The sequence below is a fragment of the Cyrtonyx montezumae genome, unplaced genomic scaffold (genome assembly GCF_038088225.1).
Source record: "Cyrtonyx montezumae isolate F1298 unplaced genomic scaffold, pur_monq_1.0 scaffold_8, whole genome shotgun sequence".
NCBI lineage: Eukaryota > Metazoa > Chordata > Aves > Galliformes > Odontophoridae > Cyrtonyx > Cyrtonyx montezumae.
In genome coordinates this window covers 78655749-78798774 of record NW_027072089.1, presented here as the reverse complement: position 1 = coordinate 78798774, position 143026 = coordinate 78655749, and the positions used below count along the sequence as shown (strand labels likewise).

Sequence of the window (143026 nt, the reverse complement as noted above, 5' to 3'; positions counted from 1 at the left end):
AGTGACAGTAAATCTGGAAGTATGAATGCATACCTGAAACATTTGTACTTGTTTTTTTTTTAATTCCTGGTTTGGGCTTTATCAGTGGCATAAAAAATAGGGTGGACGCCTCCATTTAATATAACGTTGAAGTAGAGAGATTGATGCAAGATAGAACTTTTCTTCAGAAATATCTTATTTTCCATGCCTGCCCCTACATATACACTCACTTCTGCTCTTTAAAATCCCAGAGCCACTTTTCACCAGGTCTGACTATTCTTATGAGAGTGAGATCTCAAACAGGCTCAAGGCATGAAAAAAGCATGGGAGTTTGCAATTGTTCCCACTGAAATCAACTGTTTATTTTCCATGTGGCTTGTTGTCCTCATGGAAGTGTGTGTGTGTTTCATGTTCTTGTTGACCCAAGCTACACAGCTTGTAGCCTGAACCAGGCCTGGGCTACGGCAGCACACTGAGAGGCCCTGGGGGCAGGAGCCAAGGGTTGATGGTGTAACTCAAGTGCTGGGTCCAAGGGGAAGGTGCAAAGAGGATTAGGCTGCCTTTAAAATAGAGCTTTTTGACTGGTGTCCAGTTGCAGTTGTTTTGGGTGCATCCTGAGTCAAGGTTGATGTTGCGGAAGCTTGGCTATTAATTTCCTGGCAAAATGATTCTGAACCTCCTTGTGTCACACGATTTTGGAAGCATTGCTTTGTGTCTGATGGCTCTAAGCTGAGGCCTTGTTGCAGGCTGGATGAGCCTGGGCATCTTGGAGGCCTGGAGATGTGGTAACCAGGTATAAGGCCTGCATTACTCAGCTACACAGTTTTTCAGTAGTGTTAAAGCTTTAATGAAAGAAAATGAATGTGTAGAGCTCCTAAATGTTCCAATTTTAGCAATTCACTGATACTCCATGAGAAACTGACCACTGAATACTCCATCTACTCAGTTTTACTGTATGGAACTGTGCTTTTATGGGTGTCAGGAGAGTGGCTCATAGTGCAGTGATTCCCCTCTTGTGGTCTGTGAAATTTTAGAGCTCGGATGTGTGAGCAAAGGGGAAAGAAAATCCAAGCAAACAAATCTTGTTGGAGAATTTGAGGAGGGGAAAGGTAATAAGTGAACATTAAGATTAAGCTAAGTTTTATGTGGATGTTAGTGAGCGGTATGGGATCTTACTATGTAAGGTTTTAGTGTATTGTTTGTTTTATTTTCAAAACCTTAAATAATTCTTCCATTTCAAAAGTGAAAAGAAAAAAGTTAGGAAATGCTGACCTAGTGCCAGATTTGACCTATGAATAAGGCCTTGGTAAACTTTCCAACTCATGAGTAAAGGCTTTGAAATCTTCGCCTGCTTGTAATGGAGCTGAATGAGTTCAGTGGTAAATATGCAACAAGTGCAATGCCTGTTTCCGCTCTTTGTTCCCCTAGGAGTCATTTAAACAAAACAAATTCAGCACACACTAATAAAGTGGGTAGGTAGCTATTGCAGCTTAATAGCCTGGGCTCGACCATTTTCCTTGGCAGGGAGTTGAGGGAATGTTTCCAGCTAGGTTATGATATCTTCATCATGCACTGTTATCAAGACTTGCATTTCCTGGTGTCAAGCCACAGGGCTAGAGATACGCTGCTCTTTCTGCAACAGGGCTGTCCAGAGTTGTACACAGTGTATGTGCTGCTCCCCACAGCCCTTTGTTATTGCTGCAGCCTTCTTCATTGGCTTTCAAAACATTCTCCAAACAGAGCACGTATTGGGAGTTTGCCTGTTTGCTTTTTCTTTCTTTCTTTCTTTCTTTTTTTTTTTAAACGGTCAGTGATTGCTGGAACTAGCCAGGCCATTTTTCTCAACTCTATCTCCTTTCTTTAGCTTAATTTTAGCAAGAAGCAGGACATAAACGTTCTGGTCTGGGCCTAAACCTGACACTGCCACGTGCTCTGCATAGTATGGTGACCCCTCAGCCATGGCTCACCATGCACGTGGGAGGTGAGGAGGGCAACTGCAGAGCTAGAAACACAGCCAGGATTTACGAGATGAGTGGTGTTCTATGTTCCACTTCGTCTGCAGTTCTTGTGCTGAACAGAGGCATGAGCCTTCAACAAATGGGATAGTGTTGCCCTTCATCTGCAATGAACAACTGGATTTGGTGTTTTTTTCACTAGTCTTTAGAAAATGGTGGAAGAAGCTAGAAAGAGGATACTGAGAGCATACTGAGGAAATAATAGTACATATTTTCCAAATGTTCTGTGTCCGTAGCTTGGAATCTCTGAGGTTTGTCTTCTTCTGGGGGTTCATGGAATAGAATCATAGAATTGTTTGAGTTGGAAGGGTCTCTTATAGGCCAACTTGTCCATCCCCCCTGCAATGAACAGGGACACCTACATCGAGAACAGGTTGCTCAGAGCTCTGTCCAGTCTGACCGTGATTGTATCCAGGTATGGAGCCTCCACCATTTCCCTGGGCAAACTGTTCCAGAGCCTCACCACCCTTATCGTAAAAAAACTTCATCCTTACATCCAGTCTAAATCTCCAGTCTTATAGTTTGGAACCATTTCTCCTTGTCCCCTTCTCCTTGTAGATGAAGGTTCATCCTTCCTCTTCCAAGTATGGAGCCTTCTCTGCAGTTGGGAACATCCATGAGAGGCTACTTATGGCACCTCTACCTTCCTCTAACCATATAAGCATGTTGAAATTTAAGACATATTGAAATTTGCTGAAGGGGTCACTAATCACTAGGAGCCGAAAATGAGATAGATAATGTGACAATACATCTTCTTTTCTTCAGGAGACTCTAACACTGCTGATTCACTTAGCATCTTCAAACAGATGCTCTTCCAGCTTGGATTTGCACAATTTTTTTTTCCTTGCTAGTTTGGTGTGAACACATTATCCTTTGCTAGAAGATGGATTGCCAAGAAATCATGCCTGAAAGATTTTTAATTTACCTTCAACATCTAGAGGGAACTGATGTCCAGACATGCAATATGATGAAGTACAGTCTAGTTTAAATCGGAAAACTGTTAATCTTGCCAACTGGACCCCTAATTAGAAAGATGCAATTTCTGGTGAGTGGCAGATTAACTGAGAAATTCAGATCAGAATTATTCAGAATCCTGAGTCAAATTCGGTCAATTACTGAGCAGAATTAAAAAGATCTTGAAACACAAGCATATAGAATGTATTTTGATGCTTAATTGCTTATTTCTAAAGGCTTTTTAAATTATTCAAGCTTTAGGAAATTGAGTCAAACCATTACAAATGGTTATTTTGTCCCTGGTTTTGTTAAGAAATAAACTTTTACTTTCTGCAGTTTTGGTTCTGTCTAACAAAAAAGTAATGATAGTTGTGGTTTGCTCCCAAAGTCACTTCATTATGTGCCCTGTGTTGCCACTAGTAATGTGTTCAACTTTGCACACACTGGCGGCTAATTTTAATGATAAAATCTATACCTGAACTAGAGTTTATTTCAGCTCTCAGAACAACAGTACCTAAAATGCTATACACTGAACCATGCACTTTGGAAGCTGTTTTTATGTGCCTTACCTTTTCAAGTGGCCCAGATCACTGATTTAAAGAGATCTGTACAGTCCTCACTGCTACTTAAAGTCCAGCCATTGCCATTGTCTATATATTTGGCTGTACAGCTACCCTGAGCCTCTCTGCAGAACCATTGTGCTTACAGTTAGGATTTTCAGTCACACGATGATCATCACAAAAGTCTAGCAAGGTCTTTTCTGCTGTACTAGTGGTGTGGTACAACTAGATGTTGGTCAAGCAAGAAGAAAACAGTCTCCAGGATCTCTATGGATAATACGACTCCAGCTATTTGTAGCACCTCCCACAAATTGCTGTAGCTATTAGAGCTCTGCCATGGTGAGGCTTGTTCTGTGGTGGTCTTCTGTCCTGCAACATAGACAATAATGGACTGCCTATTCTGTCCTCATAAAGGAAGCTCGTTTTGCAGGGGACGTGATGCAAAGAGTCTGCAAGCTTGAGATATCTGAATGTCTTCCAATTTCTATTCCCAGAAGTCTTGTACTAAGAGTAGTGTTGAAAATGCTCACAGTACAAGGGAGCACAGGGAGAGACTCAGCAGGAGATGGAACGGTACAACACATCACCAGTCTTGGAGTAGCACAATTAAATAGCCTGCCTTAGGTCTTTTAACTCAAGTTGCAGTGATTTCTTCTTTAGGAATTCACATTGCCTGGAAAAAGCAATAACTTGATGTATGTTTGGTCAGCCATGCTCCCGAATCTAGAGGTTTATTTTCCAGACCTCCTGTGGTCATGCATGTGAATTTCAGGATGCATTTAGGCTTAAGAGACAGCTGAAGTTAGGAATTCCCCCACTCCCTAGAGCAACTAGACAGTCTTCATTTGCCAGTCTAGCAGCAAAAAAAAAAAGAGCAAAATTTTCCCACATTCTTGAGTCCCCAAACTTTCCCCTTAGTCTGAGTTCACAGCAGCCAATAGTCCCCAAGACTGTTGTTGCTTCCTGTTTGTTTAGGTTAGACATTCACAGACATGCTTTGGGAATTAATAGGCTGTAGCAGAGCCAAGTTGTGAAGTTTGCTGAAGGAAGTTCTGTGGTGGCTGAAGGAACTGAAAAAAATCCTCCCTCTCCCTCCCAGCCTAGATGAGTTATTGACAAGTTCAGCAGAGCCATTGGCCTCCAGTGGGTTCTGTCCTGCTTCTTTTAATATCCTTAAACCTCTGCATGAGGAACCAGACTCCTTACACATTTTATCTTGGGAATATGGTAACAAAAGCCAATGCACTCCCCTGGAGAGGTTAAAGAGCCACCTTGAAAAATAAGCAAATTGGACAAATAAACCACAGCAATAAAAGGGGCTGAAGGAAGAAGAGCACAAATGTATTAGTCATCTCTTAATTGCTCTTGGAGCCCAATATGCTTAACATCCTGAAATAGAAAGCCCATCAGTTCAGTTCTGTACATTAGCAATTTAAAAAGAAAGTAAAGTAAGACCTCCTGAGAATGGAAACATGTATATTTTCATATTGTCCAACGAGTGCTTTTCCTGTTTGCAATCTCTCAGCTTAATCCTTGATACTTTATGATATTCAGGACTTGTAGACAAATTCAATTTTAGAGAAGAGAGAAGTTCTTTTCTGGGCTTCCAGAAAATGTATTTCATATTGCATGCCCTGAGTGCACCAGTCCTATGAATACTGGAGCTCTTCTAAGTGAAAAACCCTTAGAGCCATGCAAGAACTCTCAGACTTCAGTGTTTTCTTGCTTGGAAGTCTCCCTTTTGAAGCCTGTGTCTCAGAGGTGAGGACATCTTTAGATCCATTCACTTCAGCATAGCTAGATTTTTGTGTCAATAAAGTCTATAATTTTTCCTAAACCATTTACCAGGCCAACTACCCCTTTTCCCTGTTGCACAGTGAATATAATGGAAATTGTCAAAGTGGGAATGTTTGGTTTGCACATAGTCGACCAAGTGATCTTCCCTACAGACCTCCGGGGGCCATCCTTTGTTCCCATTTCTTGGGTGTTTGAGCTGTCCCAAAAGCTGCCATCACATATCTTCTGTCAAAGAACATTTCCCCCAGTGTGTCTGTCCCCCTTTCCTTCCTCCCCATGACTTTATTCTTCTCTCATTACTGTTTTTTTAATACTGCTGGTATTACTTCAGTTCCTGAGTGCAATTTTTTGTCACTTTGCATGGATACAGTCAGCTCTGGTTTGTAGGCATCAGATCCCTTCTGCAGAACATGCTGAGGCTGTGAAGATAACAACCTTCTGAAATCTGCTTGTGCACAAATTAATGGCAGGCACAAAGCTGATGATGCTCTGGGTTGTTGTGTGACCCATGATTTTGCTTGGCATTGCTGACATAACTGATCTCACAGCTGTAATTGAGCAGGTTTACATTCTTCAATGTGTTTCCCATGAGGTGTTGCTCACGGTGATATTTTGATGGTGGAGAAAGTTATGTATTGGAAAAAACATTTAGTGTTCGTAGTTAAATGGCAGAGATTAAATGGTGCTATGTTGAAGAATAGTTGTCGTGTGAAAACAACTGATATTTTTAACTGAAATTGTGTTTTTAACTATTTTTCTTTGTAATTAATGGCTACTACTTTATTTATTTTGCTGAGCATTAAGACTCTTTGTCTGTATGCATTACTGTGAGCTTTAGAAGCACTTTCTAGCAGTGTATTAAAAGGCTATTCCAAAAGGGGCCAAACTGATTACCAAGCCTTCTGATTTCTGGATCACCACTTCTTTCTAGTGGTTGCTCAAGGATCTATAAATGCACTGAAATGATGGCTCTGTTTTTGCAGAAAAAAGAGCACACACACCATGCAAAATCCAAAATCAGAACTGGAGATATAAAATCAGATTCAGGAGTTCAGATGAGTCTTTAGCTTTGGTGAAAATCCTCACTGTCCACTATCAACACCACATTGCTACCATAGGTATTAGCATTCTTTATAATTTCTGGAGTGGAAACCAGCAGGACATGAAGACATTCAACCTCCATAAGTTAATCACTGCTAAAAGAAAGCTTAGGTGAACAGTGCTTAATGCTACACCAGTTTCAAGAAGGAGAATTTCATTCAGCAGTATTCCCAGTCTCTAAGCATTTAATCTGAGCTAAACTGGCATGCACCAGTCTCTCAAATGAGCTCAGCAGGGAGCAGTGGCATTTGCAGCATCTGCTGATCTGACTTCCAGCCTTCCACTACTGGTGAACTGTAGTGGTAGTGGTGGGGACAGCAGGAACACTGGTGTCAAAGGGAAGAAATTCAGAGAGAGTCAGTGGAAAGGTATCTTCAGACAGTTATTTTTCATTCTTGTTCTGTAATCCTGTATTACTGAGAGCTAATCCTTAAAGCAAGGGTCATGAGGGAGAATGGATGTGGTAAAACGGTTTTTGAGGAACATCTGGGGAAGAGGATCCCCACTGTCAACTTTGTACAAAGGGACGAAAGGAAATGGATTGTTTGTCCTTTGTTTCCTGCTGTAATATCCCAGGGCCATGGACTCTCCCCTCATTACATCAGGGTAACTGATATAGAGTTCAGCTGTGAGCACGGAAAACTGCTGAGAAAAACATTTCCATTGGAAATGCAGGGTAACCATAGCATGCTGAGCTTCACTTTTGGAGCACTTCTTGGCTTTGGCAGTGCTATTGAGCTGCAGTGACAGAGGGTCTTACCTCCTTGACAAGGAGATAACTGACTGTGGTGTATCACATAGGACAAGGGGCCACGGGGCTCAGAAGAGTGGGTTCAACATCACTTTAAGCAATGCTCTAGACCCACATGTATTTTACAGTCTGTGACTGAGAGAAGTCTATTATCAGGCCATTTTCACAGAATCACAGAACTGTAGGGGTTGGAAGGGACCTCTAGAGATCATGGAGTCCAAGCCCCTGCCAAAGCAGCTCCCTAGCCCAGGTTGCACAGGTTGGCGTCCAGGCGGGTCTGGAACGTCTCCAGAGAAGGAGACTCCACCACCTCTCTGTGCAGCTGTGCCAGATGGCCACAACAGCCAAATTACAACATCTTAGCCCAAACCAGTTGGGGAGAAAACTGATGTCATTCCTAGCAGGGGGAGTGTCATGCTGTGACTCTGGTTTCCTGATGAAAGAAAAGAGCAGGAAAAGGCTTTCTTTTATGGAACAGTACTGGGGTACATTCACAGAACTCCCTGTACCTTTGTCACTGGGCAGTTTTCTATCCTGGGAAAAAGAGAAAACTCTTCCTAGGTAAGGACTCCTTTTAGCTGTTTAGAATGACTGTGGGTTGTTTTGGCATAGAGTTTAAATTGTCCTTGGTAACGTATGGGGTTATTTATCTATCAATGTATTTATTTATTTATTTATTTTACCTTCCTTAAACCTCCAAGATGCCTGGTAAGTACCAACAAGAAGACTTGGCAGGAGGTGTGGACAGGCGGCACCTATTTCTCCTTCTTTTATTTATTATTATTTTTTTTTAAGGTGCACTTCTCAGCACTGGATGAGCAAAAATGTTTACTGTAAACAACCCTAGATGTGGAATGTGGGAGAACCTTCTGTTAGCAGCAATGACAGCGTTCGTTTGCTACAGATTCAAAAAGTTTCCAATATAATTGTTAAAAGACTTTTTAACTTTGTCTTTCCCTTTACAGCTTGTACCCTCATGCTCTTTAGTATTAACAAAATCGACCTGTACTGATAAAATTTGAACGTTCATCTGCTTTTTTATCTGAGGGTATCTAAGCTGCTTTTTGTGTCTACAGTGATGACACAAGTAGGAAGGTTCTTGTTCAGATGTGTGCGGATGGGTTAAATGTTTGGTGTAACTCTAGGGCAAACAAATTACTAGTGCAAACTTCTGAAGCTCCACAACAGAATGTAAATACCTAGAAAGACTGAATACAGACTGTACACACAAGCTGTAGGGGTTATGTTTGTTTTGTTTTCTAAGCCAAACTCAACTTTGTGTGAGCACCATGAACTACATAAATTATTTCTCTTTCCAAACAACTACCAAAAAAAAAAAAAATCCCCTCTCATCCCTAGCACATACACTCAGACCAGATAGGTGCCCCCACAAACACATATGGCTGTCTGGGCAAGAAGGACAGTCCTTGCAGCAAGCCTCATCCCCTGCGGGATGAAGCAATCAACATTGAGATCTCTGCTGAGCAGCACCCGCAGAGGGGAACTTGTTGCTATTTCACTCTGCAGCTGAGGAAACACACAGTAGTGGCAGGGAGTCTTGGAGCAGCTGATTTAATGGTTGGTTTTGTAAGCTGTTTCTTACTATCTGGCATTCATAAAATTTACCTTGAATAACTGTTTGTTTGTTTGTTTGTTTTCTTGTTAACCAATTAAACTATCAGAAGAGCATCATGCTGGCCAAATGTTTTGGACCATTTCTTGAGCTGCACCAGATGGTACCATCCATGCTCCAGTCCAGTGGATAGTGTCTTTTTTCCTGCTCCAGTTAAGATCTGCTCCACTCCTTTCTGAGGCACTCTGCTAACGTGAGCAGTAAATTCTCTCCCCAGAGAGAGCTTCCCACCATCCTCTGCTCTGTTCAGAACAAGTGTGGTAGGATTAAGAGAGAATAATTGCTTCTGGGCAGCCAGTTCATGGCCAGCCACGTGGTGATTCCACACACTTTGGACAGAAATCTTAATTTAATGCAGAGTTGCTAATCAGCATCAAACACACGAATGTTGATGGCTGATAAAATTTAATTGGGCACTTGTTTAAAAGTATTGCAGGAAGTATGTACTTGAAGCATCAAAGGTTAGGTTTTGGACTTCAGACAATACTCCTGTTATGTTTTTGGGAATTGTCAGTCTTCCAGGTCTCTTCCATTCATTCCCATTTACTCTGAAACTGTCTTCTAACCCTTCTTCACTACCAGCAGAAGTTGAATGTCATGTGGTGAGTGAGGCAGGCATTGGAAGAAGGGCAAAACAGTCTCTGGCAGCTGAACGTGGTCCTAGAGAAAGAGATTCCTTCCCAGCCTGAGCTCTGGAGGTGCTGCAGGTGTTTTGCAGCTCCTGGTCATTCCCATTACTGTGCCCATCTGTGATTTTGCATGGTGCATTAAACCCTCACAATTTAATCAGAAATTGGTGAAATGTGCTCTGAATACATAACTTTAACCTTCCAAGAAAGCTACACCTTCCTGTGTGTCTGTTGCCTCTCTGTAAAATAAGGGCAACAGAGCATTTTCAGGGGGGTTACATAAGCTTGTTAATACTCTTCAAGGACTTGGATGCTGTAGTGCAGTGTGGATGAGGCCATGAGGAAGAGTTCTGTCCTCACCCTGGAGGCTGGAAAGCATGCCATAGAGAAGGCCAACAGTCTCATGCTGAGCTCTTACAAGAGTATAACAACATAGTAAATGACTGCTGATTAAGTGAGCATTTATCATTCTTTGCACTGAAATAATGTAGGAATGCCAAAGGAAAAGTTGTATCTCACTGAAGACCGTAATAACTCTTTATGCATAAGGATTAAAGTGGGTGATTTGCTTCATCTTTCTCTGAGGGATTGAAAACTTCTAAATGCTACCCACAAGTATGTACATTAAACTAAGACAAAGAAACTATGCAAACAACAGGAAATCAGCACTGCAGATGTTATGTCTGTGTGATTGACCAGCTGGTGGATGATTCAGCCCAACATGGACAAGTTGACAGCAGTGGTATGCTGACCTTCTCTGGGTTGACTGATATTAGGGGTGCAGGGCTCCTTTGCCAGGAGTTGGACGAAAGGTGACTTGTCCCATCCCTTGCCCTATGCCTGCCCTCATCATTTCTAAATACCTCCTGTGGCTATGGCCTTGGGCTGACATCTGTCTACAGACAGTCCTGGTATCTCTTCCCTCCCATTACTACAAAATGCCTACTTTATTTATAACCCTTGGGCCTTGGACTTTTGATGGGTTTCTGGGGTTGTTCCCTCCTTGTCCCCCATGTTAAATTGATCTTTCCTTGAGTGAAGAAAGTGACTAGCTGAAGAATGACAGGCAGCCTAGAGCAGCAGCTGCAGGAGGTGTCCCATACCTTTCCATTAATTCCTGGCAGAGCTTGTCCTATAGGGATGGTGCACATGCAGTGCAGACAGGTTTGGCCAAGTACAGTGGATTTTCAGAAAATGCTAAATATACATTTTTAGCAGAAGGGCTTTTCTGCTGTGAATGAATAGGAAAATCTTACTTTACAGAGAGGAGGGTGCTGAGAGTGTTTGAAAAACAAACACGTTACATCATTTTATACAGAAAATTATAAAATTAACAACTTCAGTCACCCTCACCCTGCAGAAATGGCCCAAAACTTACGTTTTTGTGTGAAGGGTGTTCAGCAGCTGATGTACTGCAGCTCTGCCTGCAGTATCCTGCATATGTGTTGTTACTGGCAGCAGTTTAAAATTGGTTATTGGAGCAACTATTGGAGCCAGGAAGAAAATCTGGCAAGCATTAAGACCTGAAGGTGAAGCTACATGTCTGAGAGCTCATTTATTTGGATATTGGCTGTGCCATAAGAGTCTCTGTACAAACCTTTCTAGCCTTCAGCATGTTAAGCAGTGTTGGACATCATAACGCTGTGACCCCATAGATTAGGAGTGGGCTTGAAGGAGCATAAAGGAAATACACCCTGATTAGTATGGGGCTTGGAGGCTGAGGTCTGCTGTGATACAGCAGAGCCATGAGGGTGTCTCATCATCCCTTACAGCTGCTATGTTTCACCTGCCTGAGGTCAACCAGTAGCTCCAGGTACCCTCCGCTCCAAGGAAAGCCTCCTGCCTTTAGAGGCTTAGGTGTTCTCCCACAGGCCCTAAGCACTGAGAAGTGCAGAGATGAGTTGTATCGAGCTGTTTCCCTTCTTTCCTGCTGCCTCATGCATCTCTTGCTGCTGTCCTACCCAGAGATGCATCCCACCACCAGCTCCTCCTGAGAAGCTCCCCAGCACTCTCTGTTGTGCTGATTCAGCTGATGAGCAAAAAACCGCTGGAAGAAAAAGACCACATTACCTTCTCCCTGGTGATATTCTCACCACAAAGGACTGACAGACTACAAATCACAGAGTAGGTGGCAATATCCTACTGAAGATCAGGTGACACAAAATCTTAAAATGACAACAAAACTACGTAAGTAGTGGAGAATTAATAGGATTCAGGAATTTCTCCACTCCTCACAGACACCAAATGTACAGTGCCAGGGATCATTTTCCATGTGATGCTGACTTTTACATTTGTCACTTGTTACCTTTTCCTTTGAATGTGGCAGTCAGAAGATTTTTAAAACCTCCCCAGCCTTCTTGTAAGCAATCCCAAATCATGTTCTTGATCATAGATTCCCACAGTAATTCAGGAAGAAACGTAGGGCTTATGTTCATTGTTTAAGAATTGCTATATGTAGTCTCACTAACAGCTAGAAGAAGAGGCTATCACCCTCTCTATAGGCTAACCCTGGTCTGGTTATTGAAATTCAGGAATGGAGTTGAAGCTCTCAACTGTGCTCTGTACATCCTACAAGAGAGAACATGTTTTGTTTATTCCAGCATCTTGCTCTCTTCAGTAACGCCTACATCCTTATTTTGCTGGACATAGGACATAGACCTGTTGGGGTGTGTCTGGAGGATGGCTACAGAATTATTTCAAAGGATGGAGCACCTCTCCTATGAGGACAGGCTGAGAGAGCTGGGGCTGTTCAGCCTGGAGAAGGGAATGCTCTGGGGAGACCTAAAAGCAGCTTTCAATATCTAAAAGGGGGCTGTAGGAAAGAAGGAGCCAGACTGTTTAGCAGGGTCTGTGGTGACAGGATAAGGGGAAATGGTTTCAAAGTTAAAGAGGGGAGATTTAGATTAGATGTAAGCAAAAAGTCTTTTACAATAAGGATGGTGAGGCACTGGAATACATTGCCCAGAGAGGTGGTGGAAGCCCTATCCCTGGAGATGCTCAAAGCCAGGCTCTGAGCAACCTGGTCTTGCTGTTGGTACCCTGTTCATTGCAGAGAAGTTGAACTAGATGACCTTTAAGGGTCCTTTCCAACTCTAAGGATCATATGATGCAAGGTATATATTCTACAAGATTGTTTGTAGGGGCGTTTCTCTCTGCTTGTAGCTAGCCTTTGTTCTATCAATTAAGGAAAAACTATAAGAATGATGCAAACTCCTGTAAAACATTTCTCACTCCTTGCTGTCCCTCTTAGTCAAATGATGCAACACCTGAGGCACATTGAACTGATCTCAAGTTGACTAATGAGGAGCCAGAGAAGTCAAAGCTGAACACGAACCAAAATATCAGCTTTGATGCCTTTGTGTGACTTCTTATGGTCAAGTAGCATTACGTCAGCATAAAAGAAGACCAGAAGAGATTATATTCCTATGGGACTCCCTAATTTTAGAATACAGAGTTAGTCAGATGAGAGATGTTTAAAATGAATAGGATCTTCTTTCTATGCGCACTTGGGAATTCCTGGCTTCAATAACAAAAACCACTAATAGAGCAGTGGCAAAGAGAAGGCTGAAATTCTCATTTCAGTCAATTTCTGCCCTCACTTACCCCAGTTCAGGCATGCTCCTTCCTGGTGGCCTGGCTCTGCTGCAGCCAAGGACACTGGGTCACTCCTGGCAGACCACTGCCAATGCTGCTGATGCTTACACTGCAGAGCATCCTGCTCAATTGCAGATGGAAAAATCCATATTTTAATATTTTTTTAACAGAATCTATAGCATCCAGTGGTTGAGGCACTGTAATTATAACAATTTATCACTGTCCTCAGTGTTACAGTTTTGTAAAATAAACAATGGTCTTATAATTTTTAAAAATGTGATGGCCTTAATCAGCTTTTTCCTGGTTACGGTTATCATCCCCAGTCGGTGCTCAGTTAATGGTCCCTCCTTCACTGTGAAGACTGAAATAATATTTGGAATATAATGGAGTTAATTTCAAGGTGTCTCGTTAAATCTATTGGAACTCTTATTTTAGCTCAGCCGATGTTATTAATGATACTTTTGAGGGAATGTGGGTTTCTTTGACATTGTACTCTGAGACTTATTGATTAACAGTGACAAAATCTGGCCTGACTTGTCTATCTGGAGTTTCAAGAAAAAAGCTGCTGCTGCAGCATCACCACCTAATTGAATAATTTTCCCCCAATAGATATCATAAAGATAAAAGAGATCAGGGCCTAATTGTTTTCTAATGGGGACAGCTGATGTGCCAGCCACAGTTGCATTAACCAAGGAAACCAAGAGTGCTGTTTGCAGAGATTTGGGTAAAGTCAAGCTGAGCATGCCCACATGAAGAGTGGTCCATGCAGAACAGATGCATGGTGTGTTACCAGCCTTTTGCAGGAGGTGTTCAGGAGCCAACTATTGCTCATTTATGAAGAAAACCCCATGGCTCTTACAAGACCAGGGCAAAGTAAGTACCAGTGCACTAGCTTGTATTCCAAAGCCAAATTTCGTAAATCAATTTAGTCTCCACAGAAGAACTGGAGAGGAAATGGTAAGGGTCTTGGATTGCTTCAAGGATATTGCCACTCAAGTATTAGTAGAAAGCAAGGCTTTCTAGGCTGAATACTTTGATAAATTGTCTGATCTCTGAAGCAAGCCTGTAACATTCCCACTATTTGTATGTGAACTGCAAGACCTCCGTGTCATTACAGAGACCCTGACCTAAGATGGACAGTGCACCCACATGCTCCAGCATCCTCTCCCCAGGAGCCCATATTCTAAGAGCACTGTTCAGCAACCCATCCTCAGCCCTACTCAGGTCCCTAATGACTTCAGACTGGTTTAAGACCTAAGGAATAAAATTTAATCTCTCCTCATAAATTTGCCTAATTATTTGTGCCTTGGCTCTCAGTAGCCTCACAGATTGTCATATCTCTAAATTTTCTTTGCCAGCACCCTAGGGTGCAGAGCTCCTTGCCCTACATGTTCACCTTCTCATAATTTTGAAGTCATCAGTGGCCCCCTTGCTGCTGTGATGGATCAAGAACAGAGTTTCTACACCTTGAACCATTCATAATTTATTTCTCTTTTTCATCTGCGTTTAGCTTTTCTTTAGAGTGACAAACCCAGGGGGTTTCATCACTTTAATGCAAACTTCTATAAGCCTTTGACAGGCTCTGTTACTCTCTTCAACAGCCGCTTTTAGGATAAGCCACACTGAGTGTGCTGTTCCAAGAGGCCAGCCCATTCATTCATCTTACAGCATTATGACCTTATTTTGCATTTATCTTCATCTAATTCCTTATAAATCCTTTTTGTTTCCTTTCGACTGGAGTTGGAAATCGAACATAAATCTTCACCGAGCTGCCTCAGTTTGAAAAATGTGTCTCTCTCCCCTGTTTTATCTGCATGTTTAGGAGTAAAGAAAATCCAGTGGGAGGAGAAGAATGCAGTTTGTACGCCTGCCCTGCCCACCCACACGTCCTGCTGCCCCTTGCCCTGTGAGATCCATCATTTCCTAGCAGCCTGGGGGGGCTCTCACCAGCCCTTCAGTTTCTCGCTGACAGCTCTGTGCTGCAGCCCAGACTCTTTTTTACAGTTGCTCTGCAATTCTGCTCTCACAGCAGAAAGTTCAGAGCTTTCTTTACTGCTCAGTGCAAAGTTTTAAGCAATTTAACTTAAAAATGTGCAGTCTTGATCTGACTGGGGCATATGCTGTGGGTAATTCAGAGCAGAAGCAGATCATTGGAAGAGTAATGGGTCTTTATTTGAAATAAAATCTGCTTCAACGTGAAGGTCTAAGATCATCTGATAAAATGCTAAGCTTGTTTTGTCCTACTACGGTGTTTCTTCATGGACGTTTGTTTCTGTATCTTGGCAATACTGCTGTAAATAAGGAAGTTGCAGAGTTCAACTATGGACATCAGCTGTAAATCTGTGGAAACATTTGACATCAGAGCATTATTAATCTTTAGTCTCATTAAGATCTAGTGGATAATTATAGTCCCAGGCTCTTGCGTGTAGACTGATGTGTTTGGATAGCGTGCCTTACAATTATGACTTTGTGTTGGTATGAATACTTAGGGCTTATTACAGCAGCCTAGAATATATTGCCCATAGGGGCTGTGGAGGCTCCTCTTGGAGATCTCCAGCAGCCACCTGGGCACTCTGCTCTGGGTGTCACTACTGGAACAGCAGTTGGTACAGATTGACCCAGAGGGCCCTGCCAGCTTCAGCTCTTCTGGGATTCTGTGATAGCCATGACCTGGATGCTGTTTTGTACTGTCAGCGAGTTGAACATTTATGAACTGCAGGACAGAGCAGAAACCTGAAAGCAATACAGCTTCTCAGTTTACCATGGCCCACTTGCAGACTAAAGCCTGAATGAGAAAAGAGGCAGGCTCATGCTGTGTTCAGGACCCAGCACAGGTGTGACATTACATGCTCGACAGGCTCAGCAGCCTGCCCAAGATCTGCAGAACAGGACTCAGTTCACAGCAGCCATGCCCGACACGGGCTTTAATAAGGCAGGCGAGAGGAAGTTGTGGTGGAGTCCTCACCTAAACCAAATTAGGATGCTGAGCTCATCCTGGTCTGGAAACTGGCACAGAGCGGACTGTTGGACAGAGCCAGATGAAACTTGTTTCATTGCTGGTTGCCAGGTAGCATGAGCCTCATGGAAGGTTTATTATCCAAGTAACAAAAGAAAAGGGTTAGTTTTCCCTGACACAGAAAGATTACACTGTTGAGGTTCATTTATGCACAGTTGTTTTCTTTCCTCTTATTTCTTTCTTCTGTCTTCTCCCTGATACAAACAGAGAATGCCAGAAATGGGAGAGAAAAAGCAAAGCTCAGCTTGTAAGAGGAGAAGAAAATTGATTTGAGTGGCTTTAAGAGACTCAAAACTTATCTAGCACAGGGAGCTTCAGTGCTAGAAGGCAGCAAGCAAGATAAATATTTGTTATGCAAATTAGTACTTTAATAACAACAACAACAACAATAATAATTTTGCATTCTTCTGCTAGTTGCTTTTATTTTTGCCCTCCTCTCATACACAAAGGATTCCTGCAAAGAATGAAATTTACTGCTGCTGTGTTTGCCAACAGGGGAGAGCCTCACTTACAAAACAATTGTCCCCTGATGTAGTGTCCTCATCACCCATCGCCTGCCACAGGCTCCACTGTGAGCTTCCTGCTCCAGCTGGCTTTCATGCTGCCCCTTGGCTGCTCTCCTGCCCCTGAGGAGCTATACACAGGCTCCAGAAGGCCAATTGGCCCCACATGTACACGTGTTCTTGCAAGGACTGTGCTTGCCTTTGCCTTGGTCTCCAGGCTGCCTGGTGCTGCTGGCTGGTGGCATCCAGCATCGTGTGAGCACACCTTGCTGAGGGCTGTGAGCTGTTTATTGGAGGAAAAAGTGTTTCCAAAGGGTGAGAAAGAGAAATGACTGTGCTTTTTTCAAACCCGCCAGGAATACTTCCTATGCAGGCTGGTTTTTGCATTGTGTTTTCTTCCTCTCCTCTGGGACAAATGCTGCGTCTCTTTGTCAAAAGGAAGGATGTCATTGCTCACGACCTGAGGGAGAGGAAGGCTGCTCTGGTGTCTTTGTTGTATTTGTTTTCATTTTTGTAGCCTGGTTTCTTAAGATAAGCAGAGCTTGTTCAGCCATGTCATCTGTTTGTCTTCCTACAACATTCTTCTTGGTTTTATTAGCAAATTTCATTCTAAATTGATACTTGAAATATCAGTGATGCTAGATGTCTGTAAGTTTTAAGGAAATGATGATAGATAATCAAGAGAGACTGTGTTAACATCCTTAATGTGGGACAAGCTAATAAAGCGGCCCTTTGGATCAGAGAATCCCTGAGGAAAAAAAAGAGGTGCCTGTAATTCTACTTATTTTAGTAGAGAATTATCTGGCATGCCAAAGGGCATGCAAAGTAAATAACATATTGTCAAGATGTGCCTAGTGGTCAATTAAACATGCAAGCGGGCAGGTGGAGCATACAGGGTGTGCTTTGGAGGAAGGGTAGCAGCACATCTATTGCAGTGGATTTTCTTGTTTGAAATGAGCTGCTGTACTGATGAGGTGGTGCTGCTCCCAGCCTCGCTGCATGTGCTCATCAGGAGCAACAGCATGAAGAGCAAGGGCACTAGTTGCAGAAAGGACAGCGGGTCAAAATCACTGTCGTCATCTCCTATAAATCTCACAGTTCTACCTTCAGGACTAAAACCAAAAACTGCCCAGTGTGCAACTTCTGTGTGCAACAGAACAGACCTCAAATTGCTGGCACTGCATTCCCCCGCGCTTGAAAACCCACTGTCTGTATTTTTAACTGCACTTAGGTTGCATACTGTCAGGAGAAGTTAGAAACTCCATCTCTTTGGATTCAATGATATTGATGACCCTTTAAATATCAGAGAGGTACTTGCAGCTCCTGGGCTTTTGCGTACAGCCAAGGAAGTTCCTGTGCTGTATTGTGGCCTCTGCATGCTCTATTTTGTAGTTTAGGTGAGATAGCTGAAATTAAAAAAAAAAAAAAGATTTTTTTTTGTTTGTTTTTAAGTGTTCTTAATCCACCAGATGTCCATGAAGCTCCTGCCTGCTGAGAAGTGAGGGAGGCGGGGGAACATCTGCCACTGTGCATGCAAATGGCAGGCCTCAAGTGTGCGTGACTGTGATGGGAGAAAAGGAGAACGGAGACCTCCGAGGAGCACCTGGCTTAGGTGAAATGTCAGACTGTTGCAATTAATAAAAGAACAGACGTGCTTGCCACAGGGTAGGTGCCCTGTGGTCTAAGAGGCCTATTTCTGCATGGATTTCCAATCCCACCCTAAGTCCCTGATCCCACCTTAGCTATGTCAGTTCATTGCCCTGTAGCTCCCTTCAGATGAGCCATTTGACATGAGCGAGGGCAGTGGGGCTCAGCATGATGGAATGCACTGCATAGGCGGCTCAGTCTCTGTCAGAGAAAGCAAACTGTGCTGTTCCTAAATGATCACTGTAGTTCATGTAAATAGGAGTGCTTGTATCTTGAAAAGTAAATGCTGTCCAGCCTTCCTTTGCCCACCTGTGACTGAGGAATCTCATTCTAGGAGCAGGAAGTACAGAAAGATGGGGTTGTTTTTTAGACCTCCATTAGGGAACACAAAGACTCACAGAATAGCACCATCTGGGGATCTTAGTTCTTTTTAGCTGTCATTTTGGTGTTGTATGAGTGATCATACTAGATTACCTTTGAGATTTGTGCTGTTTGGATGGAATAATTAGGCTTCACTGGCTATCCTCAAGTTCAGGAAGCATTGGGACAATGCCCTCGGACCAGACACGAGGTTTGAATTTTGGGTGGTCCTGTGTGGACTCAATGATCCTTGTGAGTCCCTTCCAGTTTGAGATATACTATGATTCTGCCACAATCTGAAGCACTGATAATTAGGTTTAAAAAAATTGATGGTACAGCAAGTTTGTATTCTCAGGGTGTTTTCCTGGAATTTCGCAGATCAACATATTATGCAGGCACTCTACCTACTACAGAGTCTCCATGACTGGTCCAAAAAATCCTTTTGTCCTGTCCAAAAGGATACTGGGAAAAGGCTTCACTCAGCAACAACTCTTGGCTTTGGCAGCCTTTGATTTTCAGAGGGAAACTGGAATTAAGGAAGATAAAAGGGTGAACAGATACTCTGCTGAGCATTACACCCCCTGGTACTGACAGACAGAAGTCATGAATCCTCACTACAGACTTAGCACCAGCACGGTGTGGGACCTTTGCTAGTCATTACTTCTCCTATCACCACCTCCATCACATTGCCCTGGGGAATGTATGACACAGGGTAGTGTGCACATTAGTTTTTGAATGCAGATTTATATCTCTGCATAAATACTTGCCCAGGTGACATGATAATAGTAATCATAGCAGTCCAATGAGGTTTCTTTGGTAGTTATGTGCACGGCATGAAATGTATTATTAGCATGTGTTTTGCCTTATGGTGATTTATTCAAGCTTTTAACCTTGCTGTTGAAATTTCACACCTTTAATTGCTATCTGTGTCGGAAAATGGATGTCACCTACATATTCCCCAGCTCTCTGCCACACACTAATTAGCTCAGAGGACATCTCCCGTGAAACTAAAGCCCAGTAATAGGCGGGGACGTTAAAAAGTGAGTTCAGCCAGAAGTCAGGAGGTCTGATACAGCAGGCTCTGCATCATGGGACAAAATAGGCAACACCTGTTTTAAATGACTAGCAGTCAGTTACTGAAGACTTATGCTCCTAAGTATTTCACAGCACACCAGAGTCACATGTCATCCTGACAGAGCAGACAGCAGTACTCAGGGGCACAAATACACATAGTTTTTCTGCTCTAGCTTAGAGAAAACCATTTAATGCACTATTCTGAAAAATGTCTTGAGAAGAATAACGGTCTTGCACAACACAGAGGCTTAGGGCCAGTCCCCAGCAGGATCTACCATCTTATCTTAACATGTCTTGCCTTCAAATCCAAAGGGCTACGTGGGGCTCTTCCCCCTTTCATTTCAAGAGCTTTTCACCATCTCCCCAATAAGAATGATGACAGCAGTATTCAAAGCCTAATCTACTGAGCTCAGGGTATCAGTTAATTTGTGCTGAAATGGCAAGCTGTGCTTATCATTTTAGTCAACTTTCTAAATTTCAAACAAACAGTACAAGCTCACTGGAACATCTTCATGAAATACCACTGGAGCTGTGGGGATACTCTGTCTGCTCCCTTTGTTTTCATCTCATCTCTTTCAGCATTATCCCCACTGTATTGCAGCTGGCTGGTGATACCAGTGACCTTCTCTGCCCTTGCTGACTGCTTACGGTCAGTTGTCTTAAAGGCTCAAAATGGATGTGCTGCCTTTTTTCACTAGTTGCAAAAGTGCACAATAAACCAGAAAGCTTAAGAAAACCATACAATTACAACACAGAGCTGCACTCAGCTACTTAGTAAAGCATTTTAATGGAAACTCCAAAACACACGTATACCCATTCCTTAACGATTAAACAAAATGCCAACAGCTTGAGTGAGCTGTGAGAGCCTGGGCTCTGCAGAAAGCCTTGCTGCCTTTCTCTTGGTTTCAGCAAACAAATAGAGTTGGAGTGCACTTAGCTCCTGTGGAGAGAATCAGCACAAAACATACGCATCTTGAAGACCTATTTTGAGGACTCAACCAGGACTTAATTGGTACATTTTGTGTTAGATCATTACCAAGCATGAATTCCGCTTCAAGAGAGTACTCCAGACAAAGGGATTTTGTTAGTTATTTGTTTTATGATCTTCATTTTCATGTTCAAGGAGAACAAGCTGAATTCTCTTCCCTGGCACACCAGTAGAGTTGTTTTCTGCAACTCCCAGTGAATTGCACTGTTCAAATCCTTTAAACATCAGGAAGTTTCCATGGCATCACTAAAAGACGTCCTTTGAAGGGAATGTCATTGCACAAATGAAGGTAGAAATCACCGAGAGAATTTTCATTTTTCCTGTGTTTTATGGGAAGTAAAAAAAATAAAGATGGCTTCTCATTAACGCAGAGACCCCAGCCTACATCTGCAGCAGCGCCAGTTAGGGGAACTGACTTTCCAGTCTGCATACAGAGTGTATGGAAAAGAAACTATGAGAGCTGCTGCACTGTGAGAGCAGTGTAGGACAATGCTTTCAGATGTAAGCTCTGAGGAAGTGGGTAGTCTGGGTCTTACACCCAGGTAGCACGTAACCCAGGAGCCATGCTGCCTTCCCCTCAGGACTGCCAAGGGCAGCTCAGTTCCCAGGCTATGAATGCAGTAGTCTGCTCTAGGCTGGCACTGGCCCTCTCAGATGAGGTAACACAAGGAAGGGCCATTCCACACTGTGTAGCTAAACTGGGGATTACAGTCAGCAGCCCTCCATACCCAGTGCTGCTCCTTGGGAAGCCTGTAAATTCACACATTTTCTTTTTTAAGGGGATGCCTGGAAGGCATTCCTGGTGAAGGCAGTGGCTGCTGTGACTAGTTTAATTAGTGCTTATGCACACTAATTCGACTAAATTTAGCACCTGGGTTTGCTAATCTAGCACCCAGCTGGAAGGCATTGGATATCAAAGGAAAAGGGAAAGTAATTGCTCTGACCCAGGGGATAAAACGTTAAAATTATGATGGAGAATTGAGTCAATTGAAACATTTTACTTTCTCAGGAAAAAAAAAAAAAGGAAAAAAAAATATTTGTTACAATTGCCTGGAAAACAAGTAATGTATTGAACATCTACCTGACATGCACACCCAGCATAATACGTGGTATTATTGAATCATTTTAATGTTGAATCACAAGCAGGATTTCACAGACTGATGCTGTTAATTAATATCTATTAGTTACCTAGAAGTAAGATCATCCCAGCTTTTCTGTATGTGAGCTCTCCAGCAGAGAGTTGAGGTCTTTTATTGGGTCTGACAATTCGCTGTCCCCCACATTCTGGAGAGCAGAAGGGTAGACATACAGTCTTGCATTATTACCAGGAAGGGCATTCTGTTAAATAGTTGAATGTTGCTTTTCATACCCTCGCTAGAGACTTAAAAACTTGTTCTTACCAGGCCCTAAGGAGTAAGTGTCTTTTGATAGCCTCGGAGGGATTACACGCAGATCCTCCCCAGGGTATCAGCTGACTGAGCAGCACAGACCAAGCTGAAGATCCCCCGAGTGCGCTCTGGTGCCTTTCATCCCTCCCTAAAAATCAGCTGAGTGAACCTGGGCTCTGTGCTCGTGTCTCTCCTCACTGTACTGCTCCCTCTCCTCCCGCAGCACATTTCTGCGTTAGAAACCCTAGCCCCTTTTCTCCCTGCATCTACAAGGTGAGGATAAATGTCCCTTTGTCTGCTCACCTCTCCTGCTGCTTGTCTTAGAATCACTGATTCATTAACACTGGAAAGACCTCTAACATCATCTAGTTCGACTACCAACCCATCCCCCACCATGCTCACTAACCCTGTCCCTCAGTGCCACATCTAAACCTTTGTTGAATAGCTCCAGGGAGGGGGACTCCACCTCCAACCTGGGCAGCCTGTGCCAGTGCCTCACTGCTCTCTGAGAAGAAAGTCCTAAGGGCAGGGAGTGTGGTGGAAACTTTGCCTTGCTGAGTCTTGGTTTTGTTGTTCTTCACCGAGTCTCAATGTGCCAAAACACAGGGAATGCATGGCATGATCTGCCATCTGGGCTTTTTCAAAGCCTCTGAGCTTTTAGATTTGGGGTTCATTTTGTGAGGAGAAGTCACTTTTAACAGTAAAATCAATAGCTAAGAGACAAGCTCCTTCTACTCCACTATGTCCTAGTCTGTGACAAAAGAAAACAGCATGTATGTAAAGGTAGGAAAACAACCCTGGATTCCTTAATGGAAAGTAATCATACACCTTTCTTTCTTAAAAAAAAAAAAAAAAAAAAAACAGCTGTATTTTAAAGTTAGTTATACTGAGGTGGCTGTATGAAAGAGTTTAGTGTGGATAGACACACAACACCTAATGTAAGGCATGCAACTGCATGGTGCTCTCTGCAGCTCCCTGGAGATGCCCAGCACTTAACCCTGGCAGCAGAGATACATTAGGCTCCGAACTTCATGCCTCTTACATGGCATTTCAACTAGATGCTGAAAACGTGCGGGAGATTGGACATTGATCAGAATGTCCCTCGCTACCAGCAATTAGAATCAAATGCTAATTGCTGCTTGGGTTTGTGAGGTACTTCATTAGCCATAATTTATGCCTATAGCTCTGGAAAATGTGTCTTTTCTTTCTTCTTGCTGTGGTTTCACTCTTTTCAGCAGTGATCCCATTGTTCAGATACCTGTAGCAGCAAATTATGCTTTTCTAGCAAATTTTGGGTGCAAATTGCTTTGTGCAAAATGCAGCTAAGTGCCCAGAAAACATTTTCACACTTCTTCTGTTCTTTCTTTTATGGAAAGAAAAAAATGCTCAAGATGAACATCGGAAGCACTGGGCTTTTGTAATATCCCCACAGAATAGATGAAGTCCTTCAAACTGAACAAAAAAAGTAAGTGACAACCTAAGTTTTCAGAATTTGAGGAAGAAAAACTTAAAAGGCAACATCCTGATACTGCACTGCAAAGCCATTATGCTAAACAAGCGAAAAATACATCCCTAGGCAGAGATGTAGACTTGAAACTCAGTTCAGTTTCTTCATCTATAAGCAGACTGTCACCCTGGTGTTTCAAAAACTCACAACAAATACTCAAACCTCATTTGTTTAAAATAAGATAATGGAAACCATGGTTCTTAAAAGTGCAAGGGAAGATTAAAAAAAAATTATGGACTGAACTGTGGTGGGCAAAATTATGGCATTTTATTATAAAGTACAAGCGGTTCTGTGCCTGCTGTAGTGGGTAACAACATGACTGCTCATGTAGCGTTCACCGGATTATAAGAGGTGGTTACAGGATCTGTATAATTCCTGCTAAAGCTGAGACTTACCAATTACTGAGAATAATATTATGATGCAGCCTGTGAAATGGCAGCCTGCAGCAGACATGGCAATCATTGCTGTCAGAGAAGGCTGTAAGCTGGAAACTTGGCGCTCTAGGAAACTGTTATTGAAGGTGCTGATCCAAGGGATATTCTCAACAATGCTGGTAAAATCTGAAAATTGAATTTAATTAAATGTTTAAAGGAGATGAAATGAAAGTATTACATATCTTGCTCCCCTCTGTCCAGTTAAGTAGTCTGCCAGCTACGGAACAGTCCACTTTCTGAGAATTTTGTTGCACTGAACTTGATGAGAGATATTGAAGAAGGTTCAGAAATTCAACAAATACCCTAAAACAGTCAGTAAAATTGCTCCAATATTCTTATGGAGCAAATCTACCAGAAGAATCTGACTCTTGATGGAGTCAGAGTTTTTTTTCCCACTGTGGAAATGGAAATTTCCCAGGAAAATGCATACAGAAGAGGAGAACCCAAATGACCAGACTCCATATTCACTAGTCTAAATTCACCTTCTCCCAGGTATCACATGTAATGTACCCTACACAGTGAAACTCTGATTAGGGGTTCCTCAAAGCTGGGTTTCTCAAAGCTGTTTTAAAACCTGAGTGTCACAAAGCCAATAGCACTGGAAATGCAAGATATGCTACAGATATATGGGTTGAATTTCAACCCCATTCAACTGATGACTCAGCTTTGCCTGTTGAAAGCCAACTATCAATTTGCAGAAGGTCATTGAGGTCCAATCTAAAATATTTTTTGTTCGGCCAATCCAAATGCTGACTGTTTTGCAAAAAGGTGAAGCTGATACCAATGTTTTCCATGACAGTAGCAGCCAACCTGAAAAATGAGAGGATTATGGATGCCTAATATTTGTCACAGCTCAGGAGTCTGCATCTCCTGCAATTAAAAGGAAAAGGCAGCAGAGAATTCTGATATAAAGTTTGCAAAAGATTTAGGTAAATTCACTTAAAGAAAACAGCAGCCTGTGAACTTCTTCCAAATTGGACTCTGTTCCTCTATTTCTGTTTTTAAAAGAAGTAATTATGAGCTTTTTCCACCTATATTGAAATCAGGTAAAGAAACTTGGTCTTAAACTTTAAAACTCGCTACACATAATCTTCCTTTTTTTACTGTCGGCTGTAAGCACAGCACTGATCTGCGCTGAGGTCTTTGTGAGGTAGGTAGGGCACTTTGATGAATGAACAACACGGTTTGCATCTGCATTAATTAATGGAATAAATGTTTGACCTCTGAGCTGAAAATATGGGAAGAATGGGTTTAAGCATCTATGAAAAAAAATTACAATAACATATATCCCATAGCAACCTGCTTTCAAAAATAAGTGAGAGAGGTTAATAGAGAACTGCTGCATAATTACGGAGATTGGTCTGCGTCCCACAGATATCAGGGGCAGTGCAGAGTGGCCACTTGTGTGAGGAATATGAGAAAGTGCTGCGGGAGAAGCTGAACTGGACACCAGTTAGTCACCAAGTAGGGGTGAGGTTATGAAAATAATGAGGAGCTAGCGAGGGGACTATTGAGAATCATCATTTGTCACAGAGAGATCACAGATGGGTCAACAGCACTGAGAATCTAGCTTGACGGTGTCTCCCGTGCCTAAAATCCAGAAACAGTATTAAAGCTAATAAATGTACACAGCCTTTTGACAAAACCAGGAACTCTTCATCCCTATGGAAAACAAAACAAAACAAAAACAAAACAAAACAAAACAAAACAAAAAAGCTGGATATCAGAAATGTCCCCTGAGGTAGCTGGCAGAAGAATTAAGCTAGGAGATATACGAGATGTTTGCCAAGATAGGTTTGGCTTATTTCCTCTCTCATCCCAAAGAACCATGAAGCTGGTGGAGGCCTTTAATGTTCTCCCATGACAAGGTCACAGGAGGGAACAATTTACAACATCTGCAGTCACCAGTATAGATTGGTTTTTAAAATGCTAGCTACTTGCTGCCTGGTTCATTTCTTCCTGAGGAAGATGGCAGAAAATAATGGTTGTTTGAAGAGATAGGCAGGTTTGCTAGCAAAAGTCACCCTCCACCCTGCAGATGGAGGTCATTGTGATATTGCCTGCTCTGGACTGGCAAATGGGTACAGGGGAGTACAAAAGTCCACAGCAAAGGCTGCACTTCTCACACATGCTCTTCTGTCCTTTTGTATCTTAACCACTTGGTAAGACAAGTGGAAACAGTTTCAAACTAAAAGAGAGGAGATTTAGATTGGATATAAGGATGAAGTTTTTTACAGTGGGGGTGGTGAGCCACTGGGACATGTTGCCCAGAGAGATGGTGGATGCCCCATCCCTAGAGACACTCAAGGTCAGGCTGGAGGAGGCTCTGAGCTATGTGGTGTAGCTGCAGACATCTCTGTTCATTGCAGGAGATTTAGACTAGATGGCCTTTAAGGGTACCTTCCAACACCAAAGATTCTCTAACAGGAACTTTGTAGGGAGGAAAGTTTAATTCCCCTTTCCCCTTTCATCCTATACCAAGTTTCTTTCTTCCCGGTATTGTTTACAATTTGCTGTTTCCTTATTATTCCTAAGCCAGACCTCTCCACACCAGATGTTGTTTCCCTCTCTCCTAGCATTTCGCCTCTCTCCAGGTGTAACCTCCCATTCTCTGCTGACTGCTGCTGGCAGCTGTTCCCTCCAAGCAATATGTTGCTAACTAGATGCCTCCAGCTGGAGCGCAACTTGCCTTTTCTAGCTGTTTGCTGTGTTCTCAGGCTCCACAGACCCAGCAGCAGCAGAAAAGGCTGGGGCAGGTCTGCAGTGGCCATTTGGTGCAGAACACTTGGTAGGGCTGATGGCTTCACCTCCCCATGGACACACAGGGTTAGCAAACATCCTGGTGAGCTACGTCCTACCAGGCCCAGCACAAAGTTGGCTGCAACTTCACCCTTTAGATGTAGCAAGCCCTATGGTTCCTGTGGTGAAAAAATGCAGAATACTATGGATGAGCCTCCCTCCACTGTCTTTTTTTTTTTTTTTCTTTTTAATATAATTTCAAAAGTTCATGGGCTTCCTGATTTTAGGCTTCTTTTTTGCTCGGGCCAAAAAAGAAAAACAACAAAAAAAACCCCACCCCACCAACCAACGAAGAACAAAAGGGATTGTTAAAGAGGAGCTTGGTATTTCCAGGTCTAACAGCACAAGACAACATTGCTAGAGTGCTGGAGAGGGAGTCATGACCTTTGTCGGGTAGGGTACGAACTGGTGGATGTGCCTGGAAAGACAAAGTCTGCTGAGCTGACCGCACCACAGAGCTGTATTTACACAAGCTGACCTGGATTCTAGGTAGCTACAAGCTATTTAACTCCTAGCAGTGCAGGCATCTTCTCTCCCAGCTCTTCGCATGTTGATAGAAAATAAAAAATAAGAAATAAAATGCTATGATTTCCCTCCCACCTCTTTCTTTTCCCTTTGTACTTGTACTAGTTATTTATTTTCATAACAATATTCTTGAGCAGAGTCAACATGCACTTTCTCTGACTTGAACTAATTAACTCTTGTTTCCCTCTTAAACCATATGTGCATGGTCACACTTGGATAATATGCAGAGAATTGAGAATATGCTCTTCTTGATATATTTGAAAGGATTTATTGTGGAGAACCCAAATGAGGAGATGAACTGCAGCCAGTGGTGCAGGTACCCCCCATGGATAGGCAATGGGAGAGTATCCTGCGCTGTATTCAGGCTGGTTGAATTTAGCAGGGTGTTTGACAGTTATCCCTGCAATTCCTGTCTGTGATTTAGGAAATAGCATCAGAAATGCATAAACGGATGGGTAGGATCAAGGAAATATGAAGAACTGTGTTCCTTGGAGCTCACTCACTCATGTCAAAACCATCTGGATGCCAGGTGAGTGGGAGCTTGCATGTGCAGTAGATGAGCAGGCATGGAATGAAACGCTTTCCATCGAGCATTTCTTTTACTCAGGTATAGTTTTTAAAAAAGCAAAGGGAAATATTTCATGTGCAAATGAGTTTCTTGATTATACGTTCTGCCCTTATTAAATATGCCAGTTCAGTCCTGCAAGGTTGGAACCTAGCGATTAATACATACGAGGCAATTAGGCTTTGAGCTGCTGTCCTTACATTTGTTTGGTTATTTTCAGTAGCACATACACACACTTGCACAGTTAGTCTGCACACAAGGTGTAATTTATCTGTCTGAGGGCTGCACTCTGAGTCACTGAGTTACCTCAGGGCATCGTGATTCCTTTCCTCTAAGTCCTCAAGGGATATCCTAGGCTCTGTTTGGCTTTTGCATTCCCATTAGAAATCAAGTGATACCATAAAAGTGGCAGTTACCACCTGCGTGTAGCAGGTTGTGATTCTCATTACAGGTGAAAATGCACCCATCGTTCTACTGAATCCCAAGGATTACTATTCCAGTCTTGGTATTTTGGTAAAGAATCTGTCAGCAGCCTCAGAGGAGGATGCAGAAAATACATACAGTATATTTACACTTGGTGACGTTCAACATCAGATATTTGACTACTGTCTTGTGACCAAGGGAATGTAGAATTAATGTTGTTTGAGACTTTGGTCCTCTGAAGCAGGAATCCAGCTCAAAGCCTGTGTTTAATTTAATTTAATTTAATTTAATTTAATTTAATTGTTCATTTCATTTCATTTATTTAATTCTAGTATTTGAAGATCTGTTTAAAATAATAAAAAAAAAGCCACTGGACCAACTTAATTCCTTCCTAATTTCCCTACATTCCATTAAGGCGTTCAAACCATCTTTGTCTAAAAATTATACACACTGTGTAACTTGTCTTGTGCGAGCACTCATTGTTTTTTGCATTGTTTTAATGTATACACACAGAGAAGAAGCCTACATTAAAACACCACAAAGAATGCAAAATCAAACACTTGAAAGTAAGGAATTACACTGGGTAAAGTAGCCTATGTAAATCTAATTTGGTCTGTGTGTGTGTCTGTGTTCGCATAATATCTACGTTACACACATAAATAACGAGTGTGGTGTTTCTGTTTGTACTGGGATAAAAGCCTTTAATTACGTGACTACCTCCTGCTTTTTCCACAAAGGGTTTGCCTTGTTCGGCAAACAGGACAAACCTGCTTTCAATGTGGGTCACTATACAGTGAGAAAGGCTGCTCCCCATACGACCCTGCCCCGTTCCTCTTAGCGGTGAATCAAAAATGAGGTGGGAGGCTGAAAGAAGAGCTGAGGTGTGCCACTGCTTCTGTGGGGAATTGAATTCATCATTTAGAAAGACAGTTGGGCGGCAGCTGACAGGTATAGAAATATCAGCTAGCTCCTTAGCTCCGCTCGAGGAGAATTCTTCTGACAAGCTCATGCAATTTAAATTGGCGGTCAGAATGAACTTTGTGGACTTACCCTGCTCTGAAGCAGGGGTGAATGCAGGAGCAGTTCTGCACGCAGACTGCAAGGGGATCTAATTTCTAGGAAGGAAATGGTCCCAAGAAGCTGATGGACGTCAGCTTTTCTGGTGTCACTGCTGTGTCTAGAATAGAGCAACCCAGTAACATAGAGCTACCTCGGGTTTATCTTTCTTACTCTCCAGTTGCTAATATAGTACAGAAGGACCTTCATCTTCATTAACCAAATTTATGAGCTCATTTAAGAATTGGTAGTGTGGCAAGGTTTCTTCTTCTTAAATCCGGGTCAACTGTCTCCAATTATCTCACTTGGTTTTAATTCCTTATTAATCAAGTGCTGCCTCAGCAGCTCCCACATTTTGCCCAGGAGTGATGTCAGGCTTCTGCCTCTTCCTCCGAGCCCCATCTGATCTTATTCCAGTTGCTTTTGTCTCCTTTTATGAGTGCATGCCTTGAGACTCCGTACTCCGATGTACAAAAGCACTGCATGTTCACGGTTGCCAAGAGGAGCTGTGCTTTGAAAATACAAAATGCTGCACTGTGCTCAAGAATGCTAAACTGCTAGGAGCTGCAAGTTAGGCATCCAAAACTTCATCGTTTTCACCTTAACCTATCCGCCTCTGGGTTTCCCAATAAAGAGAAAGGTAATAAATCTTTATTTTATGGAGTCGCCGTGAAAATAAATGCATTAATATTTGTGAAACACTCATATACTTCATAGGGGAGAACTATAAAAAAGCCCATGAGGACATTAATCATTAGGTCTTGAGAGCAGAGTTTGAAGATAGTGCATTAAATAAGTCATGCGGCTCCGTACTGAACAAAGAGAAAACAAAATATTGAATCGCTCCTCATTAAGACCCAGATTCTCAAAGGTATTTTAAGAGCCTAAACCCTGCTGAGAGTCAGGGCTTCTTAAGTAGCCTTCTTCTTCTTCTTTTTTTTTTTTTTCCCTCCCTTTATTTTGGCTTTTTTTTTTGTGTGTGTGTGTGTGTGTGTGTGAAAATGGCAGGAGTCCTGCAAGAAACATTGTATGTGATGGTGTAACTACAGATCGCATCATAATGCGCATGTAATTAGAGGCGGCATGGGAATGTATATGAACAAGATTTGGGGCACAAATTAACATTACCCAAGGAATCTTAGTTGCAGCATCTACCAATGCCAGATTGCTTGGTTTTGCAACAGTCATTATCTTTTCCAATAGCTACTGTACAGGTAATTTTCTCTGGGTTTAGAACTATAAACATACTTGATGGACAGAGAATAGGAAGCTTTCCCTTGCTGCACACCACCCTGCATAGTGGTACAGACCTCTGCCAGTAATGTGAATGGTACAAGTAATAGGTTGCCATCTTCTGCTTGAATCTGCAGCAGGGAGGAATGGGACGTTTTGCCAGTGAGTTTCACTAATATTTGCTGACACCACAAGAATGGTAAAAGTTGAGTGTCTTTAGTTTAGGATTAAAGAGGAGTGTGCTGAAATAAGACAGGCTTTTCTGCCCCTTCGCCAAATAGTTCATCCATTTTTACCATTTTTAATGACTTCATCTTTCTTCCTTGTCCCACACCCAGCTCTCACAGTATACCTTGCTGTCGTGAACTGAAAACTTCCCTGTAGTGCCTGGATAAAGCCCTGTGCATCCTGAACTGATCCCATATCTGGAATATGATCCTCCTGGTCCTTTTCAAACTGAATTATCCCATGATCCTATGAACTCTTCGTAGCTTTCTCCATTATATGAATAGTCTGCATTCTAATGTGCTATTTTATTAATCAGTCTTTGTACCAAGTAGCTTTGATTTATTGCATTGTCATAACTTAACCTCTACAGTACAAGATTCTTTTAGATAAATTGCAACTAAGCATACATCCCATAAAACAATAAAATATAGCCATGGTTGTTATGTGAAATGAGGCTGTTGTGAATTCTACATAAAAAGGAATTTGTGCCAGGTGCTCCTCACAGTGCCACAGCTGGCCTTCCAAGAATCTGGAAATGCTAACTCCAAGGCTAAGGAAACTCAGTTTCTTTTCCTCCTCTGTAAATACAATATTTGTCTGGGTCCTGGCTCTAAATCCTGCAAGCTGTGGCCAGGTGCCAACAGACAGGATGCCAGTTGTATGACCAGAGGCTTGCTCTGCTTAGGGTGATGCTCACCAGTTTCCAGTGCTCCCCCAGCACTGAGACTCCTCCACTTTATGGCACAGATCAAAGTGTTCCTTCCAGTTCTGAACAGCAGAAGAAACCAAAGCTACCTTTCCTGCTCCTCCTCCCCAAGCTGCTGAGAACATAGGTTAACAGCATGCAACTTCCTTAATATAATTCAAAGACAGTGGAAAAAATATGCTGAAAGACACTGAGTCATTCTTGAGTACAACCTATCTTTTCAATTGCATTTTTTGTCTCCTAACAAAGAGGCACCCCAAAGATCATCTTCCGTCAAAGGTCAGTGAGGTACTGCTTAAGAAGCCCTGCTTGCTTCTGTAATCTTACCCTCGACATTTATTTGTGTGTAAACTCCACCATGCAGTTGGAGTATTCCTTAAATTGTTTTTGTGTCTCAAATCATATCAAAATCAATTTTCACTAGAATATGTAAAGACCTTTCTGTTATTGGAAAGATATTCTCGGTAAAGTACTACCTCAATACTACTTTTTCATCAAAAACATATTTCTTAGCTACTAGAAATGTTTTTTTTTTTTTTTATCCTCAACCCTCTTGTGCCCAGAAACAGTCTCTTGAGGATCCCTATTTAAAAGATGGGAAAACTGCTATATAAAAACATGTGATTCCCAGCAATACACACCTTAAAAATGTTCTGTTCCAAACAAAATGTTAGAATGCAGGAGCAGCCCAGAAGAGGTGTTTAGCATGAAAGTGTATGGTCATCTTGAGAAACTACCACTTCTCATTAAGTGCTTTTCATTGCCCTGCAGGATTTTATTCTGTTTCTACTGATCTACTGATTCACTTCACTCCTATACCTCTCTCTGAGGCTTTTCTTTTCATAGAATCGTTTGAGTTGGAAGGCACCCTTGACAGTCATTTAGTCCAACTCCCCTGCAATGAACAGTGACACCTACAGTGGGATCAGGTTCTTCAGAGCCCGCTTCAGCCTGAGCTTGAATGTCTCCATGGATGAGGCATCCACCAATTCACTGGGCAATCTGTTCCAGTGCCTCACTAGCCTTACAATTAAAAAAAACCTTCTTCCTTATATCCAATCTAAATCTCCCCTATTTAAGCTTGAAACTATTTCCCCTTCTCCTATCTCAACAGACCTTCCTAAATAGACTGACTCTTCTTTCTTATAGGCCCCCATTTAGTTACTGCAAGGTCACTCTCAGGTCTCCCCAGAGCCTTCTCTTCTCCAGGCTGAACAACCTCAGCTCTCTCAGCCTGTCCTCACTGAGGAGTTTTCCATCCCTTCAAGGATTTTTTCCCTCCTATCTCTTCCAAAGTTTTCTGTTCCTTGCTTTTAGTCAAATTTCTCAAAGCTATGATTTGACCTCTGTTCCAAAAGGTCATTTCTGTTGATTCATGCCAGCTGTAGGTCTTACTCTTGGTGGGAAATGAGAGCTGGTGGTATCAGGGAACTGCTAGGCCAGACCCACTGCAGAAGAAATCCAGGAAGAGTGGTGAGCAAGCATTTGAGGTAAATCACAAGCTCACATTGGCAAAAACGTGGAGAAATCAGTTGAGAGTCCTGTGGGTTAAGTACAGAAGCACTGGATAGCAGGAGCATGCAGGGACAATCTGCAAAAAGCTGATGGCAGAAAATAAAACACAACTAGCAAGAGCATCACAAGTAACAAGGAATCATTCAGTAAGTATGGCAGTGGGGAGAGGAAGTCAAAAGAAAGTGGATTAGTCATCAGAGACAAAGCTATTGACTGATGCTGGGAAGGCTCAGAGTGCCTAATGCCTTTTGTGCACCAGGCTTTGCTAAGAGAGGTTGCTTGTGATTAGGTGATTGCCATTACACGCAGCAGTGACAAAAGAAAAGGAAAGAAGAAGGTACAAGAGCATTCAAGTGAGTTGTAGGTGTTCGAGTCAACAGGCTGGGTGAGGGTGCTGAAAGGAGTGGCTCTGAAAAGGCTGGAAACATTACTGTCCATCCCTGGGAGCTTGGGAAGGGCAATTGAGGAATGTGCTGATGAAAAAGCATGAGACTGTGGAAGGATGCTTTAAAACACAGAGAGCAGGCAGCCATTTTCTTCCCAGTGAAAACAGGCAAATTCCTTGCGAACAGCCAACAGGGTCGAACTGACCAAATTGCCTTTGGCAGCAGCAGAACGGGCCTTGTTGTGGAAGAATGGAGAGACCTCAGTTAGGCTCTGCACCTTTGTTCGTTAATGAAGACGTTTGGTTCACAGGAAAATGTCAGGTAGCGGGCACAGAACTCTGATGGCAGCAGTTATCAGTCATTTCCTGGCAAATGAGCGGGTTACAGATGCATTTCCAAAGGGGTCTGTTTCATTAGCGGCCTCCACAGGCAGCACTAACTGGGGAGTGACCAGAAGGATGAAATGGGAATTAAAAATAATCCACAGGAAAGTAACTGGAAGCGACAGGAGGCAGTGCTGTTGGTGAGTGGGCAACGGGGGGCCATGAGGCACCAGGGCTGGTGAGGGGGTGAGCTAACAGCCTGGGAAGGAGCTGTTCAGTAGGGAAAGCTGGAACCAGATGGGAGGGTGAAGTGAATGAAGAGCGGGGTGGGAGTCTGCCCGATGGGGGAGGCTGCAGGGACTGGGGTCTTGGCGAGCAGGACTGAGGGTAGCCACGCAGACAGGATCCAGAGCTGCAGGGAGAGCATGGGGCCTCGTGGTGCCCTGTGTAAGAAAGAAGCTGAGGGGCACGAGATCCAAGGAGTCAATGACATGCTGGGATTGAGTAAATACGGTTGTCCAGCACCAACCTGCTCTTCCATTTACATTCAGTGAAAATGCCAATCCTCTGCTAATGCACTCGTGTATTTTCTGCTCGCTAACCACGTTCCTGTGTACGAGCACCTATTGATCTGCTGTCTCTGCTTCTCTTCTGCCACAGAAAGAAACAACTGCATAGCTCAGTAATAATGCACACGCTGAGACACTTAGGGTTTAACCGAACGCGAAAGTAACCTTCACCAACCCGAAATGCCTACGTTACGATTCACGGCAAGCGTTCACACCATCGGTTTAAGCTTGCACCGACTCGAAACGACGCAGTCCCTCCGCTCGCCCCGCTTCTACTCCCCGAAGTGACCCCCTCGCCCCGCAGCCCCGACCCCCATCAGTCGCTCCTCCTCCTGCAGCGCAGCCAACCGCAGCCGCACTGCATTAGTAAAGGCGCACCGCGTAAATAATTGATCCGCGGGCCCGCCGCTCCCAGCCTTCTCCCTACAGCGGAGCGGTGCGGGGCCGCCCCGGCGGCGGGTCCCTGCGGGGAGCCGGGCCGGCAGCGAGGCGGGAGCAGGTGCGGCTGCCCGGCGCGGCGGGGGCGGAGCGGAGGGCCGGACCGGCAGGTGGGGGCTGCCGGGAGGCGGAGGAGGAGGGCCGGGCAGCTCGGCTCGGCTCGGCGCGGGGCGGCTGGGCGAGTAGCCGAGGGAAGGAGAGGCGGGTGGTGAAGGGGCTCCCCGTAGTCCGGGCCGCGAAGAGGCCGGCGGGGCCGCCCGCTGTCGCTGCTGCGGAGCCAGATGTGCGGAACGGGGGGCGGCCAGGGACGCGCGAGGGGGTGTTGGGGGATGCCGCCGTTGCTGCCGCGGCCGGGGGGGGGCCTTTAGCTAGGAGCCGGGCAGCCGCATCGGGAGCTGCTGTTTTCTTCCCCTCCTTCCTTCGCCTTTCTTCTCCTCCCTCCTCCTCCTTCTCACCAAAACCGGGAGAGGAGGCGTGTTCGCAGAGCCTTGCTGCACCGGTTTTGCTTGGTTCGCTGTTGCCGGGTTTGGTTCGCGGGGTGATTGGGCTGTGGGATTTTTTCGTGTGCTTTCTTCTTCTTTAACCCCCCCCCCCCTCCCCCCCAGCCTTTTTTATTTTTATTTTTTCCCTTTTCCCCCTCCCTCTCTCCCGTGGCCCATCGCATGCTCGGCTGGATCCTTCCCTTTATTTTCGGCGGTGCCGCTCGGAGGGGGAAGGGAGCGCTGGGATGAGTGCCGCCTGACGCACGGGCACGGCGAGGGGGGCCACCCGCAGCCCTCCGCGCCCGCAGGGCGAGGGGCTCGCCGCCGCCGCCCCCTCCGCTCGCTCCGCTCCGCCGCAAGGTGTGCGTGCGCGGACGGCAGAAGGAGGAGGAGGAAGAGCTGCCCTCCGCCTCGCCGGCAGTCGCCGGGCGCCAGGGCTGCCGCCGTGCCCCCCCTATGTGAGGCCCCCCGGGCGACCGCATGGCGATAGAGCGGCGCCGCGAGGCGGGCGGCGGGGGCCGGCCGCTGCCCGAGGAGAACGGCTCCGTGCCGGGCGCCGCCGCACCCCCCCCGGGGCCGCCCCCCGCCGGGGCCGCCGAGATCCAGGCGGTGCCGCCGCCCGCCGCCGCCTGCAGCCCGCTGCTGCTCGACTACGACGGCTCGGTGCTGCCCTTCCTCGGGGGGCTGGGCGGCGGGTACCAGCGCACCCTGGTGCTGCTCACCTGGGTGCCGGCCCTCTTCATCGGCTTCAGCAAGTTCTCGGACTCCTTCTTGCTGGACCAGCCGGACTTCTGGTGCCGGCAGGCCGACGGGCAGGGCAACTGGAGCGTGGCTCCCGGTCACGGCAACCGCAGCAGCAATGGCAGCATCTTCCCCCCGGCCGCTCTGCCCACCCCCTCTGCGGGCAACGCCAGCGAGTGCGACTGCCACGAGTGGCACTACCGCATCCGGGCCGGCCTCGTCCAGAACGTCGTCAGCAAGGTGAGCAGAGGGCTGCCGGGGCCCCGGGTCCCCACCCGACTGGAACCGATCCCCTTTTATCCCCTTTATCCTGTTGCCGCATGGGTTTGTCCTCATGTCGTGTCTTCGGATAGCGTCCTTGGCACTGCTCGCGCCCGTGTCTGGCTGTCCCGGGACGTGGGTCTGCCCGTGGGAGGGCTGGGACAGGGCTGCTCAGTTCTCAGGGGAGATCTAAACATCCCACCCAGGAACTAGGCTGGTGCACGGGGAAGCTGATGTTGTGGGGAAGTGGGCAAAATTCTGCTGAGTTCTTCTCATTCTGCAGTTGCTCCCTTGATAAGGTTTTCAATAGAGTAGTAAAAAAGGAAATGTCTCGTGCAAGTTTTATACCTTCTGAGACAGAAAACTCGGTTTTCTGCTCCCTGATACAATGGCTGAAGTGGAAGTTTTCTGATGAAGGAGGCTGAGTGCTTCCTATCTGTAAAAAGAAGCCTCATCTCTTCACCATCTCAGGTTTAACTTATGCTTTGGCTGTGTGAAGGCTCTGCCACGGGCCTGGTGATATTAGCAGAGAGCTCTTGAAAGTGCTGTGTTATGTCTAGCTTTTGGAAGTGCAGAACGAAACTGTCACACCAGGAAAGTGGTTCCCCTTTGGCGCAAAACCCCGAACTCAGCAAAATTACTTCCTGCCTAGAAGCGTGTTAGGGATTAGCAGCGCTTATCTGGTTGGGAGAAAGCAACGCAGTGGTGACCGTGTGGCTGGTGTGCTTTGCTCTGCCAGCAGTCACTGGTATTAATTGTTGGAAATCATCACAGTTTTTCTTTGTGTCCCTCGAAAGCGTGTGCGACAGTGGGAAAACAAGCAGAGCAAATCCTCCAGAAACTTGAAGGCAGAATGGATTTAAAGCAGGCGTGCTGTTCCATGAGAAAAGCACGGGCACATGGTGGACTTGGTTGGCTTGTGGCATAAAAGCGCATAATGAAATGTGACATTTAAGAGAAGCAGATTTCCTTCTGTTTATAACCAGAGACGGAACGATTCGTGTGTTTTTGGGCTTCACACCAGTGCTGGAGCGTGAAGAAGCGATCTTGGAATATTTTCTCCTAGTGCAAACTGTAACAAAATTTTTCTCAAAACGTTGAGGATCTTGTGAAGGTCATCATCATGTTGGCCTCAGAAGGTCAAGGGAGAGTTAGTTTGCTATCTTGCACGCTTTCTTAATAATAATAATAATAAAGTGTTCTTTGGAAGAACTTGCGGCAAAGGGCAGATCAATTTTAATGGATAAATAAACAGCTATGGTCCCTGCTGTCTTGTTTTCTACTAGAAAGAATAATAATCTTTTGAGACTCTGGGTTTTTTCAGTGTGAAGTTCTTGTTGTGTGTTTGCTTCCAAAAACTTGGCAGCTTTTTCTCTTTGATTTCTAATCCCTTATAATTATAATTAGGTTGTTTTTACGGGGTCAGGATTCCTCCCTAGCTTGTGTTTTTGTTCTCTTTTGGGGCTTTCTGGGTGGGTGTGCTGTCTGTTTTCATCACAGTAAAGAAAGAGGAAAAACCCAAACAGAGCATCAGCGTATGGCTGATCTGTCTCCCTCCCATATGCTGCCAGGCACTCTGGTGGTGGGGGAGCCTTCCTCAGCACCGCTGGCTCTCTTTGTGTGCATCCTGCTGGTCTTGGTGCAGAGGGACTCTGCTGGGGGATTGAGGGGGTGTTCCCATCCCAAGATGTTCAGATCTCCCCTTAACTCTTCTCAACAATACTTGTGTTTCTGTAAAGGATTGTGCAGTGTTCTCATCTTTCTAAATAGGAGTTTTATTAATTCTTAGTCTAACATAGTCATCTGTGTAGTAGCCAGTGGTTATATGGAAATATCATAAAGAGTGCCAGAAGTATATCAATAAAAGATGCACTTTTGTTTGGCTGCTGAACCACTTTGTTCTTGTGGTGATGCATTGGAACAGGCTGCCCAGGGAAGTGATGCAGTCACCGTCCCTGGAGGGTTTCAAGGACCATGTGGATACGGCACTGTGGGGCATGGGATAGTGTGAGTAGTGGCGATGAGTTGATAGGACATTGTCATGGTGGTCTTTTCCAACCTTAATGATTCTATACCTCCAAGTCTCACTGTCTCCATGCCCTTTCCTGTTGTGCTACTTCAATCCAGTGTTAGCTGTCCCATCCTGCATCACCCTCAGGGGTCACGGAGTTGCTATCCAGCCCTGCTTGGTGTCTGGCTTCTCCCTGCTTTGACCCAGGAGGCTGCAGGGGACAGAGGTGGCCTCGTGCTCCTTGGAGGCCAGCACTGTCTCACCTAGCACTGCCGTCGCCCTGCCCTCCTCCAATGAGTCACTGGGAGAGCTGCTTTTTATAGTGCTGCCAGTCATTAGAACTGGGAGCGGTAATAAAGGACGTGCTGCTCCTTATTTAATGCCGTTGAGATACATACAGCGAAGAGGTCGGGTGCATAATTTAACCGCGGGAATTCCAGTGGCCGTATTAAATCTTGGATCTGAGCTCATGTCCTGCCTCGGTGCATAAATCTTGGTCCTGAGCTATTTTGTGCGTAAATATCCTTAAGAGAATAACTCTCTAGAAGAATTCACTTGTGAGGCTTCTCAGTGCTTCTTGAAGGATTTTCATCTGTTCTTTGTTGCATCGTTGCCGCTGTCATATCACTACAAACAGAGTGCACCTATATCAGTTGTGATATGCATATCCTGAACTGTCCTTCAGGCCAAAAGCTAGCGAGTGGGTCATGTAAAGGGGCTGTGTCTCACTGCTGTCTGAAGGATGGATGCTGAGAAATACTGCTTCTTTGCTTTCCTTTTGGAAAAGGAGCAACCTGAGGTCACACTTGGACTATTTGTGGAGTGACCATTCCAATAAATCAATAATGTTGACATAACAAGCAATGTGATTACAATTATATGTATACAACTGTGCAGTGTATCAGGAAGTTAGTGTGTGTACTTAGCAGGGACTTTTCCAGCCTTGTCACTCTCTTTAGTGGCTGCACCTTCTATCAGTCTGCAAAGCCAGCTGTGTTCCTGGGGTATAGTTTTCATGGCAGTGCATGGTTATGGGGCTGGTGGCTGTTGTTTTTCCCTCTGTTATCAGGATGACCAGCCTGCTGTGTGCAGTTGTGTTACGTGGTGGTGTGGTGTTGTTCTGAATGCTAATCTGTCTAATGGACACCAAGAGCTGGCAATGGGCAGTGACTGAGGCTTGATTAAATTGCAGTGGATGGTAGCGCAGCATCTCTGCATGTGTGCTTGTGGCATTCCAGATCAGCAGTGTAGGGCGAAGCAGTTAGTTGGAGGCTGCTTTTTAATCATCTAGAACAATTATGTAATAGTATTTCATGTCTGGTCACACGGGAATTCTTGTTGTGGCTGCTTTTCTGTTCCAGATGCTTTGTTTTGCTGCAGTGCTGTTCCTCTTGGCTCTTGGCTTCCCACTTGATTTGGGTTGAATCATCTTCTTTCACAACGAACGTGCCATGATTTTACCTACTTCCTGCTGGTTTGATCCTCCTCATTCCAGTTTGGCTGGGCCTCCAGCGAACTGTCTTCCCTGGAAAAGGGGAGCTTCATGGAGGGCAGCTCCAGTGTGGCCCAGCTCTGAGCATGGGGCAGCAATGTCTTGGCAGGGACTTGGATTGGCTCAAACAGTGATGTGATACTCTGCCCCTCTGCAAGGGGATGCCAGCTTTCCTTCCATTCTCTTTCTTCAGTTCTGGTATTTTTCTGGACTGGTCTGCTGTTTTCTGTAGCTAATCTGGCAGAAAAATTCATTTTTTAAACACTTTTTTAATTGCCATCTTTTTTTTTTTTCCTCCCCTCCTGATATTTTTGCTGGGTTAATGAAGTGAAATGGCTCTGCATGGTGATTCATGCCCTGAGCTACGGTGGTGTATCATGGGATTATTGCAGGTAACTGCAAGTAACCTGGATGGTTACAACACAAATCTGCATGTGACAACAGTGATAAATTTGGCACTGCTCATGGGGTGGTATTTCTCAAAGAAGGAGACAGGTACGCATTTCAAGTGTGCTTTTAGAACAGTTATTAATTTAAAGGGGACTCTGGCAAGGTCCTTCCCAAAAAGAAGAGTGGTTGAGCTCTGGCGCAGTGCCTGTGGTCTTGGAGTCTCATTCTTGGATGTACTTGAAAGCTGTCTGGGCATGGTCCTGGGTAGTCTGCTCTGACTGTCCCTGCTTGAACAGGGGTTGGACCTACTGACCTCCAAAGGTCCATCCCCACATCAAACCTGTGAAAATTAGACCTGTGCCATTGCTTCCAGGCACAAACAGGAGGAGTTGTTTCACTCTATTCTGCACACTGTAGCTATCAGAAGACTTCAGCAGTGCTGATGCTTCACTTCTTTCCTGCAGTTGCTGGGATTTTTCTCCGTGGTGCTGGCTTCTGGCTGAGTAGCTTCTGCCTCATCCCAAGTCTATTAAAGCCTCAAGTTATGGTACCTGGTGTAGTAGCTGGGTCAGCAAGATCAAAGCTAGTGTGCTTCCCTTGTATGAGGCAAAGAGACATGGTGCAATGAAGCTTCCCACTTATTGGGGTACTAATGAACACCATCCTAAAACAAGGCAAGAATCTTTGTGTGTGTTCTGACTGAGCAGAGTGCAGGATGTGAATGGCTGTTCCAGTTGCAGTACTCGTGTTTCCTGGTGTTGGAGCTGTGTGATGCTGGCTTGTCTGCCTGCAAACAGTGCATTATCATATGCTGATGTGTAAGATAACCAACTGTGATCTCACTAGATGACAATTACGTGCCTAGTGAGCTTACATGTTGTTTTTATTTACTTTTGAAGGGGTGTTATGTAAGCACCAAAATACTTTTAAGCAATTGGTGTAGAAAACAACTACGTTAAGGCTGATACTGCTACCAGGACTCATACAGACTTTGTTTTCTATTTGGTGCACATTTTCTGTGCTACAGGGAATGTGTACAGAGTTAGTGTTTGTTATCAGCTTGAAGATAGTGTCTTGGATACTGAAACCTGCTTTCAACCTACTGTAAATTTTTGCTTCTACAAGCTATAACCACTCGGGTAGGTAGCTCCATGTTACCAAATCTTCACGTCATTCTCAACTTTCCAAGTCTGGTCTTGAACCTTTCTTATTCCTCATTTTTTTGTGAGTGTGTGAAACAACTATGGTTTTTTATTGTTTGTTTGGGATTTATGTTCGAAAGGGTTGGGTTTTTGTTTGTTTCCACTCCCTGGTAGATCCTGTGTCTCAGTTATTCAGCCTACATACATCAGCCCTGCACCTGTTGTGGCAGGAACTACAGGCTTCTGTGTGTATTACCTACTGTTCAGGCAGCTTCATTTCTAATGTACCGTAGTAGTTTTCTCTCTTCTTACTCTGGCTACAAGTCTGTGATTGAAAAATATGCCCTCATAGTTTTCTTAAAGAAAATGTTAAGGAGGATGAACTGGTGTTTAGGAAAAGCATTTAGTCTGGAGCTAGTCCTGCTGTTTGTCATGGTAACACTGAGATGAGGATTACAGGCCAGCTGGTTATGAAGGTGTCCATTTTCAATGGAGTAGCATCTGGAATAGCATGAGATTTGTGGTTTTCCTTCACTTAAAAACCATTGGCTTAAATTAAAGCTTTCCAGATAAATTCTAAAGAGCTGCTAGATTCAGAAGATGTCAGAAGAGATTTAAGCTTTCATGTTGCTTTGGTTCTCTTTTCCTTATTAGCCCTTTTGTTTCCATCCATGTCCCCCTCTGTGCTACCTGGTGTCCCTGCCTGGAGCAGACCTTCCCCTAGTCCTTCCTTCCCTTGTGCTCCTGCAGTATAGCTGCATGCCTCAGGGTTATCCATCAGCAACCTTAGGTAAAAAAGTACATTTTTCTTTTCCTTTTTTTTTAAATCTCTCATCTCCTCTCTGGGAGGAAAGTTAAATACATAGCATAGAGCTTTTTTAGTCTTTCTAGTCTGTATTTAATTTATATCTGGAGCTTTCTTTTAGTTGTGGTTTGTTCTATTGAAACACAGAGAACAAAATGCTAGATAAGTGAATATTTTCTGATACTTGTACCTAAATCTGCATCCCAAGAACACAAAGAACAGGGTCAGGAGGGTCAGGAATGCTACTTGTAAGGTAGTTCGCCTTATCCAGCAGCGTGTGGTCTATGGTTACCCTTGTGCACCATTTCAGAGCACCAGGTAGGTGGTTCTGTTCCCTGACCCAGGTGGTTCATCCCCAGTGGGATGGGTCTACTGGAATTCATTTTGCCTCAGGTACTGTCTTTGTGCTCCTGTGCAGTACTCTGGTGCAGCCCAGGCTCGGCCCATGGGCTGAAGTCCATAAGGGTGTCTGCAGTGTCACAATGTCCAACCTACAAATATTGTTGAGGATATGTTTTTCTTACCCAACTTACCATGATGAGAGGGCAGGGTCACAGCAGTAGTGCATGTCAAAATTAAGGCGTCTGATCTTTTTATCTGCAGTGACTTTGAGCAAGTGTTTCTCTTGAGGAATGCCTTCCACTTCTTGTCTCCTTCCCTTGTCTCCATTCTGGAGTTTTGTCCCATGCTTGGCATTTTTAAGGTTTTCCTCCCAGCTTTTAAGAAGGCTTGTGCAGTTTGTTTCAAATATGCACTGCCCTGAAAAGTACTGGCCTTGAAAGTGTTAACTTGGTTTTGATAAGCAAATGATAGTGAATGTTAATATGTAACTAAAATGTCATTTTTTTTTAACGTATGACTTCTATTTACAGTGCTCAGTCCTGTTCAAAATTTCAACTTGATGGCTCGTTCAGTTTTCTATTTATCTGGATCACGAAGCCAATCCCACCAGAATGTGCCTTTCCAGAATAAGCGTGGTTAGCTGAAGACTGAGGTGTGGCATCAGGATGCTGTTAAAAAGATTTTTGCTTGTCTCAGTCAGTTCTAGTGAGAGGTGTCATTGCCTCAATTGTTTAATGGTCTGGAGGGTGGCAAACATCTATGGATATTAAAGCAAAACATAAGTTTGAAGTCAGTCAGGTTTGTGACAGTGGTTTCTCCATGGTGTCAGAACATATGTAGGAAAGATATAGCACAGAAATGCAGAAGGGAGGTGAAAATATCTGACATGTGAATGAAATATCTGTGAAAGCTGCAAGCAAGACTTTGTATCTCCCGACGCTTTGATGTTAGATGACATTATGAAGTTGGTGATGGGGAAACGAATTATAACAGCTGAGGAAACAAGTTAGTTGACTAATATTTTAGTAGGGTGAAGTCTGAAGAAGATCAGAATGTCTGAGGATAAAGGGAACTGCTAGTGAAAATGAAAGAAGTGATAGAGAAGTGGGTGGTATGTAGATGCTACTAAAACTGATTTAATCATGTTGAGTATTCACAAGACCATCATATGATTAACAAATCATCTTTTAATTGTTAGTGTATTCGTGGGGATTATTTACTTAGCAAACTTCCTTCTTCCTTATCCCAGTGAGGAAAAGAAACAGATCTGAGATGGGACCGAGGCTGAGAACAGAAGAGTTAATTGCTCCTGTTTAAAATGTGAAACTGAAGATTATATTAGAAGAAACTTGTCTAGTTTTGTAGTTTTTTAGATTGCATCTCCTCACTGTTGGATTGTGCTGTTGTGGTTGATGGATAGCTTGGAGGGTCGTCTTCACATGTTGCATAAACTGAAGGAGTAATTTGGTGCAGAGCAGTGAAACTTAAAACAGAAGCCTGTTCTGTGTTAACTTAGTGACTGGAAGATAAAGTCAGTTTCTGTGGTCTTGTGTATTTGAAGTTCGTGGCTTTTGTTTTTTTTATTGTACCACTGCTGAAGTCGTGTCACCACAGTGGGGAGAAGACCACCCCAGGTGAGCCATGATCAAAAGGCATCAACTACAGTGCTGCGCACACAGATGTGAGTGGGGCTGCTCAGGTGGCAGGTGCGTGGTTGGGGCACAGAGATCTGGAGCAGCACAGCTGAGAGCATTATGTTACAGGGTGTAGTGGGGCCAGCCTGTTTACCCTGAGGTATTGTACGGGGCAATGGCTGAGAGTATCTTGATGTACCCTGTGCCTCATGTTTCCTTCTAAGTGATGGAGCTGAAGTTTGCAAAGCAGGTGGGAATGCTGTTTTATGTATCAGTGTTTGCATAGTGATATGTGGTAGCATGGCACCCAGCCCCTATGCTTTGTTTGTAGGGCTGAAATACCAGACTTTAGAAAAAAACACTTCAAAAATTAGTGTGAAAATTTTACAGTGAAGCTATGCCTATCCCAAGGATGTATTTCTTCAACTTCAGCTATGTTAAACTTCAGAAGCTGTTAGGAAAGCTTGTGAGATCTGCAGTTTTGTACTGTTTTGCAGGGATGGAAACTGTTTTCATAGGTACATGGAACTGCTTTCATTCAACACCCTCAGAGCTAATTATATCTTTCTGGGAATCCTGCTGAGCACATGTCCTCTGGCTGGTACATCAGCTCCTCTTTCTCTCTCCCATTTCCTCTGCCCCCCAAACCCTTGGCTTTGTGGCAGTAGTCAAAAGTAGCTACGTTCAAATGGTTGGTACTGTGCTAACAGCAGTGTATTTCTTGGTATTCCAGTAAAAGTTCTTGAAAACTCAGGCTGTTATAAACCCCTCAGAATACCAGTGCTGCTTGCTTAGTAGTAATTTCAGTAGAAGCACTTTTGTTTAACAAAAGCATCCACCGAAGGTGTGAAGTAGAAGGACATTAAATATGTCGAGTGCTTGGCAGTCTAGTGTCATACAGAGGAAGCAGCTAGAAAGTCAGGTGTTCTGGGTTCAGGCATTACAGCTTAGGAGGTGCATGCTTCTTTGAGTAGCTCTTGAAAGAAAGCATGCAACAAAAAAACTCAGTAGTGGCTGAAAAGAACAAGAAAGAAGAGCCAGGAAGCTGGCTTTCTTGTTCTTTTCCCTTTTTTTTTTTTTACTTCCACTTTCCAGGTGAGATCAGTTGTACCTGATAAGAACAACAGGCTTTTGCAAGGATTTCCTTCCATCAATGGGAAAGACTTATTTTGGAAGACTATTGCTTCTGAAGGTGGCTGGTCAAAGGAAAAATAATTTACTTATTTTGTCCCTTATTTTGAAGCCTTCCAAAATCACTTGGCTTATTTTTTCAACCTCAAACCACCATTTTGAAATGTGGCATTATACTTAACATGCAGCTGGGTGTATTGGTGGTCAAAAATGCCAGGTGTTCCCAAGAACAATTTATTGATGCTTGAAGTACATTTGAGACTGGGGAGTATTTTGCCCAGCTGTGTACTCAACAGAGAGGCATTACAGCCCTGAGCCTTGAAGATTAAAGAGATTAAATGCTCTTTTGTTGCCCCTGCTGGCAGGAAGGAGAGGCTGGAAGTGTGATGGAATTGCCCCTGTTGTATTTGCTGTCTTGATTTATTGTTGATTTGGTGGGATTTTCATTGAAGGATGTCTGTCAGTAAAACCATCCCAACTCTGTGTTGCAGACAGGCTGGTGTGCGTCTCTGGGTGGCTTCAACTGCAGCCTCTTGTGTGGCACAGCTGCAGGGTTGCTTTCTGTAGAGCTGATCATTGTGCTGTTTTCTGAATCTTAGACGTTTTCTCAAATTTTAACATTAAAGCACAGCCAAGTTGTCACTTCTGGCCAGAGGCTGAGACAGCAAAGAGGGGAACGTTGTCTGTAGTGGCCTGTAGGGACTTCTTGTCATTGTCCTCTACAGTGGCTGTGACTGTGAGCACTACTACTCCAGCAATTGAATTACTAGGAAAAGGCATTAGTGATAATTGTAGTGTGGTAGAAGGACTTACTGTTCTGCTTTTCTGGTTGTGTTGTTGTTTTTTTTTTTTTGTCCATTTGTTTTTTTGGAGGGAGTATATTTCTGGTTGTACTTTGGTCTACTGACTTAAGAGTTTTTTTCTCCAACAATAAGGACCTGGAGATGTTTTTACTTTTTGTTATACATAGGGCATGAAAAACATCACTTGATTTTCTTTAATTCTTATTTTTATGTAGCTTGTTTTATTTATTTTTTATTTTTTGTAACTAAGTTTGTGGTTCATATTTTTTTGGAAAAATACTGTGAATATGAAGGCATCATAAGCACCTTGTGTAGAGAGAGTTTACATAGATCTGGAGAGAAAAGATGGCTTCTAGTGCCGTGTAAGGAAAACCACCAAGGTCTGGTAATAAGATGATGAATCAGAAGTGGGTGTCAGTGACATGTAATCAATTCTTATATCCAAAATGCTATGCAACATGCTGGGGAACATGGGGCTTCTCCCCAGGAGGGGTATGGGGCTGCCCCAGTTGGTTGTAGCATATGTCACGTATAGAGGCTGGGGGTCCCAGAGTGGGGTTTGCATTTTACTTGGAACTGTTGCCTTAACTTCACCACAAATCTTGGCTTGCTGCGTGAGTTCTGTCCAGACGTCCATCTCTTGTGATGATGGTATGGGACGGTTACATTAGCGGTGCATTAATTTTTGCCATCTGTCTTCTGAAGCATGTTTCTAACTGTCCTCCAGCTTAACTACTGGCTTTTGAAGCACAGTGACTCTCAGCATGGGTGGTGACTCACTAAGATCAATTAAACATTAGGATGCTAAAAGTATGACTCCTTCGATGTTGACAAAATTTGCTGTCACAACATGAAAAAAGCACATGCAATGTATTGCACATCTGTACAGGTGGAATTCTCTACATTACTGTTACAGAAGTCGCTTTTTTTTAAGATCCCTTGCCTGATTTTATATAGCTCTGGATTTTTTTTAAATATAATCTGTTGCCTCTGCACATCGCTGTATCATATCTTTTGCATTATGAGGCTAGATGGAAGATAGCAAAAACCCGGGTTTCACCATGAATCTACCAGCACCCTTCCTTCAGGCTGCAGGCTGGTAACTTCCAAATGGATGCTGTGGGTTTCTGCCAGAGCAGCTACAGGATTTACTGGTCTTTCTGCTTGAAACACATAGATCTGCTTTTTATAAGAGTCAATAGGAAGTTACTGTCTGGTCTCTTACCGAAACAATCTCCTGACTCGCATTGGAGTGCCATTTGACCTGCCTATCCCAGTGTGCAGTGACATGGGAACTTGATTACTTTCTTTGTGGAGCAAACCTGAGTGTCCTGGTCATGGGACAAAACCAGTGGTGCTTGTAGTAGGCCTCACTGCATAAGCAGGTCTTGAGGGCTGCAACTGTATGTGCTCAGTGGTGCTGCTCTCATAGACATGGAAATGTTTCTGTTCTCAGTTGACCCATGCTGGGCTGCAGGTAAAGCCTTCAGAAGGCAGCAAGTGGCCAAACACAGGATTGGCATGGAAATACATGTTTTTGCTTTTAGAGTGGCTGAGGAGTTGGGCAAGAGCCTTGAGAGCAAACAGACACGTGGTTCCTAGATAGCTTATCAGAAGGTGCACTCTGGGTATTACTGAAGAGCTTGCCAAGAGTTTAACCTTTCTTCTGTTTTAAGCTCCTGCTCTATGTGCTAAAGTCGACAATTCAGTGTTTGGCATGTTGTCCCAGCCTGAAATGTCACAACAGCCCTTTGTGACACTTGGTCTTCTCCAGCCATGAACCTTCACCTCCGCCTGGCCCAGTGCGGTGTGTTCCCTGTCTGGGTTCTGGTGGTGACTGGCAGAGATAGGCCCTGTGGGTAAGCGGGCACTGGGACATCTGCCTTGTGTTCTTGGTTTTTTTTTTTCATGGTGTTACTGCTCATCTGACAGGAATAAAATGAAAATGAGCAATTTACAGAAATTGCCTTTAAAAATGTGCTTGTGTATAAATATGGCTATTTTTAATACCCTTGATTTATAATCTGCATTTATAATCTGCTCATTTCTAAGCACTGCATAGACATTCTGGATTGTGAAAATAAGCCCAGAGACTTGTGAAAGTCTGACTGGAACTCAGAGATACCTCCTTGAATTTTGTTTTGTTTGCAGCTTGTCTGGGCAGGTTTTTTCATTGCAAGCTGAAAATTGATTCTGTAATTGCAGATATTAGGAATCACATTTCTTCCACTTGTATAACACTTCGAAGATGTCAAGAGCTTCGAAGAGCAGTTCTTGCTGCCTTGCTGAGCTGATTGCTGCGGATAGCGCATAGCTCTTTGGTGGGGAAAAAAATACCACTTCTGGTTTGTTTGTGTACCTTCAATATGCAGTTTGCAGAACGGCATAGACAATTAGTTGTGTTCCAGCTTCTACAAGCTAGTACAGTGACAAACTTAAAAAATACATTAAATGAAAACAAAATCCTGAGCCTAAGTGCCGAAAGCTGGCACGCTTCTTTTAGCCACAAAAGTGCTGTACTTCTTGGTGGCATGGTACATTTTGGGGAGGATATCTTCTGTGATGTTGAACCAAATGGATGAGTCAGAGCTGTATGTCATGAAAACGCCTAACACTGCAGTGCACCTAATTTTGAGGGAAGGTTTCTTTGGAAGCTGCATCTGACTTTTGAGAAGAAATTCATGTTTTTATTTCTTGTGATTGGCCGTTAGATTTCAGTTAATATTTTCAGGACAGCCACTACAGTTACATTATCCTCAAGCAGCTGTCTATTCTGTGAAGTTTTAATTCTGGGGCATCTGATCCTCCAAAGTTGGGTGTACTTATTTTTTCGTTAAATGTGTATAATTGTTACCATCAATATTTGAACGCTTCACAAACCACAAGCAAATATACCTTCCTACATTTATTCAAGGCTACAGTAGGGCTGTCTACACTTTATGAGCAAGAGAAACTAAGTTACCTGTCTGAGGGCAATGAGGATGTTGGGCTAAAGCCAGGAATGCAGCCTGACTCTCCTTAGGCTTCATCTGACACCTATGAGGAAGACATCTTGGGAAGATTAGGGAAGCCATGCTGGAGACCTTTGTTGTTTCCATCTTTCTCTTGGAAAGGTGGGAGTACCCTAATAATCGGCTTCACAAAATGGTCTATTTGCTCTTCTTTGGGATGGAAAGGGTGGCTTTGGTGCAGAGAAGTTCAGCCCCTGTCTTATTTGTGAGCTGTGATGAAGGTTGCTGTCCTAAGGCTTTCTGGCTCAATATCAGGAGCTGGTCTGACAGGATGTATCATTAGTCTTTGTCACCTTCCACACCTCAGGATGCTTTTCTGAAAGCGAAAACATCTTCACATTTTGCCTATGGGAGCCTGAAATCAGTAGCCACTGGGGTCGTGTGGCAAAGCAGCTGCTTTTCCACGAGTATATCCAAATGATGCCATGTAAGACAATAGCAGAATGTCCTCCTAGGTTGTCTAGCAGTAGAGTGGGTGTTTGGGGATGTTATGGCGATGCACTCTAATTGCATCAGTAGTGCTACTTATGCCCTGTAGTGTCTAAATACAAGTGACCTGAGGAGGGGGAGATTTCAGGGCTGGGTGCTTCTTTTTTGTAAATAAAGGCCTGATTAAACTCAAATTAATTTTTATGTGTACTTCATGGGATTTGGGACTTGATTTGAGGGGTGAAAGTCTTCCCTTGCTGTTTCACAGTATTGCACAGATTTCCATGCAGTTGTGTTAGGAATGAAGCTTGGAAGACAGTCTGTTTCAGTGTTAGTATGTTTAAAAGCATCTGAATATTTCAATTTGTTTTTTCTTTCTTTCTTCTAGTGGGATCTTGTTTGCGATTCTGCCTGGAAAGTCCACATTGCAAAATTCTCCCTACTTGTAGGATTAATCTTTGGCCACTTGATAACAGGATGTATAGCTGACTGGTAAGTGGAAAATCTTTTAATGCAGTGTATCAGTTAACTAGTGACAATATTAAATATTGCTTATATTTTGATCTACTTCGTATTTATAAGGAATCTTTGTTTAATTTTCAGATTCTGAAAAGAATGTGATCAGCAGTTTAAAACTGTGTTAATTGCTTGAACTGAGTAATTTGCACCAAGATAAATAGGAAGAAAATAAGCTATTTGATAGTTGACTTAGTTATTTCCTGCTGGCACAATTTATTACAGCTGTGGAGCTGGTGCAGAAGTATGTATTTGCTAATCATGTAAGTGAAGCCTTTAGTTTAAGGTTTTATTTTTTTTTCTAAACTAGGAGATAAGGTAAAAAGAAGTTGAAAGCAGCGCTGATTTAACTGAATACAAGGGAGTTGTGCAATGTCAACCCTATGCTTACACAGTGACTTTTAAGGGTGGTAGAAGACTTCTTTTTGCAAACCTTTCAATTGTTCTATTTTTAAAGTTGTTGTTAAGCAAACGTTCTGGAGTAGTGCTAAGGAATCTCACTTATGTGCTGTTGATATTGGGGTATTAGGTTTAAACACACGAAATACAATTCCTTAAATTACAGTACTGAAAACATTATAAAGTTTCCCAGTTGTTCAGAGTTCAGATTTTATGTAAAAAGAGGGTCTTGTAGTGCAGCAGAAGGGGAAGAAAATTAAAGGCGTGATTTAAATGGAAACTTGCTGCATCTGAAACAATAGCTGTGATGCCATCCCAGTTATTTCAGTGGCTTCCAGCACAGTTGCCAGTGTTAATGCTTTAGATGGCCCCAGGTTAACTCTTTCACTATTTGTTAAACAAGGAAAGGAAGAAGTTGCTTATTATGGATATTCTAAAAAGTCCCAGTGACAGCTCATCAGTCAACAGGTAGAGAAAAAGCCCCCTACAGCTGTGCAGCAATGCGTTTCAAACTTTTATAGCAAAGCTACATCCTTCTTCTTAAATAGCCATTACATGTTTTTAGGCAAGTGAGGAATTATGACCTCTCAGTGAAGCAGGGAATAGGCATGGTGAAATACAATTGAATTTGATTAAAATGCTGCAGTAAAGCATGGCTGTAACAATGTGTGGAAGTATAGTGGGGAAATGAATGAGGGTTCTCACTTGGTTTTCAGAAATAGGAGTCTGTATGGAGAAAGGAGACTTATTGCCAAGCTAGGGAAATGTTGCTATAATTGACAAATAAGTCACAAATACACAAAACTTGTTGCCTGAAGCACTGGCTTCAAGGGAGAAATGCAGTAAGCAGATGTAATAGTTCTCTGAGAAAGGAGTGACCTGTTCATCTGTCTGTTTCTCACCTCAGTGTGTAGCTTGCTCTACCACATGTTCTTTTTTTTTTCCTGTACAATGAAATTAGGAGAATTTAAAGATAAACAGTTTGACAGACATAATGTGATGGAGAAAAGGGTAATTTGGTAGTTAGGGGAAAGAGTGAGTCCTTTGCCCTTTTTCAAGCATTGAATTGTTCTGGCTGCTGCCACCAAAGCTGATCCCCATGCTCCTCTTCTGCCCCCATCATTGCCATCCAATTTAACTGATGCAGCAAGGTAGTTCTGCACTGAGATGTTCCTTTTTCATTTGGTAGTGGCATTTGGTGTGTGGTTTTTGTTCTGAGCCCATAAGATTTGGGGCTTTGCTTTTTCTTTTTGAAAGGTTTTTAAAGCTGCATGTGGCCAAAACATAGTATGTATTATGACAATTTGCTAAGCAGACTGAGTGGTCTGTTCTCAACATGCAGTAGGTATGCAAGCTTCAATAGCTGTGTGTGATAAATCTATAGGAAGGTCTGCAAACTCATTAGGCTATGTAGAAAGCAGGAGTGTCCAAAGCCTGAGTAAGCTGCCTGTTCGATGAACAGGGTGCTGCTGGCACTTGCCTCATCAAGAACAGGAGCTGTAGAGGCTTCTGTGGAAGGGTCCCTTTGGAGCAGGCAGCCTTGGTGGCTGTGTGGCATTGAGACAGAAAGCTTGTGCCTCTTTCTGCCCTGCTTTGCACATGCCCTGGTACTCTTTGGAGCCTTTGTGCCAATTCAAATCCCAAAACTGAGTGAGAGCCTGCAAAGAATGACACAGGAAGAATAATTAGATTGGCTGAAGGACCAGTTTTCTCAAGTGTGTCAAGACATGCTTAAGAGCATGGGAAAGGCGGTTCCCATCCTCAAAGCATTTACCTTTGCCCTGTGCCTCTTGATGACACTGGGAGTGTCTGTTTGGTGCATCTGCATATCACTGAGTAGGTTACAGGTGCAACAGAAGCTTGTCAGGTGCAGGTGCTTGCAGAAGCTTGTACAGGTGCAACAGAAGGTTGTCTGTATCCCTAGTTACTGAATTCTGCCTACACAGGTAAATCTCTGATATAGATAATAGTACGTGGTGTAGGCTGAGGCTGTTGTGGCACGGAACTCTCTCTGAAGTAGTGTGGATGGCAGCAGATAGCATCCCGGGGCTGTTTTACAAGGGAGATTGTGTATGGTTTTGTCTCTCACAAGCATTTCCATGTAGTGTTAGTCAGATAACTGTCTACACATAAAAGGAATTATATACTCTTAAGACAGCATCCTGTCAGAACGCTGCTGGATCGCCAACAACGTGTCTTACAGCTGCCCTGCAATTTTGATATTTTTGAGGAATGTAATGAATTTCTGGATGAGGAGAAATGCTAGCTTTGTCTCTGGGAAGAGGTACTAAGGGGCTCGCTTGACCCCAGGGGGCCTTCAGAAGCCCAGGAGGATCTTCTGATTCTTTGTTAGCAGCAAATATTCATTTGCATAATTCGTATAATGATAGAAGAAATTCCAAGCGCTAATGATGGGTAACCTCAAGTAAAGAGGGTGGGAGGAGGGGAGGAAGGAAACTGAAGTCTGCAAAGCATGGAGCCTTTTTTAATCAACTTCAGGAAGTGGCAGGTCAGGCTTGTGATGAGAATTAAACTCTTAATTCTGAGGGCTTGCCTAATGCCTTTCATCTACAAAACACTTCCACAGATGCTAATTAGTATGAATTGCAGCTTGACTGTTACAAAAACCGGGCTGTTAAATTCCGCGCACATCGCTGATAACACAGAGTTCATTTTTTGTATTCAAGGTTTGGTGTGAGGTACTTTCCCTCCTTGTTCAAGTGCTATACATCCTATAAACACAAAACATAAAGCACAGGCAGTAGCAGCTACCACTGTGTCCACTGTGCCCAGCATGTTGCGTATCACAAAGGGGAAAGAAAAAAGCTGTGTTCTTGCCCTGATGCTCATCTCTGGTGAGCTGGATTTGCACCCTGATGAAGAACCATCTGCTCTGACCTTGTGGTCTCCAACCTGCCCCTTGGTGCTTGCTGTTTTCATAGAATAGAATACCCTGAGTTGGAAGGGATCTTTATGGATCCTCGAGTAACAACTCCTGGCTCCACACAGGATGACCAGTGTTTTTATAAACACTGAATGTTTAGTGCCAGTGGGTTAAGTCTTGGTGAGGTGCCCTGCAGTTGATGCTGCAGCTGGAAAAATACCCCACAAAATTCAGAAACCTGTCCAATATCATCATCTCTAGTGTACTCTGAAAAAGTGTGATGATACATGTACCGGTTTGCTTTTCCAGTTCCCAGAAGCATCAAAAATGCTATCTCCTTTCCAGCCCTTTCATTGATCCTGTTCCATTTTAAAGGAAAATACAGAGTTTTAATTGTGACTGCATATATGAAATACACTTTACAGCTGCTGTTAACAATCAGATAATTGAATTGAAACACTTCAGTATGTGAAACTGGATTAGGCAGTGAGGTTTGTATGCTCTTTATTGCACTGACATTCAGCCTGATGGCTGGCTTGCAGCTGACAGTCTGCTTTGAATGGGTCTGTGAAAGCTGCCTATGAAAAGCAAGTTCATATATTCTTTGTGGAAATGGCATATGGAGCTGACTGAAAGAAATCCTCAGTTCCAGTGGAAAACTTGTGGGAGTTGACAAGTTGAAAAATTTTGGAAATCTCCACGTAACAATCCAATTTTTGCTTAAAAATAGCAGCGCGCTCTGCTGCTTCATATTATCCGCCTTGCATAGGAAAAGGGGGTGGGGAAGGGGAATCATAAACAGTGAGCATGTGAGATGTGTAAAAGGAGTATTAGGCTTTGCATAGGAGCTGACCTCTGTTTTGTGGCAGTGTAGTTCCTCATCAGCACCCACAGCTGAAGATCTGCGCTGCAAATGCTCGCACCTCAGTTGCCAGTGGCTGCTTTGGAGTGGTTTCTTCTTCCTCTTGGCTCTCCTCAGCTGGTTTCGTGTCTTTTCAGCCACTGTGGGGATGCAAGGTGGAGGGAAGAGTGGAGCTCTCAGCTTTCCTGCAAGCATTATCATCAGCTCTCCGAGGATTAGGGAAGCAGCACAAGCCCTGTTTTTACATTCGGTCCCTGTTTCTTGGGCTTTGTCCTTAATAACAAGGCTAAGAAAAGTTATCTTTTGAGCATGCTCCTCTTGCAGACGAGGCTGGAAAGAGCATGTCTGTTGAGAAGAGAACTTTGCAATAATCTCTGTGGCTGTAGGCGTTGGAGAAATAATATACACTATCATGTAACATATATAATAAAGCCCCATTTATTCTGCTACAGAAAGCTCTGCGAAGCTGTTCTTGTCCTCCAAGATATTTGTTTGGTCCTGTTGTAGTTCCTAGAAGTTTCCTCGTTCACTGTTGGTGTTGTGCAATTGGTCAACTGATGTCTCAGTCAAGAAGTAGCAAATCACACGGTGACCCTGCTTAATCCCACCTGAAATTTATCTGTCAATGCAAAGCTGACTGAAGAATCAAGTGGTTTTTAGTAAGCAGCAAGGTTGGGGGGGAAGTAAACAAGCATTAAAAATGAGTGGGAATATTTGGAAGGGGTTGCATGGCTTGTACTACTCATTGTAAAGCTGGAGCATTATGTCCATCCTGACTTCTAACACCATTTCTTTCTACTCTCTTATTTTTAGGGTTGGTCGACGGCCCATACTGCTCTTCTCTGTCATATTCATTTTGATATTTGGACTGACTGTGGCACTCTCAGTGAATGTGACAATGTTCAGCACACTCAGGTTTTTTGAGGGGTTTTGCCTGGCTGGAATAGTCCTCTCTCTGTACGCACTGCGTGAGTATGCCCTTATCACTCATCCAAATGTGTATTTGCAGAGTATGTAGCTTGCTGTTGTTGGGGCATCCTGCTTTCCTATGAGCAAGCAATTCTGAATCACACCCCTTGAAAAAAAAACAAAATTTCAGCTTGTGTTTTGATAACAAAATGGGGATTTTTGCAGCTGTCTCTTCAGGTTGGTACTGAGTGATACTGAGCTCAATAGGAGCCTCCCTGCTTTTCCTGTCTGGAACTATTTTAAAAATTCCCCTGCTACTTGCAGCAGAGATCTCTTGTTCTTGCCTTGGATTGTGAAGTACAGCAAAAATATGTGAGATAAGGAGCCTGATGTCTTCTTATCAAAGCTTTTTGATTCTTTGTACTTCTTTTGTTTTTGAGTATTTCAAGGGGTGTAAAAGCTGAGAGAATCCTGAAGGAAAGCCTATGAGAAATTTCTGTATGCTCATAATGTCTGGGGGAGATACCTGGTAAACTTGTTGCCAAAACATTTGAAGACCCTTGCAGAGGCTGTGCCTTCAGAGGGTGCATGTGCAGTGCTACCAGCCCTTTCTGTGTCACTGGGATGCACTCTAGGGAGCTGCGTGTGTTCATGCTTCCTTTGTTGTTTGTGATAAACAGGTAGTATGCCACCTGAGGAAAAAATACAGCATTTCCCTCTTTTTATTGTGGCTCTGGAAAAGTATTGCCTAAATATATCCTGGGACTTGCTGTACAAATCTTCATAAAATTTTATTCTCTTCCTATTGTAGATACTAAATACTTATGGGTTAGATACCACAGTATCCTCACTCTACATGGAGTATTAAGCTCTACAGTATGTTATTTTGTTTTGAGACTGTGCCAAGGGGAAAAGAATCTGACTAGAATACACAGTGGTTTGTTCTCTTTTGTACTTCTTTGTAGTAGACAATGCAGTACCCAAGATAGCTTCACTTTTTTTTTCCTAATTCTCTTGCCTTTGGTGATGTAATCCTGCTTTGGCAGTGGAGGGGGGGGGGGGTTGGACTTGTTGATCTATAGAGGTCCCTTCCAGTCCCTATAGTTCTGTGATTCTGCAATTCCTAGCAAGAACTCTTCATCAAAAAGTGGAACTACTATTGAAGACATTACATTGTTTGTTTGTATTCCCCCCACAGTTGTATATATCAGTGAAAACTTAATTAGCCCTTTTACTTAGTGGCCCTGGAGATCTTGCTAGAATGGAAGAAGCCAACATAGACTGGATTGTTGCTGAAGCAGAGCTAGCATCAAACTTAATCTCTGCTGTTGTGCTGCAGTTGACTTCAAACATTCATCATGATCTTGGCTGTGAAGAAAGATCTTCCCTTCCAATGACAGCTCTTACCAATAGGATATTCAGACGGAATTTAAACTAGTTTGGATTTTTCACTGCTTAGTGGAGTATGTACATTTTTCTTGGTTGCTTAGTTGTTATTGTTTTTAATCTTTAAGACAGTCATTGCAACTGAAAATTTTCGTTGGGATACAAAAACTTCATTATGGGCCTGAGAAGGGAGTACATGTGTTGTGTTGCGCTAGTTCTGCAGTAGTTTGCCAGTCACACAGGTCACATTTGAAAAAATGGAAGATTGAGTTAGTCTATGCTCTGCTTGATTCAGATCAAGGGCTTGAATTTGATTTCAGACCCTCCCCCCCACCATAGTTGAGGTGTTTGCTTGTAACTGTTTGCATGAATATGCCTGTTGCAAGTGGGCATCTGTCTGCATAGTCATTACAGCCTTTTGTGGAGTCCTTTTCTATTTCATAGCCCCTTTTCTTTCTGGTACTGGTTTTGCTATCTTCCACTGAAGCTTTGGGCCCCAGAATTCTCACTTGCTGCCCTGAACAGAACAATAGAAAATGGAAAGTTTATTCAGCCAGGAAAGAGTCACCAGCTGAAGTTTCCAAAGCTTCTATGCAGAAGAAAACTGCAGACTTGTATAGCCTGTGAAGATAATTAGTCTGCCATGGAGATCCTGTTTATGCTATGTCAAGCTTGCTGGTTATGCTTGGATTTACAGCCTGCCTCAGGAAAATTGTAAAAATTGTAAATAACTGTTATGATGCTCTAGGAGTGAGAATAGCACCAGAGTGCTGCCTTTAAAACACCGAGCTACTGAACTTGAGTTGCCCTTACCATTCATATCATGTTCTTCCCAGCAGCCCAATGTGGTTTTCCTGTGGATCCCTGCCAGCGTGCTAAGCAAGCCCTGGGATGGAACTTGTCTTCTGTGATATTGCAAGCTAGCTTCAGCATTGCTGTGAGTTGGCTTCTTGTAGGTTGCAGCAAGATCCTGTTGGTCTGTTTTCTCAGGTGACAGTGTGGTAGGATGTGAGGGAATGGTCTCATGTTGCACCAGGAGAGGTTTAGATTGGGTATCACAAAGAATTTCTTCCTGGAAATTGTTTAGATATTGGAATAGGTGGTGGAGTCTCCATCTCTGTTGGAGTGAAGGGACACGTGGATGTGGTCCTTACAAATACGGTTTAATGGTGAACCTGGTAGTGTGATGTGGTGGTGGGGTGATCTTTAAAGGTCTTTCTCAACCAAAGTAATTCTTTGATTTTACACAGCACCGTGCTGCTGAGGGCTTAGCTAAAGAAACTACATGGATTTAAGATGAAAAGCTTTCTTGCAGTTGTTTTAGATTCTGTCAAAACTTCTGCTTTGAAGGGATTTCAGATGAAACTTTTGGTGAACCTGCAGGAAGAGGTGGTGTCTGCGCAGGTGATGGCACTCACTGTGAAGGGGGAAAACAGAGGAGGAAAGAACCTTGGGATTTTTCTTTTTAGTGCTGCCTTCATTACCTCATCTGGGAGAAGAAGAGGGAGGTGGTCCTTTTCCCCTGAAGAAACTACTATTCTGTGCAACAGGCAGTTTTGAGAGGCTTTTGTTTTATGATGGGGCTTCCCACCTCTTCTGTCCGGTCTGCTGTGCACTACAGCCTGATGCACAGAGCTTGGGTTGCTGTGCTGGCTGAGTGGGAGGGTGCTGAGACAGCAGGCTGGGCATCTCACATCAGTTGGGTGTAGAGTGCTGTAGCCAGACAGAAGCTGAGGGGTTTTGAGTTCTCACCCATTAGGATGGAAAGACCTGTGGCTGGTCCTGGGAGGAGTTGGCTTTGAAAGGGAGGCAAAGGGGAACAGAACCCTGTGCAGTGCCATGTGTGTCTGAGTGCAGCCTCAGCTGATGCCTGCAGGCCTTTACAGCTGGTGAAGGTGTGCCACTCCCCGTGATTAGCTCTACTCTCTGGCTGTGAGCCCTGTGGGACAAAGTATGCTCAGCAGATGTGGAAACCACAGAAGCGAGCAGCAAATGTGTCCCTGGAGAACGCAAAGGGAGTGGCTGCTGGGTCACTTTAGTCTGATAGGAATATTGCCCTGGCTTGATGCTGTGCTTCTCTGGGGCTGAGTTTCACAACCCATGTGTACTGATGCAAGAGCTGGCAGGCTGCAAGCAGGGAGTCGGTGCCCATGCCACTGCCAAGGCTGTGCTGGTGTCAGTAGTTGTATGGGGAAGCTGTCCCCATCCCTCCAAGGGCAGGGCAGAGATCCTGCTGCCAGCAAGATGTGCCTGGCAGTCTCTTCTCACCTGCCTTTAGGTGTTTTCTGGCCCTGGGGGTGCAGAAGCTGTCATTTCCCAGAGCATCATCCAGAGCTGGGATGATGGTGTTAATTACATTTAAGGAGGAGGCTGGGGGCGGAAAGCATTTTTCTGCAGCTCCCATAGCAGCACTGGTGATCACACCTGAGATTAGGCAGCGGGAGCTGTGGTATGGATTTGCAGGCTGCTTGGTTGTTTCATGGGTGGCTGGACTGCAGATTAGGCTGTGAAATTAGAAAGCCTAGGCTTGAATGGAGCAGTAAATAGGCTCTGAAAATAGCTGTGCTGAAAGGGAGACATCATCTCTGCAGGTTGGAGAGAGGGAGCAGGGGTACACCTCTAATGCGTAGTAGTGGGATGAGTAGGCACATTGTTTTCTTTCTTTCATTGCTAGGAGGAAAAAGGTAGAAACACAGTGAAAAATAATAGCTTGTTTCAAAAGGCTGAAGAATGTTGGCAAAGGTTTCTAGTCTGGTTAAGATACCCAGCTGTGGTGTATCTTTCTCATTTGTAGCTAGGTCAACCTAACCTGTTACTTGTGAAAATTACAAGGTGCTGACCTGAGAGAGGCTCAGTGTGATTTCTTAAACTACCTCTTTTTTTTAAATGCATATCCTGGAAAGCTGGAGCGGCAAGCTAGAAAGCTTTGCTTGTGCTGAATTATGAGCAAAGAAACATGTGGAGTTAGGATACTGGACTGCGAAGCACCCCCAAGCACACAGCCCCCCATCTCCATTCCAGCAGGAGTGGTGTAAGCAATAATTGCTTAATTTCTGTTCTCCCTTTTTCCCCCTCCATCTTCAGGAGCAAACATGGCCTTGGCTAGGCAAGGCAGGCGAGAAGCTATGGGCTCCAAGCCTGTTCTGTTCCATCTGAACCAAGGAAATAAACACTGTAATGCCTTCTTCAAATCAGTGGAAGTGGAAAACATCCGTCTGTGTTCCAGAGCATTGACATGTGCTTCAGTTCTGCAGTAACACGCAGTTCTCTTGGCTGACACTTGGTGACAAGTACAAGGTTGTTAAGCCACCTACCTTGTGTTTATGTAACCAGCCTTCTCCTGTTCTGAGTCATCCAGCTCAGGTCTGGGAGGGATGATCAGGGAGGGCTCTACTGCACAAAAATCCCTCTAAAGTGGCTGTTAATTGCTAAACGTTTTGGACCTCTTTGGTAGAATTATGTTGTGACAATTTATAGGGTCTGCTGGCCTCCTTAGTGTTTCTTTCTCTTTTCTGCTGCTCAGAGTGGTGTGAACTCTTCTAGTCTTCTAGAGGTGTGGAGCCTGCCCATGGAGTGCTGTATGGGACACTTGTTTTAACCTCTATGGTCTGTTTTCCAGGGCTGAGGTGCCCTTGGAGCATTGTGAACATTTTTTCCCCAAATTTTGGAAATGCTGTACTGTTTGAAGCAGCCAATTTGAAATGAATTTGGATCAATTCTTAAAATATGCCAAAGGGAAATAAAAACAGTATTTTTTCTAAAGCTCCTTGGGAGGTTTTTATGAGAAATCCTACCTTCTGTTGTGCAATTTCTTGTAACTGATCATAATTGTAATGACATTTCTAGGGATTTTTATTACTTCTTTAAGTTGAGTGACTGTGAGCAGACTTAGAGTTGTGCTGGAGGGATGAGCAGACCTGAGAACTCACAGCCACTGGAAGGAAAGGAGGGTTGGCTTCTCCTTCATTCGAATTACCTTGGTTGTTTGTGGGACTGAGCAGTAAGAGGGAGCATCTGAAATGGATATATAGTTAAATCAAAAAAATTGCCTTTTACTTGCAGCTCCTTTTTTGTCGGAGCCTTGTCGTAAGAGCAGATTGTAAAATGTCTTCCTGTGTGCCTTCTTGTGTATGTGTTCCAGCTGCTCTGTTCATGGCAGCAATAAAATGGCAACGTCCCATTACAGGGCACACCAGTCCTCAGTACTGCTGCACGTCTGATATCGTCACAGCTTTGTGGGTAATTGTAGAATCATTAAGGCTGGAAAAGACCTCTGAGATCAAGTTCAACCAGCAACCCATCACCAATCTATACTTCCATGATCTAAGAAGTATGTTTCTTCTTTGAGAAACGCAAGTGAATCAGGGACAGGGATGTGAAAATTCTGTCAGTTGTGATTTTTATTTATTTACTCTTTTTCCTGTCAGGAAACTGAATCTGCTACAGAAAGCTTCCTTTGTTGAAGCTCCGCACATACAGACTACTCTGCTAAGACTGTTAGCTCACTAAGTTTTATCTAGCCCCTTCCCTTGTCTGAGATCTGTCATCCTGCACCCTGCAGAATTTTAAGCTGGTAGTGCTAGTGCTGGAAATGAGATGGGCAGGGGAGCTCAGGAGCTGCCTGGAAGGCAGGCAGTATGCAGGCTTGGGCTTTTTCCCAGGTGCTTCTTCCAGTGAGGCATGGATAATGCACACCTTGCTGTTATTTTCTGCTGCAGAGAGGAGGAAATCATAGGTTCATAAATCACCTATGAATGATGTTTCGCTTCCCTTTCCTTACTAGTTCTTACAGACTTGTCAGAAAAATCAGAGTGGCAACGGGATATACATAGAGGAAAAAAAAATGTGTATGTAGAAGGTGAATTTAGCAGTTATCTGCAGTGACAATATTTAAGTCCAGCAACAAATGTCAGCATACAAATTCCCATAAATATTTATGTGCCTTTCAAGAGGAACCGTAATTTAAGAAGACTAGCCAAATTTCCATCCCCAGTCAAGAAGACACGACTCTTTATTTTCTCACTTACAAATAACATGACCCCATGGAATTTTTTCACTAGTTCAACTTAAATTTATCTCAGAGCATGAAATTTGTAGGCAGTGTTCACTGCAGTATTTCTAAAAAATGTGTATTATTTGTCAGTTACAATAAAAGATCGCTTGTTTTAATCTTGCCTTTCATCGTATGATTAAATTCTGTAGGCTGACAGCATGCTGTACCAATTCTCATCAAACTCATTTTTTTTTTAAAATGTACTCAAAGTTGCACTGAATGTGATTTTTTTTATGAAGTGCATGCTGCAGTTATGAGTATGAGCTAAGTTTTTGAGAACATCTCATCCCCTCTTAAATGGACTGTATGTACAACCATGTAGTTCTTATAGATAAGTTTAGGCACAAGTGTTTGGAAACTTGTTTGTTTGCATTCTTCAAATCCTGGTTATGTTATGAATTGTGAGAGAAGAAATCAGTTCACTGAAATCTAGTGAATAATGCACGCATCTTTGCAAGCACACCTTCAGTTCCACAGCCTGAGCTTAATGCTCTGTCTGGGCACCCAATGTCTTCAGTACTGAATCTTTGAGCTGCTGATCATACTGAGGTTTAGGCTTAGTGGGTGATATAAAACAGGCAGCCTCCTAGAGAAAAGGGTCATTTGAAGAAGGCAGGTTGGCTTGGAAGTAGGGCTGTTTCCCGATGAAGAGTTTTTGAGTTGAAGCATGAGAAAGAATGTGGCACACTGTTTGCATCAAATGTTTGGGATCTGCATTCCTGCACCTCTCTGATTCAGGTTGGATTAGGAAAAAAATTTCTCAGAGTGGTAATGCATTGGAACAGACTGCCCAGGGCTGTGGTAGAGTCATGGTGTCTGGAGGTGTTTGAGAAACACGTAGATGTGGCACTGAGGGATGTGGCTTAGTGTACATGGTGGTGATAGGTTATGGTTGGACTAGATGATCTTAGTGGTCTCTTCCAACCATAATGATTCTATGATTTCCCAGGTTCCTGGATGCTCAGCATCTCAGTTCAGCTTGTGTTCACAGGAATTCAGAGCAGATAAGCCATTCTTGTGGCTTCCCTTTGCCACAAAGGAATAGGACAAAGGTGGAAATGATTGCCTTCTGTAGAGGCACACTATTAGCTTGTGGTAAAGCCTCAGTTGCCTCCAGTATAGTTGGGCACTGGAGTGCAAATACATCTCCACCAGTGACTTACCTCACATCATCAATAGATTAGGGGGCATGCATTTCATTCTGCTTTTGTGTACCCTCTGAGTTGCTGGCTGTGGAGCACTGTTCCTTAGCTGAGGATGAGGAGGCATTTGGTATCACGGAGGAGGGCAAGCTCTGCTGGAGTGCTGCAACTAACAGTTGTCTATTGAAAATAAGTACCTATGTCCCCCAGTGCTGAGGCTCAGGTAAATTGCTTTGCATGCCAGCTGTTATCCAAACATTCAGGCTAATGGCATGGAGGAATTAAGAGGGTGTTTTCTCTGTGAAGCATTCAGTTCAACACGTATTTAGGCCCGTGGACCAGGGATCATTGTTTAAAGTAAATTAATGAAGCTGTCAAGTTTTCTGCTTGGTGGGGAGTGCAGTGCTGCTCTCTCAGCTCTACTGCAAGTCTCTCTTCCGTACACAGTGATGTTTCCACCCAGATCTTGGTGCTGTGCTGGCAGTGTAGCTGTGTACTGGGTACACAGAACTCAGTTTGCAACTTGATAAGGGAGGTTGAAAGAAAAAGAAGCACTAAAAACACCCAGGAATCAGAGTCAATGTCAGACAGGGAAAGCAATTTAAGAAGAAATGCTTTTTGGGCTTTGTGGGTTTTTTATTATAGCAAGCAGAAATGGACTGAAGGCAGGGAGGATGAACAAGAGCAACTTAAAAATTGTATGATGGTAGAAGTACCTTGTGCGTTGCAATTGCAACCAACATTCCTAATAAAATCCCATTTTGGTTTCTTTTATAGCTCCGGGTTGAAAAGTGGGCTTAATCTCAAACTTGACTTACTTGTTTTTCAAGACAAAAACAAATCTATTTCTAGGAGGCTTGAGGAATATTAAAAGCCTTTGGTTTATAGATCCACTAAAATTAACTCTGCTTTGAAAGTTAAAGAAATAAAGTTGTCGTTCTTAGTCATTGATTGGAAAAATTACTTCTCTTGTACCTGTAGAGAAGAACATTTATTGCACTTGAATGTTTTGGAATTTGGACAGGAGAAACTTTGAGTATATGATCCTTGACTCTACCCAAGTCAGTCATTTGAGGTGTTATGTGTGCACTTAGAGTTATGAAGCAGCCTGAAGTGTTCTGTCCTTGCTTACTTTATTCTTAGTGGCTGTGATACATCCAGAAGAGAATATGTGAAGTTCTGTCTCCATCTTATAAACTTTTAACCTAGTGGATTCAACTTTTTAAGGAGACCAACTTCACTCTTCTTGACCGAGTGTTATATCTCAAACTAAAAATAAAGGATAAGTATCTGTGCAGTTGCCTTTCTTCCTCTCTTGATATTTTAATCTCCTTTCCTTGGCTGAGGTTAGGTGCTTCATGCAGTTCTAGAGACAGTAACACATGGCAAGGCTGAGAACAAGAATAGCCTGTGCATGACCCAAAGAGGAGAAGGAAAACAGAATACATAGCTTGTACAACAGCTGTGTTTTCTCTCTCCTTCCTGGTAAGAGGGAATGTGACAGATACTTTTTTGAAGGAAGAAATCCACTCTTATCCAGTGAAGAGTAACAGCAGCAATGAAAGATTTTGTATCCTAGCTATTTCAGAAACAAAAGTGTGGCCAAGAGAAGCAGACTGTGCATCATGATAGTCTGTGCAGATCTGAGCAGTGCTTTGTGTGCCTGGTGCCACTTGAATGAGACATGTTAACGCCTTCTCCTGCTATGGCCTCTTAGCATGTGAGGTCTATTCTGATGAGAAAACATCTATTTGTGCAGTGTTTCTGTCCTTACTTCAACCCAAGTGTGTGTCCCTGCCTGGTGCCGCTCAGCTGCAGGCACCCTGCTGCACCATGGTTTGTGGAAGTGGAAATCTCTGAGATGTATCGCACTGTCCTGCCCAACGTAGCACTGATGGGCTTTTTATAAAGAAGATAAAGAGACAGATCTTGCTCTGATCCCTGGAAGTAGCTAAAATATCAAAATTGCACTGCTGAAATGGGCTGAAGCTTTTTCCCTGCTCTTCAAAGGAGATACAGATTTAGCTTGCTGTGTTGCCCTGCTCTAGGTACAGTTTCATTCTTGCACACTTATTGCAGAACTTGAAGTCTAGAAATTCTCCTGCTGAAAACAGATGAGTCTGTTAGAAGTCACTGAGAAGCTTGCCTTTATTCTGCATGGCTCATTGTTGAACACAGAATTTAGAATGTCTTTCTTACTGGCTTTTCAAAGTTATGCTGTGTTTAATTGCAGCTTGGCAGGCACAGCTGGTTTAATGTGTTTTGAAATGTGTCTCGGACAGGTTGGCATTTCCTCCCAGGATAGCTGACTGCTTGCAGTAGTAGCAGATGGAAGTCCTTTTGTATCTTTGGAGCACTAGCGTGCATTGGAGATGAGTTGATAAACTGGCAGCAGAGAGAAGGACTCTTAAAAATGATTTATAGTGATCTGTATGGCTTTGTTTAACTTTATTTACTTCAGCTCTTGGTGTGAGGAAACCAGGTTTGGATTTATTTAAAACTTCTAAAACTCAGTTGGAGGACCAAATATGATCAGGTCTTGCTTATGAGACTTCCAATTTTCTGGCTGGCTTTTCTTAGCAACATCTAAATCAGTGAATAAATAGAAGCCTCCAGTCTGCTGATGACAACAAATAATGTGTGATTCAGAGTAAAACAACTTGATTGTGGACTTGGCAACCCTAAACCTTCGGAGCAAAACTGCACACCATCGATCTGATACTGTGATACTGAAAAGACCCAGTTCCTTTGGAAAGGTCATTTTGCTGCTGTTATCTCAGTAAATTAACACTTCAAGGAGAAGTCTAGCTTAATTTTTAGCCTTAGAGGGGAACAGAAAGTTAGAACTGAGGGGCAGAAATGATATTGCTTGTGTCTAGTATAAATATGCTGAAAGGTTTTCTCTGCACTAAACTCAGCTCATACAACTTCGGTCTTACCCAAAGTCTTTGGGGTTGTCACAAGTTTTGATGTGTTTTTCTCCCTTGTTTCTTAATTTGATTGCTACTGAGCTTGTTGCCTAACCATGTCTGACTACAGTGTACATCTCTATTTTAAAATACAAGGGGAAGTTTATGGAGTCCTGCATTTAGGCTTTGAATATCTCCCATATTTTTTTTGCTATAAACAGGACTGAAAAGAAAGATTTTCTTTCTTAGCTCTGGAAGGGAGTAGCACTTATTCTTTGGAAAAGACCAATGAGAAAGGTATGCTGCACCTTATTAAGATCATTCACCAAGATTTATAGAAAAATATATTTGTCCTGATGATTCTGAATTGGGAATGTAGGTCTGTGAAACGTTATGCATAATTCTCGTTTCAAATAATAGAATTTTACTGACTTCATTTAAGGTGCTACTGTAACAAGGTTAAATGCCAAACCAGAACATCTCCATTTTTTGTACTGCAGTGCAGTTATGCTTGTACAGTGTGAAGCAGTACTACTGTGGTATAAACCTTTAGACCGTTTTAAGTCAGACATTCGATGTAAAATGTATCAGATGCAATGCCACTGTTTTTTCCTGGTGATCCTCAAGGAAAGGTTTTATTGTGTGAGAACTGTGCTGCAGTTCTTATCCTAGCAGATGCTGATGCTCAGTGATCATGGCCATAGCTTTTCCCATTGCTGTGATCACTGTGCAGAACTGCATTTTCAGTCTTTGGCTGCACATTGACTCCTGAGGATGAACTCACATGGAGTAGCTCTTCCTGTTCCCACCTTCTGAGTTTTGCTGATTTGAGTCAGTATTGTGTTTGAAATCAGATGTGCATGATAATAGGGATTAAAGAAATTCAGAGGCATCTCTTGAGCTATTACTCTCTGTGTTTTAAGAGATGCACCTTACACTTGCTGTGAGATTGCATCAGCAGTGGAGTTGGTGCAGCCGAGGGAACACAGCCTTTGCTTCTCATGCATGAACTGTGTGCATTCAGAATGAGCTGAAAACAGATGAGGAGCTCTCACATACTGGAGAGTACATTTCAAGTGGAGTGAAACCAAAAGGAAAGAAATCACAGCATTATGCTATGAGAAGAATCAGCCTTTGGACCCCAGTAAAGAAAGTTAAAGAAATGAGGAGTGTTGTGCATACATGGCCCCTTAGCTAAGCTCACAATTCTCATATGGAAAGGGGGAGGAAACTCTCTCAGCTCTGTTTTTGATGAAAGGTTTACAGTCCTTCTTTTTCTTTTTTTTTCCCCTTCCTCCATTTGGAGTTCTGAAATTTTAGCTGCAGACCTAGCGAACGTGGATGTATGAGTGAATGGAGGAAAGCAGGTAAAAGGTGTCTGGTAGGACACTAACTGGAAATCATGGCAAGTGATTAACAGGAGGGGAAGATTGCCTAAAAACACATGTGCATTTCTTCTTTTGAAAACGGTATTGCATTGAGATAAACTTTCTACAGAAGATGCTTGATTTCTGTGGCATCTCTCTAAGCTGTGGAAATCGTAAATGTCTTGTTCTGGGTCAAATTTAATTTTTGCGGTCTCTGGAGGTAATGTGATGCTCATAAATGTAATATTTATTCCATTCCTCATGCCTGGACTCCTGGATCGTATATTTTTACTGCAGTCTTCTTCCTTGCTGAACTACTCTGTTGTATCGTGGGAATTCCTAGGCAACAAGGACAAGCTTAGGTGAAAACAAATGTCAGAATAAAATTTCTTGTGGGATTGAGACTTCCATCCCACACACACAATGTATATGAGCTACTGTTGGCATAGTGTCTTCTTTTCTCTTCCTTTGCTTGAAGTTCTTAGCAATGAACTGAGACTGGTTTACAGAAAACGTTGACTGAGTGCTCACAGATGTTCTCACAGATATCTTATGTGCTGCATGAGAGTGAGGTGGGAGAGGCATTCGTTCCCAAACTCTGCAGACATCAGTGTCAGTGTTTGTTTGTACCTGATAACCTAGTGAGTATTCCTTTTCCTGATCATTAAATGAGGACTACTGAAGGCAGCAGCCCAAAAGCCTTTGGGTGTGAAGTCAGAGCCTTTTTTAGGAAGCTCCTGGAAAGCTTTTGAATAGCTCAGCAAAGGCAAGAGCTTAGAGGCTGCCCTGTTCCTACTGTCCTGGGCTCTGCTGGAACTCAGTTCTGGGGGAATACATCCCTGCAGCACTACTCCTGATGTTTTTTGTTTCTTTTGTATGTTTTTTAATGTGTAGTGTGGAATCATGTAGCCTTTCTACGCACTTCTAAAGATAGTGTGTTTAAGGTGCATAATGAAAGGTTGGCAGATACAAACTGTGAAGTCAGTTACATTTGATCATAAAATGGTCTCAGATCAGATGCTAGGTTTACAAGCATACTAAACTCTTATTGCTGGTGTGCTTGGCTCTGTTGGCAACACTTAGGTTCTATGTAATGCAGGAGGACAGTGCGTTTTTTATATATGCATGTGATCCTGTGTCATTCTCCTTACCTCCACTGCCCCAAACTTTACTTGCCACTCTTTTCTCTCCCTTTCAGATTCCTCTGTCCCATTTTTTCTAAGTATTTTAGGGAATGTCGAGCCACTGTGACTCTCCATGAAGCAGGGAGAGGGAGCAAGTCATGCATTCACATGTCACTATGGATTTGCTGATGGCATCGCACCCACTTTTGGATCCAGTGGAAGTGCTCTTCATCTGAGCAAAGTCATATACTGCCATGGCTGTCTGCTTCACTATTGGTGGTGATTTCCTAGCAGTGGTACTTAATGGCTTGTGTCTGTTATAAAGCTACAGCTGAGATCCCTGAACGTAACAGCGTGATCTGTTCCTCTACTCATCACCATCCCTCTGTAGGGCACTGTGAGTGCTGGTGGCAGAGCAGCTGGCACTCATTACTTCCTGGGTTTGGTTTCTTTGCTGGCACAGCTTCTTAATGAAACACCTGATGAGTCAGTCCGAACTGATCTTGCTTGGGTGTAAGGCTATCATCTCCCTGAAGGCCAGGGACTAGTTTTAGCTAAGTGTCAAGTATGCTGTACACCAAAAAGGTAATGTAAATTTGTAATTCTGCACCTGTAGGGATAGCAAAACTGGTGCAACCAGAAGGAAGAGTCTCCCCTACTCCCTCAGGCAGCCCTTTTACATAAGAGGGACACTTCAGATGTGCATATTGAAATTGATTTCATCTTTCTGCCCCATTAAACAAGCAATTGGTTTTCAACAGCAGTTCGCAGATGAATCTGAGTCAAAGCAGGCTGATTAACTGGAGGACAGCCAACTTGGCGATTGTTTGTCATCTCCTGTTTAAAGCTAGCTGTGTACTTTGATGTACACGTCAGAGGCTTAGAACTTCTCCCCTCAAGAGACAATACAGTAAATTAATCTGTTGAGAAATTGCTGAGGTTTCAGCATCCATACCAACTTCTGGATTTAACCAAGTATTGCTGCTGGAGTTGTGCAGCTCAATGACTTGCAGCAAGGGCTGGAAGGCTTTATTTGTCCCTCTTTGCATCCCATGTTTACGAACGGATGGTTTGGAGTTCAGTTGGATCAAATGCGCTGAAGTGAAACCTAATTCCTGTCAGTTAATAGCAACTATTTCTCATTCAAACACAATGCGTTCTGCTTTTCCTCTCAGAACTAGATGATCTGAGAGCACAAATGCCTATTTGTATTCTGAATATTTGAATTTGGGATGTACCGGTGACTAACCTGACTTCTAAATGGCAGTGGTGCTAAGGAATGTCTGCTCAAAGTCTGACAAGTCTTACCTGTCATCTCCTGGTATTTGTCATCTTTATTATTTTAAAGGAAAAACGCATGTATTTAAGAGTTCTTAATTTTCACAATTTCTCTGTTGGTTTGTTGATGAGTGAAGCAAATATATGGGGAGTGCGAGGAGAGGATGGAGGGAGGAGGCTGCTACTGCTGTACACAGGGTGCTTATTATTTACGTTTTCTAATTCACTTCATTATTTCAAAGGAGAGTTACTGAACATGAATGGTTGTGATGCTACCTGGAGGGGTGGGAACTGAAGTAAACCTACAGATTTTAAGCCTGTTGGAACACTTGCCAATCTATGTTATTGACGAGTGGTGTCCCTCTGGGGTCAGTCCTCTTTAGTATCTTCATTAGTGACATTAACAGTGGGATCAAGTGCACTCTCAGCAAGTTTGGAGATGACATCAAGCTGTGTGGTGTGTGTATGGGAACTGCGGAATCACGGCCTGAACCACTGATTGGTCACCTGAGGTGAGCACCGAGTCAGCCATGGGGGCACAGGTGGAGGTAATATACCTGTGTGATTAGAGGGGGTGGAGCCTGGCTCCACCTCTCCCAAACCCCATTTAAGGGCTGAGCACCACCAAGGAAGGATCTCTTCTTGGAGATTCCTCCCACGTGGAGTCCCCTGCAAGCCTTGTCATCCTGAAGGTGAGCCAGACTCTCTTTTGTATTATTTGTGTACTGTCTATATAGAACTTCTCAAAATATACTATCATCTATACTATTTCTTTGTGAAGTACCATCCTTGGGAGTTATTTACCCCACAGGTGTGGTCCACACACCCAATTGACAGGATGCCATCCAAAGAAACCTAAACAGGCTCAATCAGTGAGCCTGGGAGAACCATTCAAGGTCCAACAAATCCAAATGCAAGGTCTCCACCTGGGTTGTGGCAACCCCTGCTATTAGTACAAGCTTGGGGATGAAGTGGATTGGGGTGTACTGATGGATGGAAAGCTAGACATCCAGCAATGTGCCCTTGCAGCCCAGAAAACCAGACTGTATCCTGGGCTGCATCAAGGTAAGTATGGCTAGCAGGGTGAGGGAGGTGATCCTGCCTCTCTGATCTGCACTGGGGTGAGGCCTCATTTGGAGTACTGTGTCCAGATGTGGAGTCCTCAGTACAGGAGGGGCATAGACCTGTTGCAGTGCATTCAGAGTAGGGTCACAAAAATGATTCAAGGGTTGGAACACTTCTTCTGCTTCAACATGAGTTGCTTTTTTTGTATTAAAAAATAATGTAGAGCTTAAATTCTGAAGGTCTCTGAAGTGCAGTCAGTGACTTCTAAATGGAGACTTTCCTCAGTGCTGTTTTTTCCTTTTTAACCTCTTAGCACTCCATGCAGTTAAGACCACACATTGTTGCCTTTGTGGCTGATTCTGTATTTTAACCCAGGTTTGCAGGGGCAAAAGACCAGGATAATATCATTCTGCTTCATCTAACTGCTTTTAATCCAGTTGGGGCACTGCTCAGTTCCCAAATAAGATTGTATGGGTTGCCTGGAGCAGCTCAGTGGTACAGTTACTGCCTGGCATCGCTGATGGGACAGTGTTTCTTTCTGAATCAACAGAGAAAATTAATTAAAACCAAGTCTGTGCTCCTTGGTTCCCTGCAGTGCTGTTGGTAACTGTGTGCATGATGAGTACTGGTTAGTATTGATGGCTAGTACTAAAAACAGTGTTATTTTTCAGTTTGGTGCTATTTTAGTCATTTGTCAGTTTTCAGCAGGAAAAGGCAGTGGTGCACCATCAGAGCAAAGTATGCACTTCCCACTGTGATCACAGGAATGCACAGCTCTTCATTTCAGATGTTGGAGCACACATGTTTCTAGGATTGCTGAGGTCTACAGTTTAGTTTGGAATGCTGCTATAGGACTGATGCTTCGAGTCATCTGAAATACTGCCTGTTTGTTTTATAGCAATATGCGTTTTACTTTAGAAACAAATTAGTTACTGATTTTGTTTTCAAAGAGTAACTTCTTTTAAGGGATAGTTGTACAAAAACAAAACAAATTCCTAGTGTCCTGCAGTTTGTGTTGGAGATGTGAAAAACTGTGAGCTGGAGTGCACAAACTTAAGTATTCTTCCTGGAACTGAGGAGCACAACTACGTGCCAGCATTAGACCACACTTCTCACTGGGAGCCAGATCTGTGTGCAAGGCTCTGACAATCACATATTCACAAGAAATACGTTCTGAGTTGCATGCTTTTTTCATTCCACTGCCCCACCTGTAGCCACACTACTCTAGAGATCATAAGCTGCTTCTCCTGCTTTCTTCTACTTCTGAGAGAATCAGTTTATCCATTCTCTCTGGCTACTCCATATGCATCACCAAACCGACTGTTGTCTGTAATTATGATTTCAGCTGTTCTCAGTTTATAACTATTTATTTACCTTGGAAACTGGCCAGCGTTTTCCATGGGATTATTTTTCTTCACTGAAGTAGTTGCAGTTAGAATGGCTAAGGCAAAGCAACTATTAGATTTTAGGCACCAAAGGCCAATTCAGGACTTGGAAGCCTTTAATTTACGGCCCAGAATCGTTTGCTGCTTAGCGTATGGGAGCTAGAAAGAGTGCTGTCACTTGCATATATTCAGCTAATGTTTTACCTCCCTTGAAAGTGTGAGGAATGGTGCAAAGATCAGTGCTGCATTGTAAAAGCAGAATCTGCTGTAGGAAGTAATCTTGCTACTTTTTGGTTAACTGCCAGCAGAACAGAGCAAAATGAGCTTTTTCCAGGTGGAAGGGCAAAACTATGATAGGAGGAGGTGCCTCAGAAGTTTGAGAAATGGCAAAGAAACTTGAGGAAAGGGGACAGCATTTTGTCAGAACAGCACAGGCACATCTAATGAAGTAGGTCTCACCAGTGGATGGTGTTTGTGTCTTAGCTCATGGCAGTGGCTGTTTTGATTAGGTTTTACAATTGTGTTGAAGTGCCCTGGAGTCTTGCTGGGGCAGGTAGTGGGTGTTCTTACTCCTGAGGTAATGGCTTTGCTTATTTGAGCCAAAGGAAGACAGGAAGCCAAGTTAATTTTGTGTGGGCTTCATCTATGAGGTTTCTGGTGCCTTTCTTTTTTCACTATAAAAGTGAAAAGTGGCAGAATAGGGAAAGAGTCCTTGTGACCTCGTGGCTGAACAAAAAAAACAAGACTGCTAATTATGTTTAGGAGGGTGGCTTAGGATGTCACAAATATTTCTGCTTGCGTTTAAACCCACAGACCTTCTTTTTTAAGAAGATAATAATTCAGGGTGGATGTCACTGCAATTTATGGACTTCATTCCCTGTTTTTGCTTTGGTGCTGTGTGGTTTTATTTGGGCAACCAAATTACTGGGTGAAACTACCTGACCTGGCAATTGATGGAGCTGGGCAAATTGAGGGTTTATAATTGCTTTGTCCCAGGAATGAGACCTGAAGTGTTACCTGACTTTGGCTTCCCTTGCCCTCTAGCAGCTGCCTTTCAAGTGCTAGGTGCCTGGGGCCACCATGGGAGCAGCACCTCAGCATCTGGGACAGGAGGACCACGAGGGTGGTTCCCTTGCTCTCTTCATAAACACGAAGTAAATGGAATACTGCAAAGTTTGAGTGACCTAGTAATTCACTATAATGATGTGAGCGGAAGGAAGAGGAGGCAGCTGGATTCAGATTTTCTGTTGCTTTCCCTCTTCTGGCTCAGTTTATCTGCTTTCCTATCCCCTTGCTACATGCCTTGTGATCCCCTCTTAGGCTGTGCTGCTGCACAAGGAAGCCTTTGTTGCAGATGGAGCATGGTATTTGTGTGCTGTGAGAGACACTACAGCAGCTGTCTATGTTAGAGACTCCAGGCACCTTGAAGCACTTCAGACCTGAGCTGAGTGGCTGGCACCTCTGTGAGTTAAGCACAGAACTATAGGGAGGCTTCAGGCAAATGGAAGGGATGCTGCAATGCCAACCAGTGCAAAACATGCTGGTGGTCACTGCCATTTTGGTGTTTCTGCAATGCAACTGCTGTGTTTCCACACAGCAGCAGAGCAAATCTTAATATTTGTGTCAAAGAGAAGTAACTTCTGACAGATCGGTACAGAGGCTGCAGGGAGCATCATCCACTTGGAGAAGGAATACTACTTCCAGGGAGAATTCCTTCTGCAAAGTGCTTTCCTTCACTCACAACTCCCAGTCTGCACTGTGTCCAGCAGCCCCCCTGTGTCTGCTTAAGGATGGCCTGTTGCTCTGTTATACCAGAAGTCATTAAGGAAAGCTGTCCTGGGAAAGCCACAGCCACTGCGTGGAGCCCTCTTTTGAGTAAGCCCATTGATGCTATACTGCAATTGTGTCTTGTTCAAAGGCTGTACTAATTATAAATCAGACTCAGGAGATGAGGGTAAAAATATCTTTAGTCAGCTTGTCTCTGTAAACAACCTGTAGTGCTATTTGGAAACATGGCACAATTTCTGCGTTGCAGGGAATACACGTGCTGTGCATGAAGGAATTTAGCATAGCCATGGTACAGAGCTTTCTCTTGGTCCTGCCATGAACAATGCAAGAAAAGAATTTTTTGAATATTAGAGAAGGCAGAGTCAACACTGATGAGATGCTCCACCGTGCAATACAGGGAGACATCTGTGTTTCCCTCAGAGTTGCAGGAGGAAGGGGTGTTTGTACCAAATATCTCCCATCTTTTTTTCTTCTTTTAAAGAAACTACAACAACAAGGAAGCACCCTTGGAGTACCCCCTCTGTTCCTGCTGTATGGGTTTTAGTAATATCTCTCCTGTACATTAGAGGACAAATAGGTAGTGGGCTGGTTGGCCTACGTTGAACTATACTTCTTATGAAGCAGCTCCAGTACAGGTAGAGGAGTAGTTGATACACCCACTTAAGTGCCATCAGTTCAATACTTCAGGACTGCATTGATAGTCTTGAGGGGCGAAGTGCACAGAAGGGTTTATCATCTGGACTAAATTATTCATTGGGATTCTAAAATAAGAGCATGCAAAAACATAAACTGTGCACAATGCACTGCAGGATGTACCAAGCTGAAATACAGGTGATGATCTTAAGGAAAAGGCAGAGGATTTCAACTCACGTAGCACTGCCAGAGCATATAATCAGCACAAGGGCAATGTCAGGTATTCATCACAGTTGTACTTGCTTTTTGGTAGCTTAAGTACAATAGGGCTTAGTGTGTATTAACAATAGGCGAACTGGCAGGGCCAGCTGATAAAGAATGCTGTAAATCTTGTGAACAAGCAATGTGAACTGGAAGCATTTTGCTCCTGTTACCTTATAATTTCCAGAGACTTTCTCATGATTTTTTTCTCCTCATTCTTTGACTTGCTGAAACTTACAACTCACGTTTTTGAGATGTCATCCTCTTGTATCAGAAAGTGCTAGGGCATGATTAGATGTGTTTTGCATTCAGGATGGTAGTTAATGTGCTTGAAGTTGGTCAACTTGGAAAAGGACTTGAGTATTTTGGGGATAAAGATGATTTTCTTCGCTTGTTTCCAGCTCTCCCCCTTTTCTTTTTCTCTCTCTCTTATATTAATTAATAATAATCTTTGTGTGGGTGGAGAAAAGCTATCAGGAGAGCCAGAAGTGAACTAGAAATGACCTGGGAATTTGTGCCATTCTGTGTGTGTATATATAGCTCCTAGACAGCAACAACAAAGGAGATACTGCTTATTATTTTCCTAGTTTGATGGAGGCATGAATTTAAAAAAAAGGTACATGAATATTTTTGGAAGATCAGTTGAGCAAAAACTCTAAATTTAGAAGCTGCTTGATCTGTTTTTAATAAGGAAAACGTGAACATCAGCTGAAAAGAAGACATGTAAGAACGTTTCATTGAAGAATTAAAATCAATTACAGCCTTGAGTTAGAACTTAAAAAGTTTGGCCAGGCACCTCTATTAGATACACTGAGGAATATTGGAGAGGCACAGAAAGATCTCTTCCTGAGAAGCTGTTCTGTGCAAGCTTGATACCAATACTTCATGCAGTGCAGAGCTACCCAGAGCAGTAACAGGAGAAGAGAGGTATACAGAGAACTTCTGAATATGCCAGTTCAGAAACTTTTGTCTGGAACGTTCAGGTTCTGTTAGTATCTTAGGTTTCCTTCATTTTAGGTGAATCTATTTATATTCAGTTGTGCTTCTTGGCAGCATCTTTGTTTTCACTCTGCAAGAGCTTCTGAATTTCAAACTATGAAGTACCAGGAGAGGAGGGAGAACAGAGATACATAGTTAAGTGTGCAAATAAAATTGAAGAGACTTTCTGCAAAGAGAAGATTATCACAGGGGATCTGCAGTGGAAACCACAGATCTTTCTCAGTTTTATAGACAGCCTGGGAGATAATGCGGAGATCTCATGTGAGATTAGGAAAGTAAGCACATCTGTCTTTCACTGATACGGTTAGGGGTAAGGTCATCCCTGCCACCTTCACCTGGGAAAAATTTAGTCCTGTGTGCCTGAAGAACTGAGTAGTTCATGTTGTCTTCTGTAGCCGCAGCTGTGGAATGTTCAGTTTTTGGCTGGATGATTTTCTGTTTGTGTCATTTACACATCTTTCTGGTCCCTCTGCGTCTTCAAGTGTTTTTGTGTCCTGGGATAAATCTAGCCTGGCTCATTGCTTGCATTCTTTCAAATTGTAAGATTCTCCATTTAGCTCTTCACCCTCTGCTGAGTTCAGGCACTTCCTTGTCTGATATGTTTTAGCTTTCTTGCTCTTGCTTAATGTTACAGCTAATTTGTCAAGGCTCTAATTTTATGTCCCTTTTAGCTCTGCACAATGGTCCGTTACTATTCATGTGGCCCAAAGGAACAGAGGAAAAAAAGTGTCTAAAACATTCCTCAACATTAGCAACTGTTTCCATCAGGGTCAGAGCTCTTGGTGCATTAAGTGTAAGGCCGTATCAAAATTGTTCTGTGCTTTAAATTCTTTACTTCCTCCTTTTGCTGTAAGATAAGTGTTCTTGATTGTAACATTGCTGGGACTTTTTGAAAGGTGAGATCTGTCGATAGGTGTGGCATCAATATGATATGATCAAGTTGTTGTGGTTCTGTTTCATTTCTCCCTGCTCTATGGGGTTGCTCCACGCTCCCTTTGTGAAAACGGGGATGTACTTCTGAAGGAAGAGTATATCCTCTCAGTCTTTAAGCTTTTCCTTAAACCACGTTTTAATCTTAGGCACCCATTTAGGAAAAAACAGAAAACTTTCTTCCCTTAGTGCAAGTTGAAAGCCAGCAGGTCTACTGTGGGAACAATTAGCACTTCTTTTCTTGTCACTTCAAAATGCATAGCTGTTGCTGGGCTACTGTTCACATGCTACTCTGAGAGCAGTGGTTCAAACTGATGTAGGTAATGAACTTCCTTGTGATGAACTTCACAGCAGCTTGTATACTTTGGCAAGTATGCGTGTCATCCAAACGAAATGAATGCAAATTGGCTGATTACTACAGATAGAGCTGAGGTGCACAAAAACTACAATTATGTCATGTTTGGGGCGAGTCTCCTCTCTGCGCATGCAGGAAATATTTTTATGTATAGGTTGAATTTGATCAGTCCCTGGATTATAACTGAGAGGTGTCAGCAAAGTGATCTTTATGTCCATGACATAGCAAATGAGAAGGGAGAAAAAAAGCTTTTCAAAAAATACAAAAATACAAACAAAATACAAAAAAATACAAACATACAGAACAAAAAATAAACAAACAAGATGAAAAAGCCATTGCATGTGGGTTGACTATAGGTTTTGTGGGGTTTTTGCTTGTAGCTAGGATACGTTTATCTCTGTAGATGCCAGTTTGTCCACAATGCCAACTTACATAGAATTACACAAGCTATTTTGTCCTGAGCCTTCTCTTTAAGATAATTTCCAATATGTCTTTTATTAGTAATCATTAAGTATCTGTGAGCAGATAGGTGACATATTGTAACCTGTGAAATAAAAGCAGCTGAAATTAAATCAGATGATTGACAGTAAGGGGGAGGGGAGCGTAAGGAAGACAGCCTGAATAGCTGCTGACATGACAAAGAGCATTAGTTCACTGTTGTTTTTTTTTTTAATTTTTCAGTTTTGATTGCCTGGTTGGGCTCTGAAAGCTATATTATTTATGTTTGGCAGTGCTGTCATTTCTTCAGGATGAATGCTTATAGTCATTTATATAAATAGAAGGACTGGTTCTGGCAGGATTGGTGCAGAAATACAGGTATCAGGCTGGATTTGCTGTGTGCCATACGTTCTCCATACTTTTCTGGGATTTGTAGCACAAAACTGTTGTTGTTAAAAGCATGGCTTTTTTAGAGTGTTATTTTAACATTTACTTTAAGCTCCTGAAATGCTGAATTGAAATTGTTTCCCAGTTTATATGCACTGCCAAGCCTTCAGCAAGAATGGAGAGAATAACTTGGTTAGCTTTCATTCTGCCCTGCACAACACTGAACTGATTGTGACTGTACTGAATGAACTGGGCAGAAGTTTTGTGCAGGGGGGAGGGGAGGGACATCTTAGCACGTTGCTAATGGTGTCAAACAGTATGGTTGTATGGCTTCAGCACTGCATACGAAGTATATATAAGTGTTTTGTTTGTTTGTTTGTTTGTTTTTTTCCAAGCACTAAGTAATGCGTAATTGAAACTTTAATGTGTTGAACAAATGAATATATTTTTCTCAAAAGCCAGGGTCAAGCTTTCTTGGCACAGGCAAACATTTAACAATTATTTTTATTTAATCTCAACAATCTTTGCTGTTGGCAGACATATTGCCTGTGTCATTTCATGCTCTGCACTGCCAACACATTCTTCATTTTTCATAGTGCTTGTTATATCATATCAGAGAATTGAACAATGGCTTGGATTGAAAGACAACTCAGGGATCAAGCTCCAGCTCCCTTGCCACAGACCAAGTTTCCAGTCTCTAGATCAAGTACTAGATCAGATTGCCCAGGGCTCCATCCAAGCTGGCCTTAAGCACCTCCAGGGTCCCCTTTCTGTGGAGCCAGCTGAGTTTTTATCTCATTTGTTTGCAAGGCCCTCAGTTTGACATAAAGACCACAAGCTTTGCATGCAGTTCCTCACTATTTCTCTGGCCCACTCTTTGTAACTTTAAAATTTATAAAGCCGAAGTGGAGTCGGAAAGGAGGAGTGCCTAGAACTGAATACAATTCTGTGTGAGATGGGCAGGTTTGCAGGCCAGGCATGTGGCAGCTGCTGTGTTGTCCTGGCTGAGTTAAAATACTTAGCATTCAGTACCTAGAGAGGGTGCTGAGCTTCAGTTGGAGGAGGCTCTTGCAAACCTTTTGGAGTAGGTAGTAAAATAGGTAAAAGCTCATAGGGCATTTAAGCTTTGTGAGCCATTGCCAAGTTTCCACACATTTATAGTGTCAAGTACTTCTGTAAACAAGACCTCAGCCTACACCCTTCTCCTGTGTAGGTGGCCACAGAGGTTTCACTTAAAACTCTGTGCATGCCTGTGTGCAGAAATGGTAATGACTGGCCTAATGACTCTGCTGACTAAACTTAAACTTCCAAGTCTCATTGAGTCTCATTATATGGCTGACAGGCCTAGGAAATGCTTACGTGTCCTGAAGCTTCCTGGACAAGTGGCTGCAATGTGAAATACTTCCAGCTCCTGCAGCAGCTGAATAAAAGGAAAAGGAGTACAGCTCAAAGGTAAAAGGGAAGTGCCCTCTCCTTTCAGGCTGAATAAACAGACGGCAAGCTCTGAAACTGGTTGTTCAGACTTTGTTGGCAGGAGGCTTTACTGAAACCTGTACTGGGCAGGGCTTGTGGTTTGAATTGCTTGAGGTCTGACTGCAGGAGCTATGGTCACCAGCGTGAGTGCAGGTAACCTTCTGGCCAGGGAGTGGTTGATGCCTGGTGATAAAATGCATCTCAGTGTGGCACGAGAGCTCTGGCAGGGTAGCTGGACAGTTGTGACAGGGTGTCTCATCTCCACCCTCTGAGTGAAGAACACTACTTCTTGGGATCCATGTTGTTCCCAGGCATCTTTCCTGAGAAGGGAACATGGGTCTTTTAGTTAGGTGCGTTATACTTAATGCCTAACTTGCCTCAAATTGAATTAGAGCCTTCTGTTCCTTACTCTTGAAAAGAGGAGCTGAAATAGAGAAGGTGGCAGTGTCCCACCAGGTTGTGGAACTCAGTCCTATCTTGGGGCACCCCTTGAGTACTGTGCTGGTGTCACAGAGACATCAAGATGGGCCCTCATCTATAAAAAATCTCTGCAGTGCTACACCATTGCAACAGGCTATATGCCTATAAATTGTCACTGGCTTCTCATCTGCCTTTTAAAAAGCTTGTGTTAGGCTGCATTGGGAGTGGTAAGTGTTGGTCTATGTGTAGGCGAAGCTGCAGCTTCTTTCTGCCTTTCTCCAAAGGGACTGGGAATCTTCTTATGAAGAAAAGGTGTTTTGTGTTTTTTTTTGTTTGCTTTTTTTTTTTAATAATAAAAAATGCTGTTTGGTATAGCAGTTTTTGAGGTGAAGATTGCTGTTGGTAGAGCAGAGTCCCCAGTGGAGACTTCTTCTCATACTGATTGTACAGCCATTTCTGCAAACCAGAAGTCTCTGTATTTTGCAGAATTTCTTGAACTTGCTTCAGGGCTTTGAAGCTATTGGAACAGAAACAATCAAAACAGAGTAATGAACTTCATGTGTGCACAAAGATGTTATATCAATTAGTGCTGGAGAAATCCAGACCAAGGAGCCCTAGGGATCTTTGTGCTTTTGCTTTTTTTGTTTTATTGATTCAAACCAAGATGGATTTGCAGTTAGTGCAAGAGCTTTTAGTTACGTTTAACATGCAGACTAGCAGACTAAGGAAATCCTTACACATGCATTGCTGTTCTTAAGATAATCTGATGACACTTCTGGGATAAGGCTCCTTCTGGAGGGGAAGCTGGATGATATTTAGAAATCTCTTGAGTTTCAGATTTTTACTGATGCGCATCCAGTGTATTCATTTGTCTGAAACTGTCATTCATTCAAAGGTCAAAGTCAAACCCTCTTGAATGTAAACATATTAGTTCCCTTCTCTTCTTTGCAGAAGTCTGGAAAGAAGCTGTTAGGATATGCGTTTTCTTGCTTAGAGTGCTTTGGGTGTCCCTTAAGCCCTTGAATGAGAAGAATGCTTTGTGATCATTTAAACTCTGTTGAATTTACATGCCTGGCAATAAGTACATTCTGGGAAATGGAATAAACCTACATAGGGATATATTTAAAGAACAGAACTGTAGTGAACGTACACAAAGGTAAATTTAAATTAAGTGGATTTAAATTCACTTGTCTATTCTCCCAGATTAAAGTATTATTTGCTCTGTAAATTCATTTCCTATTGGTTAGGGTGCTTTTTTTCCCTCTAGTTGTTTGTTGTCAATTTTTGTTTCTGAGATTTAAGAGTTTTTTTAAAATCAGGTTAAGAGCTTCATACAGAGCCTTTTCTGTATATCAAAAATCTACTGTCAAAGCAATATCAGAAATCTAATGTCAAAGCAATATGTAAAGAATGCTTTTACATCTTAATTGAGGAAGAGCTTTTCAAATCAAAGCAACTTCTGCTGCCTCTTTTTTTATTTCCCCCAAGAAAAGTGTTTTCAGAAGGAGCATCTGATGTTGTTACTGCAGAATATTCTAGTGTTAGAAAAATTGGGAAGTAATAGGTCTGGCCTCATTCTACCATGGGATAGCTGCACAGTTCTGCCTCAACAACATTTTACTGATGGCATTTTTGTTACAGGGTGCTAGTATACTGAGGTTACGGTTTTGTGATGCAATAAATGTGGTTTTGAGTTTTTGTTTGTTTGTTTTTTTGGTTTGCACCTGTAAGATCGAGGGCAGGGACACTGGTCCTCAACCACAATCAGTATCAGAATCTTTCTTCTGTTTTTAGAAATTTCTGCTTTGTAAGCGTGGAAATAAGTGCAAAGTGCATGTTGGGATACAGGAACATCTGCGTGTTCAGGGCCAGGTTACAAATGTTTGCTCCTAAACCGCTCAACATGTACTTGCAGTAACAGCCCCAGTCAGCCAGGTCAGGGTCTGCAGCAGGGTCGTACGCTGCTTAATGTAATCCACAAAATTGCAGTGATTCTGCCAGTAATTGCAAAAGCTGGATCCGACTGCTGAGTCCAAATCCCAATTTCACATCGTATCTTAAAATAGAGTATTTGGTGTGGGAAACACCAGGAGCTGGCCATAGATCTTATATTCTTGCCTTCAGGCTGAAACTTTAGCTTAAAATAAGAACTAAATTATTTAAGATGCTTTTCCAAAGGGAAGTGATCACTGGTAGTAATTCAGATATGATGACTTGTAATTAAGTATAGTTTTCACATTCATTTGGCTCTGTTCCTGGAAAACTGGGTGGGTGCACACTGTCTCTCTGTACACGTTCTTACTGAGGCAGTTGTAGGGCTCAGCTCACACTTGCTTAGATGCTGATTAATAGCTGGTTTTTTTTTCTTCTGGCTTGTGCCAAGCTGCATTTGGATGGAAAATGGAGTTGAAAAGCACAAACAGCATTTAAAGACTGATTATTAGTAAAATAAAAGCTTGTTCACAAGCACTTCTGCTTAAGCGAGATGGAAATTTATCAAAATGTGTCTCTGTTCTTTACAGCTATCCAATCTCTTTAATCAAAGGGAGTATTGTGGCCTTTTTGTTTCTGGTCAACGTGTCCTTCAGGATTTTAGATATTGGAGTGGATAACATAGTTTATAATGGAGGGAGGAGATGAGTAAGCTCATTTTCAGCATCGGCTTCAAAACCTTTCGTGACAGGTTACTTGAAACAAACTTGAATAAATTAATTCTTTGCGCGTTTGCAGAAAAGTGGAGTTGTCAAAAACTGAGCAAGACTTTCTGTGAACTCCTGTTTCAGAGCTTTAGCCAAGTACTATTGTGACTTCAGCATCTTTCCTTAAAGCTTTCACAGCAATCATATATTGCTTGAATATACTTTTGAATTAATTTAGTCTTAATTTTTTTTTTTAGAATTAGTTTTGATTATAGTAAGCATACTTAGATTTCAGAAGTATTTGATTAAGAAATTCAGATCTAATTTAAATTTGGCTACAGAAATGCACAAGTCATGGCATACTATCTCACCATCAGCTTACTTCAGTGTCCTTGATGATTTCAGTAGGTGTTAGCCAACTCTAGAAAGCAGCTGTATCATCTGAGGTTAAGTCTGCTTTGTAGATGGAGTGGAGACCCAGGTGTTCTCAAGTTGTGGAAATGACTTAGACATAGCTATGGAAAAAATGGGTGTGAAGGGTAGTGGTTAAGTTTGTGTAGAGCTCCTCTCCATTTAGATGTGACAGTAAATGGCAAAAACACAAGTTCTTCCACAGAACAGCAGCCAAGGCATGGGCTGAACATAAGCCAGCAGTATGCCCAGGCCAATGATATCCTGGCTTCTTTTAGAAATAGTGTAGCCAGCAGGACTGTCCCTCTGTACTTGGCACTGGTAAGGCTGCACCTCAAGTGCCACGTTCAGTTTTGAGTCCCTCACTACAAGAAAGACATTGAGTGTGTCCAGAGAAGGGCAACAAACGCTGGTGAGGGGTCTGGAGCACAGGTCCACTGGGGAGCAGCTGAGGGATTGTTTGGCCTGGAGGAGGCTCAGGAGACTATTGCTCTCTACAACTCCCTGAAAGGAGGTTGTAATGAAGTGAAGGTTGATCACTTTTCCCAGGTTACTAGCAGTAGGATGTGAGGTGGTGGCCTTAAGTTGTGCCAGAAGTTCAGGTTGAATATTGATAAAAATTTCTTCTCAAAAAGAGTGGTGAGGTATTGGAGCAGACTGCCCAGAGGGGTGGTGGAGTCACTGTCCCTGGAGACTTTCAAGGGAAAGGGTATAATCAGCACTGAGGGACATTGTTAGTGTGCATGGTGGTGATGGGCTGATGGTTGGGCTAGATTATCTTAATGGTATTTTCCAATCATTTACAATTCTGTGATTTCACTGTTAAGCAGGGAGGGTTTTAGGACTGGTTGTTACCATTGTAAAGGGAAGAATAATCCTCATGGTTTTGCAAGCATGGTGATGAAGAAGCAAAAATGTCTGAGATGGATGGGTTTGGCTGTGGGAAGGAGGTGGGTGCCAGGCTGCTTGGAATGCAGCTACTTTGGGAGGTGAGACTGATCTCTGAAGGAGGATGCTTCCCTTTACTCACTCTGCAGCTCTACTCTGTCCAGAGACCTGGCACATTGCCTGCCTGTGTAAGCAAGCAGCACTGCTGCAAACAAGTAGGCAAAACACGTATTAGGGTAGTGTCTCCAAGGAAGCCCATTAGGAAGAGAAATATCTTAATTCTCATATAGCACCAACTTGTGTTCCTTGATTTCTCATGCAGAAGACGTCCTCAGTCTGTCTCCCGAGGAGGAAGCTACTATTTTTCAAGCTGTATTTCTTTTGTCTTTTTCCTTTATGTATTTATGAGACTTAGGAGGATCTTCCTCTTTCAAAAAGCTATCCCAGTTCAAAGGAGACCCTGTGGCCTCTCTCAAAGAGACAGGGTTGTCCCCGAAGCATTTTAAGCACATGCAGTGCCAAGATGGGACTTGGGAGTGTGACACATAGCAGCTAGCTGAAGAAAATGGGAAGGAAGTTCAAGCTAAGCTTCTTTTGAGGATCAGTTATTAAGCCTTGCATTTGTGCCTTTGGATAAGGAGTAGATTTGGTGCACAGAACTAAGTCCATAACACCATAAATTGCTGTGTGGTGGTCTTCTCATTCAAGATATGGAAATCTGCCTTCTTGCCAGCATTGCAGATGTACAAAGAAATTATTTATCTTTTGCCTTTCCTTCTTTCGTTCCAAAGCTGTTAAGCATGTAAGTGTCCTACTGTGTTACGTTATCTCTACCATAGAGCCATCTGTAGCTCTTACAGCATTTGTTAGCAAGTTTTTCACAGGAAATATGTTTCAGTCACAGGAAACTTGTTTTTTTAGCCATAGTTTTGCATGTTCTGGTCCTAAATAGGGTGCATTTGGCCTTGGGCCTTCATAAGTTTCAGTGTCTGCCTTGCTGTAGGGATCAATTTTAATTCAAGCAATAATATGTGGGGAAAAGACTGTTTTGTTGTCTTGTGGATGTTTTTTAGATGCTTTACACGAAAATCTCCCAGAATGCTTGCACTCATAATTACTTACCCTAAAGCTTTGTCAAAACCACAGTCACCCATCCCACTTCATCTACATCTCCTTGGAAATTCAATGCTTGGGTTGCTTCCTTGCCAAGAAGTAACTGAGGATTATTTGGCGTGTAACCAGTGGAAAGTGTTCCCCTGGTGGACGTGTTCCTAGGGCTACGCAGCCAGCTGAGGGCATGCTGGGGAACAAGATGCTGCAAGCTTACGGCCTTAGTGCACTGCCTGATCTACCTGCTAGTTTCACTTGTAATTTTATTTGTATATTTTATTTATCTTTGAAAACCAACCTATTTTTCTAATCTCTCTACAAAAGGAAAATTGAATTGGGGGAAGTTCACTTAAATGGAAGAAATGAATTCCTCTTTTCAGAAAAGGGGATAAACTAGTCTTGGTTTGCCAGCAGCAAATACCACTGGTGAGAGCAAGGTGTTGACCACGCTCCAGGCAATTTTGCAGCTAGCTGTTTCAGCCTTGTTTATAATCAAGACAATATTTTAGTTCTGTCAGATTAAGAATGAAATAATGCCTCAAATATTCCCTGTTGCTATCAATTTTTAACCAGCCAAAATCCAGAAAACTTGCTTCAGTTGTTGTAGGACCCAGCCTATGAATCTTTTAATGATATTTTCAATTAGCCAGGATTTTTTTTGTGTGAATGATAGCAATGCATGTTAACTCTGTTTATGATATCAATTGGTTCCTGAAAAAAATAGCAGTTTCTCTTTATTCTGGAGCATTACAAATCATTTTCAAAATCCATGGGCAGTTGTAGTTGACCTACTTGCGACAAAGGTCAGGAGATGAAGTGCTCTTTCACTTAACCCATCAATGTTCTGCCAGGACACAGAAACCCAGATTACATCCTGGTTAGAAGAGCATTGCAGGTCCCATTCCTAGGTAAATTCCCCATCTCACGTCAGAGGGAGGATTAATTTTACTGCTTTCTTGATCCGGAGTAAAGTACTGCTGTGGGTTTCTGCAAAGATGTTCTATCCTATGCCAGGAACTGGCAGCTGTTGAGTGAATGTGGAGCAACTCCTGTGTATTTTGAGAGTCAGTATGTTTTGTGTTAGGATCCTTCATTGGTAAGAGCTGTGTAGAGTGAGTGGGATAAACATGAAATAACTGCACGTACTGCGGCACATAGTGTTTTAACACCAGGGAAGTAAGAATCTGAAACAGAACAACCTTTTTCTCTTCACTGCTTTGGTATAAGGTTATAATCAAAAGGAACAGATCCTTTGAGTTTTCTATACATTATACTCTTCTTTGATTAAGTCTTGTCTGTTGTATTTGACAGTGCTTTTTGTAGTACAGATGTCTGGCTATTTCAAAAGGCAGCGTGCTTTAAGTGGACATTGCACAATCAGTCACAAAGTGGAAACGCAGCTGAAGGTAGCGTCAGATCTAGGAAAACTTATTTTGTGGACCACAGGTGTATTTTTAATGTAAGAATTTCTGCTTGAAATACGTTCTCTAGCTGAAAGCGTTGGTTTGTTGCTGTTGTGATAGTATTCTTTCAACTTAGTACCAGTTGTATTCATCGAGAGTGTCCAGAATGATTTTCCCTTGATGATTCTGATGTTGGCCATTTGTGTCCCGTTATCTACTGTCCTATTTCTGTCTTAAGTAATAAGCCCAAATTTCTTTGTGATGACAATTTCCTAATCTTCCCTGAAATAAATCGTGCCTTCTACGAATATTTCCAGGAGATCTATGAATAATTGACTAATGAGAAAAGGGAAAATCCTTTTAATAGGCAATTGATGCGATGTATGAAAATTAGTAAGGAGATCTAGAACTTTAAATTTGCTATAAATAGTTTAGTGTAGGTGTACAGTGTTCAGGCACAAAGATGCTCTTAGTAGTACCAATTCCAGACATTTTTCTGTATGTTTCTGTATAACACGAATCTATTTTTCCTAATGGTTTAGAGGTGATGTGTTGCAGTTCTGTGTTTGAATACACTGACACACTGAAATCGTTACATTATTCGTGTTTAGGTGAGGGAGAGGATCCAAAATCAAATCCATTTTACTTCTTTTTCTTTTCATTTTTGTTGTTGTTTTTGTTTTTTTTAACTCCTCGACAACTGTTCCCTCTTTCTTGTGCTTGTGCAGACATTTGCTGTGATGAAGAAATCACTGTGCCTTTTAGGAAGGGCGTGCAATGACTGTTGAAATGAAAAATATTTTACAGCTGTTGCTTTTATGGCTGGTTTTGTATGTAGCTACTGATGAGCCAATAATAAATCAGTGCAAGCCTTGCACACCCACGCTTTTCCTTCTTTGCACAGAACTTGGATATCCATTTTTTGCTGCTTGCTCTCCTTTGTGTGGTGGACTGCCTGGGGTGTTTTCCTGTTCTGTGGGAGGATTTTGAAATTAAGTTACTACTATGCTTCAGATCTTAATCTCCACCACTGTTTGCAGATGATTCTTCAGCAGCCAGCTAGGGCAATATTAAAACCACGCTGCCGAAAACCCTGCAGCCATGTCTGTATCAGCATTTCCAATTTCTCATATCTGGAGTTCAGAAATTGGCTGTAAATAGAGTTCCCTGCAGGGGAGGAAGGGCACAAGCAGCAGTGCTTACCTGGCTTCTCACCCAGCTGGCCGTGCTGAGCCGTAGGGCTGAGCCAGCCATGGGTGTGGGGGACACCTGCAGGAAGATCTTCCCCAAGCACAGGAGGGAAGCAGTAAGTTTGTGTTGGTGCTCACTGCCACACTGCACTGCTTTTGATGAGCTGTGTAGGGCTGGGAACCAATTACATCGTTCTCTTGGTATCTATGCTGCAGGCACTTTTTTTTTCTTAATAAACAATTTGCTTTAATTTCTGTGCTGTTTCTCTTCTCCTTTTAGGATCTTGCATATTGCTTTTTGTCAGTTGTAGCTGTTAATAACAAATATATTAATGTGGTTAGGCTTGTACCTGGGTGATTGTTTTATTTTTTTTGCCATGTGGTTCCCAATCCTTCCCTTGATTCCCATCCTCCCAGAGGAAAAATTCATACCACAGTACAGTTGCTTGTGCTTTGATTACTGTGGTTGTGCAGAAGGGTTGCTGGGGACAGTGGCGTTCTGATAGTAGCTAGCTCAGCAGCTCTCAAGCTTGTACACCCTCAACTTTCCCATCTCTGTTTCCATTTAAAAGGTGGCCTCCCTATTAGAAGGGTTTATCTTAATCAAATTCACATGAATGCCTGGCTGTGTTATTTATAGGTCTGCGGTGCCAGATGCAAAGTGATCTGAGCCACAGCTTCTGAATAGGTTAGAGGAAAGTCCAACTCAAGGTGAGGGTCATTCCTGCTGTTATACTCAATGCAGACAAAGGCACAGGGATGCGTTGTCTGTGTTTGGGAGGGAGGCTAACTCATTATAGGTAGTGGAACTTTTGTAGGTTGTTTGTGTATTTACAGGCTGTGTACTATCATGTGGTGAATACTGGAATATAGAATCATAAAATCCCTTGAGTCAGAAGGGACCCTTAAAGGCCATCTAGCCCAGCTCCCTGCAATGAACAGGGACACCCACAGCTTCATCAGTTTGCTCAGAGCCTCCTCCAGCCAGACTTGAATGTCCCAGGGTCAGGGCATCCACCACATCTCTGGGCAGCCTGTTCCAGTGAGTCACCACCCTCATTGCAGAAGACTTTTTCCTTATATCCATCTATCCAATCTAAATCTACCCTCTTTTAGTTTACTATATATGATCTCCAGAAGTTATAGATGCTATTGCTTGCCTCTAGCTCAGCCTCCCCAGACGTATGATTTTTGATGAGTTTCTGTTTCAGTGGGAAGCATGGGATGCAGGTATTGGAAGATGTGAGGTAGACCTTGCATCCTGACCTCCAGCTGTGCTCTCTAAGGAGCATGGGATGGGCTGGCAACACAGACCCTGTGCATCAGGACTAGGCTGAGCCCTACAGGTTGCACTGATGTGAGCGAGCTGCCAGAGCTGCACCAGGGTAGCTGCACAGCAGTACAAAATGCTGTGGCCATTCATTCAGCTCTGCTCAGTGCAGGAAGAGCCCTGTGTTCTCAGAGCAGGCAGACCCTGAGCTACCCCTTGTGTATCTAATGTAGTCAGATGTTTAATTTAGCGGATCCACTTCCTAAGCTTATTTATACAATAAAAGTAAAAAATGAGTTGTGGGCAGCTGGGCACTTTGACATCAGCTCACATTAAAGCAGAAGAATTTTAAAGATGAGAAGCCTGTGGTGCTGGTTCTTCACTTACAAATATTACCTCTATACCCAGATGGATGAATGCCCTTTTCTGCATTAAAATGAGTTCTGTGTTTCTTTCACAGGCAAATTCTGAACTGTTCAGGCTTGGTTGTACACAGATGCAGATATCCCCAGCAAAATAAAAGCTCATTATGCCAAATATAATTTTACAGGCTAAAGAAATTAGTGGTGTATTTTACTGGCCTGTGAATGTGCGGAGGAGTCATGATGCTAGTGGTTTTGTGCATGCAGCATGTACCCTGATTTGGAGATTTTTCCACTCAAATGTGATTGTAGGGGTTAGTTTTTTTTGTTGTTTAAGGACAATGCAGCACTGTGTAACCCTCTGAAAGCCAATTCCCTTCCAGTCTGTCTGGCTGTGTGCTGCAGAGCAGATGTCTGGCATCTCTCTCACCCAGGACTCGGTGTTTTGTCATCCAGCATTTATGAACACCAGGCATTTCCTCTCCCTAGAACGAAGGTAGTTCTATTTAGAAAAGAGCTTGCTTTCATCTATTTTTGCCCTTGGTAGAAATGGGATTCCTTCTTCCATATGGAACATCTGGTGAAACCGTAAATGTGAGGAAGCGACTGGAGAAGTGGTTCAAGTTTGCATATTGCATTATTTTGTAGTGTGTGTGTTATTGTGGCTTAACTATATAGGAAAATCCCTTAAAGTAAGGAAACAGTGGCAATAATAGAAGCTCCTGTTCTTAGAAACCTGAGCTTAAAATTGCTTTGTGTAAAATAGATGCCTGGCAGAGAGGCCAGCAGTACTGCGCAGTATGTCTGCAAGTGTCATGAAAGCAAGCAGGGAAGTCTGAAGAGACTTCTGCTCACTTAAACTTTCCCTGCAGTCTCATGTGGGAACTGTCTCAGATGATAGCAGCTGAGAAGCATGATCAGAGCTCAGAGAGGTGTGGCTGCCTCTGTCCGTGCTCTCCTGTGGAACTTTTGTGGTCTTTTTTCTCTTGGACATGTCTGCTTTTTCTATCCAGCAAGCTCAAAGGTAATGAGGTTGTGGTAGTTCGAAATATCTCTTTCCACCAAACCTCAAGATGTCAAAAAGCCTTTTCTTCTGAGACTGCACTTTGAATAGTGAAAACTGAAGAGGAAAATAGTAGAACTGCTTTTCTCCCTGTAGTCCATAAACAGCATAGCATGCCTATAGAAGCTTTTTATTGTTTAGGACCTGTAGTTATGAACAGTTCTGCTCTTTATTTTTATGACTCTTCTGTTACCCCTCCTTGTTTACTTGCTTATTTTTGCCTTTGGCTCAGAATTCAAGATGTGTCCCAATTATAAAGCCCTCTGAGCTTTGTGCTTCATTGTGCAAGCTTTGGAGTTCAGCTTAACAAACACAACTATTCTTTGGTGGCACTCTCTGCACGTCTGTCACAGCTGAAGGGTTTACAGCGCTCCCAAATGTCTTTAGTTTTTTTCCTTTAAATTTTGATTAGAAACATCACTCAGCAAGACAGAGCAGCAGTTCACATTTTCTCTGCTTCTGTAAACACACACAAACAGAAGCGAACATTAATTTTAATTTTTCAAGAAACATCTACACTTTTAAGTAAGAACAGATCTTATGGATTTAGCTATTCTTTGCAGGCATGCAAACTGATCATCTTTTAGATATAGCTCATCAGTGAGTACCTTCATTCAGAACGAGGTGAGGCAGTAGTAAAAGTCACCCAAAGAAGCTGTGGGTGCCCATCCCTGGATGTGTTCAAGGCCAGGTTGGATGGAGCCAGGGGCTGCCTGATCTAGGGCCCAATTTAGTGGTTGGCAGCCACTAAATGGTGGAGGGGTTTGGAACTAGACAAACTTTTGAGGTCCCTTCCAACCCAAGCCCTTCTGTGATCTTGATAAAATCAGGATGTTAAGTAGAGAGTGGTTTTCCTATGTGGGCTATGCAGCTCAAAAGTTGCATTGGAATCTTTTTGCTAGTGGGTCTAAGGTGGCCACTGTGGAGGTGGTGGTGTCCCACCACTGGCTGGGGCCACTGAAGGGCCCTTATGGACAGGGAGTGGCAGGGCCATCCAAAAAGAAACTTTTTTTCTCCTATCACTCAATGCTTGTCTCAGGGGTGGATATACCTGCCTAGTTTACCATGTCCCTTTAAGTGGCTAGGTATTGTTTCAGAGCAAAGCTTTGCAGTTTACACTCTAAGCTGAAGTTAGCTAAGAAGTTGCATTCAGCTTTCATACTTCTCCAGTTCAGCCTTTTCTTTCCTATCTCTTTACTGGCAAGAAGATGGGGAGTGGAAACTGTGATTTAACTATTCCTCTTGTGTTAAGCAACAGAGTGATTTGTTCATAGCTTAATGTGGGAAGATGTTTGGAAAACAACAGAACAGACAGCTAGCCCATGAGGAAGGGCTCGTGTTAGTTTGGCAACACGAGTCAACTGCCTCTAGCTTCTGCAGGTAGCTAGAGGAAAGTTTTTCGTGAGAAACTGCTTTGTTGCTGTAACTAGGTATCCTTGCGTTCTGTGAATGACCTTGTTTATCCACGTACATGATGCTTTATTCTCTCCCATTATGTATGTGGCCATGGTACTAAGGGAGTACATGGATATCCTGCCAGCCCCTACCACTGTCTGCAGGGGGAACCCCAGGGCAGACACTGCCAGCTGGCTGCCCACAGTAATGATGACTTGGTGGAGGTTGTATTGGCTGGCCACCCCCAGTAACATGAGTACCTCTCTTGTTAAACTTATGAATGGTAACTCGCCTCTGTGGGCTTTCTTTGATGTCAGTAAACCTTATGCAGAAGCACTAACGCTTTTGCATTACAGAAAGAAACCTAACATGATGAGCTGAGGACAATATATTTCCATCACTTTCCCCTCCACCCTCACCTTCCTGTGATGTTAACTGTGAGCTATCCATGTGTTGTTGTACAAGTGCTTATGTGGTTGTAGCTGAGATGTTGCTATTTGCATTTGTCTTCAAAGTGAACACGTGTCTAACAGCAAAACTGAGTAGAGATACAACCTCCCTCAATTCCCACAACCTTACTTCTGTGCAGTTGCACCAAGGCAGGTGAGATCTTTACCTAGTCTTCTGGCATTGCCTCTGCCCATAGCTCTTACCGTGCCTCTCACTTTGCACCATCACAGGCAGTGAAACACAACTCTGTTGCACCCAATGTGTGAAATGCATAAGTCGTGTAAAGAAACACTTGGGAGTTGGTAAGGAAAAGTTAAATATTCACCTCCAAAGGGCAGAGGAGTCATGTGTGCATCTTGTCAATTCTAGCTGCAGTTGTGATGTGTATGAAGTTTGCTAACACTGTCATCAGATCAAATGAAATCCACTTCTATGAAGTGAAGCTGGATTCTTTCCAAGGAGCTTAGTTTCTTTTAAATGTTATGTTATTAATTAGTTCAGCAATTCGTTCTGGTTTTGTTTGGAACAAATCAGCAAGTGTTGCCATCTTTTAAACTCTGCTGTGAGTGACAGAGTTGAATGAAAGAGGTTTCTTACTGCTGAGAGCCAGCGTCCTCTGCAGGCTCTTCTTCTGCAACGAGACATCTCTGTTAATCTCCGTGAAAGGAGGATATGAAGAAATGTGAGCTCTCTCATCTCTAATTTCCAGTTACTACAGATGAATAGGGAGCAGCAGTGTTTTGCCATATGTTCAGCAGAACTATTCAGTTTTTACCATGGTTTTGTCAGGTTATATTGGTATTTTCCCCTTCTAGAACTAGTGTCATGGTTTTATGATTTTTTTGTTATTGGTATTCTACATCATAACATCATGTAATGCATTGAGAATTAAAGAGTTAATGCTCAAGCTCTGTGGATCATCAAGGGATCTGGGTATACCTGTATTAGAAGAGAACTTCATACCCCAGAGGACTTTGTGTTGCTTTGCATTTTTTCCACTTTCTGCTCAGAGGGAAAGATGAAAACTGTTTGCCTGTCACGAGACACGCTCCTTCCCTCTGGATCGACTCAGCAGTGGGTGCTCGCTAGCTGTCTTCACCTTCAGCGTTTAGAGTGAGACCTTCAGTTTAAAGGCTACTCTCTCATTTTATTTGATATATTAGCTTCAATTCCAAGTATATTTTGCATTCCAATATCTTTTTTAGTAAATTAACTTTCTTCCTCAGGTTGTTACTGCTGTTTTGTTTTTAGGCCCATCTTCCTTTTCCCCCTTTCCCAGGGTATGGGTTTGTGGGTCCCCAACCCAATAGTCACGGAACCAGGCCGAACCAGCTTGTAAACTAAACTGTTGACAACTAGTCTGCTTGGATTTAACATACATTGTTGGACTAACTCATGTATTTTTCAGAGATAGTACCCTTAGAAAACCTCAGATCCAAGCAGATGCTTTCGGATGGACTGTTTTCGTTTCATGTGGGCATAACTAATGGAGTAATTTAAATGGACGCTAATGCAAATAGTTCCTGTACTGTTCTTCATCCGTATTTTCATTCTGTGTCCCTGTCTTTGCCTTTCCCTGATCTATGTCAGTTTTCATGCTGAATTTCAGATAGAGCTCCATTAAGGTGAAAGTCACCTGCTAGTCTGCACAGCATTTCCTTTGCCAGCAGGTGGGTGCCCTAATGAACACACCCAAAGTGCGGCAGCTTATCAGTTCCAAATCCCTGAGTTCCTCATTCACGGTGTTTGCAAGACATCTATGCAAAGCATCCAGCATAAATCTTGAAAAACAAGGACACCCTGGGGGTGCCGTGTGTGACAGCCTCTCACAAATGTGCTTACAAAATGCTTTTGACTGAACTGCCAGCCTGCTTCACAGTAAGGTATACTTATGTGTCTCTATATGCACACGTATGTGTGTGTTTACAGCAGCATAACTATTTAAGAACCAATCACTCAAATATTTGCGCAGACCTTCTGTGTAAAAACATTTGGGTGATTTGTTATTAAGTTTATACAAGCTAAAGGTGCTAGGTGCTTGCTGCCCTGCTGTCTTGGGAAGAAACATTTAATAAACCCCAGCAGGATATTTGGCTGTTTGTGCTTGCCGTTTTGGGGATTGTCATCTGTCTGAAGGTTGTGAACTGAGATTTAGAAATAGCTGCTGTTGGAAAATTATTAGCCAGTTGGTTAATTAAGAGATGGCTGTGCACATTGGCAGTTAACTGATTTTCTTTTTTTTTAATTTAATTGACTGTAGTGTTTGAATCCTCCAACAAATACAGGTGCTGAATCCCCTCATCTGAAGTATAAAGAAAATACATGAGAGATTCTCCGATGCTTCTTGTGCTGAGGTTTTTGTTCCAGCTGCTTTTTTTTCATTCCTGTCAAAAAGATACCAATTGTGATTTAGAAACTGCCAGGAGAAGAGGGGCCAGTTGGCATGAACAGCAGAGATGTTAGGTTTGCAAAATAGTCATGTGATCTGCTGCATGCTTCCTATAGAGCAAGCCAACTTTCTGGCACAAGGAAGAGTACAGCAATTCTACGCTACCTTTCTTCAGGACAAAAATGAAAACCAATAATAACGTGGTTTTGGAAAGTATAGGGTGAGGGCAGGAGGTTTATTAGACTGGCTTGTTTCTTTTCTGTGAAGTGCTGAGCCTTGTGTTTTGGCTGGATGTTGGACAAGAGGTGTTGCCATCTTGGGTGGTGCTGTATGACTGCACATTGCAGTGCTGGCAGAAACTGGGTATTGAGGCTGGTGGGTGCTTTGCCTAGCAGAGCTGTAACACTACACTGGTGCCTGTACACAAAATGAACACACGGTGTGGTTTTGGTGAGAGAGAGAAACCCATTCAAATTAGATATTTATCTCCTAGCTCAACCTGATAGCACCAGGTGCCTGCCCTGACCAGATGTGGGGAGTGCCACTGTGTGCGTGGTGAGATGTAGCTCAGCTGCCCATCAAAGTCAGCTCTGTCACCTCGGGTTACGTGGTGGGCATGCGACTGATTGGATAGTTAAACACATTCATTAGGTGTAAATGGTGGGATAGTGTGTTTAAAAGAAATCAACCCTGAGATGCGCAGAAAAGTACATTTGAAGGAGCACTGATGTCCTTCCCTAGATATAGTTTAGGATAACTTTTTTCCTGTGCTGTAGGAGGAAAATAACCCCACTTCTCTTATTTGAAGTTTAGTCTGTTACAGCTCTGTTTGCTTGACAAGAGATTGAATTTCTCCAGAGAGGAAATTAGATTTTTCCTTTTCTTTCACTCCATCTCTGTCGTTTGTTTACATGAATTGGCTGATTGTGGTGTGTGTGATAACCTTTCCTTCCACACACCGCTTTATTTGCTGTTCCTTAATAAACTCTATTTACACACAGTGCTTCCTTAGCTGCCTCTAGTGACAACCAGAATGATCAAGAAAAAGCACAGAGTCTAAACTGAGCCAGCAGTGCACGCAGGCTTAACCTGTGCTGAATTAGAAGCATGCTGATTGAGGCAAGGAGGGACTGAGCTCCTAAATACAGTGTTGTGGCACTTAATAGTTTGAGTCTGTAACCACCTGGAAATTTGGATATATGTATACAGGTATTTGGTGGATTTTATTCATGCATTTATTTTTCCCCCCGCTGCAAACTTGAAGGCTTGTTGGGGAGTTATTAATAGCTTCTGCTGTAATAGAATATGGTAGTCTAGCCGTGGGCTTGCATGGGGGCTGGTTGTTCCTCTAGGAAAATCCAGCAGAATCATCTACTCCTGGCTAAAGGAGAATCCTACAGAAGGAAGTGACTCCTGGGTTTTGAGAGAGCTTGGTGGGAATTGGGAAATACAGGGCAGTAGAATGGGGTCACCTCTCAGCAGTCCTCAGTATCACTGGGTGCTGTAGCGTACCGTATACAGGGAGCTTTATAACACACTATTGTCACTAATGAGTTCAGGTGTCCTGTGTTTTTAACACCTTACACTACCTTGCCTGAGCTTATAATGAGGGCTTTATTGTAACAGTGACTGTTTTCCTCCCTTTTGGGGTAAGGGTTGCACCTTGAGAGCCCCTGGAGTAGAAAACTAAGACTATGGGGTATACAGTAATATGCTGAAAACTGCCAAAAGCTGATTTTTTTCTTTTTTGCAGCATTTTTTAAAATATAATATGAAGCTGTGAAAATAAATCTATAGTCAGACTGTTTCCTCAAGGTTTTTTTTTTAAGTGGGAATTCTGTTGCCCAGGCTTCCAGTGCTTTGCCCTGGCCATTTTCTCCAAGGAATTATCCTATCTAATTACAGCGTTGGCAGCTCACAAAAACTGGAAGGGGAGAGAAAACTGCAAAGGCACAGAAAGCAGTTATCTTGTGGTTTATAATACACCTAACATACGAACTGAGTTAAGAGAATTGCTTTGTGTTTTGGGACAGGAGACGAGTGAGTGAATGCTAAAGAGTTGTTCAGGCTGTGTGACTTAACCTTTTTTCCCTCTTGATGTATTAGTTGCAAATGACTTACTACTTTTTTTTTCTTTTTAAAATTTAAGTCTTTGCTGTTCATCCTTGTGCAAATGTCCTATGAGCATAAACGTCAGCCTTTGAGAACAAATGAGGCCCGCTACCAGTGCACAAGGCTAAGACCAACCAAGAAAGGCAGGGTTTGACCCTTTGTCCCTTACCAGTCCACTCAGCAGGTTTGGGGCCGTGCCCTGTAGCTGCAGGAGCTGATGTCAGCCTAGTGTTAATGTAGTCCTTCCTCCTCCATGGTTGCCTGTCTGCATGTCCATCTCCTCTGCAGTCTCCCATGAGCTCCCTCCTCTCACCTGAGCTGCCAGCCCTCCAGCCTTGTAAACCTTGCCAGCAGTGCAGGGCCATGTGGAACAGTGCTGCCCTTTTATGTAAGTCTGAGCCTTTTTGGTGAGCTGTTGGGAAGGCAGATCATTTTTGTGTGAACAGCCTAAAGCCCCATTGCCTTTAGCTAACTGTATCTAGGTTTCCAAAACGGATTTTAAAAAAGTGAAAACTTTTTGGACTAATGGCTTAAAACATGCTAGGAATGCATGTTGCAGTGTTAGGAATCAAGCAGGGCCATTGCTGCCAAGCTGGAGGGTAGCAAGAAGGCCACTGTGTGAGTCAGCAGTGGAGTTCTGAGCGCTCTGAAATCTGTCCTCATAGTTAGTACACCAAAAACTGTTCACTTGAATATCCTTTTCTTGAGCTTGTTCTTTGCCATTGGGAGCAGCCAGTGTTGCTGCTGTGGTTCTTATTCCCTTGGTTAATATTTGAAAAAAAATTCCCATGAGATTTCTAAATAACACAGTTGTCCTTTACAGAAGGACAAAGTGATTTTACTTTTATTTTCCTAATGTTTCTCAGTGGGTTGATTTTGCACAATCACGGTCATTCTCTCATGCATTTCTTTCATGCACAATTTTGCATCCCTGCACTCACAGTCACCAGTATGTGTTATGTCTTCGTTGTCTGTGTAACACAGAGGACACGAGGCAGTGGCTGCTGAGCCCTCATCACATCCCAGAGGCTGTTCTTGTCAGAGAGCAACAACCCAATTTGGGTCTTTCATATTCTTTTTTCCCTCTTGGTCATGATAATTTATGACTGGAGTCATGTTCTTCACATCTTGATACCTTTAGCTTTGTCCTTTCTCCATACTTCACCTGGGTGAAGTTGCAGAAGGGCTGCGTTTGGCATGATGGACGTGTGCCAGTCCCATGCTCTGCCTTCTTCTGGTGCCTGCTCATTTGCTCTTCTCACACCTGTCACTATGGTTTTGTTCATCATCAGGCAGGTTACTGCCTGAAGCTGACTGTAGCAATGTGTCTGGGCCTGGTGCTGTTCCCTCAATGTCAGGGCACATTTCCTATGTGTTTAGGCATGGAGTTACTCTGAGTGCAGCAAGCAGACACCAAAAGTGGTTGATGCCCTTGTCAGAAGGGCATGGTTCACATTCTCTCTGTGTGGCAGGTTTGCAGACTGTAAGGCTGGTGTTGGTTGATTTGGCCATTTCCATATTGGGATGACACACAGAGAGGATCCCAAAGCAGAGTTCTGCCTTTCATTTCTGTGTTTCCCACCTGAGCCTGAGCTGTGCACTGAGAGTGTGCACTATTGCCAGAGAGCTGATCCCTACCTCACAGTGATTTCATATGAGTTTTAATGCCTTGTGTGAACTGGGTGGACCACGTTGCTGCACTGGTGAGAGCATAAGGAAGCCCTTGCTCATCCTGCATAGAGGTGCTGCAGTGGCTTTACTGTCAGGGCTGGAAAAAGCCTGACTGGAAAAAGCCTAAATGCTTGCTAAAAACAGCAGTGCTGAATATTTTATTGTATCAAATCGAAGGCAGAGGTTGTGGAAAGTCAGTAGACTGTCCTGATATGTAGAACATTTCAACAGAGTGATATTTCATTTAAGCAGAGCACTTGCTGATGGCGCTTGAAGGTCATGCTCACCCAACTACAGCAGGGACTTATTTTCCCCTATTCAACTCTTCCAGAGGAAAAGTCAAAAACTGATGATGTGCTCGTGACTGTCCAGAAAACAGATTCCAGACTGCCCCTGAAGTGAGTTCTGATCTATACAATGGCACGTGCACCAGTGACTCGGAACCACATCACTTTCTTATTTTGATGCCTCTTCTTGACTTCATGAAAAAGTTGTTCTTGTCTCAGTTAATTTTTGTTATCCTGTACCAACCTGAGCAAGGCGACTGAAAGGCCAAAGTCTCACCTATCCAATGCTGACTTCCTGTTTCTATAGCAACAGAAGTCATCCTTGCACTACGTGGAGGCATACTGGAGCATGAATGACTGTGACTTGAAGGCATAGGGAAACAAACAGAAACACTTCTACCTGAGATCAGGAGAATAAAACGGAAGTGACCTCTTTGCACAATTAAAAGAATTGCTGAGGCTTGGGATACTTCATTAATAAGATTGAAGCCGTATTAATGTCATAATAAGTTCTGCGTTTTAATCTCATTTCCCTAATTAAAATGTAAAAGCTCTTTATAGCAAGTGAGAGTCTTTGAGGGTTTTTTTTTTCTCCCTTCATTTTCCAAAGCTGCTGTGTTTGTGGTTAAGCTAATGAAAATTTGGGCTGCCTCGCAACAGATGCATTTCCCTTTTGTGCTGGCAAAAAAGGGATCAGTGGTTTTTGCCACTGCCCGAAAGAAAAGGAAACAAACAGCATGTGGTGCCTAATCCTATATTTGATCTGCAGGCAGCCAGTTCCTGGTCAGTGAGTTTTGATCTGTGTTACAGCGATAGCTTGTTCAGGACCTATAGATGAGAGAGTGAATGAATGAGCAGCTGTCTTCTCTTCCTATTGTCTTACAGCTTTTCAGTTACAATTTTAACAGCCACTAAATCATAATTTAAAAATAACCATAGGAAATGTCCCAAGAAAAAACACTGGTGCTGACAGCAACACATCATGAGTGTTACAAGCTTGTGTTTCTGTATCAGCATACTGCACAACAGTTGTGGAGGGTTTATTGTGCTTGGTTGTTAATCCATAGAAGTGAATGTTGGCAAGTGAGAAATATGAAACGAAGTTCTATTGTATTCCTACTAATGAAAGCATTATTTGGATATATTTGGAAAAGGCAGTCCAATTTTAATGCTGTTTCTTCTCAAGAAAAAGCCACCTTTCTGGTAAATTCATCTTATTTTCTGAAGACTGAATAAAGGTAGCCAGAGTTCAGGATTTAAGGAAGCTTTTAAGCTACTGGCATCACTTGTCACAGGGCAGCTGAAACAACCAGTGTTAGCAGTGAAGGAGGTAATTTGGTCCAAAACAAAAGGAAGGATGTGGGACAGGATAACGCAGTTATAAGACCATCTTGTTTGAAAGTTATTCAAAACTAGTTCTTATGAAAACAAAAGCCAAACCCAGAGACAGCCCACTCAGCAAAAACCAGCTGAGTCGGGCTGTATGTAGGTGGCATCCCACAGGAGCTGGGATCCTGCCTCCAGCAGACTGATTGGGAAGGGGTCTTGTATCTGAGAATTGCAAAATGGCTCTACATGAAATCTGTGGGTCATGTTCTGTCCTCTAATCTCATTAAATGTGTGTATTTTTGTTTATTTTTTTGGAGGGGGAGGTGCAGGCTGACAATCAGGGATGCAGCACGTCTGGAGAAGGTGCATGGAAGTTGCGTATGTTAGCACCACAGCCAGCTGCTAATGAGCTTCCTTAATACTGCGAGGGTATTTGAAGCCCAAATACATGAGGAAACGGGATTTGTGGGATCATGCATACCTCTGGCCTAAAGTCTCAATATTAAGTCTGTGGAATTTCATGAAACTGTGGGGAGGTGCTGTAATGCACTGCATGTGCTCTGTGTTTCAGGGATAGAGCTCTGCCCTCCTGCGCACCGGTTCATGATCACCATGGTGGCGAGTTTCATTGAAATGGCGGGGCAGTTCCTGATGCCGGGACTGGCTGCTCTCTGCAGGGACTGGCAGGTCCTCCAGGCTGTCATCATCTGCCCCTTCCTGCTGATGCTGCTCTACTGGGTGTAAGTATTTCTTCCCCCTCAGATCAAAGGCAGCACAAGTTCCTAACGCTGGACTTGAGGTGCTTGGAACTAAGGGTGCTTCCCCATGCATATAAATCATGCCCTTGTTTTTCTACTCACCTTGTGCAAAGTTTTGACTGTGAAGTAAGAAGAAATAACTTTAATACATTGCTGTAGTAGCTATTATTTTTATATGTTGGTGTGTCGGGACTCAGTAGATGAGTGCTCTGTTGGGCTGAAAGTTGTACTTTATAATTTCTCTGTCAGTTGCTTTCGCTTCAAAGGTGCAAAAGGATGTGCTCCAGCCTTACTGCTTCAACTTGTGTCTGCACGGCTTAATTTTCTCCTTAAACCTGCACTGTGGTTCTGGGCAGTAGCTGTTCATTCTTTTGGCCTCAGTTAGCCCATGTAGGTTAAAAATAACACACTTCCGCTCGTGAGTATTACAGCTGGGCCCTGTGTGTGCATGAGGCAGCCAGCTCTGAGCCTCCCTGCTAGGTTTTGCCCATGTTACTGTGTGCCAGGTTGGCAGCCAGGCAGCCAGCCTGCGCTCGCAGCACTCCCACAGGTCACTTCTCTGTCCCGGCTCCTTCTGCTCTTCACTGCCAGCCCTGCAGGCTGTGCTTTGGCAAAGGGCTCCAGGCCTGGTGCTGCCTGTCCTGGGGAAGTGGGGGGCCCTATCCCCACCAGAACTTCATCAGGGACCTCATCACAAGGGAACACACTTAATAGCAAATGCCAGAACTTGTTTCCAAATCTTCAAGAGCTTAGTGGTGTTTTGGGTGGGCGGGACAGGCAGAGAACAGTCCCACTTAGATCACATGTGTTATGACACACAGGAGTAATAGGCAAAGTAGCAGAGCTTGCATTGCCTGGGGATTTTGCATTTGCTGAAATGGGCTCTGGTTAGGACAGCTGTTCAGTTATTCTGTGGTACGTGTAAATAACTACACTCACATGTTATGTATACTTTATCAGATAAAGTATTGCTAAGGGTGAGGTTCAAATTGCACCAGCCTTAAAAAGTAGTAACCTAACAGTACATTTGACTGTTCCACTACTTAGAAGAGCTGGGGCAGCATTTGTAGCAAGGGTCAGTGCCCTGTGAAGGAAATATGAGGTTTACTGTATATTTGAAGTTAAAAGAAGCTGATAAATTCATTCTTAGAAAGGTCTATCAGAAAATGACTGAAAATGAGGCCAAAGCAAGTGGAAAAAAATACGTCCATTCTGAAAACATCAGTATTAATGGAAGTGTAGAGTGGTGGTGGTTGATTGGTGAGTTTTTTTGGTGTTTTTTTTTATATCTATATTTATTTGGTGTTGCTTTTTGTTGTTGTTGGTGGTGGTGGTTTGTTTGTTTGTTTTAAATGAAAATAAAATGAACTTACCTGAAAAACAAATAGGAGAGAATTAAGCTGGAGATTCAGGTGAATGTCAGTTCTTGAGGGGAACAAGCAGATGAAAAATAAACTCTTTTATTTTATGACTGTATTTGCATTTATGTGTACACTTCTAAGGCAACTCAATTAATATAATGCTGTCTTTACTGGGAGAAACTTTTATAGCAGTGACTGAATGTTGCCTGGTGCATAGACCATACTGACCTCTATTAAAAAAATGCCTTAAAATCTGCATGTGAGGAAGAAAATTTTTTTACGTGTTTAAAAATTAAAATATTCTGTTCTGTTATAATCCTGGAAAGTAATTTTTCACTTTTCTATCTCCATCTTTACAAGAGAATTCAGATCACTTCAGTCACATGCTTTCCTTCTGTGGCCTGAATTATCCTGTGTAACTGCACTGCTCATCTATTCCCTGCCTGGCAGCAAATGTCCCTTGCACACAGTGCTTCCTCCTTTTCCCTGTTCTTTCACAGGGGTATTAATAGATAGAACTCCTCTAATGTGTTAATAAAATTCTAATATGTCCTTTCTCAAGGTGATGGGATGGTTCCTGTATCGTTTGTCAATCAGTGTAAAAGTGAATGTCACCAATTCTCATACTCTTGAGTGTTTTTTTCCTCTTACTTTTTTTAAACAGATGATTTTTCCACTTCTTGAAAATAGCAGTATTACCTGCAAATACTTAAATGAGCAGCTAACTGCTATACTTTTCCTCTGGCAGAAACTTGGAGTGACCTTAACGTGTTTTCCATCTCTGAAGTGTTTTCCCAGAGTCCCTCCGGTGGTTGATGGCTACGCAGCAGTTTGAGGCGTCCAAGGAACTTATCCTGCAGCTCACCCGCAAGAACAGGATGAATGCGGAGAGCGACATCAAAGGAGTGGTGCCTGGTGAGTACAGCAGGCACTCGTGGATCTGTCCACTCAGATGAAATTGCTTTCTAAAGTTATTATCCAGAGTTGGACAGTCTATTTGCTGCCTGTGAAAGACATTCCATTTATTAATTAATTTTGTTTTTCTTGAAAAGCTGCTCTGAAGTCCAGAACCATATTTAAAATGACTCAGCCTGATGAGCAGTCCTAGTAATGACAATCTCATCTGGCAGTTCTGTGTGCTTTTAGGAACATCTTTTGAATAATTTTACCATGGCTGCAGCGTGTCAGCTTGGTGTGCCTCTGGAAACTGTTCTAAGGAAGCTTCTGGCTGAGGTGCTGCCCATCACACAGAGATGGGTGAAGTGGCAGCGCCCGAGACACAATTTCTAAAACATCAGCCCCATGGCAGAACCAATTCACATCCTATTACTCACTAAAATCTTGCTCCTGTGCCATCTGAGCAGTGCTGTCCTGGGGGCTTCAGATCCTAGAGGCTTGATAGTGCACATAGATAACCATTTTGCTCTCTTTAAGTCTTTTAAGACTGTTTAGTCATCAAAAAACTGTGGACATGTTTTGGGTTGATTTTTTCATTGTTTCATCCCATACCTACCCTGACCCAAGGGGTTGCTGGCGTAAATCACCTGCACCCCTGCCCACTGTTAGAAATGGTGCTTTCTATACTTTGCTGGTGCTCACTGTCAAGGGTCTCTGGAGTAGCTGAGGTCAGTTGGATCTGTGCTTCAGCTTCATGGTCATACCAAGCCCCGTGCTGTGATTTCTGTTGTAGCCGAGCTGGCAGATCTGTGTTAATTATCTTGTTTGCATGTGAATTGCATGTCTGAAGTTTCTTGGATATACATCCACACAACATGGCTGTGCAATGTAAACGGCATTTTCTTGATAAAGTTCTGAAAAGCTCAAGGTGTGGAGCAGCCCCTATCTTTGTTCTGCAGATCTTCCTCAGGGTAGATGGAAGGACTTGGAGAAAATGTGGTTCAGAGGCAATGAAACATCTCACAATTAGACTTGGAGACTCACAACCAAGTATAAGTTTGGCCTTTCTCAGCTACTTAGCTTCATGAGTTTGCAGACAAAATAAAGTGTATTTTTAGGGGAAAAATAATTACTTGAGTTTCCTTTAAGGAAAATGATAAAGACGCATCCTGGTGCTAGAAGGATTTATTTAAGCTATTTATAGTTACATTATCAATGGAGGAGTTCTAAGTATCAAATAGTTTTATGACTATTAATTGTGAGCAATTACTTTTTCCAGCAGTTTCATGGTAGAGCCGCACTCCCCTTGGGGGAGACTCCCTTTCATGTGTAAAACAGTGTTATTGTACATCTTAGTGGTATGGACTCTGCCTGCAAATACATTTAGATATCATAGTTGTAGTACATTGCCTTTTGTACACCTTCTTAAGTCTACTGCATAGTTCTGCCACTGCTGATGCTGGATTTTTTTTTCCTTTGGTGTGAGGTGGGTTTTTATCTGTATTTTTTTTCATCTTTGTCTTTTTAAACTCTCTCTGCAGCCCCACATGTTAAGGTCCCCTAACCTAGCTATAGAATGTTGCTTTATTTTTCTAGAAACATTAAATAAAAGGGGAGCAGTACCAAATGGATTAAATTAGCTTAACTAAAGATTTTTCAAAGGTCTTCTCTCTTTGTAGGTGTATATGGGCATTGATAGTGGGACATGTGAAAAGTAGAATTCCTGAGTGAAGGATCTGATCAAACCACAATCTATATGTGTCTTGGTGGGTCTATAAACAGAAGAAAGGAAATTCCTGTTTTTGTGTGCTGTAATCACAAAAACGTCATTGCTGTAGCAAGGAATGGTCAAAAAGCCTGTATTTGTCTGTGACAGAGGATGCCATTCAGCCTGATGCTGGTAACTCCTATTTCTGCTTAAATCTATTGCTGAGCTTTCCTGTCTGCATGGAGAGGGATTTTGTCATTTGTTTTGCTCTCTGAAATGGCTGGAAATCATTTTGCTTTAGTTTAGATCCATTGTGTTGCCATTTAGTATTGGTGATAGCATTGTGTGACTGAGTTACTCAGTGTGCTGTCCTATACAGTCTCATCTAGCTAGAAACCCCCGTGTAATTCTACTCACCTGTATCAGCCAAATTAGCATATCCTGTTTTAATAGATCATTACTGCAGTTGTGTGTGTATACATTTTGGTAGGTGATAGCGGTTCTGTAATAGAAAAAATTAACATTCAAGTGGGTGAAGTATTTCTGGGATGGAAGAAAATGCAATTTTGAATTGTGGTCCAAGCAGTGAACAGGTGTATTTTCCCTTCCGGAGAACTTTTACTCCTCCATTTGGTTATGTTACACATAGTGGAGACCAACCTTCTGCAGCCTCTTTGCACTGTAGACAGGTGGCCTGTGTGTTAGGTGGAGAAAGAAAAGGAAAAAAAGTTTTTTTGCTGTGTGTGTATATGTGTATATATATATGTGTATATATATATATACATACAGTCTGGGAGAAGGAATCCTTGAAAGTAGCCCTGCTGAGAAGGATTTAGTGGTCCTGGTAGATTAAAAACATAAAACAAGCCAGCAGTGTGCTTGCAGCTCAGAAGGCTAAGAGTATCTTGGGCTGCATCAAAAGAGGGTTGGCCAGCAGGGGAGGGATGGGGGATTGTCCCCCTTTCCTCCCCCCTCATAAGGCCCCAACTGTTGTCCTGCATCCATGTCTGGGGCCCTCAACCAAGGAGAGATTTCAGGGCTTTGGATTGGGTTCAGTGGTGGGTCATGAGGATGACTGAAGGGCTGAAGCACCTTTCCTGTGAAGACAGGCTGAAGTAGCCAGGCTCGTTCAGGCTGGAAAAGAAAAGGCTGCTATGAGGGTCAACTTCATTATGGCTTTCCATAGTATTCCAAAGTATTTAATGAGAGATTATAAACAGAAGGAAAATAAACTTTTTACATGGGTAGCTAATGAACAGTACAAAGGGGAAACTAAAGGAAGGAGGGAAGATTTAGATTAGGTATCAGGGGAAGTTTTTTGCTGAGAGAGTGGTAAGGTGCTGGAACAGGCTGCCCGGAGACGACATGGATGCCCCATCCCTGGAGGTGTTTAAGACTAGCTTGGATGGGGCTCCAGTCATTCTGATCTAGCACTTGATCTAGCAGTTGACAACAGTGCCCGTGGCAGGGAGATTGGAAAGATTCTTGTGGTCCCTTCCAACCCAAGCCATTCAGTAATTCTGTGACCTGCCCCACGGACATAAAGGTTCTGAATTGCAGAACAAACAAAAAAGTTGCTGCCTTGTCAAGGGCTTTTTTCTGGGGCAATTGGTACACCTTCTGATTTTAGCTATGAACAATTTGTTGCCTTGAGGAGATTTGGTGGTTTGTGCAGTTGTATTTTTCTTCTTTAGTGCAGGAAAAGTAGATGCACTTATTCTCTGGTCTCAAAATTTTACCTGATAAATATTTTTATCCCACTGCATTTTGAAATGTAACTTATAAAGCAGGCTTTGTTGAGAGTTTTGTTGAGAAATATTTCAAAACATCCCCAGACTAAAGCCTTCTTCAGTCATGAGCTAATAAAATATTTTGGTAATATTAATTTAGTAGGTTTTCCACTGCCAGTTTCCTCTAAAACCTCCTCATCTCTTCTCTGTTCCTTTGCAGAGCACAGAACAAACTTGTTTTTCAGTGCAGCTCTACGCTTCCACTCTACACTGCAGTGGTACACTGCATTCCCCTTGAGTACTGATTGTCATTTTGGGCACTGTAAAACTGTTAGAGTATCCAAAAGAGGACTGCATTGATGGTGAGAGGCCTGGAGGGCCAGGTGTATGAGTGGCTGAGGTCTCTGGGTCTGTTCAGCCTGGAGCAGAGCTGAGGGGAGGCCTCATGGCGGCTGCAGCTCTCACAGGGAGCAGAGACGTCTGAGCTCTGTTGTCTGTGACAGTGAGGGTGGAGGGCACAGCCCCAAATGCCAGAGTTCAAGAAGCTTCTGGACAGTGATCTCAGACACTGGGTTTGAATTTTGGGTGGTGCTGTGTGGTGCCAGGAGTTAGACTTGATTTACCCTCATTGGACCCTTTGAAGTTGAGATATTCAAGTTCAGTTCTGTAACAGTCATTTTTAGTGAAGTAAATGGTAAGGAAGCACTTCTTAAAGAGTGGGAATAAAGAGTGTTTAGGGATATTGGAGATCCCAAAGTACCAGCTGTTCTAAGGTGTGTTGGCCAGGATCACTTGCTGCACACTGGTCTCCAGTGCACCAGTTCCCCTCACTGTGTGCAGGTGCTGTTGGGAATGCACAGATGGGAAAGTCCTGGCAGCAATTACCTGGTTGTCAGATATAATAACAGAAAGAAATGATTGCTTGATTTGTCAGAATAGCAAAAAATGCTTTTTTTTTTTTTTGCTTAACTCTAGATTAAAACACACTAGAATGCTGTTGCAGACATAGAGTAAGTAGACGTTGCTTTCTGAGGTAGAGCCATTCAGTGGAAGAAGTCAAAATTATTTTTGCAGCTTGAAGAATTAATATTGATGTAATTACAAAAGTGTACGGTGGTAACAAGTATTGTGCGTGCACGTGAATGCTGCTTACAATCAGGAAAGCTGTGTTTTTCAGGGGATTTTTCTTTGCATTAAAAAAAAAAGTTCACTTTATGTCTGTGTCAGTCTCTTTTTCTTAATATGAGAAAATAACTCTAAAAAAAAAAAAAACCCTTTGATTGTACCCTTAGGCCACCACAGCTACAACTATGGTACCATGTACAGACTGGGGATGGATGAAGAGCCAGGTGTGTATTAGGCAGAGGAAGAAAGCAAGTTCCCTAGCTCAGTAATACAGGGTAGCATCATGTGATACTACTCCATACAGACCTGTTGGATGTGTTCCTTTACAAGATCCTATTTCTTAGCTGTTTATGAGTGCCAAACTTAAATATTCCATGCAAGTCCCAGGGGTTAGTCAGGTACATTGTGGGAAATTCAGTTCAAACCGTTGGAATAAAGGCTGCCTTTAAGTCTTGCAGACAAAAGAGATTTCTGTGTCAAAGGAAACCAGCCAGCAGGCAGTGGTTTCTGTTGCTGTCTTGAATATCTGATCAGCTTTCAGAAGGAGCTCGATTTTTCCTGACAGTCCCGTTGTCCACCAGTGGCAGCTGATGGAGTCTGTGCAACTCCTTCAAGACATGACATACAGGAAAAATAGTGAGCAACAAGAGTAAGACTGATGAATCTAAGTCCTCTTGTGCTGGCTGGCTGTACAGAAGTGGGAGAAGAGTTTATGCATGCATTGTATCCCTGTGAAGACAGTAGTGACCTGACAGCTACGAGGTTTGAAGAGGGGATAATGCTAGAAGAGCCTGTTCTGAGGATGTGCCTTAGGGTGCCACTGGGAAAAGCCAAATATGCTGTAAAATAAAATAAATAAAATTGAATAGAGAACCTGGTGGTGGTCAGCTTTTCTTAAAGCTTGACTGAATTTAAGTGGGAGCTGGGCATGGAGTGCTGGCAGCAGACCCGGGTGCTCTCACTGTCTGTGTGAGCAGGGCGTGGATGTGGGGCAAGGAGGGGAAACCTCAGGAGCCAGAGTAGTGCTAAGAGAGGAGAGGGAATAGGGGAGTAGAAAGAGTTGTGGGGGCAAACTATAAAGATAGTTGAAGGTGACATTCATAAGCAAAGGCAACGAGGGGGCATTAATGGCTGTAGAGGAAAGGAGAGCTAGCTAGGGCACAAAGACCAAAGAAGCTGTGACCATTTGCTTCTTCCTCCTTCCAGAGCAAGTTGTCAAGCCCAAGGATGCAGTCTCAGCATTCTTCTGTGAAACCCGCTTCTAAAATGTGTGCCTCACCCCTCTGCTGCCCACTCTGCTTGCTGAGTGCCTAGGCTTCCTCCATAGCTCCAGCCACAGGTAGCCTTAACACCAGGGTGGGTACCTGAAACACAATGGCCCAGATACAGCTCCACACAATGACGTTTGAGATAATCTTTGATTCTATTTTATTTTTTTAAAGTGTTGGTAAGGTTAGAAGAATGTAAACATTGACAAGTCAGGCTCTCAGAAATGCAAAAAGTCAGGTTGCCTGGGCAACCCTTGCTTGACCTCCTGACATGAAGATATGATGATACAGCCTTTAATAACATGACTACAACCTATTTTTTCACAGGGCATAGGATGGATGAATCAGTGCATAGGATGGACGATGCTGTGGGAATGAAGCTGTTGTCTGTTCCTCATTTGTTGCAGACTTTGAAAGGTGTGTAGTGAATGAGCCAGAGGGTTGCAAGAGGAAAGAGGGCAGTCTTGGGGGAATTAAGATAAATAGCTCCTGAGAAGCTGTACTCGTGTCTGTGTCCAACAGGGATGTGCATGCACAATGATAGAAAATTCCCTGCAATTAAGCTCTTCCACTTGTCACCAATCATTGTTTTTTCAGTATGTCTGTATTGTGTGTATTTCTGGGGCTTGGTTTGCAGAAAGATAGTGTTTATCTCAATACTTGCAATGAATATTGCATGCAGAGGATTCTGAGCAACCCAGAGCTCATATTTCTCAAACTGTACTCCTAAAATTGCTGAGTGTTTTTTTTCTCATTCTGGACACTATTCCTCTGCATTTCATCTCCCTGCATTGCAAAACTGGAATAATCTTACGAGAAAGCAATGGAGATAATTTCATTGATATTTATGAAGTACGTGTATATTCTGTCAGCTCTGTAAGAATGTCTCTGAGGAAAGCTACAATTCTGTATTCAGTGTGAGGTCTGAACAATAAAGCAGAGGGGCACATCTTGAATGAGAAGGGTAGAGAATATTGTTAGTAGCTGCTCATTTTCTGACTGCACTGAACGTTTTGGAAGAGAAAACTAATGTGTGATCATCTCATTAAGTGCTGTATCATAATGCATATGAGCAACTGAAAATTGCAGTGGCAACCTTATGTCTGGCTTTTCTCACCTTTTTTTTTGACTGTAATTAGAAACAAAGCATTGAAACAAATTACTGCAGTCAGTTCTTTGTGGTTGTAGTGAATGAGATACGCAGTCGCACTGATTACCTGAGATTCCATCTTAAATGCTGTTAGCATTTTGCCGAAGCTTTAGTTTCTCAAGTAGTGATGACCAGAATTGTCAAAGAGCGCCCGTATTTCAAAGTCTAAATTGGAAATACTTTATGGATGCAACATACAGGTGCCGGGTAGTTAGTGATCAAGCACCAGAACAGTCCTTGCTAAAAGCTTATCTTCCAGTGGGAGCATTTCTCTTGAATTGCTGAGTTGTATTTTGCATTTCCAACTTGCTTTTGGCACACATGGTCTTGGGCTCATCCATTTATCTCTACTGTCCCATTTCTGTGCTGAACTGCTGATAGCACCTCGCTGTCACCAGCAGTCATCACTGACACATTCCTAAGCTTTTTGCCAAATTCCCTACCGAGATTATTACTGGTTTTTTTCTTTTTTGAGAATAAGACAAGTCACCCCAGCAGTAATCTCCATCCTGCTGTAACTCCCATTTTTCTGCCCTTCATTGCTACCTATCAGTCAGCTCTTTACCCAGCTCACAATTTCTGTATGTGACTTGATAGCCTTCAATACTCCTCCAACGTTAGGCTTTTCAAAAATACAATACATCAGGAAGACAAAAGCGAGCACAGATGAATTTCTGGAGATAGAAATCCTGGGAAGCATGGACAGCCCTGCTTCCCAGTGGGAGCAGCTCAGTGGGACTGTGGGGAGATAGCTCAGCTCTGCATTTCAGCCCTGTCTGCCTCTCGCTGCAGAGCTGTTGAGCTCTGGGGACCGACGGAGCCTTTCTGTTGTGCTTCCATAGCTCTTTTCATGTTCAAAACACTACTGGCAGCAGCACTTAGCAGCCAGAAAAATCCACTGACACTCCATCATCATATGACATTTGTCACCTTGGACATCCTTTTTCAGAGGCTTGCTTCAAGCTTTGTCCATTTTGCCTTTGCCAAGCAGTGCGGAGATGGGTGGCTTCATTTGAAGCCTTGAGAGATGCTTTACAATTTTGAAAGCCTGAAATGTGGAGGATCCCATGAGAATCCAGCAGCGCTGGAAGCCGATGGGGTTCCCCTCCCTGTGAGACTGCCAGAATGTCCTACTGAATAGCTTTAATTTCCACTGAGACGTGAAGAGTTAGCATGCTGACAGTTTTCCTACTGAGTCCTTGAATAGGAAGCCTGCAGTGTGTGTGGGCTCTGGAGTATGGGAAAGCTCATAATGGGACTCTGAGTACATGGGGAAATATGTTTTTTTAATTTTCCGCACTCGCCTTTCTGGTGTATCAGTCAGAATGGAAATGTTTAATGCAAATTCCTTCTGAACTGGTAACTTCATCAAACAAAAGGTTGGGGAGGAGGAATTTTCCTGCTGTAACTGACAGAGCAATAGTTTGCTTCCACATGATTTTAATGGATGTTGGCTTGACTTTTATATCATTGACCAGTGAAGTTCAGGCAGCCAAAGAGCTGCCAGGGCCATGGTGCTGCGCTGCTGATGGCCCATCACAGTCACATGCATCATTTGTTGCAATCTCAGTTATGTTTTTACTATTGTAAATGTTTGGTTTGGAGGTGGATGGGGTGGGAGCCCAAAGGCTCCACCAACATTACATCAAAGAATGGAAATAGCATCTGATTTTATATATGTATATCGCGTCCTCTTAATTTAATTTAACAAAGTTGTGGCTCAACAGAACACGGACTGACAATGAAAAATAACTTTTGAGAAACACGGGCAACCAAACTGGGAAAGCCCAAAGAGCATGGCATTGGGAACGGTCTTCTGCTGACTGAGGAGGAGATGTTTTGCTTTGGAAGTCCAAACGGAGAGAGAATCCTCGTGCCCACGAGAAGTCTGCCCCAGTGTATTGTATGGGTGGTGATTGTTGTTTCTCTTGAGCCAAACTAGTAAGCAGCCATCCTCTGTTAAGCTCTGCAAAGCCTTGTGCTTTTTCTTCTGCTTTGTTTGACAATTTCAATGCAAAGGGTTTGGCACGGGCTCAAATAGACTTTACAACGCTGTCTTATCTAACCACTTTCGTTGTTCAGAATTATTTTCTTCCTGTTTAATCCTTTTCAGAATCTTGCTACAAAAATCATTTTGACCTTGCTCTTTGAGATTAAGTACCACCATTTTTATTGCTTTCTTTTTTAAGATAGCCCTGATCTATTGGTGAGCCTGCTGGGTGCTCCTGTCTTGCAAATATTAATTTGGCCAATTTCCTCTTTTGCTTCAGCTCTGCTATTATGATTTTGTGGGCCTCACGCTGCATAGATGCTGGGAGAATGGATATTATCAGATATAAGGAGACCAGCGCCGTAATATCCCGCTTAAGTACAGTCATTAAGTGCAATGGAATACATTTCATTTCTTTTCTCAGAAACATTCCCTGTAGTTACAGCAGATAGGTGACCAGGAGTGACCTGTGAGCAGTGAACAGGGTGACTATTTGCATCTAAATAGTGTTTCTTTGGTTTATTATTTTTATGACGCTGTTTTCCAGTAACAGCAGACAAATGCATCTCTTGTTTTGGTTGTAAACTAGAGTTGGTCTATCTCATTTTTCCCTAGTGGTTTGCTTTTTTTTTTTTTTTTAATTTTTTTCTCTCTCTGTCCTGCATCTCTTGAAGGGATTGCTGTTCAGTGAGTAGAGTAGAGAACAGGGTTGTGCAGTGTGGGCGGCTGGGGACACCGGGCTGATTGCCCATGCACAAAGGGAATGGATGCAGGGTGCAGAAACGGGGTCCTGCTGCTGCTGTGAAGCAGGCTGGAAAGCAGCAGTACAGGACTTTGCGCTCAGAAACAGTTCTGCTTTGCACTCCTGGGATACAGTGTTTTTGTGGTTCTGCTTTGTAGCTGTGGCTTCTGCTTGCAGAAGGCTTCATCCTCTCCTGGTCATCTCACTGCTCTTCTGTGTTAGAATTATCGAATCATTCAGGTTGGAAGAGACCTCTAAGATCACCTAGTCCAGTTGCCAACCCATCCCCACCATGTCCCTCAGTGCCACATCCACGTGCTTCTTGAACTACTTCCCATAGCTTGGGAACAGTGGCTCAGCTGCATGCTGGTTAGGATGGAGTTTGCTTTCAGTCTCTAAGCTAACAATATTTGGGAACTGAGCTCCTTCATTTCATCCTACGCTGTGGAGAGTATCAGATGCAATATTTGAGAGGTTTGTGTGTTACTACAGCATTGTAAAGAAAAGTTGTCTTGCAGTTAGCCCAGCAGTTTAAGGATGTGACACAGCTTTAGTTTTAAAATGCAGAAAAATCACTGATGATGCTCAGGGCGTCTCCCTTGAGGAAAAGTCTTCTGTTTGGGGCATCTTTCAAAATGATTTAAATTATTTGATGGAGAAGAGGATGGACTGGCATAGTGCTGCGACCACTTTGCTTAAATCCAGGTTTTAGAGAAAACTGAGAGATTCCCCAACAGATCTGGTTGGGACTCCAGTTCTTCTCAACGGATTTCAGATGCGCGTTGCAGAAATGTACAAGGCTTCCAACAGAACTTGGGGAGCAAAGAGAGCACCATGAGAGTGGTGCTGCCCAGGAGTGTTTAGGAGTCAGCAAAACCCTGAAGTTCTTCAGCACATTTTGCATTGTTCTTGCTGGAGCCACATTCCATACTGCCTGCTTTCTAGATAAATGTTTTCATTTGGGGAAAGGCTGGTGTCTGAAGGGACTCTTGGGCAGTTCTTCACCCCTAAGGTGGTGGTTGCTGAGAGAAGCCTGGAAGAAGAGCAAAACCTGGGGTGGACTTCAGGCAGGCAGATGAACTTCTTGTAACTCGCATTAGTGTAACTGCTGGCAGTATCTTACTCTCCAGAACATCCCTGAGATATCTGTAGTTCACAAACTAAGCTGCTCCTTCTCTTTCTCACCACTGAAAGAATAGAATCATTAAAGTTGGAAAAGATTACTACAGTCATGTAGTCCAAACACCAATCCACCCCTACCATGCCCACTGACCATGCACCTCAGTACCATGTCCACACAGTTCTTGAGTACCCCTAGGGACAGTGACTCCACCACCTCCCTGGGCAGCTCATTCCAGTGCTTTACCACTATTTCTGAGGAAAATTTTTCCTAATATCCAACCTGAACCTTTCTTGGTGCAACTTAAGGCCGTTACCTCTCATCCTATTATTAATTACATAATAATTTGGTTTGTTTGTTTTGTTTCAGAGCTGGAAAAGGAGATCACCAGGAGATCAAAGAAAGTCTGCATTATCAAAGTGGTGGGAACCAGAAACCTGTGGAAAAACATTGTGGTATTGTGTGTGAACTCGTAAGTCCCATGTCATGTTTCTGTTTGAGTATTTTTGTGGTTGGTGAACTATAAGCAGCAATGGGAAACGGGTTCTCCAGTGTGGGATCCTGAGCTTGAATTTCTGATAAAGACCATGGAAAAGCACCAGCTGTTGCGGGGAACTATTTTGTATGACAAAGCGTAGGAAATGGTTGGTCATTTCAGCCAGCAGCACTACACATCTTCCCAAGTGATACACTGCAAGTGCATTGCTGTCAGAACTGCAGAGCTCAAGCAGCCATGTGCTTACACTTGCAAACATCTGCTGCTGGCATCCTGGAGGGGATTTTTGAAATCATTAATACCACAGGAGCACAAGCCTGAGTTGTTTACATCTGATATAGCTGTGTCACAGAGGAAGACGTTGCTTACCAGCAAACACAGACTTGCTTCTTTGTACGACAGTGCCCTTGATGTGGCCTCAAAAACAAACTGCAAAGTTGTTTCAGCTCTCCCAAATCAAGAACAGAGCAATGTGATGCCCATGGCCTGAAGCTTCAGCTTGCACGTGCTTACATGTGCAAAGTGAGGCCTCTGCCTGAGAGTTTTGCAGGTTACAGTCTCTTGAGACCTGTCCAAAATTGAGCACACTGTTAAAAGGAAGTGGATGGGCTGCAAATTTAGCCTCTAACCAAACCCAGCTTTTGGAGAGGAGATTTTCTAATTTTTCTCTCATATAAAATGACCGTTTGAATTGGGGTCTGAGATTTTTCCAGTGAGAAATGGGAGCAGACTGGACATGTGCACGTCCTCTACTCTCCTTAGAAGTCAATAGTCCTCTCGTGGGTTTCTCTTTCCTGGTTCGTGGCCCTACTCTGCAGCCTTCCCCCCTGCTAATAGGCACAGTGAATGCCATAAGGGAGATAAATGTCTTCAGTTTCAGCAAGTTAAAATAACTTGAGTAATTCATGGGGAAGTGGACTGGGGAGCAAAGCACGGATGATACGCTTATCTGGTTTATTGGTCATGGCCTAAATAACAACCTTAGCAGGCATGTGTGCATGCTCACAAAAGAAAGGGAGAAGATAGGAGCTGGTTGATGCCGCTCTCTTATTAAAAAATGATTTTGCTGATTAATATTTTGCTTAGAGGAGGAGTCAGTTATCCAGATACCCAAAGCAGGTGATGTTTCTGTATGCTGTCTGGTAGCTGTGCTGCTGTTTGTTGCTGGGTGAGAAGCACGGTGCTGGGCAGAGTATTCTTGAACCGTGGCGTTGATTTCACACGGTTGCAAGAAAAATTCCCCAGGCTCTGAGTAGTCATGTGCTCAGCAATTGTGTATTCCCCAGCTGTTTCTATGCTTACATTAATACTCAGTTTACACTGACAAACACTTCAAGTTCCTGACACTCAGGAGGGTAGAGGTGTATCAGTGTAATGCAGGTGCCATTCATTTTTGGAGACATGGGTCTGCAGCTCTGTGAGGCACCATCGATGTGATGTGAGCTTGCATCAGGTTTGTCAGGTGTAGGTGCTGGGGCAGGAGGCCCTTCCCCACAGGGGCACTGCTGCTGCCTCAGGGGCTGTTGAGTTGAGAGCATTGACCTCCTGCCCAAGCCGTGCTGGTGCAGCGCAGTGTGGCACCACATCCGAGTGACGTTAGGGCTTGTAAAGTTTACCATGTCCTGATCTTGAGCAAAGGCTGTACAAGCGAAGCCAGTAGATTGCAAATTTCTGCTGGAATAAGGGTGCTTTTTTTTGTTGTTATTATTTTAATCATTTCTTAATTTAATGATAGCACCTGGAAGTCTTGTCAGAGGTGGGTCTTTTTGCAGTAAGCGTTGTATTCTCACAGCAGAAATGCCTCCCACGTGAGTGTGTTCCTGTGTTGAATTATGTTGCAGTACGTGGTGGTGATCTGCTGCCCTTTCCTGTTCCCTAGGCTGACTGGCTACGGCATTCACCACTGTTTTGCAAAAAGCATGATGGGGCACGAAGCGAAGATGACCATTACCCAGAACTTCTATGCAGACTACTATACCATGGCTGGGATTGCGCTGGCATCCTGCCTGGCCATGTGCCCTGTGGTTGGGTTCCTGGGGAGGAGAGGAGGGCTCCTGCTCTTTATGATCCTTACAGCTCTGGCGTCGCTTCTGCAGCTGGGCCTTCTGAACTGTAAGTTGGAGATCAGCTTTTCAGACCACAGGAGGTTGAGTGTGATACGTAGGGCTAAAATGGTCACAGCAGTTGATGGCAGAGAGTCTGACAGCCAGGTAGCTGTGTGGGAACATGGCTGACTTGTGTGCCATATTGTCCTGCTGATGGTGTTAGCAGCAATGTCACTCACAGTATATTTCGCCCCCTTTATCAGTTAAAGTAGAACATCATTAGGTGTCCATAGGAGTCTCCCTTTCAATGTTTCCTTGCACTGTACAGGTACAGAGATTTACACTTCATCACAGTTAGCAATTCACTGTAAAATTTTGGATGAAGATTCTCTGCTCTCACTGTTTTTTTTCTTAGGGGAGAACTGATTTTAACATGTTTATAGAATTGATGGAAAATGTTATGCAGCTTAGGTTGATGTCCTCTCATCTCCAGGGATTGCAAAGATAAGGAACCAGGGACTGTTTCTGTTGCCTCTTTCGGATTTGACTTGCAGTACACCTGCTTAGCTTCAGCAGCTCGATTTTTGTGAAGGATTCTCCAAACACTTGCTACCTTAGATTAATTAAGAAGAGGAATTGTGTTCTGGATGAATCCCAGTGGTGAAGCTCATTGAGAGTTGGTGCTTCTAGTTCTGTCACACAAAAACAAGCAAACTAGAAAGCATTTATTTCAGTGATAAAGGTTTTGGAGAAAGAACTGAGTAAGTGATTGGGAAGGAAGGAACTTCTCACTTGGGTCTGCTTTCCAAATGGCCTCTGAAAGAAGCAGGAGTTAAAGCAGTAGGTGCATGTCTTCTGCCTACTCTGGCCAATTTGCTACTTACAAGTAATGTGTGGGTAGCAGAGAACACAACTGAGGATCCCCACTTCGTGTGTGTGAGGTCTACATGCTTATGTCGGTATGACTTCATGAGGCAACGCAGCTTGTCAAAGGGATTGCTCTTTCAAAGCAGCAGTCTCTCCCCTTCCTCTGGGGGCTGTTGGGAGACTGAGATGTGCCTCTGGACAAACTGGAATTGTGACAAGCACGAGAACACTGGCTGTTGCTGTTCTCCATTTCTAAGTTTAGAAATGACTTCAGAGCTTTAATGAGAGAGGGTTTTTGCATTGAGGATGGAAAGTTTTTTACGTTCCTGCATGCTGAGGGGGAGCCCTGAGCCCATATTTACAGACTGTATTTCCTGAAAGTGTTGACCAAGCTAACCTTTAGTGAACGCTCTATTTGTAGAAGTGGGAAGGGGGAACAGTGAGTATCTTTCAGGACACTGAGGAGACTCCGGTGTTGCTCCCAACTTGGTACAGATGTTGACATTTCCTTTGAGCACACTTATCATGCCCAGCAGTGTCAGCTGAAAGGGGAAGAAGCTCCTTGCCCCATCTCATGCTTTGAAGTACTGTGACATGCAGGTGCACACCGTCTTGGTGAAAAGAGAAAAGCAGCCTTGAGCTTTGGAGCAGCTTGTCTGTTCCTGCTCTAGACCATACCCCACTTCTTTCCCAAAACTGCTGGACAGCTTTCAGGGAGAAGAAGTGACCCTGCTGAGTACTGAATCTGTTACAGCCTCATGTGTGTTTCAGTTTAGCATAATTTGAGCGTAATTAGCAAATGAAATTGGAATTGCAGAAGGAAGGAGAGGGAGAAAAGTGTATCCATCAGCAGCAGACATTGACCCTGCTCAACCCTTGCTCCAGATCCCCAGGGTGCCCCTTGTGCTGCTGCTGAGGGAAGAGGTCACTGACCATGAAGCCATGTTGACACTGAGAGCTTTGCTTTCCAAGCAGAGCCTGCATTGGCTGTCCCCCTGGGGCTGCAGGATGGGGGCAGTTTCTCTTCTCCCTCTTTGTTAACAACAAAGAAGCCTTTTGTGTTATCCCAGCAGTAATTCAGGGTCTCTTCAAAACGCTTTGCCTCTGTAGTTATTATCACCATTTCATTATTCATTCATTTGGCTGAAGCGGGTATGTCGCATCGGGGAGCATGGCAGTCTTGCTGTGGGGCAGGAGGAGTGTGTGGGGCTGGGGGAGATGTGCAGGGCTTACCTTGTCTTTTTTTTTTTTTTTTTTTTTTTTTTACTTTGGATGAGTTGCATGAGTAACAAAAGTGCACTCTTGTTTTCTCTCCCTCTCTTATTTTTATGTCTCTGTAACTTCGGTGGTCTTGGACACAGTGATTGGAAAATACAGTCAACTTCCAGACTCAGGTATGGTCTACATACATGTCTGCCACGTGCAGGAAGCAATGCTGAAGTCCCTTCTGAGAAGGGCACTCAGGCACAGTTTCCCAGCCTGCAGTACTTTTTGCGCTCCTGGGAGCTAGTATTTTCAGCAAGAACGTAAAGGGGTGGTTATCCCTGGGCTCCAGCACAGAGGTCCAAGCTGTGAGTTGCAATAGTCTGCAGATCTATTGCTCGCAGGGAGGATTGGAAGTGAAGAGTACTTCTGTTTCCCTCCCCTGCTGTCCAGTGAGCCTCTCCGGCAGCCAGGTCAGCAGGCTGTACCAGGAGGTAGTGGCATGGTGAACTCTGCCTGCATCTGCCTGTCTGTCTGTCCCTCTGTGGGAGGGAAGTGTCTGGTGCCTAAAAGGCGGCCCAAATAGGTGGGGGTTTTTGTTGTTTTTTTTTGTCTTTTACCTCTTTGTGGTGGCTGGGCATAAATAATGCAGAGATCTCTGCTGTTTTTGGAATGACATTATGATTTTTTTCATCTGCATTTATGTCTCGGATGCTTGGGAAAGGATTTTATAAATACCTGTTTTAAATTAGTGTTACAGAAGTGACTCAAATCCTTATTTAGGGAGAGTGAGTAACGTAGACCTGTTTTCTTGTTTCCCTGCTTGGAGATTTGGCCTCATTCTCTCTTTCCATGTGCATCCTTGTCTTGACAGGTATGAGTGACAGCGTCAAAGACAAGTTCTCTACCGCATTTTCCATTGTGGGGATGTTTTCTTCGCATGCTGTTGGAAGTCTCAGTGTATTCTTCTGTGCCGAAATCACACCCACAGTAATAAGGTGAGACATCATGGCCCCTCACTGTTAAAGGGCAGGGAAGAAATTGAACTCGTTTGCTTGATGACTGGCTGTGTAACTTAACAACTGTATGGTTGGGGGTGAAATCTCCCATAACCGGTGACCACGCAGTAATTTCTGAGCCACTTTTTAATCGCTGCAGTCTGCCTGTCTAAGTAAATGCCTGTCTGAGGACAGAGGGGCTTTGTTTGAGATGGCTCCACCTCATACCCCATCGTGGCGATTTTCAGCAGGCCAGTCATCACATGAACTGCATTTGTTGTGGTATGGTCTAAAGTACTTAGCTGAAGCAGGTCCTGTGGTTCTGTACCATTTTGTTATTCTGCTTACCCTGCTGGATTTGTACAAGCAGAAACTGTGTGAGCCTGCAGCCGGATATAAGATAAATCCACACAAGTGTGCAGAGAAGGATAGCTGCAGTCAGTTCCCTGCCTCCATAGGGTGAGTTAATCCTGCTATAGGAGTGGTTCAGTGGAAAGGAGGTACTGCAATATGCAGTGTTCATTGCTGCTGGAGTGTGCAGGTGCTCTGAGGATCTGCAGTCTCGCCTGCAGCACCTCTGTTTCGCCCTTACTGCAGAATCATAATCTCTTTGCCATCTCTCTTTGCCCCCAGATCTATCTTATCCAAGGCTCAATGCTTCTCTAAAGAGGAGAGCTTTCATGCTGGGCAATAGTAGAACTCAGGCAGGTGATCTTCTCTGGAGAGCCTTCCATAAATAGTCTTTGTATTGTCTGGCTTTTGTAACGCTTTATTTATTCACCGTTATCTTTCACAGGACAAAGTTTGTGCTCATGTGTTCTGGATTATACTTTCAGCAGTGCCACAGCAATTCAGGAGTCTGCTCTGATTCCCATTGAATTTCATAGGAATGTAGGTCATACGGGTGGGAAGGAGAGGGGAATGGGGAGGAGGAGATTCAGTGCTTCCCTCTCCCCTTCCAATTACACGGTTTTTCAGTAGCTTTGTAAAAGCATTATAACAAAGCTGTCAGATGAGCAGCTGGTCCCCTGGATCCACAGCCTGCTCTTCCAAGCTCTCTGACTTTGTGAATGTACTTTTCAGATAACATTATTCCCAGAGGGAAGGGCAGTGTGAGTGGTGAGGAGATTGCAGAGCAGACCAAAACACTAACAGCTATTTATTTACGTGCCTGTCAGTCCTTTTGGTCTCTTTATGCCTCTTTAATTTTCTCCTCATCTCTCTTTTGAAAGGCTTGCAGATAAGGAATTGGCCGAGTCCACCAGAAGGGATCTGCCAAGTGGGGCCAGATATGCAGTGTGAACCTAGCAAGCTTTTTCCTTAAACCGCTCATGTTGTAACAGAGCAGGGGAAAAAATCCTGGCTGGGAACTCAGGTTCTGCTTCCCCTAACTGCTGGATGACACTGGGCAAGAGACAATAGCTGGATGTGCCTCAGAGTCCCCATTTATAAATAGGGATGATGACATTCAGCAGCACTTTGCAGTCCTACCATTGCAAACCTGTTGAAGACATCAGCTTGGGGCTGTAATTACGCTGTGGCTCTTGGGACAATCCGTAAACATGTTTCAGCTGGAAGTGCAGTTAAACTCTGTGTCTTGCACTGCGGTGGGCTCCTGGCCTCGTTGCCTCTTTCCCAGAATACCACCTCTGATGTCCCTTAGTGTTTCAGACCATCATGCTATGCTTTTGGTTGAATCTTCAGGAGCCTTAAGGAAAAGAGAAGTAGTGAGAGGACTGGGGCTGTCTCTGAGGTCTCCCTGATCAAATTGTTTATACCAGGGACTCCCAGCTACTGAATCTGAGTATCAAATAGCACTGGTAACCCATCTCTGACAATCTCGATGAGAATACCACTGTAGGTTGCATAATTCCATAATAGGGAGTTGTGCTTAATGGGCTGAAGGAAGCATGGTGTCCTCTCCCCGCCTTCTGTGATCTTAGTCAATAACAAGTGGGAAAAGAGTGTAGGATTTTCATGCTTTCCTGCTACTGCCCCCACCTGGGGCACAGAAATGAAGCGCAGGCAGTGATGGCTGTGCTAGGAGCTTTATCCATCAACAGATGTCTCAAGCTGAGTTTCCGGCGGGGCATAGGGCTGTTAACTGGGATCTGGACCAGGCTGGTCCTTTCAGAGGTGTCAAGGCCATGGGTGTCCAAGCTCTGGCCTGGAGCTGAGTGTCCAGCAGACCTGTTATGTAAGGAAAAAACTGGCAAAAGCCATGGGAGTGTTCAGGGGGTGACTTCAGAAGCAGCTGAGCTGATGGGATAAAGACCTAGTAAGCAGTTGGGCCTGAGGTCAGCATTGACACTGCTCTGTGCAGGGGAGATGACGTCTCCTCTAACCCAAGTGGTTCTCAGGCCCCTCGGTATGTACTGATCTGATTGCTCAGGGTGGACAAATGGCCAACCCAAAATAGAATGACAGTGCTCTGTGCAAAGCTGAGAAGGCCGAGTCCTTCCTGTTCGGCTCAGCCAGGCTCAAGCCAAGAGATCTGGGGAGGATGTCGCATGGCTTTCTGATGGACACCTCAGCCCCCAGCCTGTGCAGGGTGGCCGTTTTGGGCACAGGCCCTGTCAGGACAGAGCAGGGCTGCCAGGCTGCCTGCTGGCTGCTGTGCAGCAGCATCATGAGCTCTGTCCGCTCCCTAGTGGTGGCATTCCTTTCCTGTTCTCAGAGGTTTCTGCTTCTTTTATTTATTTTTTCCGCATCTTCCTATTTGCTGTATAGTCAGACATGAAAAAAGAAAAGCCCAAACCTTTCTAGCAGGCACACCAACATACATTTTCAGTCATTCTCCTGCCAGGGTCTGAGGGCCAGATAAACTAACACTTGCTCTAATTACTGGCATGACATGGAAAGACTGTATTTTTTTCCCCCCTCCGAATGTGAAGCTGCTTGCCCTGTAGTGACAGAGCTGCCTTTGTTGCCTTTTCCTGCTTCCTTTCAGCTTCTCCGATGTCCTTCCGCAGCTGCTTTTAAGGCTCACCTCAGGTCCCCTCGCTTGCCGGGATGCAATTTAGCTGTAGCAAGTGCTGATGTGAGCGAGCCAACTTGGAGAGCAGCTCCGCATGTGTCTGGGAGGGAAGTTGTGCAGAGCACCCATGTGAGCCTATTAATGAAGCTGCAGGGAGGCCACTTGCACAAGGGGTGCATTCAGCGAGGTTTCTAAATTGCCATCAGAAAGCTGGCAAGGGTTTAATTAGGGCTTTGGCAATATCTGGGGAAAGTTCACTCTTATCTGTGAGAAGAGCTTCGCCAAGTCTGGAGAAATAGAAGGTACCTAAACTGAAAATGATTCATGTTGGTATACCACCAGTGTGTGTAGAGGTTCCAGCCCCAACACATTTTATAGGGAAAATATTTCAAGGCTCAGTGCTTGGTGTGTGAAGCCTCATCTCGTGCCTCCACTGACTATTGCTGCCAGGTACTCCAGGGACAGCCAAAATAGGCTCCTGCACCTACCCTTCGGTCTTGAGCCAAAGGGGCGTTCAGGTGCTTTTCCAGCATGGATGTGTGTAGGGCTGGGCTCTCACCCGTGCTGTGTTTGCAGGGGTGGAGGCCTGGGGCTGGTCCTGGCCAGCGCGGGCTTCGGCCGCCTGACCGCCCCCATCATGGAGCTGCACAACCAGAAAGGCTACTTCCTCCACCACGTCATCTTTGCCTGCTGTACGCTCATCTGCATCATCTGCATCCTGCTGCTGCCGGAGAGCAAGAACCAGAACCTGCCCGAGAACATCCCGGACGGGGAACACTACACCAGGCAGCCCCTCCTGCCACACAAGAAGGGGGAGCAGCCCCTGCTCCTGACAAACTCTGAACTCAAGGACTACTCGGGCCTCCACGACTCGGCAACTGTGAGCGACGGCATCTCTGAGAACACCACTGCCAATGGGATGAAGTCTATGTAACTGGGTGGATTTTCTCTTTTTGTTTTTTCTTTTTGGTTGTTTCTTTGGGTTTTGTTTCGTTTTTTTTCCCCCTTCTCCCCTTCCTTTTGTATTTTATTTGATGCTGTCGTGCAGGAGGAACAGCACTTTGGGCAGAGGTGTTTTGAGCAGGTTTTACCAAACAGTGATGGAGCAGACACAGACTTGGGGGAATTCAACTCTGTTGCTAAAGCAACTTGTAGGAATCATCAACTGTTGCGCAGATCGCTCTTTGAAAAATGACGGGGGAAAATACTCACCTGAGAACAGCCCTGGCTGGAGGTAGCCCTTCAGAAACTCTTTTTTTCCTGCCATTAAATATGTATATTTATTTTGATTTATTCTCAAGAAGCACTTTATTTCCTTTCATAGATCATAAAAATGAAGCCATCTTAAGAGGTGCAGCCATTCCAAGAAAGAAACCATGAGGGGGGGGAGGTTGTTTTTTGTTTCGTTCTTGTGTTCCTTTAAAGGAAGGAGGGATCACTGCAAAGTTGTATTGACTGAAACTTTTGACTGGTGTAGCGTTCTTCTGCCTGTGTAGAAAGGCAAAGCGCCCGGGTTGCCTGCTGTGTTTGTATACACCAAAACAAAATAGAAGAAACAAAGCAAAACCTGGCGTGACTCAAATCCTGACTGCATTTTAGGCAGCTTATGGTTTTTATATAGCCCGTGTGCATTTAAAAGTTACTTTGTAAATTAGTATGGTTTTTTTTCCACCAAATGCATTGAAGAAAATCCTACCCGAACAAGCTGATTTTTTTAGTGAGAATCAGCTTTGCACATTTTAAGAGTCTGTTAACCTATTTTAGACTGTTCTTGCTGGTGTTTAATACTCATGTAGACATAAATGATTTGACCAATGATGCAAAAATTAGTTTTGCCAGGAATGGCTTGAATTACCAGGAGGTCCTGAATCTACAATTGACTGCTCCAGGAGAAGAGCACAGACCAGCAGCAACAAAAAGGAGCACTGGCTACAGTCTGTACTTTTATTTGCCAAGGCAGCATGGCTGCGATTGCCACTCCTGGGAAATGAGCGTCCTTGGCATTGCCCTGCCTGTGTTTAGAACCAGAGGTTTTGTTACCAGTGTAAGTGGACAGAATGTTCAAGTGACTATCAAAAAGGAAGGAATTGATAGCCTGTGAATAACTTAAGGTCTGTTGTCGGCCATCACAGTACCTTTTGAAATGTTTTCTGGCTTAGACCCATAAATACACGGTGAGCTCACCTGTACTTCCCCCCTTTCCCAACTGCTTTTGTAGGATTTTCTTCCAGGGAAAAAAAAAACTAAATGGGGTCAATCCCACTCTGCTACTTGAAGCAAAGTGAACATCCAATTTGTTGTGTACTGTATGGACAGCACTTCGATCACGGCCACTTGATGTCCTTCCTCCCAACCAGCTACTTGCATTGGCCATCAGCTTTTGGTTCTCACTGTGTGATGACTGTGAGGATCCAGTTCAGTGCAAGGACATTGTAAACAAACAGCTTTCTTGCATTGTAGTTAACCTCTCTCCTCCCCCTCCCTCTTTTCCACTCAGGCCATCCATTTGTGATTGCGCAGTAGTGCAGATGTCTGAACAAACAGAGCAGCAGGATGTCAGTGTTGTATTGCGTGTCCGTATGATTGCCACTTTGTTTGATGTACATCTTGCGTTTGCAAGCACGGAAAGCGCTTCTTTGCACTTTCCTCCTCCACCCGCCCTTCCCCCTTCCTCCTTTGCTGTATATATATTGTCTACTAACTACTGAACCTAACAGTTTCCATCCTCCACTCGGCTGCTGATGTCCTCCTACAGTCTCCGGTAGATCAGAGAGGTGCTCCCACGGCAGGCACTGAGGTACGCAGCACAGCTCGGGTATTGCCGAGCAGGAGGACAGGTAGACCTGCAGAAGCGACAGAGATTGTCACGTTCAGAATAGCAATGTTGTCCTACAGCTACTAATTTTTGTACAGAGGATGTGGACGTTCGGGTTCTTCCTGAGCCCAGTATGAAACACTGGACCAGCTAATGCTAATTTTGCCCAGAATTACAGGACTGCTTTTTCATCTTTGCTAGACTTGCTGTGATGGTGAGAGCCTGATCTTCCTTACACCAAAGTTTTATTACCCAGCTTGAGTGCGGCCGTTTCTCTCTTTCTGTTCTGTGCTGACTTCCACAATCTGTGCTCACCTAAGAAAACACCACGGCCTTTTCAAGTCCACACAGTATCCACGCGCCAAATTTGTGCAATGCCTCTCACCTTCAATAAAAGACGCTTGTGGCAAGCCACATGTGCTGGGGGGGAAAAAGTGGGTTCACAAGGGAAACTGATGAGGCAGAACAGGTCTGAAGGGAAAAGGTCTCTGTGCATGTACACTCAAGCTGCGCTACGGCTCTTGGAGCCCGTTCACACAGCTGGCTGCTTCCAGCACCGTCAGCGGTCCCGGTGTGCTCACCGCTGTTGTCCACAGCGCTTTATCGTTTCCTGTTCTGGTGTTTGCTCTCCGAGACAGGCAGGCCCAGGGAAGAGGATGCTTGTTTAAACATATCAACGTTTCTGTAATGAACACGTGGTGACAGGAATATTAGGCGCTTTTTTGTTGTTGTTAATTCTTTAAAAAAGTGATGTGAATTACTGCAGGCTTTTTTGTGTTTGCCTGCGAACAGATACTCAGTACTGATCTGCAGCGTGGGGAGTCCCAGTTCTCAGGCCGGTTTGGCCCTCCGCCTCCGTCATGATAATAAAACACAAAATCAGTAGCTCATTTTGCACCTTCTCCTGAAAAGATGAACAATTACTTGTGTTTTCTTCCATTTTTGTTCCCTTCTCCCCACACTTCTGTAGCTGGAAAGCTTCTCTTCAGCTTCCCTGCTGTGGGAGAGCTCAGAGGAGCAGTCAGGTGCCGCAGGCAGACACGCAGTGCCTCGTTGCTCGGCCGTCAGCTCCTCCATCCACTTCTCTGCAGCCACGGCCGGGAGCCGCGCTTGTGCCGCGGGCGTTTCTGGCCACCGCAGTGCAGGAAGAGCTCCGAGCTGTCCTGTCCACGTCGGCCTTTTTCTGTGAACCTTTGGTAACCTCTGAGCCCACCTGTGGAGTTTTTCTTTTGGTGTATCATTCAAGGGCTTTCTTCCTTCTTTCTCGTTTTAAAGAAAAATGTGAAAGCGACGTTACGCTTGATCTTGGTTGTCTTTCCTTTTAGGGTTCCTGTAATGCTCGTGCTGCCCGACGCACTACAAACAGATACAGCGTGGAGAAAGCTGTCATCTGTTTGGAGGTGTTTTCTGGCGCCTGTGAGAGGGTTCCGTCTGAGTGACCTTACAGTTTCGGTGAGCACGTTTGTCGTATGGTTGGGTTTTTCAATTGTTTATTATAATTTTTTTTTCATGGAAGTATTTTGCTTAACTGTTGCCACTTCCTGGAGCCAAACACTAAAGGTCACCAAATTGGAAGCAGAAGTGCCATTACATGAACTCTGTGAATGTCAAGTCAAGTTGCGCCTGTAGCTGGCACATCAGACAACACTATTAAGTGTGGGATCATCTCCCCCACTGTAACTTTTTTTTAAGAAAAATGACAAACCTCATTTTAAATGTATCGTGTAAAATGTTTTGGGAAAGGAGTAACAGTGTGTTATGTCTGTGGGTGAGACTTCCCTCCCCAGTGCGGTTTCTGATGAAATCTTAAAGAATCGTGTTACTGTATGTTTTGATCATGAATAGTCTGGTGGTGCTTCCTCATAGCACAAGCTTAAATCGAGTACTGAAAACAGTCTTACAAGCTAAATGTCTGCATGATGTTACATCCGTTGTACCTACTGAAAAACTTTGTATGTAAATGTACAGAATAAAAAGATGTTGTCCCATCATTTTGCCTTCCGTCGTCCGTCTCCCTCACCGTGACTTTTGGTGAGCCCTCCTCTACAAAGAGAATGAACCAATTTTAAAGCTGGCTAATTAAATCTGCACGTTGATTTGTAACTGATTGTGAACTGCATTCAGTCACTGGAGAAAGCTGACTCTGCTTCCTGGGCTGGGTAAGTTAAAATGCCCTCCAGCAGCAGCTTTTGCTGCCCTGATCATGAACTGCAGCCAAGCATTGGTGGCTGAGCCTGCCAGGTAAGAACGGCCCGGTGCTCCCATGTGGAGTGTACGATGCAAGTCTGCAGTGCTGGACATTCCAGCTCCTTCAGATAACTGGAGGCTGGCTGCAATCTGACATCATGCACCAACCCTTGTTGAACCTGGAGTTTTCATTCGCATCAGAAGCTTGAGTCAGGGCTCAACTTGCACTAAGAAAGACTCCCATTTGCTCATCAGGCTGCTACGCTCAGTGTTCCTGAAACTGCTGTGAATAGTAGGTACTGCTCAATAGCACAGCGTGTATTGGCAGCTACAAACAGCCATTACACCATTGGCGATGTCTTTTGGGGTTTGGGTTGTTTTTTTTTTTTTTTTGCAGTTAATTTTTAGCTGCCCTTTCTGTTGAATAGCAGGGGGATTTGCCTTTGAAAGGACATCCTAGCAAGAAGCAAGTCTAGAGCTGTAACAACAAGCTGCCAAGCAGCGGTGGTGGCATTGACTGCTCTGATTTTGTTTCTAATGAGTGTGTTCAATTTATACACTTGATGCTTTTCTAGCAGCCTGGCAGACTACCTACTGCTCCTGAGCTGCACTTTTTCCCCTCTACGTTGCTGTCAGGGCTGTACAGAAAACCCATAAGGCAGTGCTCTCTGGTACCCTCACAGGTTTCCATGTGAATGACTGAAAGCTGCTCTGCCACATGGTAGATCGACTGTAGTGTTACAAATTGGCATTGATTTCCCAGCAGAGGAAGCAGGCCAGACATTGTACAATGATGTTCTTATGTGGAAGCACTTTTCTACTCAACCAACCTGTCCCCAGCTTGGCAGGATAGCAAATGTGGGGTACAAAGAATTCCAGGTCCAACTGTATTCAGGTCAGCTACATTTAATAACAAATGCAAATTCAAAGAATGCAATACAAAACAAGTACACTGCTTAATGTCAGTGTGAAAACTGCACCCAGTTCTTCCAAAACAAAAACGTCCAGTTATTTTACAACCACGCGAAGTCAGAACTTCTCAGGAAAAGCCATCATTTCTTCTTTGATCCTGTTTTCTATGAGTAAGGTGAAACTGCTGTCTGTGTTCTGCAGATTGTAGCTGACAAATACCTGTTTTTTGGTCTTCTTGGCTAAAACACAGAACAAAGTATTCAGCCATAGTCTGCTCCGTTAGAAAAGTCAGAGATATTCAAGCAAGCATTCTACAAAACCACCCTGAAGGTGCCTACCAGACCGTTCTCTACTTCCCCCTTCCAGGACCCAGCTGTAAAGCACCCAGCACAGGCACATTGGGCAAAGCTCTGTATGTCTCCAGAGTGGGCAATATAAGCCCACCTGGTGACCGTGAATGAGTTTTTGGAGTGATGCAAAAGCCAGCAGTTGCTGTAAAAACTTCCCAGTGCTTTTTGTGGATTGTGGACAATTCTTAAGTATAGGATAGTGGAAATGAAACAGGCCAAGCTCAAACTGCATCACTGATGGTTCATGCATCGGTAAGTCTGTGCTATCAAGAACGCAGAGGGAAAGTCAACAAGAAAACTATTAGATCACAATTAGCAAAGTTTTGTTATTTTTTTTCCCACTATGAACACCCTAAAAAGGCCCCAAAAAGCTGTGCATTGCTTCTGTCAAAGCCTGCTGTCAGTGGTTTTGTTTGCTGTACCCTTCACTTAACGTGGTGTCCACAAACATCACAGAACCAATCAGAATTCCTGTGCTGGTAACAGCCTGTAGAGAGGTGCTATGAACTTATGAGCTGTCACCCATCACAGAACTAATTAACAGTGACAAAGTCAACGTCCACTAGGGCAGGAAAACTTACTTATCCAAATAGAACAGATAATACAAAGAAGTGTTTTATAAATAAAATGAAATACAACTTAGATTTTACCTTTGTGATAGCCTTAATACACATTGCTAAAACTCAACTTTTGAAGCACCATATGGAGAAAAAGGCATTAGCTTTAAAATAGTTGTGTGAAATGAAAGACAAAAACACTATTCAGGTCACACCACATTCCTGCCAGGAGTAAGCTGGGAGCTGCCAGTCCCAATGAGAAATCAAGAGCGTTCCACTCAATATTCAAAAGCATCATCTGAAGTGTAAAAATTGAAAAGAAAGATACCAGAACGTGTAATAACTCAGTCCTTCTTCAGATGGAAATTTATTTCAGGAAACCTTTATGTATGTTTATACTCCTATTTTATCACACACACATATAAAATGTAGTTACGCTACTTCTCTGAGGCACTTTCTTTAAGCAAATCTGTTTATTACCATTTTTCATTCTCACTGCTTAGCACAGAGAGCCTATGCATACACAAAGCTTTCTCTACAAGGGGACTCCTCCAGCTCGCAGGGAACCATCTTTTAGGATTTAAGTTTTGCAACAAGTTGGATGCACCTCGTGTTAGAGCATGGAGGAAGGGCATGGAGCTAGGTTGTGGGAAGCAGGCTGCACCCAGTATAGATAGAAATAGGTATGAAGGAATGGGAATGTAGCAAATGTGCTTTCATCAGTGGAGGAAAAAAAAATAAAGGAAAAGATAGAGCCAGTATACTAAATGCAGCTGTTCTAGCTAGGAACTCGATCAGACTGTAAACACTGCATATATACTGACACATGGAAGCACCAAAACTCCTGCCCCAGGACAGGGAACCTGGCATTGCAGGAACAAAGTGCAGGTGATGGGACACAACCGGTAAGCAGAAGAAATAACACTACTTGCCTCCAGATGGCATTGTGTGCTACTTAAAAAAGGGCCTGCTAAGAGCAGAATGGAAACTGCACATAAAAACACGGTGACAGCACAAAGAAGCTACTGCCTGCCTGAAGGTTTCAAGCTGGTAGGAAAGCTGTCTCAGACACGGGGCAGGCTGGGCTGCTAACAGTCACCTTTGTTACTGCAGAAGCTGCAGGAGTACTGAGGGTTTAATTCCCCAGAGCAAACCTTAACAATGCCAGCTAAAATGATGCTTGGTATTTCTGCTCAGGGCAGAGAACAGATCTCCTTACCACTCAGCCCGTAGAACAAAGACACAGAGAGACTTGGTAATGATCTTACATTGATTTCAGTGTAAGACAGCTCTGGACTGAGTAACTGCAAGCTTACTTGGCCCACATTAAAAAGTAAGCACAGAACCCAGGGTGTAGAACTTGAAGATTCGATTCTCTTCTGAAAACTCAGCTAATATGACCAGAAAGCTCGTGATTAGTCAAAGCCAGAAGTGTGTCACTGACTTTCTAACCCAAAGCATAAAAGGTCCCCAGGCCTTTCTCAGTAGGGTGCTCCTGAGGCAGAAAACCATGAGTGAGAAAAGGATTTATAAGGAACATTGGCTGGGGCAATTCGGGTGGGGGAAAACTGCAGCAGTGATGTGAGCAGGACAGGAGCTCTGACCAAAAGACCAGCAGGCATTGGAGGCTTAAAATAAAATGATGCCAGGTACTGCAGGCACACAAAGAGAATGAAAATATGAAGGTGTTTTCTCTCTGAGGATTAAGAGTAACTAATTTCCCAGTACCAAGCTCTGGGTAACAAAGACAAGAACAATGCACTAACTACACATAAAGAAATCATGTTATACAGCACCCAGTAGAGCTACGTAGATGGTAGCATGGCCGAACTTGGTATGAGAAAGAGTGGCCATCAGGGGAGACTACAGCAGTAACTGGTAAAAGACAACTTATAGGGATGAGGAGAGGACACCAGCTGGCAATGGCTGTCCAAGATCAGCCTTGCTTGATGATCCTTTTTTATATAGGTACTGGGCCACAGATAGGGGCAGGCTCACAGAACTGCCTGGTACTATGAGCTCTTGACACACTGCCCGTGATCAAGATTAAGCTTGTGAGGAAGAATTACACATTTTTCAACTCAAACGACAGAAGTAAGGGGAAAGCAAGCAGTGCACCATCCTGCACCTAGCACCCAGTATCAAGTACTTCAGCAGTCTGCCCACTGGAACTGCATCAGTCACTGGCCAGTGAGGTCCGGTAACCTGCACAAGGCAGCTGTTGGGGATGAGCAGGTGCTGGGTGCACTGATGAGATGTGCTCTTACAGGAGACATGCTGGGCTCTGGAGGCACGCATTTGGTGTTGCGCTGGCTACACCACGGTGCTCAAACACTGGTTGGAGACCTTAGGGACATGGTTTAGTGGACATAGTGGTGATGGGTTGAAGGTTGGACTTGATCTTAGAGGGTTTTTTTCCAACCTCAATGATTCTAAGAAGGGGACATCCCCAGAGGTGTGCCTTATCAGGGCAAGCTCCAGCCCTAGGGAACGGCATGGGGCTGCGTCAGGGGAGGGGCAGCTGGGGGCTAGGGACAGGCTGCGCACCACAGGGCAGTGGGCACCGCACTGAGTGCCGGAATTTGTGTTCGGACAGCGCCCTCAGACACAGGGTCTGACTGGACGACACTCGTGGGTCCCTCGGGATGCTGTGATTCCGCGATGCTACGACCGACCCCCAGAAGCTCTCCCACCCCAACCCGCCCCGCTGTCCCCACTCCCACCCCACGGGCACAGCTCGGCCCGGCTGCCCGCACGTACCCAGGCGCTGGGCCAGGCAGGAGGAGGCGGTGTCGGAGGGGTCCCCCAGCAGCGAGGTGGACACGGGCATATTGTCCTGCGGGCAGAGCACAGCGCGGGCTGAGCCGCGGAACGGCACCGGGCGGGGCGGGGCGGGGCGGGGACGCGCACTCACCCGTGGGCTGCACATGGCCACGGCCAGGCTGGACAGGGCGGGCGCGGCGCCCACCCACAGGAAGAGCGAGTCCCGCAGCCGCATGGCGTGGAAGTGCACCGGCTGCTCGCCCAGCCGCCCACTGAAGTCGTGCAGGCCGATGCAGCCCGACTCCGTCTCGCCGCACGCCGGCTCCATCCGCCCGGGCAGGCCGCAGCGGGACCGGGGCGGCACCGCGCTGAGCTCCGCCCCGGCAGCGGCGGGACGGGGCGGAGCGGCGGCCTCCAAAATGGCGGCTGCAAAGTGGCGGGCGGGCGTTCCCGCCTCTAGAGGCAGTGAGGTGGAGCTGCGCTGGGAGGGGCTGCGGGTTGGCTGCGGGCTGATGCTGAGCTCTGAGGCGTTCTCTTTGTGTCACGCTCGTCTTTCTGCTTCTTGCAGCTGCGGGTTTGCGCTGCGCTTAGAGCTAAAGCTGTGATCTGAAGTAGGGAAAGAAGAAAAGCACTGTGTAGCGTTTCTGTCAGGAGCTGCGCAGGTGTCGGTGGTGAGATAAGCAGCCGCAGGTGGGGTGGTTTGCACCAGGCTCCCGCAGTCAGGAGAGCAGTGTGGGCACAATTAGGTTGGTAGCTTTCCCTGAGATCCCGAGACCTCCAGCTCTCTTTTAAGGCAAGTCCCTACAGGGCTTAGAGGGCCCTTCCGCGTGTATGCTGGTCTGCATGTTTAAGGTATTTTGGGAGATACAGCTGTAAGTCACCCTGGGTCCGTGCTCAAGCTCAGAAGAGAAAAAACAGTCACCTGGCAAGTAAATGGAGGGTGAGCGTGCTGATTTGCCATGCAATTGTGAAAGGAAAGTGGAAATGTGCAGAACCAGACCATGAAGCACGAAACATGCTTTCTAATTACAGCACTGCAAGGCTGTCAGAGCCCCTGCAAAATTAGAGGAAAGCGTGATCCAGCAGCACAGGAAGCCTCTTGCATTTCTTTCAACACATTCATCTTTGTTTTGTAGCTATGAAAGCTAAGCCCATTGTCATCTGTCTGATCTGTCAGGTACAAGACCAGGGTGAACATCAGTTCCAAGGAGACATCTGATAGAAAATCAATGGTAAAGCAATAATACTGTAGCAAAAGCACTGCATATGTGTATAGGGATGCATTTTTATTGCTGCTTTGATGAACCCCAAGCGCCAGGAGTGTTGTTTAAAGGCATGCACTTTATTCTACCTATTCTTCTCCAGAAGTTATGTTGCCCATGGGAGCAACTGGATCCTAGACACTGAACCTGCAGCCCACCTTTTCCCTCTAAACCAGGAGTAAATCTCCTTCCTGATGACTTAAGGATTAATAGTTGCAAAACACACAATTATGAACCGGGATGTTGCTGAGAGAAGCAAGTATCTTCACAGAATCATGGACTCACTTGGGTCAGAAAGGGCTCTTAAAGGTCATCTAGTCCAGCTCCCCTGCTATGAACGGGAACACCTTTGGTGAGATCAGGTTGCTCATTGCCCCAGCCAGACTAGCGCTGAATGTCACGCTTCTCTTGATGCAGCCCAGGATAGGGTTGGCTTTCTGGGCTGCAGAGGCACATTGCTGGCTCGTGTCCAGCTTGCCATCCACCAATACCCCCAGGTCCTTTTCATCAGGGCTATGCTCCAACCTTTCATCTGCCAGCTTGTGCTGACAGTAGGGGTTGCCACAACCCATGTGCAAGACCTTTGTTAAACCTTAGGAGGTTCTCCTGGGCTCACTGCTTGAGCCTGTCTAGGTCCCTCTGGAAGGCATCCCATCCCCCACGCATGTCAATTGCACTACGCAGCTTGGTGTCATCTAATTTGTGAGAGTACACTGGATCCCACTGTCAGTGTCAGTGATGGATATTACAGAGTGACAGCCTCAGCCCTGTACCCTGAGGGACACAACTTGTCACCAATACTGCAATTTTTCTTCTGCAGAAATAAGGTGTGAATTTTACACATGAGAAAGCAGTTGACCGTTAACATGTGTCAGGTGAGGACTCTGCCTCAGGACATTCCAGGCTTCTCAATTTGTTGTCATTTTGCAGAGGACTAAATACCTATTAAAGGAAGCCAAAGGAAGCCCTCCACCTGCTCCATCCAGTGAGTCTAGTGATACCAGGATATTGCAATTGTTGTAGCTCCGGGCTTCCAGGATCCCACCTTGCACTGAAACTTGAACTTCCTTTGATCTAGCTGGCCATACTCCTCCTCGAATGTTTGGCCTAATGGAGGGCAGCATAAGGCTAGCAAAGGAGAAGTGCCTCTGCTTGTACCATGCAGTTGCCTTGGCTGTGATGCCATGGTGACCTAAACCAATGTTAGGTGGGGCTGCCCTTGTGCTGCTTCTTAGGCCTCACCAGATGTGGTGATGAGTCAGTCTGGGGAGCTTCTGGTTAGTGAGTTTAGCTCCTTGAGGAAGGGAAGCTGAGAGAGGGGAGGCAGCAGCTAGCAAGAGGTGCCCAGCTGCAATGGGAAGCTGCTCCTGGGTTGTCCAAACATAACCATAATCCTTTCTTCACCCAAAGTCTCAAAACATGTGTACCAAGAGTTGGTCGGCCGCATTTTGTGGGACAAAAGAAAGAAGGCCAAAAGAGAATTCAAGCTGAATTTCTGAAAGAGTTGTAAGGGGAGTGCACCAAACTCCTACTATGAATTACTTGATCCAAAGCGATATCAAGGCCAGTTCCTCCTGAAAGGCTCACGTCTGAGAAAGCATACATAAGCAAATGTAAAACCTAGATGTAGAAGCAATTGCACGTTTGTGATGGTGTTAGCAGAACTGCTATAACAACCCCGGTGCCAGGATCTAAGGTGCTTCTGAGGATTCCTGGATAGGTATCACTGAAGGAAATCCAGTTCCTGATTTCCAAAAGACTTAAGGTAGCAGCTTTTGCCTTGGATGGAAAGCCTCTTCTTTTCACGGGGTTGGTACCCTCAGCTGTTGGCATCTCTGGTGGGGTGGGGTGCAGAAGGCATGGTGATTTTCCAGCCAGCAGCTCACTGTGACCCGCTGCAGTGTCCTGGGCCAGAAATCAGATTTCACGCCTGCCTGGCGCTGTGGCTGGATGCAAATGCCTTCCACTCTGCTTCATTTCATTCATCTGCAAACTGGAAGCGTGGCAATGCCTGTCTGTCTCCCTGCAGTTGAATGAATATCTGCACAACTCAGCTCTTAAGGAGCTTTCTGAGCACAGAGTAAATGGTTTAGACATTTTCTTCTTGTTGTTATGAGTCATGGGAGGAATCTGTTGTAGATCTATCGGAGCTTCTGAGACGCATGGGTCTGTGGATGCTGGACGTGGCACTGACAGAGTGACTCATCACTCCCTCAAGACAAGAAGAGATTTGTGCAATCGAATGGAAATCATATTTTTTACACAGATAGAGCGCTTCACCCTGGAGAAACCCCAGACAGCTTGCAAGCACAAACTCCAGCATGTAGAAGCTATATTGAGATTTGCAGCTGCAGTTGGCTACTACATGCCTGTGACGTGGCTGTGATAGGACTTGGAAGAAGGGACGTAAAAGCTTAATGGAAATGAGCTTTTGAAAGGCTGAGAAAAGAAGTGAGAAAAGATGGCACTGAACAATGTTTTTCCTTACACTGCTGGATGTAATGACCAGAACCCAAATGGCACTCAGCACAAATGATGGATGCTGCTGTCTTTGTGTCCTTAGGCCACCAACAGGACCATAGCTGGATATGCCACATCCTTGGGATGCACTTGGATCTAGAAAGAATGCGAGACTGCTGCAGCCTCCAGTTCAAGGGCTGAGACTGGCTTCTGTTCAGACTGCACAGAACTATATTCCTAGCCTTGGAAATCCCTGACTTGACACACAGTGCTGCTAATCCTATAAACCACGGTCTGTCTGAGGTTCAGGTTGCTTTTGGTGGAGAATGAAATGCCTTTTCTCGAAAGATAGTTCAGTATTGCAGTGGCTGTGGGACTGGCTGCCCTGCTGGCCTCTCCCCCATCTCTCTGTGCGCTTTTTCTTTGCTGACATCAGAATTTCCATGAATCTTCTCATTCTCCCTGGACTTAATAGTTCTTGCTAATAGTCCTGCAGCCCACAGCTTGGCCAGGCGTGTCTGCACACAGTTTTCCCCTTTCTTGAGCAAGCAGTGTCAGTGTCTCGGTCCAGCTCTCCAGACAGTCACTCTTTCATTGCTTCTTACAGTCCTGCCACAGCCTTTTAACTTTTCCGTTCTCAACAAATCCAGCTGGACAGAATCAGCTTTGATTATTTTGCTTCCTCCTCCCCAGGCTGGGAGTGTAGCTAATAGCTTGGTGCTGTCCTTGGCAGCCCCATGTGTTTGCTCAGAGGTGGGCTGCCTCATGCCAGGATCTGCTTTTCTTTTCTTTCCTGCTCTGTTAGATACAGGGCTTGGCACAAAAAGGAAATGTCTCAAATGGTAGTTTGCTATCTGTATTTGATATTGGGGGTGCATCTGTATTCCTAGCAGAAGCATCAAATGGCTGCTGCCTGCACCCGGTTCACATGAGCAGTGATTACAGGGAGTGTAACCTTCAGAAACATCACTTAGACCCCATTCTCTGGGGATAAACATTTTAAAATGTAAAAGAATTCCTAGCCCTACCACTGTAAATGCAGAATAAATCCAAGAATGGTGTGTTAGCTGTTAGTACCGTTGCTACTGGTTGGCTAGACACAGGCCTTGAGGCAGCGGGGCCAGGAAGGCCGCGAGGAGAGCGGTCCCTCCACAGCTGTATCTGTAACATCTTCATCTCGGGGCGGCTCCCACGTGTAGGGCTGAGGTTCCGGCTCTGCATGTGGTGCAGTGTTTGTCCTCTGCTCCTCAAGCCAGAAGTCACAATGTGAGAGCAGGATCGTGATAAATGACACAAGCAGCGTTTACTACAAGTAAGCGAGCGGCGTTGTGTCGCTTTGGGTTCCTTTGGGCGTTGGTGGTTTGTGGCTGCCTAGTGACCTGCGAAACGCAGCAGAGGGTCCGCTTCTCTCCAGTAGGACCACGTTTGCTCAATGCTGGTGGTGTTTTGGGCAGAGCTTTCCCCTGTTTCTCACAGCTGCCTGTCATGCTGTAGGCTAGGGGAAAGAAAACGCTCCATTCTTTATCTTCTTGTATAACTTGAAGCGGTGTTCATCTGGCCTTGTCAGACTCTCCATCTCCGATGTGCGGATCAGGTAGGGAGGCTGAGCTGCCCGTTGATGTATTCTGTTTATATTGTGATTTTTGCAGAGATCAAAAATGTGACTGTGTGATGAGCAGTGCTGTCTCTGAGCGAAGGCACTTTGACCCACTCCCGGTCACATCGGTTGCTTTAACCGTTGAAGTTTAACAAGTATTTTATGCTCCTTATTAACACTTACAGGCACTGCGTATGTGCACTACTGTGGCATAGGAATGGGGATGTAGTACATAAGACAGCTGAATTACTATCCAAGCTGGAGGAAGCCAGGCAGCATTTAAGTGTTAGAGTGCTTTTGGCTGTGATTTGTGAGTAATGTCACAACAAGCTATTTTAATGTGCAAATAAAAACTCCAAAAATCACAAATGTAAAGTCACAGGAAGAAGCAACAGGAGAATGAAGTGCAGACAAAATATACTGACATTTTAAAGTAAAACGCCCTTCCTAAACATTAAGCACAAATACACTTTCCTTTTCTATAGCAGATTGACTGCTGAGAGTGATGTACATGAATTAACAGCTGTTCGTTTGCTCCATGTAGCAAGATGGAGGAGAGAGTAGGAGAAAGATTAAACTTGTGGTTTTGAGATAAAGGAATGCTGAATAGATCAGAAAAGGAACAAAAACCAAACTGCAGATATCACTTAGTTTCATTTTATCTAACGAAGTTTACATGTCTACATAATGTGTTCTAGTGCCAAAATGTCTACATAATGTGTTCTAGTGCCAAATTATTATTTTTTGTATTATCTTGCAGAATGGAACCAAATTTAGATGGAGATAAACTTTGGAGACCATCCTATGTTGGTAGCATTGAGCTACCTGAAAGAACAGGAGTAGTAAGTGTGGAAGATATTAAAACAGATCTCTCTGATGAATTTTGTCCAGCCTCTTCAAGCTCAGACATGAGCCAGGTAAGAAAGCTTTAATGTTTAAATTAATTGGATTTTTAAAAAATACAGGCTATTCTTTTCCTGATAAGAAGAGGCATTAGAATCTCACAGAGGAGATGAAAATCATTTTTACTATGCTTTTAGACTATGCATGGACTAGACCAAGATGTGTGGTGTTGCTTTGATACCTAATTAGGTGCATCACTATTAGTGAATGAAGCTAATGTCATTTCGGAGAAGCAGAGTCATTGAATAGTTTTGTTTATAGTTGGCCTGAATGCAGCATATGTATGCACTGCAGTATTACTTGTTTTGAAACTCTAGGCTATCACAAAGAAGTTTAGCAGGGGCTGAAGCACTTGAGAAAACAGATAGCAAAATACGCTCGCTTCCTGTGTCATCAAATGAGTCTGATACAATAGGCTGATGAAAATAATGCTGTCTTAATGTGCTAATAATCAAACAAAGGATCTAGTTAAATTTCTAACTTCCTGTTGTTTTAATTTAAGGAGTCTGTCTTGGAGCCTAAGGAACACATACAAGTTTCCCTGCATGTTAAGCCGTTTACAGCACTAGAAAATGAATCACAGGTATGACATTTGTTTAATCTTAAAAAATGAACAACAGAAAAAACAACCTTTAAAGTATATATATTTTTTCCCATAAGATGACCTTTTAATACTTCTTTTTTCATGCTGGTTTTACCTGTGCTTCCTTTTTATAGGGGTGCATTTCACTTGAGGACTCAAGAAGCATTATACTGAAACCCCCTAAAAGCTCCTTGGGTCAACTAAGACAGAGAACTGCAGGACAGATGATGCAGAAGTTCACCTTTTCACAAGTAAATGAATTGTCTTCAAATGCTTTTAAGTTATTTGTGGAAGAAGTTGCTTTACTTCTACTACTTAACAAAAAGCAAACAGATTTTTCTTAATTTTCAAGACTACTGATAGTTATAAACATGTATCTGACTCCTTAGAAGAAGTATCCAAGGATTGCTTAAACAAAATAAAGGTATTAACCAGCTTCTTGGTAATGTTCCAGGTGTTTGGACCTGAAACAACTCAAGAAGAATTCTTTGAAGGTTCTATGAAGCAGTCAGTACAAGATTTCTTGGAAGGATATAATCGCCTTATTTTTACCTATGGCATTACAAATGCTGGGAAAACCTACACATTCCAAGGTATGAGTAGAAATGCTTTTTCCTTGAGTTGATTTTCTTAAATTTCTTTTCTTAAAGTGAGAATCCTTTCTAGAAGGGAGATTGTGGAATCTAGAAGGCTGCGAGGAGAGCGGTCCCTCCACAGCTGTATCTTCATCTCGGGGCAGCTCTCACGTGTAGGGCTGAGGTTCCGGCTCTGCGTGTGGTGCAGTGTTTGTCCTCTGCTCCTCAAGCCAGAAGTCACAACGTGAGAGCAGGATCGTGATAAATGACACAAGCAGCGTTTACTACAAGTAAGCGAGCGGCGTTGTGTCGCTTTGGGTTCCTTTGGGCGTTGGTGGTTTGTGGCTGCCTAGCAACCTGCGAAACGCGGCGGAGAGGGTCCGTTTCTCTCCAGTAGGACCACGTTTGCTCAATGCTGGAGGTAGACCCCATTCTCTGGGGATAAACATTTTAAATTGTAAAAGAATTCCTAGCACTACGACCGTAAATGCAGAATAAATCCAAGAAGGGTGTGTTACCTGTTAGTACGACGGCAGAACAGACAATAGCTGAGCTGTCAGAACGTGCTACTCCAGGAATACATTATCAGAGCTGCCTCTAGGAAAGCAGGAGGAGCCGTCTCCCAGCTTGGCTGTGTGCTTGGAGAAATTGTGCCAGGTGTGGCTGGAGCTGAGCGTGACCATGGCTTTCCCCAGGGCCAAGAGGCAAATGCAAACACCAGTTGCCTCAAAGCGCACCTTTGTTGTGTGCCTCTCCCGAGGCAAGCGAAAATCAGATGAAAACCATCCCCACAGCTTGTAGATTTCCCCACAAATGGGAAAATCGGGAGAGAGGAGGACAAAGGAATTCACAGCGTTTGGGAGTAATACCATCCCGTAACAGATTCGGGATCTGAGCCAGCTGCTACCAAAATCAATTGAAAAAGCACCTGCTGGCTTCTGCGAGCTGAAGATAAGCTGCTCATAAGGAGCCTTGCTTATTGCTTGCCCAAGGTGCTGCAGTCAGGCTGGCAGAGGTGTGCCCTCAGCCTCATGAAGCCTGCGCGTGCTGCCAAGCAGGGGCTGCCAAAAAATCAGGGCTGGGAGCACAGCCTGCGTCTGCCACCTGCCCCAGTTTGGTGAGGACGCTTCCAGCTTCATAACCCAGGTGATCAAAGCCTTTGTTTGAATCCCGCCATCGGGAGAGGCTGCGCTGCTCTCCTGAAAGCACAGTGCTGTGCAGCCGCCCCAAGCCCTGCTTTTCTCAGCTGCAAATTCCTGTCAGCCTGATCTTCTCCCTCCTGCCCAATGCTGATGCTCGGGAGGGAGAAGGAGATCATTCCCAACACTCATTTTCCTGTAAGGCAGAGATTTAACATAATATATATATTTGAGTGATCTGGAACCATTTTTTTCCATCCTCTAAAAGCATTTTACTCTTCTTTAGCCTCTGGAAGGATGCGTATCAGAGGCATCTGAGAGCAACCAAAGCAGCTGCCCGTAAAATCCTTAAAATCCGTTTGCACAACGGTGCCTTTTGCGAAGAGAAAGAAAGTGTTAACGAGTTGACAGCAGCTCTGCCTCGCAGCAAGCTGCACTGCTCTCCGCAATGCTGCTGCAGGGGAGGGGAGAGAGGGGTGGTGACAGGAGACCTTGAAAAATGCTTTGTTCAGCCCAGTTACCGAGCCCCTGCTTCATTAACACACCAAGTCCTAGCGAGCAATGGATTCGGTCAAATCCTGAATCCATAGGGATGTGGGGCAGTGTGTTGCTATTGGGTTTTCAAGGATGAGAGTCCTTGGGATGGACGGGAATTGGGTTTAAACAAAAAGGCTTGAAGCAAAACGGAGCATTTCCCGGGCATGTGGGCTGTGTGTGGTTCCAGAGCACGACCCGGGGGCTGCAAATGAAGTTCCAGCAGTGCTTTTGCCCTCTGACGCTGCAATCTGCCACCGAATTCTCCAGCTATGCAAATCTGCCCCATCTCGGTTCAGACCGCACACAAAGAGCCTGCTCAGGACAAAACCGACTGAGAGCAGATTGCAAGAACAACTCAGACTAGCAACTGAATATTTTCTTTCATCCCTCGCTCTTTTGCATTCAGTGAATTCGTTCCACATTAATGTAAGAAACAGCTGCATCAGCACTAGTGCCGAGGCTGGAACCCTATTAATATTTATGCCCCGAGAGCCGTGCACACAGGCACCAAGAGGCCCTGCTGCCATTGGCTCGGGGACCACGGCATGGCTACAGCACCTTGCTGTGCCTGGTGTCCACGCCATGAGATTTACGAGAGGATCGATTCCTCATCAGCACTCCTGCACCATCTCAGGCAAACTCTGCCCTTCGCCTCCTGCCTGCTCTTTGCTTCTAATTGCTCAATCATTTCCTAATCACAGATACCATTTTTCATCTCTCTTTTGTATGGCGGTGCTTTGTACTCATCCACTACACATGGTCGGATACTCTCAGATGCTCACGCCGCCCTTTGCTGGTGCAAGGGCACACCTGTGAGCCCCAGCACATGGATGAGGCTAAACAAGAAATGCCCACACTGTGAGCTCTGTAGGGTGGCGGCTCTTCCCAAGCAATCATCCTTTGTAGCCCTCCCTCTTTTCTTAGCATCCTACGGAAAGGCTTTCCATGCCGCTGCTCATCCTCCCCTGCCCTGGAGCTACTCGTGATCCCATTCCTATAATCCTCTTTCTGTCTGCAGTTTTACCTTCTCCTATCTGGTGGGGCTCTGCTCTAATGACTTTCTCAGAGCTTAGTGATTTTCTCAGCATCCTGGGCCAGGCTTTGCAGCGGGGCTGTGCAGGAGTGGGGGGGCAAGCTTGCAGAAAGGGCACGCCAAGCACACAGCCTCGTCCCGCTTCGTACCCTTCCCCTCCGGCCAGCACACCTTGAGACAAAAACATTTCCTCAGCCTGAACACCACCATGAAATCTTCCCAAATCTTGGGATCTTTAGGGTTGAAAAAGACCGCTAAGATGATCTAGTCCAACCATCAACCTACCATCACCATGCCCACTAACCATGTCCCTGCACCGTGGAGCTGCCTCTGTCACAGCTTCCAGGTCTCTGAGCCATTCGCATCCTCCTGGGGTGCTCCCCAGGCAAGGATGTGGGATGAGCACATGGTTTCCAAAAGGAAGAGCAAGTTCCTCCTTGGGAAAAGCACCCTGATGAGCACAGACTGTGTTGCAGCGCATCACATCAGTGCAGATATCACCGAGTGAGCCGACCGAGACCTTCCCTGGGGTTTGCATTAGCTGCGCTTGGCCATGTTCTGTCCCCTGTGAGGGCTTCTGGCTCCCGTCAGCCCCCACTCTGGCAGCAGAGGGCTGAAGGGGATCACACCCAGCTCTCAGCTGGGAGGATGTGAACCCTGGCAGCACCGGGCAGAGGATGCAGCAGAGAAAATCGGCCTGATCCACCGAGCTTCATTAAGCGAGCTCTGGGCTGAGGTCACACTGTGCCTCCTCTCACTCGTGTGGCCAGTGCACAATAACCCGAGCGCTGCCGTTGCCTGGCTCGTGTAGCCATGCCACTTTTACACCATGGGAATTCAGCCCTGGGAAGCGAATTCATCACGGGGCTTTTTGTTCCCCTCCCATTGCCGCTCAGCCTGTTTCTGCCACCGGGCCGGTTGCCTGGGGAACTGCTGAGGATGGCATCCAGCCCGCAGCCGGCAGACACGGGGGTGCAGGGAGGAAAAGGCGGGCATCCCAACAAGCCACGGCCTCGTGGAGCAATGGCACTGAGCGTGCCGAGCCGTGCCCAAAGGCTGCCGCAGTTATCTGGGTGGCTCCCGTGCACAGCCACAGCTCTCAGCTGGGCTATGTAGAAGAACGTAGACCTGCTTTCCACCTCCCCACCCCCCCCCTCGTCCCCCAGTATTTCATTTGGAAATCAGTTGTTTTATTTATTTATTTTCTTCTCCTTTTTCCCTCCCAGTCTCAACAAGTTCTATAGAAAACACAGACACGAATTCCTCCCTTTCAAAACTGCGCATTAATTTCTTTCAGGAACAAGGAGGCAGGGTGGGTTTCTTTCTGGTGCTAATAATCCATTCTCTTGAACTGGGTTTTAAGATGGCTTCCTTCGGAGCCCGGAGCTTCCAGCAGCGAGCTTAGCGTAGGTAAGGAGGATGAGCGAGATCAGCTAGTGCGTGCAATGCCAATAAACCTTGTCTCGAGCAGCTAACACACAGCGTGTGGCACTCGGAACACCTGGAGTGACGGCGACAAACGCTCACGGTACCGGCTTTTGGCACTGGTTGTGCTGCAGCCGAGCGAAGCCGCCCTTTCTGCAGCAGCGCAGGGGGGGGGGAACGGCACCGCTATG

General features: G+C 44.0%; 2 protein-coding genes across 3 annotated transcripts; one reads left to right on the top strand and one right to left on the bottom strand.

Annotated features, from left to right (window-relative positions):
- Window positions 1–35643: 35643 nt before the first annotated feature.
- On the top strand, window positions 35644–125533 carry SLC22A23 (solute carrier family 22 member 23). 2 transcript variants are annotated; one of them, XM_065753321.1, is made up of 11 exons: window positions 35644–36159; window positions 49759–49862; window positions 54845–54999; window positions 99874–100042; window positions 102209–102336; window positions 108477–108566; window positions 113521–113623; window positions 115527–115759; window positions 117921–117953; window positions 118637–118760; window positions 122314–125533. In XM_065753321.1, exons 1-11 carry the CDS (start codon window positions 35659–35661, stop codon window positions 122669–122671), a joined length of 1998 nt encoding a protein of 665 aa, XP_065609393.1. In that variant the 5' UTR covers window positions 35644–35658; the 3' UTR covers window positions 122672–125533. The 2 variants fall into 2 exon arrangements, with proteins under 2 accessions (XP_065609393.1, XP_065609394.1); XM_065753322.1 differs by lacking the exon at window positions 108477–108566.
- A 2096-nt stretch (window positions 125534–127629) lies between these two features.
- PSMG4 (proteasome assembly chaperone 4) lies at window positions 127630–131718 on the bottom strand. The gene is made up of 3 exons (XM_065752551.1): window positions 131473–131718; window positions 131319–131394; window positions 127630–127890 (listed from the first exon to the last, which is right to left on the bottom strand). The coding sequence occupies exons 1-3, from the start codon at window positions 131647–131649 to the stop codon at window positions 127769–127771; spliced, it is 375 nt and encodes a 124-aa protein (XP_065608623.1). The 5' UTR covers window positions 131650–131718; the 3' UTR covers window positions 127630–127768.
- Window positions 131719–143026: the final 11308 nt, after the last annotated feature.

Excerpts from the sequence above, each read along its gene's own strand:
- PSMG4 (XM_065752551.1), bottom strand. The coding sequence starts at position 131,649 with ATGGAGCCGGCGTGCGGCGAGACGGAGTCGGGCTGCATCGGCCTGCAC. Across the intron at positions 131,395-131,472 it reads TGGCCATGTGCAGCCCACGG|GACAATATGCCCGTGTCCAC; the intron begins GTGAGTGCGCGT and ends CTCTGCCCGCAG. Across the intron at positions 127,891-131,318 it reads CTGCCTGGCCCAGCGCCTGG|CCAAGAAGACCAAAAAACAG; the intron begins GTACGTGCGGGC and ends TCTGTGTTTTAG.
- SLC22A23 (XM_065753321.1), top strand. The coding sequence starts at position 35,659 with ATGGCGATAGAGCGGCGCCGCGAGGCGGGCGGCGGGGGCCGGCCGCTG. Across the intron at positions 55,000-99,873 it reads CCTCTCTCTGTACGCACTGC|GGATAGAGCTCTGCCCTCCT; the intron begins GTGAGTATGCCC and ends TCTGTGTTTCAG. Across the intron at positions 113,624-115,526 it reads GTGGTATTGTGTGTGAACTC|GCTGACTGGCTACGGCATTC; the intron begins GTAAGTCCCATG and ends CCTGTTCCCTAG.